The sequence below is a fragment of the Theobroma umbraticum genome, unplaced genomic scaffold (assembly GCF_002168275.2).
Source record: "Theobroma umbraticum cultivar Fairchild unplaced genomic scaffold, ASM216827v3 scaffold_89.0, whole genome shotgun sequence".
Taxonomy (NCBI): domain Eukaryota; kingdom Viridiplantae; phylum Streptophyta; class Magnoliopsida; order Malvales; family Malvaceae; genus Theobroma; species Theobroma umbraticum.
In genome coordinates, this window is record NW_018397271.1 from 3,167,847 (window position 1) to 3,312,025 (window position 144,179).

Here is a 144,179-nt window from a genome sequence, read left to right on the forward strand (position 1 = left end):
TTTGAGGTTCAAGTTATTAAATAGATATCTAAATACTAAAAATTTGCCTAGAATAATCGAGGTAATTAACAAATCCAGATAATTAATGGGTAGTGTTATTCTAATAAGGTTCAATTTTGGGTAATATTTTTTAATTTTATTTAAGTTTTTATAGTGTTCGGGTATTTTAATATTTAAACAGTTTCAAAGTTAGGTACCTAAACAATAGTGGATACTCTACCTGTTTACATCCTTATTTGGTATCCTCCAATGTAAGTAGCATAGTTAATGAGCTCAATGAATAAATAAATTATAAGATTATTCATACTTTCTTCTTCATCAATTTTTTTTGTAATTCCACTTTTTCAATAAACAAACTAAATGCACAACATATTAATTTTTATTCAACAACAATAAAACTGAACAATGCATTCAAGTTTATCATGCAATCAATATTCATTTAAAAAAAACAAAGATTAATGACATACCAAACAAAACAATCATTTTAAGCACATATTACTTATCTTGATAACATTTGAATTTCTTTATACTAACAATTAATTGCAAAATTAATTACAAAAGTGATATTTGAAATATATATAACTTTCAATCTAGCTAATTTCAACTTTTTGAACTTTTTCAAATGATTTATACATGATACATGATATATACATTATTGGATTATGATCTAATAAAGAAGGTGGAAGACATTTTTGCATCACCTCCAGAAACATCTCCAAAACCTCCTTACTATCAAATATATATCTAACCTACTAAAAATTGGCTCACTACAATTACTGCACCCCCCCTAAACCCATTGCCTATCATAGATAAATCCGTAAGCTCCGCTGTCTAAAATCCCCAAAATCCTCTATTGCTCTATAATTTACTGAGAGTTTAATTCTTTTACTATAATAATACTTTACCACATCAGTAAATCTCCTTTCAATACGCATGAAATACTATGTTGTCCAATGATACCCACTAGCTCCTACCATAAACATTGTCTTTCCCCATCCTTCTTAAATGCATAAATATTTCCAAAACCATATAAAGATCCCTTATTATTCACCCTACCAATCAACGAAATATAATGATGCCGTGTAATGCATTACTCTGTTATAAAAAAATTATCCTTCCATAATGTAACCAACCTTCCTGGAGTCTCCACAAATTTTTGAAAAAGCACCAAACCTATATCACAACTAACCTCATAAAGAATGTTTGACTCTGTTAAGTTATTCCCGTATATCCTCTATCCTTCACCATAATTATTCCATCTCAAACTAGCAATCAAAGTAGCTTCCTTGTCTTTCTCTATATCTACATTATTCACCCTACTCAAACTTCTCGTCTTCATCTGTATCACAAGTTGCATCTTATTCGTTGTAACTGAGTCACTATTTTTCTTAAGCTGCACATGCCTCTTCTTTTAAGTAATAAGAGTCATACATTGTGCACTCAGTGTCGTATCCACATACTGCTCACAAATCACCAATTCATTTTCCTTTTCCACAATAAGACAAGATCTCCCTTCCATGTGCCCTTCCACTCTTTCTCTAAATTCTACTCCCTCTAATACTCCTACTCTTTCCTTAAGCCCACTTAACTCTTCAATCTCCCTATTCATTCCGATCTCCATTGATATTAGGTCATCACTCCTTATTACCCATAAACTCATTAACATCTCATCCACATTATTTGTATCACCCTTATGCCCTTGTGCATATTTTTTACAAAATTATCTCCCCTAATTCCACCACAGACCTTTACTCTCCAAATTCCTAGTAACACTGTATTGCACTATCTCCCATAATCTTGTCTTATATACTCGACCTTTCACTATTTCTCATCCTTCCAGGTCAAAAGAGGATCAATATCCTTCCCTACATCAACCATTGCATTCCCAATATCCTCTATATGTTGCCATTAGTTATCACTACCTAAAACTACATTCTCACCTTACCTACCCCACAAACTTCCTTGCACTCTATAATCCTCCAAAGAAAAATACACAGATTGCATAGAAACCAATGATTCAGATCTCTAATTTTCTGTGGCAACTAATTTCTCCACATCCAAATCTGATATCACTTGCATATTCAACTTGAAAAAATCAGCATCTACTTTCATTCCAATATCATTTGAAACATTCGCCTTCCAAAACACTTCCTCCTTAATAAGCACATGATCAAAGCACTTTATTTTCATAGTTTATGTATCCGCCATCACAAATCTTCCCCAACTATTGCCCGAAAACAAAAAAAATTCCAAATGCCACAATTGGAGTGAAATATTCTCCACTCTTACCCAAACCAATAGCCATCTCTTCAGTAGGATTTGTGTAACTAGATATAGCTCCTTAAATCACTCTAAAAATGACTCTTTGTAATTAGTTAATAATGTCTCCATCTGCCCTTTATCACAGAATATGACTGCTACATGGAGTCCTCCAAATGGTCATACTTTGACATGGATGCCATTCTTTATATTGAATGTGTTCAAAAGCATTTCAAGAATTTAAAATCCTATACGAGACTACATCAATTGATTAAAGAACTTCTTTCATGTGATTAACAAGCAGCATGAAGTCAAGTGTTTAATTGGTTACTTGAACAATGAAAAGCATCAAATGATTAACGTAGTATGTTAAATAGTTAATATTCACGTGAATATACAATCTATTAAAAATTCTTACACCACTAACAAACAAATTTATGTCAAATGGTTGCAATTTTTAAATATACTATAAAAGGGAAAAAGGAAAGACTTTAAACTATCTAGAGAGATAAAAAAATAAGTAGAATTGGGCTTGTAAATGTCAAAAAGTTATCTCTAATTCATCTTGGTTTCTTGGACTAAACACTAATCTTTTAATGTGAAAATTTTTATGATGTAAAAGATGTATTCAAATTAGTTAGTTATCAAGTTGAACATTAGTAAAAAAAGTTATCTCTAATTCATCTTGGTTTCTTTGTGCTAAACACTAATCTTTTAATGTGAAAATTTTTGTGATGTAAAAGATGTATTCAAATTAGTTGGTTATCAATTTGAACATTAGTAAGGTTGTAGGCTTTGGTTAGAGAGTGTGTGATCAGTCGTTAGTTGCACATTAAGTGTTGGAAGCATTTGTTGTGTTTGTAAACTTGGTATTTGAGCTTGGTATAACCCCCTTTGTAAAAGCTTGGCTGAAATTAATTATACTAATTCTGTAAAGTTAGAATTCAAAAACCCTAACAAGGGTTCTCAAGCTAGTGGAAGTAGGTCAGAGAGGATTGAATCATAATAAATTGCTTTCTAATATCAACTCTCTTTGCCCCTCCTTACTAGGTGAACTATTCTTTAAGCTCCTTCCTTTATTAATTTTGTTAAGCACTATCTTCTTACATAAGACTAACATCCCTAAGAGTGATCTAGAATGGCAGGAACAAGTACATATGAGATTTAGGGACAATTTACTAATAAACCCCTTTTATTTGATGGAAGAAGCTATTAATATTGGAGTATAAGGATGTCTATATATGTTAAAGCATGAGATGATGAGATATGAAATGTGATAACAGAAGGATGTTAATATATAATGCATATGATACTTTAGAAGGAATATACGAAATTTGTTTTATACGATATTTGATTTGTGAAAGTGCACAAATGCAGCTTTAGTATAATTTGAGATAATTTGAAAATATGTTTTAAATTGTCTCTTAATATGTTTCGACTCTCCTAATAGGGGTTAAACGTTGACTATGTTAATATGTATTTTGTGATTAGAAACCGATTTGACATAATGTCACCAGTTTCAAAATAATGATATTCTTGATATATGTTCTATGCACTATTGCTTGTTTTTTATTTTATTTTGACCCATACCACTTGGAGAAATTGTGATCTTTGCTTTGATTCTAGCATGTTAGAGTAGACTCATGAAATTTATTTGAGAATACGATTTTAAAGCAAATACGTTTATAGATATTAGAGTACCCAATTTTGATTTCAAATAATTATAGTTGATAATCTGACCTAAATTTTCTGAAAGCATGCTTGATCTATTTAAGGAGATGTGGAGTACATGTTGAGCTGTACCCATTCCTTTCATTTTCCCTGCTTTTTTTTTTTTTTTTTGCTCAAATTTCAATATTTGCATTTTTGAGGATTAGATGAGTGAGAGCTTATGTTACCAAGATTAGCATTTTGTCTTTAGACTTCTATAAGTTTTGATACAGAGTATTTTGGTATTGGTTTGTAAAATTATTAATTTATTAGAATTTTGGTTTTTTTTTCCTTTAGTAATTTGCATGCTTTAAGTTTAGCGACATGTAAAATGTAATTTTAAAAAAAAAACTTTGAAATTTTAATTTTCAACTAAATATGATATCTATGGCTTTACATGTTTACGAGATTCCTTTCCTAACTATAGCAAATTTGTTTCACTCGAAGACGAAAGACTGAAAAATAAGAGGAAAGAATGTGCAGCTTTTATCAGTAGTCAACCAACAGGAAATGACTTGCCCCCCCCAATGGCTGATGGGTTCTCAAGAAATTTATTTTGGTGATTCGTGAGAGTTGTGTAAAGCTTGAGTTTTAAGGTGATGAGATACAAATTTGTTTTGTTCATCGTCTAGCTGCAGGCGGAAAAGAAATAGCAAAAACAAAAGAAAGAAAAAGACAATGAAGTAGAGTTGATATGAGTAGACTGGATGCTTTATACTAAACCATTTCAACAGGTGTCAGAATGCTATTTTCAGCTATGCATCTCTCAAGACCTCCGAGGTCATATGGCCAAGAAAAGCAGAGAACTGAAGAGTTATACAGAGAAACAGTAAGATTTGCAAAAGAAAAGACTTGGACAATCAAAATCAGAAACCCCATAGCACTACCTCACCATTCATTTACACGAAAGGATGATGCCTGACTACTTCTCCATCATCATGTCCAACATCAGACCTGTTACAAGGACAATATATATAAATATCTCCAGATTGCTTGTATCTTTACAAGGGAATGACAAAAGTGAAACCAAAAAGAAAAAAAAAAAAAAAGGAAACCAAGAAATGGCCCTTCATATCCTCTACACAATGTGGAAAGCCCGTCCAAACAAATCCAGATAATTCCTCCAAACCCAGTCCATGAGCACGATACATTCTACATAATGCTCATCAACATGCCTCTTCTTTCCAGAAACCTAGAAGCTTCAGAGACAACTGAAGAGTATCGAGCTGCTCCATGGGCGACAATTGCAACCATTGCCAAAATTTTGAAATAGTCCTGTTCCAGGAGATGAAACTCAAAGCATCACATGAGTTCAACAATGGCCTTCAAGGATCACAGATTTCCAGCAAAACACAGTGGCAGTTAGCAAGCAATTATCATCAAGATGATCGAGATGGTTAATACAAACCAGATTGGCTTTTACAACATAGTTCTAGGTAGATGTGTCAATTTCCTTCCCGTGATCATCCTCACGAATACTTCTCTTCAACCTTCTTAACCATATGTCATAATCCATAGGATAGGGCGTTCCACACAAACTGTCAACATAATCAGCAAATGCTTTCAATACCGTTGAGACATCACCCAGTTTCTGCTGAATCAATCTCCTAGACCAAGAGGTCTCTCTCCACTGTAATGCCCCTTCAACAGAATCAAGATCAGGCAAAGCACCTCCACATGCAAAGTAAAGCATGTAAACCAGGCTCTCTGCATCCGATGCTGAGCACAACTTTCCCTCCTGTAGAGCATAAGTAGATGAAAAATGAAGGTTCATTGCAGGGCGGTCCCTATCTTCCAAAATAGCATGTCCCCAACCAATTAGGACAAAATAAGGATGCCTTTCAGCAGATCTTACCCAAATCACATTCTCAGGCCGAATGTCTCCATGCCTAATGCCATCTGAAGAGGCGGTAGAAAGTGCAGATAAACAGTCATGACAACACCTTATAGCCTCATCCACACCAAATTGACCTTCACTGACCATATCAGCAACTGTTTCACCAACCGGGCTGGTCACAAGAATTGGGGTGCCACACCAAGGGTGATCACAGTTTCCACCTGAACTGGGTCTCCGACACTGACCAGGATGAATAATCCTTCCAGATGCACTCAACTGAGGTAGATACTTGCTAGATAGGCCTTTCTGTTTCATAATAGTCAACACTTTGGTTTGTCTCTGAACTTGATACCACAAATTCATATCTTCCCATGCCGGTTCCAGCTGAGAAGGATGGGATCCCAAATATAGAAAGAGGGACTTTCCTGGTTCTTCCACTGGTGTTGCAATGTAATAAGGAAGCTCACCATTACTCTCAACTTGGTTAATCTGATAACCTCTTTGCCAGTTTGAATCCTCCAACCACAATACAGATCCTACTTCCAGCTTTAGCAACTCCTCAGACTTGATTTTGACAGATTCATCCTGAACTTCAACAATTTCAGGAGAAACACCATGCTGCTGGAACCTAAATAGACTACCCCCATTCACTCTAGTATCCCCCAATTGCCTCTCCACTCTCCTTGTTTGGAGGCGAGAACCATGGTCAGCAGCTAAATCTTCAATGGAGTGCTTAGGTGGACCAGCAAATTGCAAAATGCAGTGAAAAGTTGCAAAAGTTACCTGTAAAGCACCAATATCTCCCCAGTTGGCATTTCCAAGCTTGTTCCAGATCCTATCAACTGGAGATACTGCAATTTTGGCATGCCTTTTTATCCAATCAGCAGCACACTCATAGACATTATTCACATCAAAATCCATTTTATTTACATCTCCTTCAACTTTCACAACCCCACCATATTGAGAATCAACAAGAAGAACAAAGACAGAATTTGAACCCTGGGGAAACTTCTGTCTGCTTAAGCTTCTTGATAAGAGCATGCGCAAAGCATAGAAAAGAGCTTCCCCTAGAACACGCAGAGAAGGCTGTTGCTCGCTTTCCAGAGCAATGCTTCGGACATCAGGCCTCAAAAGAGCCAGTTCAAGAAGATCATCCCACTTTCCATGAGGATGTCTTGGGTTCTTATGCAATACACCTGTGGCACATAAACTTCCAAGCTTCCCATTAGCTATTGCCTTCTCAGCTTGGTAAAATTTTAGGTTTTCTTTGTAAAGACAGGCAACAGAGAAAGGCATGGGTTCATCCTGGCTCCAAAATGCCTCCCACAAGCCCTTCACAGTTGCATGGAGAAAATCATCAACGGCGAGATAAGCAGTTGCTTCAACGGCATCAGATGTTGAAGCATAAACAGCATTTGGCATCCGAATAAGCTGTCGGAATGAAACACCTTCCAAAGCATAGTCAAATTTTTGAAGCTCTATCAACTCAAATGGTACATCAAAGCAAGGCTTCTTTGGTGCTGACTTCTCAGATATTGATTGGAACCAGTCTTCAATATTTTCAGTAAAAATTTCACAGTCGATAAATCTGTAGAAAAATTCCTTGCGACTACGAGATTTACTGCCGGACGATACAGTGGACCTTTTTGTCCCAGACCCAACTGATTCCTGGTCTGGGGACCCACCTGTCAAGCATCATGTGTATTTGAGATATGCTGACAGTTGAGACAATTACAATAAAATACAAAGAGAAGTGTTGAATAAAATAGAATAATACTCATAATTACTTTTAATACAAATGGAATAGACTCTAGTGAAGGGCTCACAATCTTTTGATTCTAATCCTTATTTTAAACGCTATGCACTTGATTAGAGACTGAATATGTATAAAGCAATTTAAGCATTTCATGCTGAGGTCAAGAAGAGGAAACATGATCCTAATTCTAGAAATCACTAATCTCAATCATCAAAAGCAACCTAAAAACTATGGAAGAAAGAAATCTATTTACGTGAGCTTCACAAACTTTATATTAAGCCAACAAAAATCAGACAAAGTCCATATAATAGAAGAAAATAAAATCCAAACAAAATAAGCCCAAACAAAAAAGGTCATTTCTTTTAAATGATCATCCAAATTTAGTACTCCTCCAAGACAATGGTCCTCATTGCTCCAACAAGTTAATGAATTTAAATAGGAAGGGAAAATGGAAGAAAAAGAAAAAAGTAACTCATATTGTATTAGTTAGTTTCAGTTTCAGCTTGTTAAAATTTTAGAAGCTGCTTTATTTCTGTCTTAGTAATCATTTTTATTTCTCTTAAAATTTATCACATTTTTATATTGGAAACAGAGTTTCATCCAAGGTACACATGCAAGATTCTGTCGAAATAAACATGACAAAGTATTACTATGATAAATGTGCATTTTAGATGCTTGTGACTGTCATTATCTGCCTTCACAATTCTATTTACTTAATTCAATTACATAGTACTTTACTCTATAATTTTTCTATTGAATGAAAAGACAACAATTACTTACATATTTGGTACCTGAACCATACTGAAATTGTCAAATTGGTATCTAAATAAAAAATTTTGTAATTAAATACTCGAACTATGCTTTTGTTCATCAGATCGCACATTTGACTAATAGAATCAGTCAAATTTGCGATGTGTCCAAACACAACCTCTAAGAATGACCCATCTGTCTTAAAACAACCCTGCTCTAAGGCAGATGGGCACCAATTTGACTTGCATTGACCAGCACTTCCTCTCCCTCCCTTTTTTTTTTTTTTGTTTTTTGGAACATTTTAATTCTAAAAATACAAAAAATTATAAAAAAAAAGAAAATGACATGGCTTTTTTAGATATGTGGCACATTCTGATTAGCTTTTCTGGACATATCACTCATTTCATTAACAAAATTAGAGGTGTGCAATCTGCCTAACGGAATTAAAGTAGGAGTACATAATGGCGATTTTTTTCTTCAAGTACCAAATTGACAATTTCATTATAGTTTGGGTACCAAATGTGTAACTAACCCAAAAATAAATACCAAAAAAGGTGAGCAAGATGCTACACAAGTTTCTAACGAAGACCTAAGCCATGAGGTTTACAATAAAACCTTGTAACATTGCAAACAAATCCTTTCAGGTTATATTGATTAACAAAATCCGCATACAAGATATATTGTATGATAAGAATATGGCTATGCAAAAGCACTACTTGAGAAGGTATGTTTACCAAACAACGAATATGCTACTCAACTATAGAGAATACCACACAGAATCCTGATGATGTGTTATGCTAATTGAGGGATTAATTATCTAGGGCTTCATTTTATACTTTTAAGAGTTTGATTGCAAATTTTTCATATAATTAGGCCATTTTATATTAATTAGTATTTTAATTATTTTCCAACTATTAGAGCTTAGGGGTTATATTTGGTATTTTGCATTTCCACTAGGGTTTAGGGTTTAGTGATATATACCTGTGTTATTTTAGTTTCCCATAGGCTTGGATTATGAAATATTTGAGATATTGATATTTTCCGGATATGAATATTTGGCTATTGATTTGACCATTTTTTGGTTAGAATGCAGATTGTTTCTGTGAGAGATTTTATTTTAGAATACTTGTTGTACATCATATCCTCTCAAGCTGACCATTTTAAATAAAACCAGATGAAATAAGACCAAAAAAACATGTTCTTATGGTGGTTAAGTAAAGCGCAAATGAACCAGAGAACAAGCAAATCCAACAAGTACAGAGAAATCCTACGACTGGATATTTTTCCAAGAACCAGCATTCTTGCCTATATAGTTATTATTATAATAATATTTTAAAAGAAACAAGAACAGCTCACCCTACAAACGATGTTCACCATCAACAAGGATTCTGTGTCCTTGATCTAGGAACAACAATTCCAGCCTTTAAGGTAACAAGTATGAACAACGAATTACACTATTGATGGAGTCCACCATCCTCAGTTTCGTAACTGCATTTTTAAACATTCTGTTTTAAATCTTAGCTCAGATCGCTTCATACTGCAAAAATCTTTCCAAGTTTCAAGCTAAAGTAATGGCTTCACCATCCATAGAAGCCAAAGCAATGGTGCTCAGGAAAAGGAACAAAGGAAAACGAAACAGGACAATTTTTTATAAAACAGAAACGAAAAGATGAAAGATAAAACAACATCTAAGCACTGAGATTATTCAGTTTTTAATGTATTCTTGTAAGCAATTCTTAGGTCTTTAGATGTGTCATGTGTAGTTGTGTACACCAGATCCAGTAAAAGAAAAACAAGGAGATAATGATGCATTGAAACACTGACATAGTGACACGTTTAAGTAAAATTGTATTACATGTTCTCCTAAGAAGCATGTTCATTACATAGATTACAAAAAGAAAGGCGAAACAGGAAAACCCCTAGGATAGCATCTAGTTACACACAACAACAACTTTGCACACAAAAGTCAGTTAACATAAACACTGTTGGACCAAGAAACAAGACATTAAGAGAAGCCATAGTCCTAAAACATTCCATATCAAGGCACAGGCAAGAAGTGCAGCAAAATCACGTTCAAACAAAAAGTGATACCATCAGTGTTATCCTCTTGGTGCTAATGTCACAGAGCAGTTCCAGACTAACCATGAACATCCAGCAAACAAGACTATAGGGTACTACAGTAAACTTGATTAAGAAAGAACTGAACCCTTTGTGGCAATTATCAATTCATATGCAAAAGATTAAAACTGGCGATCAAAGAAGAGAAAATTAATTTTTATCACATGCAAAGAATACAACTCAGTCTTTGTCATCTTCAGTCGGTTAAAACGCAATCGCCTTTCCTATCTTACCGCTTTCAATTTTTTCTTTTTCTTTTTTTCATTTTAAAGAAGATGGAAAAAGTAAAGGGACAAATAGCATAAGATCACGGTTGAACCAAGCTGAGTTGCATAGAAACTAATATGAAAAGCAACTCTTTCTCCTCAAACTACAAGCGCTTATGATTGATGTAATAATTCCAATAGAATTTATTATAAATTTTTAACAAAAAAAGGAAAGAAATGCAAAATTCAACTAATTCGGATGATAAGAAAGCAGATTATGTTTACGGAGATGAGCAAATGAAGTGTAGAAGAACGATTAAAGCATATCCATAACTAATCAATTAGTGGAGAGAAGGAAGACAAAATCAAAGACAAGCGAGAGTCCACATAGAGAGAATTTAGGGTTTAAAATTTTGAGGAAGAAAGAGAAAGGAAGAGAACATACCTTCCATTACTACAGACAGCGGCTTCCTTGCAGATCTCTCTCTTTCTCTGTGTCTCTCTCCCTAATTTCAATGCCGTCCTTTCTTCTTCAGTCCAATGGGATGACCCGTGTGTTTCTCTATTTTTTTTTTTAATTTACAATTTACGAATATTATTAGTTATTACAATAAAATCACGCCAAACGTGAGAGACAATAATATTATTAGTTCACACCTTTTTTTTTTATTCTGGTTATTTTGTTTTTAACTTAGTGTTTGTTTCTTTCGTGATATAATGGCATAATATTTAAAAAATAATTTTATTTATATTTAATTAAATTTTTTTTATTTATATTTAATTAAATTTTTTTTATTTAAATTTAAAAAAATTTTATAATTAATTGTTAATAAAATATCGTCGAAATACTACTTATTATTTTTTATCGTGCAATATTGATGTGATACTAATAAAACATAATGACATGGTAAGGTGGTATTTTTCACTTCTCATCTCAACATCACATTAATAGTATATGATAATAAAATAACAATTGATGATTTGATTAATGATAAAAAAAAACTTTTAAGTATTATGCTTATATAATTTTAGAGTATTTTACAATTTTAATTGATAAAATTTTTCAACTTTTAAAACTAGCAAAAAATATCATTAGTTTTAATGGTAATTTGAACATACATACAAATTAATCTTTATAGTTTCAAATTATATCTTCTTAGCTCTATGTCTTTTTTAAGAAATTGTGAATTATTCTTGTACAATATTTTTATATCCCATCTCATCATATCTTATTCTGTAAAAATTTTCAATATATAAGTAAAGAATTAAATTGTTTGATAATAAAATAAAGAACTACATAGAGAGCTATTTACAATAATCAACTAGACCTAAATTTACTTGGTATGCAAGTAACATAAATAGCAAATAAAGACAAGTAAAAAAAATAAAAAAAATTCTCCTTAAGATATTATTGAAATTAGTAATTACAGTTCATGTCGATCCCCCCCTCAAGTTGAAACATAAATATTAATCATACCCAACTTGTCAATTATACCATGAAACACTTTCCTTGAAATTGTTTTTGTGAAAATATCAGCCAACTAACCTTCAAACTCGACAAATGAAAATTGTATAATTTTTTGGTCAAGGTTCTCTTTGATAAAATGTCAATCACCTTCAACATCTTTGGTGTAGTCATGTTGTATAGTATTTTGTGTAATTTCAATGGCTATTTTATTATCACAATAAAGATTCATAGGTTTTGCATATTCAATTCTTAATTATTTGAGAACATGTTTAATCCACAATAATTGCATACACCATGAGCCATACCTCAAAATTCAACTTCTGAACTTGATCATGCCACAACTTTTTGCTTTTTGGTTTTCCAAGTAATAAGATTACTTTCTACAAAAGAAAAATAACCAAATGCGGATCTTCTTATTGTTTGATCACTTGTCTAGTCAAAATTCATAAATCTTTTAATATCCAAGACACCATTTTTTGAGAACAATAAACCTTTACCTAAATCACTCTTCAAGAATCTTAAGATTCGATATATTGTATTCATATATTCTTCATTTGGTGCATGCATAAACTGACTTACAACACTTATAACATAAGCTATATGCTATTTGGTCTTGTGTGTGACAAATAAATTAATCTCCCAGCCAACTATTGATAACAACCTTTGTCTGTTGGAACTTGATCTAAAAAAATTTCGACCCTATGATTCATCTCTATGGGTGTGTCTATTGGTTTGCAAGCAAGCATTTTAATTCCAACTAAGAGATCTAGCTCATATTTCTGTTGCGAAAAAAAATCTTTTGTTTCAATCTTGCAACCTTAATCCCTAAGAAATATTTAAGTTTTCCCAAGTCCTTCGTTTCAAATTTAGCAACCAAATATTCTTGTAATGTTTTCATTTTGCATGGGTCATCTCCCGTCAAGACCATATCATCGACATACATGATTAAAGCTGTTACCTTCCCTTCTTTGTGTTTTATAAATAAAATATGGTTTGAGTTACTTTGCTTATAACCAAATGCTTTCATTATAAAAGAAAACCTATCAAACCAAGCTCTGGCCTAGACTAATAGCATAAAAAACTAAGCCTAATATTGTTTATTTTGACCTAGACTATAATAGCATAAATAACCTAACTCCAATATTGTTTATTCTGATCTAAATTAATAGTATAAAAAGACTAATCCCAATATTGTTTATTATGGCCTAGACAAATAACATAAAAGACTAAGCTTAATATTGTTTATTCTAACCCTAACTCTTTAATCAAACAAGTCTAAAATTCCTTAATACATTGAGCCTAAATAACATAAATAATTCACGTATGAGGTTTGATTAAATAGCAGTATAATGCTCAAGCATATAAACAAAAATATATATGTTTGAACAAACCAAATACTCACAGGCATATATCATATAAGATTCAAACAATTTTGAAACTTGACAAAATAATATTAAAAATGCATCCATTTCATTATTTTTCTAAATAATTTTCTAAAACAATATTTTACAAATATATAAAAAAATTATAAAAATACACTTAGAATGACACATCAAATATGCTAGGCAAAGAGTATTCTTACTATGATAACAAATGTTAAATTTCTCATACACACACATACACATATATATGTACCCATATAAAAATAATAAAGCACAGCAAAAGCAGAAACAAATAAGTGTTAGGACATATCAACTAGTTTTAACAATAGTAGTATATTTTATTAGTTAGTAGAAAAGATTTGATAGCCAAATTTGACTTTTTTGTCAAGATTGGAACTTTCCACCATTATAAACAAGAATTCTAGACAAGAATAATCATGATAGATAAACTTACCAAATACTCATTAGAATCATGACATTAACCTCTAGCCACAGCAAATATCAAGCTTTTCTTTTCTAAGTTCCAAGCTTTTCCTTCTTGAGATCTTCAAGTTTTTCCTTTTAAGAGTTCTTCCAACCCAATAGAAATTTCTAGTGATGGTAACAGGGCATTTATTTTTCTAAAATTGCCTAGATTGGGGATTTATACGTTTTTCCTTTTATAAGCAAAACTACTCCCATAAAAGGGATAATACTTCCTCAAAATTATGAAAGTTTCAAATAATGGACAGTTATCACACTCCCATTAAAACTATAACACTTATCACATTAATATTGTCAAATCTAAAAGTTAAAACCAATTAAGATATAGGATATTTGAATTTTAAAATCCCAATAGATAAATTTTCTATTAATCATTGACTTAACTTTTTGTTTGATACTATTCCTACTATCCATCTCTTTGAGAGCATCCTTGGTTAGGATCACTTTAGACAGCATCAAAGAAAAGCACTACATGCATAAGGTAACCTAATGACCTCTAGTCTAAGGATTACTCACACAATTGTCATATGAGAATTTTTCTATAAACACTTGAGTCAAACATCAAATGAAATTCTCATAGAAAGGCATTTTTAATGAACTTGTTCTTGTAACAAGTGCCCACATGTTAGTTCAAGTATCCACATACTTCAATCTATAAGATCTATTACCCACTTCATAAGTGAAAAACATAACCATGTGCCACTCCATATGTTTTATCAATATCTATTTTTCTTGATAAAAGTTCGATTAGGAACTATTTTAAGAAAATTGCTTTAATATAATAAGGTTCTAATAATTATAACTTTTTACAATATCTTTTGCAAAGCATATAATATTTCATAGGTTTTATTTTATTTAATTGAAATATACGGTCATTTTAAATATAAAGAATTCCTTATAATAATAAATACTCAAACACTAGATACATCTCTGTACAATCAATCAATTGCCTTGGAGGACATATAAGTGCACTATCAAAGTTAACTTGTTATAGACAAGGTTATTTCAAGCACTTTTTTTTTTTAGTGCTTCTTATCCCTAACACCTTTTTTAAAAAAATATTTTCCATATTGAGTATTACTTCTTCCTGATTGAGGCTATACTTAACCATTTAAATACATTTAAAAGACTAATTTAGCTATGTGAAAACTATATCTAAAAGAATAGTAAGATTTGAAAATCCAGCCGTTTGAAGGAAATCTGCATGTTATATGAGTAAATATTTTGAAAACAAGTTCAAGTTCACTTGACATGATAGGCTATCTAACAAATAAATTAGCTAATTATCTTTGATCATTAATCAACTAAGTATTTGAAATTTGGAATCTCTTTCTTTTCTTAGTTAATCTTCATTTTCCATTAGTCAATTGAAATGTTCTGCTTTCCAATGGCTAGATTAGATTTTGGCCATTGGTATTGTTTCTTTGTTTGAAGTGGTCTTTAGTATTGATATGGTATGATGCTACTAGTGCCATTGTATCGATTTTGTGTGGTGTTTTGGCTTTAAGTGCTGTTATTTGGATTTTATTAATTCTGACTCTGCTACCACGTGAAGCTCGATCTGATGTTTATGTGGAACTTTACTCTGATGCTAAGCTTTGTTTGTATTGTAACCAGAGGAATTTTTGAGTTGCTAAATTTCTATTTGTGTAGATGTCAACCCTGTAAATTGATTAGTTTTCTGTAGGCTTTTGCGTTGATACCTGTTTTTTTGCTTCCAAGGTATCAGCTTGTTTTGTTTTTGATGTGGGGTTGGCCTTTTGTTAGTTTGTTATGCTAGTGATGCGCTTGAGATAACAACCCAAAAGTTGAGCTCATGTTTTGCACAGTTGCAGGGAACTCTCAAATCCTTTTTTGATCAATGAATTGTCTAATTACAAAAAAAAATTTAAAATCTTCTAGGCAAGTTTATTTGATTGACGACTAAGATGGACCTTCATACTTCTTAAGTTGTCTTGGTCTTTGTTAATCGATTAACATTTTCATGTTAGTTGATACATTGTTTCTCTTCATCTCTTCATTGGTTAACTTATTGTTTTAATCCACTATCTCAAGCCAACTTGATTTTACTAAGCTCTCTACAGTATTTTTGTCATTTAATTGTCCTTATTGCTCGATTAAGCTTCACTAATGTGGAGTTAATAGATCAATCCTCTCACACAAATTGATCGCCTGATGCTTTGAGGCATGCATGATGAGAACTGTGATCATTTCAGTGCTAGAAGTGAGGTGTAAGTAATTATTGGTTTTTGGTGAGTTAGAAAAATAATTATGTATTCTATATGTATATTGTCAAATATACTATAGGTATTATTTCGACCATTAAGAGAATGGTTTAAAGGATCCCTACTTCATCAGTATGTGAGCCAAATGTAGATAGATCATGTAGATCTAAGATCTACATTTGTACACTTTGCGACTTATAACTATGCCTTGAAATGGTAGTTGGACATTACTACTTTATCATGTACCCAAAGCCACTATTGATATGGGTCTATAAGAGCATGACTAGGAAAGTAGTCAAATTTAAATGGATTGACACAAGTGATTAAGGAAAAGTTGATTAATTTCACATTTACATTTTGTGATTCAATGTCTAGGTAGTTGTGTCGAATTAAGTGTTTGATATAGTTATGAATCCAATTACATTAGATTGAAGTAAGGGTGCATGGACATTGATATAAGTGGTGTCAAATGACATCATTGAAGTGTCAAATTCCTATTAATTATATTACTGATGTTGGAGTGCTATATAGTTACTGATGCTAACGAACTTACTAATTTTTTAAAGTTTTTTAAAATTTCTAGATCCATATTTGGATTGAAGTCAAACATACGTTAATTATATGCTATATATAGGGATCAAAGATGTATGATTTTAATGTGGATAATTAATTTGTGATGCAAAATGAGACATATGCAATAGTAATTCTATGTTGGTCTGATGGTAACCTGATATAACATTCCTCAATCGATTGTTTCTCGTCTAGTCGCACACTCACTTTCTTATATAAGTTGTGACAATTGGGAGTTTTTTTGAAAGGGAGTATACATTTATGCTCATTGTGTCTTAATGGTAGATGTTGGAATATGGATCAATCAAGTAGATTCAAATCTATTAATTAATACATCCACATGAGCATATATTTAACTTTTAATAAGAGTTGAGTTAGAACCCTATTTCTATTCTCTCATAAACTCTAGTCCAATCCTTGGATATCTAGGATTTGGAGTGGGCAAGTTTGTGGATAATTTTAAGGATTGAGATAGAAGCAATTCAAGAGCAGATCAAAAAGCCAATCATTTGAAGTTTGTGAAGCAAGTATCCGTCAATCCATTTAGAAAATTTCAGATTGGTATTGGAATATTTCTAAACCTATTGGTTATATTTATATATTATCTTTTTTTACATTAGGTGGAACTATAGACATATAGTAACCCAATTAAGTTAGGTTTTTGTGAAAGCATATCAACAGAAACTTATACATAGCTTTAGATTCTAGATTAGTAAAATCACCCATGAATGTAAGTAATAAGAGAAGCTGGTATAAGATGAAGTGTTGAATGAACCTATAATCTTATGTCTTTAGTCTATTGCTTTCTCAATATATTTAATTTTTGTTGATTAATTTAGTGTTTATTTTAATTTCATTTTAATTAGTTTTTCTTCAATTTTTGGATTACTTAAATAGGATTAATTTGTTCTATAATTTTAGTACTTAGTGAAACTTTAAAAACAAATCCTTATGAGAACAATAATTTGGACTTACTATCTGTATTTCTTGTTCGATATGTATACTTATGTGTGCTAATTCAACAACAATAAATGGAGAAGAACATTCTCCTTCCATCCTTTATAGTTGTTATCACTCAAGTATGGAACTTTATCATTAGAAATCATCAATGTCTGATCAATTGCAAATAAATAAATAACATGCTTACTTAATAATATATGAGGCACAAAGCATCAAACTTAAAGATAAACTTACCAATGTAAGATAAATAAAAATTATACATAATCGACATATCATCAAAATCTACTTATAGGCAAAGAATCTAACACATAATGATTCATAACTTTTATGATGAAACTAAAAATTATTAATATTTCCTAATATCTGTGGAGTAATTAAGGAAATAAAAATAATTTCTATTTCCTCTGAATTAACCATGAAAATATAATAGTTTCCTTATAGGGTAAAAATAATTATACTAACATGTCTAATTAGAAAATTGATGTCATTTAAACTTGATGTGATCAAGATAAAATATTGTGAATTTACTTAATGTATATCTTATCATAATTAAGATGCTATGGCTAATCTCAATTATTCAAATATATACTATTAAATGACATCATTATAATAATCAAGACATACATAAATTAGATATTAATTAATTTATTATATAGATAATGCCTTGATCAAAAATTAAATGAGCTTAATTTGGATTAAATAAACTCCTTCCATGATCGGAATAGTCAAACTAATTAGATTTAGAAAACACAATTAGATCCAAAATCAGTTTCATTTAAATGAATTTATCTTTTCTAATTTTATTGGTCCAAAATTTTGGCCACATTATAACCCATTCAACTTAACAGTCAACAAGCCTAGATAAATAACATAAATAAACTATGCCCAATATTGTTTATTCTGGCCTAGACAAATAACATAAATATATTAAGAACTATATTGCTTGTTTTGGCCTAGACTAATAGTATAAAAAACCTAAGCTCAATATTGTTCATTTTGACCCAAACTATAATAACATAAATAAACTAACTCCAACATTATTTATTCTGGCCTAGAATAATAGTATGAAAAGACTAATCCCAGTATTGTTTATTTTGGCCTAGACAAGTAACATAAAAGGCTAAGCTCAATATTGTTTATTCTGACACAAACTCTTTAATCAAACAAGTCCCAAAATCTTTAATACATTGAGCCTAATAACATAAATGGTTCACGTATGAGGTAGGCTGTAAGTTGATGAAATAGCAATATAATGCTCAAGCATACAAATAAAAATATACATGTGTCAACAAACCAAACACTCATGGGCATATGTCATATAAGATTCAAACAATTTTGAAACTTGACAAAATAATATTAAAAATGCATCCAATTCATTATTTCTCTAAATAATTTTCTAAAACATATTTTAGAAATATACAAAAAAAAGCAAAAATGTAATTAGAATGACACATTAAATATGCTAGGCAGAGATTATTCTTAGTTTGATACCACATGTTAAAATTCACACACACACACACATAGACATATATATATGTACTCATATAAAAATAATAAAGCACAACGGAAGCAAAAACAAATAAGTATTGGTACATATCAACCAGCTTTAACAATAGTAGAATATTTTGTTAGTTGGCAGAAAGGATTTGATAGCTAATATTTGACTTTTTTGTCAATATTGGAACTTTCCACCATTATAAGCAAGAATTCTAGACAAGAATAGTCATGATAGATAAACCTACCAAATACTCATTAGGATCATGACATTATCTTCCAACAATAGCAAAGATCAAGCTTTTCTTTTCTAAGTTCCAAGATTTTCCTTCATTGGTTCTTCAAGTTTTTCCTTTTATGGGTTCTTCCAACCCAATAGCAATTTCTAATAATGGTAACAAGGTGTTTATTTTTCTAAAATTGCCTAGATTGGGGACGTATACAGTTTTCCTTTTATAAGCGAAAATACTCCCATAAAGGAGATAATGCTCCCTCAAAATTACGAAAGTTTCAAATAACGAAGAGTTATCACACTCCCATTAAAACTATAACACTTATATCATTAATATTGCTGAATCTACAAGTTAGGACCATTTAAGATATGAGATATTCGAATTTTAAAATCCCAATAGATGAATTTTTTATCAATCATTAACTTAACTTTATGTTTCATACTACTATCCATCTCTTTTAGAGCGTCTTTAGTTAGGACCACTTTGGATAGCATCAAAGAAAAGCATTTCATGCATAAGGTAACCTAATGACCTCAAGCCTACGGATCACTCACACAATTGTCATATGAGAATTTTTCTATAAGCACTTGAGTAAAACACCAAATGAAATTCTCATAGAGAGGCATCTTCAATGAACTTGTTCTATAACAACCACCCACATGTTAAATCAAGTATCCCCATGCTTCAATCTATGAGATCTATTGCCCACTTCATAAGTGAAGAACATAACCATGTGTCACTCTATATGTTTTATCAGAACCTATTTTTCTTGATAAAAGTTCGACTAGGAACTATTTTAAGAATATTGCCTTAATATAACAAGGTTTTAATAATTATAACCTCTTATAATACCTCTTGCAAAGTATATAATATTCCATGGATTTTATTTCATTTAATCAGAATATGCAATCATTTTGAATATAAAGAATGACTTATAAAAATAAATACTCAAATACTAGATATATCTCTGTACAATCAATCGATTGGCTTGTAGGACATACAAGTGAACTATCAAAGTTAACTTGATAAGGTTATTTCAAGCACCTCCCTTTTTTGAGTGCTTCCTATCACACCTCCTGTTTTTTAAATGTTTTCCATATTGAGTATTACCTCTTCCTAATTGAGGCTATACTCAACCATTTAAATACGTTTAAAAGACTAATTTGGCTATGTTAATACTATATCTAAAAGTATAACAGGATTTCAAAATCCAATCATTTGAAGGGAATATGCATGTTATAGGTGCAAATATTTTGACAACAAGTTCACATTGACATGACATGATAGGCTATCTGACAAATAAATTAGCTAATTATCTTTGATCATTAGTCAACTAACTATTTTAAATTCAGAATCTCTTTCTTTTTTTAGTTAATCATCATTTTCCATTAGTCAATTGAAATGGTCTGCTTTCCAATGGCTAGATTTGATTTTGGCCATTAGTATTGTTTTCTTGTTTGGGGTGGTCTTTGGTATTGAGATGGTAAGATGTTGCTAGTGTCGTTGTGTCGATTTCGTGTGGTGTTTTGGCTTTAAATGCTGCTGTTTGGATTTTATTAATTCTGACTCTGCTACCATGTGAAGCTCGATCTGATGTTTATGGGGGAACTTTTCTCTGATGCCAAGCTTTGTTTTTATTGTAATTAGAGGAATTTTTGAGTTGGTGAATTTCTTTTTTGTGTAGATGTCAACCCTGTAAATTGGTTAGTTTTCGGTGACCTTCTTGTGTTAATCCCTACCTTTTGCTTCCATGTATCAACTGTTTTGTATTTGATGTGGGGTTGCCCTTTTGTTGGTCTTATGCTGGTGATGCCCTTGAGATAACAACCAAAAGTTGAGCTCTTATCTGTACAGTTGCAGGGAACTCTCAAATCTCTTTTGATCAATGAATTGTCTAATTAAAAAAAAATTCAAAAACCTTTTGAGCAAGTTTAGTTGATTGACGACTAAGATGAGCCTAGCCTCCATACACTTTCGCTGGGTTTTGATTGTTTTGTCTTTGTACTCGATTAACATTTCATGTTAGTTGATACTTGTCCTCTCTTCAGCTCGTCGTGTTAACATGTTTTTTTTTATCCACTATGTCATGCCAGCTTGATTTGCTGAGCTCTCTACAGTAATTCAATCGATTAATTGTCCTTATTCTCTATTAAGCTTCACTAATATGGAGTCAACAAATCAATCCTCTCACAACAGATTGACCGCTTGATTGCTTTAAGGCATGCATGATGAGACATGTGATCATTTTAGTGTTAGAAGAGATGTATAAATAATCGTTGGTTTTTTGTGAGTCAAAAAAATAATTATGTATTCTATATGTATACTATCAAATATAGTATAGGTATTATTTCGACCATTAAAAGGATGGTTTAAGGGATCTCTACTTAATTAGTATGTGAGCTAAATGTAGATAGATCATGTAGATCTAAGATCTACATTTGTACACTTTGTGACTCAAAACTATGCCTTGAAGTGGCAGTTGGATATTGCTACTTTATCATGTACCTAAAAGCCACGATTGATACAGGTTTATAGGAGCATGACTAGGAAAACAACCAAATTTAAGTGGATTGACACAGGTGACTAAGGGAAACTTGATTGATTTCACATCTATATTTTGTGATTCAATGTCTAGGTAGTTGTGTTGAATTAAGTGTTTGACATAGCTATGAATCCAAATACATTAGATTGAAGCAGGGGCGGACGGACGTTGATATTAGTGGTGTCCAATGATATCACTAATGTGTCAAATTCCTGTTAATTATATTACTTATGTTAGAGTGTTATGTAGTTAATGATATTAATAAACCCATTAATTTTTTAAATTTTTTAAAAATTTCTAGATCCATCCTTGAATTGAAGTCAAACATATGTCAATTATATGTTATATATAGGAATCATAGATGTTTGATTTTAATGTGGATAATTAATTTGTGATGCAAAATGAGATATGTGCAGTTGTAATGCTATGTTGGTTTAGTGGTAACCTGATATAACATTCCTTAAAACCGATTGTTTTTCGTCTAATCGCACACTCGCTTTCCTATATAGGTTGTGACAATTGGGAGTTTTTTTGAAAGGGAGTATACATTTATGCTCACCGTGTCTTAATGGTAGATGTTGGAATATGAATCAATTAAGTAGATTCAAATCTGTTAATTAATACATCCACATGAGCATATATCTAACTTCTAATAAAAGTTGAGTTAGAACCTTATTTCTATTCTCTCGTAAACTCTAGTCCAATCCTTGGATATCTAGGATTTGGAGAGGGCAAGTTTGTGGATAATTCTGAGAGTTAAGTTAGAAGCAACTCAAGAGCAGATCTAAAAGCCAATCACTTAAAGTTTGTGAAGCAAGTATCCGTCAATCCATTTTGAAAATTTCGGATTAGTATTGAAATATTCCTAAACCTATTGGTTATATTTATATATTATCTTTTTTTACATTAGTTGGAACTTGATACCTTCTCTCTCTTATTTATACTACCGTTAGCATTGTCTCTTGCTTTAGGTGTCACAGTTTTAAAGATGAAAAGACAATCATCATCTTCTAGCCGGGGGCAAAACTCCATTGGTTGCATGTCCGCCATTTCCAACCTTCTTTCCAAACACTATAATCGCTCAAGATTTCTTACTACTGGTATGTTCCTTCTGCTGATCGCTTTGGGCACTAGTTTTTTGCAGAGAATTCCAAGTGTACATTTAGTTCTAGTATAATTTTTCCCCAACTAATTGCTCCGTGCATTGAAGAACTCGATTGAGTACATTATTCCGTACTACTTCTCATTTTCAGGGAGAAAGCAGGCAAAGGAGGCACCACAATCTGCAACGAAAGCCCCTGAACAAACGCTAAAAGCTGCAAATCTTCCAAGGAGTCCAACGCTGGCGGCAGAGATACGGCGGTCAAACTGCGTTGAGACTCCTCCTAATATGCTAGTGGCGAGGTTGATGGGAGTAGATAAGTTTCCTATGACCCCAGAATCCACAGCCGACCGGAGAAGGAAGTTGCTTGGTGCTCTGGAGAAGTGTGATGAGGACTTGAAGGCCCTTCAAAGGATCATTGAACTTGTCAGCACAAGCGTCAGCGTTGAACACAACAATGAGAGTAAGTCTGCTCCATTTGCTTTGCTTTTCTTCTTCTTCAATAGGTAACTTCCACTTCATTCTTTTCCCTTTTTCGTTACATTGAATTTATAGTTTTCTGTCTTTTCATTGTAGATAGTATGGTATTGCATATGCATGCATGAGGGGTTCATTCTTGCATTTTCAAATGAATTTTTATGTATATTAAACCGATAAGATAGGATACCTTGTCAATGAATTTACATTTTAGCACACATACATACATAAATTAAGGCCCAAATATGTTGGAATTTGGTAATGTACTTGATAAACCCTGATATCTTCTGATCTCTTTGAGTAAATACGATGGATCTTAAGTCAACATTTAGCCTAGGAAAGTTGTATCTAATCAACTTTAAACCTGTGGTCAAGCTGGTTCCTAGCTAGTCTAACCCTACCTAATTGGACTCATTTATGTACATATGAAAAAGATTGTTGTTTCTTTTAATTGCAAGGCAGCTAATAAAGCCGTGGGTGGTTAGGAAATTAGTCTTATCGATCTGTGTAGGGAGACATTACCAACTCCGTTACAACCTTGACAAGAGACTAAAGGTACTAATTGTACATTGCAATTGAAGAGGAAGCACCTTTTCCTCACCTTCCCTATTGCTTTCCTTGTAAGGTGAGCCATTTGCCCTTATGTTTCGGATACCGAATTTACAATCATGACTTGCTAGTGGGAGACAAAATCATCCTCTTTATTGCTATAAGCAATCATACACGCTAGCGCATGACCAAATGACCCACAGCTGTTTTTCTTTCTTTTTCATGTTCTCCTTTGAAAAGGGAAAAGCGTTAAAAACGCACGAACTAAAACAGATGAAAGAATCTCTTCTTTGTTATATCTGCCCCCCAAGAACTTATACTTACAAATACAATTCAATATAACAAAATCTTCACACTGTTCTTCAACCAATCTCCTTCCTTGTTCTATCGTCTTCATACACATGCATCCAACAGATTTTTGCTGAGTGATCTGTTCATGTCCTTGGGCTAGCCTGCTTAGGTGCTCATTTCTTTAAATGCTCTGCAACTTCAACTTGGCAGCTTGAATATTTTTTTAATCGTTTGTAGTCGATGAGATCACTTGACTTGACATTTCCACAGTAAGAATTACTTGTATATTCTGATGTCCCCCCACAGTAACATTTCCAGATTATACTACTAGTATAGTATATAGAAGATAAGTAAGGAAAGAAACCCTCCCCTGTTGTTGTTTTAAGGATTCAACCCCTGATACGAGTGAATAAACAAAAAGATATAACAAGAAAAGAGAAAAGCGAGCCTGCAGAAATAAAAGAAGAAACAGACCCCTTCGTCTTTGTGGCTTTACTTACCTTCCATTATCCCCACTTTTGCAGGGTATGGGAGTTGGGCCCCGAAATAGGAAATGCAATAAGATTAGAGAAGGATGTGGGTTGACGTACGGTCGTTTTCGGGGTTCGGATTGGTGAATCATTTTGAACCATTTAGAGTATAGGCATAATATTTTTATTTTTTTTGGAATTAAAATATTCAAATGTGAAATTAATAATATCATTATTTTATAATCAATTATCATAAATAATAAAAATAGCGCAATCTTTTTATATTCATATTTAATGTATTTTAAATAAATTTTGTGATCCATTTAAAATATTCAACATCGAAAAGATTGAAAAATACATTATTTTTATATAAAAATTATAAATAATATCATTTCTTTCAATATTTAAAACTATCATTTAATAAAAATAATTTATTATTTATTTATCATTATAGTACAGTTTAAGTCGTTTTAGATTATAAATTCAAGTTCATATCAAATTGAATTGGTTTTTAGTTTCAAGTTGTCACATGTTCGATTTTTATCAAGTTCAAGTTATTTTGAGTTCGGATTTTCAATTTATTTCAATCAATTTAAATCAGATCAGTTTGAATTTGATGTTAGTTGAGCCGAAATTTTGACTTCGATTAGATTTTGCCACCCCTTGATAGGATTGGACAAAACCAATCTCAGTTTGAAACCTTTGCATCATGGGGTGCATATGTTACTGTCATAGCACATGCAAACAGATGTGTGGGCTTGTCTTGTTACTAAAGCTATGCACTGCATGTGTTATGTATATGCGCTCCAGGACGAGCGCTACAACATCATCAGAAGCAGCAACTTAAGACGAAGCCGGGACAAGGGGACACCACGGGCGCCTGCTGCTTCTTAGATAGATTCACAAAGGAATCAATTGACGATGCAAGAAGCCATCGGGATGATGCAGGGTCGCCACTGTGGAGAAGCAAGGCCATGGTACAGAGCGTGGATGAAGTGTGCAAGGACATTGCATGGGGTGAAAGGCGGGAGATTGGCAGAATAGGCTTTGCGTTGCAGGATCAAATTTGCAGAGATTTGATAGACGAGATTGTCAGAGAAATGGGGCGCCGCTTCACCTATTCGCTTCCCTTTGAAGCATGTAAAAGAGGATTGGCTTTCTAATTGGACCATATGTATTGTACCCCTGTTGACACAAATTATGAATACAAGTTTGCCAATCTAAACTTTGATCTAACAATTTACACTGCAAAATTTAAAGGTATTATTCTGGACGATCTAACAATGTCCAGTGATGATCCTGGTAGTGGCCTTTGATACATGGAATGCATTGCCCTGGAATATCAAGTGTTGGGTTATGCTTGTTGTGAGTCTTGGCAGCGTCAACGTAGTTGAAGGATTGTTGCTAGGAATCTCGGCAGTGCAATATATAATCCTTTAAGAGTGCCTTTGAGATCTTGGCAATTGATGAGTATTACACGAGAATGTTTTTGACTTCTAGAAGAATAGAGAAGGTGTTGCCAGGATTGGAATATTGTTGCAGGCAATGGGGAGCCATTGAATCTGTGTAGAGAGGTGACAAACCTTCTCATATAGCTAAGATTGGTGAGGCCTAGATGAGGTGACCAAGACAGTGCAAAAGCCCATCATCTAAAGGATTGCTTTCTTAACCATCTTAATGTCGAAAGTATAGGAGACGAGCGATACAATTGGTTTGCCATCTAAGGGCTACCCCAACGATGCACAGTATGTCAATAGTAAGTGTAGTTTGCGTGAACTAAGAAGTAGGTACCATGTCCAAGAGTTACCTTGCTACTTAGCCAGGGACGAAACGCTACAGAGTGGATTACCTCGCTTCTGAGCCAAGAAAGAGTTGCCTTTATCTCGTTGTTGTTGACGGCAAGATTGGAACGGCCACTTCCTTCTATGGTGTTTTGTTATAGCGTTGGTAGATGATTGCCACGAAGCCGTAATTTGTCAAAGACAAGTCTTAGGCTGTAGTAGTAGTGCCAAATATTATGGCTTGCAAGAAGGTTGTTGATGTAGACCAAGATAGCCTTAGTGATGGCTAAGCAATTGGCTTCTTTATTGTTGAGATTTAAGCTTTGTCACAGAACCTTTACCCTACCCACTCTTTGGTTTCAATTTATTTCAGCTAGACTGAACAAGGATTACTGATAATGTCGCCAGAAACCCAGAACAATGAAAGTTTTAAGAGCAATGATGCAACTAGGCATACGGTAATTCCTAAAATTTGCAGCCCCCCCTTCCCCAACATTAAAGATCATGATGCAGGAGACGTGAGCAGGCAAATTTGTTCCATCACCTTTCCAAATTGAAGCATCCATTACACCAAAAAACAACCAATTTCCCAAGCCGTTGACATAAATTTAGCTGCATACTCCAAAAACGGCGTTTAATTAGTTTATCCTATCATTTTTATAATCTCTTCAAACTTTTCTTTCTCGCATCCATTTTCTTCTTGTCTGCCTGAACTTTTGTCAAGCCTTCCTTCTTAAGAGCAGGGCCTGCTGTTCCTACGAGGGCAGTTCCACTCACTCCTGTTTCAGTTGCTGGAAATATAGACTGCTGATCCTGGTTATTCCCTCCTTTTGTGGCTGTGATAGACTGGGCCAGTGGGGATGGCAATGATAATGCAGTAGCCCCACTTGCACCATTTTTCTGGTCAACATTGAGAACTGAGGTGTTAGACTGGTCAACATTCAACGCCGTAGTTGATTCACAAATAGCTCCTGACTTGAACTTGGGTTTTGGCTTTGCATGAATTCCTGTATAAAGCCTGTGTTAAGAACAGGTAAATGCACTTGTCAGACCTGCATCGTTGTGCACAATTCCAATTTCATTTCTTTAAAGTGTAGTAGTCACGCTACGCTATCTTTGAACCTACTATTTCAATCTCAAAAGATCAGTTTACAAAAACAATGTGCTCTTATATACTACCAAATCTTCACTGCTGTTGGAAAAGTCAAAAAGACCAAAGTGATATAACTGAAAGCAAAACTTTAATGAAATTAAGAGCAACTAAGAAACCAATGGTGCCTGGATGTAACAGTAAAAATGTACTGGAGACCCCATAAAACAAGCATAATTTCTAACCAAGAACAAAACAGAACAGTCTTTGACTTGTTAAAGACTCTAGGTTTCCACATTGCAAAATATTAAGCAAATAATGTGTCTGGTACGCCTCACCTGGCATGCCTAGCATACTCATCATAATTTTCAAGCAGCATCTTGCCAGCCTGCTCATTGAGAGCAGATTCTGGAAAAGGCTCAATCAGTAAACACCTAACTACCTGCAGTCACAAAATCTGGTGTCAAGGAAGATAAAAACTTGAAACCGAAGATCTAAAGCTTAATTTGTTAAAAAAAAAAAAAGAAAGATAGAAAGAAAAAGAAAAAAAAGGCAGTCCTGAGGCAGTTCTTATCAAACGAACGGATAAAATTTGGGTACAGAATGAAGTCTAGGTATAATGGAACTTACAATGAGTATATGTCGTAACCCGAGAGTTGGATTCCAATCCTTTTTTAGCGTGTTCACACAAATTTCACCATTGGTTGCAATATTTGGATGAAAAATCTTCGTAAGAAAGTAGCCTGCAATATAGATGTTCAGAATATCCACTAATGCACAAAATAAACTGTTTCTTTGCGATAAGGTATCACCAGAAATTTAGAGATTGAAATACAGGATGAATGACTTAAAAACAAAACACGATATAGCAAGCCATGAAATTGCAGAAATTTTTCTTCAGAAGCCTGACATGACCTAGGTTTTAAATTTTGGTATATCACAGACATGTTGAAATCTGATTATGTCTGGATAACTATAATCGATTAAGCATACCTTTTGGAGGGGAGTGAGGAAAATCATGAGACAGTAACAACTTCATACGGAAAACACCATTTTCGTACGGAGTCCCAGCTGTAAAGTCAACAAATCCTCAGAATGGAAAAGTAACAAGTGTACTATGAAGGAAATAAATTTGTTTCAACAGAATTACGTGCCTGGGCCTTCAATGTCAGCATATATGATAGAAAAATCATCATCATTTACTCCAACTTTAATGCCTTCTGGTGGGGATTCATCAAGACTCTTCAATTCCTTTGCCAGTTGCTTTATTACATTTGGTGGAAGATTTTCATTAGTTGCCTAACACAACACAAAAGAAAAATATAAGAAATGCAATTCCTAAATGGTCAAAATAAAAATTGCACATGACAAGTTAATGGAAATGCCATACAATATATATTTAAAGGAAATCTATTTTCTTTTCTTTCATAGCATAAACGGCCTAAGCACTATTATTCTGAAACTATATACCTGAAACTTTCTTCTCTAACTAAGCTAAAAGAGAAAAAGGAACTAATAAATTAACAAAATTTTGTTAATTTCACAACAATCAAAAGATATAAATGGCATTATGTAAACGGCAGCAAAATTACCATGCTAAGGGAAGAAAGAATCCTTGACAAAAGACTCAGAACCTCAGCAACAGACGTCCGAAAGCTCACCAACTTTGGCACTTATTTACAGTAAGAAAAGTGAGGATTCAGCACTGCCAAAAAAAAAAAAAAAGAAATAACCAGAAACTGAACAAGATTAATATCTGGTTTTCAAAATGAAACATCAAAATAAAAGTTTTTTCCTTTTCAGACAAATAGGCACAACTAGCAGATTGGATAAACAGTCAACCCAGCTAATTTTCACCTGATAATCAAAAGTATAAATCTCAAATACACAATGCACACACATGAATGCAGATAAATATGATTGAGACACAAGACCCGGAAAGTCTTGGAACAAATAGAAAGCGGCACAGACTAAAAGTTCCTATAAGATTCACATATTAATCTTTTATGCCTTATCTATGTAATCTGATTTCATAAGCTAATTTTTATGTCTATCTATTTATTTTACCAGAAATTGAAAAAATATCTAAAGGCCATGCTAGTTTGAGCAAGATAATATTTCTTTTCCCAGATTACACCACTACAAACTTGTTTTAGACCTTCTTTCCGTTAACTGGTTTTTGGCAAGTGAAACTCACCTCCAATTAAGTTGGTTAAATTGTAATCTTACAATGCAGTTTGTACATGGTAAAGGGTAAAGTAACATGTGGGAGTTGAGATTAAAGGCTTAAATTATGAGTCTAATTTTCAGATAGTCATGTATCGTAGAAAAGTCTTATGAATGTTTTGGAACCCAAAACCCTCATAGAAGAATAACACCAAATGCACATCCATTTTGAATTTTGAAGCATGCTGTGGTAGGCGCATAATCAGCAGGAAGCCTCACAAACTCAAGACTACGACTATCATTGAAACTTTGTTCAAACAAACGCACATCCATACAATCAAAATGAAACAATAGCCGAAAGAGACAAAATTAAAAGAAGGATTTTTCAATCCAATCAGAGCACTCACCCAGAGCATTTGACAGAACAAACCTAATATAGTCTTACACGTTTCGGACCCAGTAACAGAAGTCAACAAGCAAAGCAAATTACTGCTCCACACACAGGTATAATCCTAGTGGCTGAATTGAAACCAAGAAAAAGGGAAAAAACCCATACAAAATCAACCAAGAAAGGCATCTCACATTTCCCATTTCACCAAGAAAGCATAATCGTCGAAGAAGAAAAGGAATCGAGAATTTTATTTGGTTTTCTTTTAAGAGAAGAAAAAAACACACCAAGGAATGTTAATCCAAGAAAAGAAAAAAAAAACATCTGGGATCACATATAAGATTATGACAGTCGACCCATATTGTTCTGATGGCAAGAAACGCAAAACCCAGACGAGGGATTACCTTAATGCTTCCCTTTCTCTCGATGTTGCACAGAGACTGAGAAAGCGATCTCTCTTTCTCTTGGAAGGAATGATCGTTTGATTGGCTGATTTTGAGGAGAGTCTCGCTTTTCGTTTATTTATTTATTATTATTTTATTAGTATATTTCAGTGGTGAATTATTCAATTTATTCAAAAAAATTAAATAAAAAACAATTGGGTAAATTCGGATTGACGTGTCGCTCACGAGATGCACAGGATCTATAGACGTCCCGTTGAGATGGGGTGCCTTTCACGCGCCCGGCTAGGGAATCAGGAGACATGAAGCGCTAACCGTCACAGCTTCAAATGCGCGTGGATAAGATCCTACTGTCGGACAGTAACACGGTCGACGGTCTTATGTGAATTGAAGATCAGACAATGAAAAAATAAAAAAGGACAGAAAACGGGGCAATCTTTGTAAATTATGTAACCAAGGAAGGGTATTTTAGTCAACCTATTTTTCTGGGGCGGCGCGTTATATGTTTTTTCAACTTTTTATTAATTTTAGAAAAAGGAAGTGTTAGGTGACCGTTCGTGTAGTAGGCTTGTCGGAACGTGGGACAGGAGTCTTCCTCCTTTTGCTCAATTTTCGCATTTTACTATTAAAACAAAATTATTAATTAATTTTTGAAGTGGCCCACCCCTCTGTTGGTGACCGTTGGGAGGTCTCCTCCCTAACTAGCCGTTAGCGGCGTTTCCCTGCTAAATTCCCATTTTATTACCTTTGTTTTTTTCTTGCTCAATCATTGGGGTTAAATTAATAAATTAAGGGGTTGCTTTGAGTTTGTTTGTTTAAGCACCAAATTTTGCACTTTAAATTTTAATGGAAAAAGAAAAAAAATCTTATTTTTCTTCAATAAAGAGGAATTAACTGTTTGGGAAAAGTGATACAAATCATTCTACATGTGCAGTGAAAATTTAATAATTTTTCTTAAATAGATGAACCATTAATGTTGACTATAGATAAATCCTACCTAGTTGGTAGAAAGATTTTATAATTTATAATATTTGATGTCGAAATCAGTAGGCTTGTTCATCAAGGATATTATTATCTTGAGTCCATAAGAGTTTAGGTTGTTGCAAATTTTAAATTATACAAGTGTTTAAACTCTAACGGTGATATTCAAGTAGAATAATACTAAGGTAGCATTTGATATAAAAAAAGAAAAAGCACATTCTCTACAATCTATCTAATTAAATTACATTATCGTGTTTATTTTGTAACAGATTACTAAAAATGATGTAATATGATTACAGTTCTAAATCAATGCAATCACATTACATTACACTCTACAATGTTCTTAAAGATATTTTTACCCTTCAACTTTATTACTTTACTAAAAATATTTTGTACTGTTATAATTAAAATAAAATATATAATATAAGAATCAAAAATTAAACTAAAATAAAATATAAGAAATTAAAGTTTATATAATATAAGTAAAAGAAATTAAAATAAAATATATAATATAAAAAATTATATAAAAGAAATGAAAATAAAATATATAAGATTATAATAAGAAATGTAAATAAAATATATTTAAGAGATGATATTATATAAAAATTAATAATAAAAAATACAAGTATATTAATTTTACATTTTAATAAATATGGATAATTTTAAAAATTAACATTACATTCTCAACAAAGTATTTATAAACTAAATGCCGCAATGTTATCTTCTTTGCATTTTAATCATTTTATTTCCTTGTATACTAAACATTATAATGTTATTTTTTCTACAATCACACTGCTTGCAATCACATTATCTATAATCATATTACATTGTAAAGTAGTAAACATCACCTAATTATAATTTTGCTTTTGCTACTAAACCTAGTGCTAATTAGGTGAAGGCATTCAAGGTTTCGCACTTCCCAAGGAAAATTAAAAAAAATAAAAATAACACATTTGATTCACAAAATAGAATAGAAGAAAAATAGAGTACCAATTAGATGGGAATAAAATAAAACAGAAATATAATAAAATAATTATTATGTAGTTTAGTTAAAAGAATGGAATTAGGTGGGGATTACAATTATAACTCATTCTAATTTTTTATTGATAAGAATAGCTTTGAAATAAAAATAAATGATAAAATGACAAAATTATCTTTTATTATAATAGAATTTATTTTCAGAAAAAAAATACCCTTTATTATAATTTAGTAAAATTTATACCAAAAGATAAAAGTACCCTTTATTATAATTTAATAATATTTTTCCTTTTTTAATCTTTTAATTTTTATTTTCATTAAAAATTTAAAATATTAATAATTTTTAATTTGTTATTAAAATATTAATATGATTTTTTGTTTTAATTTCTTCTTTTTTTATATTTGCATTTTTTATTTTTTTAATTTCTGTTTTCTTTAAACAAATTTTATTTTCAATTTTTTCCTCATCATCTTCTTTGCTTTCCTTTTCTCATATCTATCACCGATCATAGGAAAAACCGTTGACAATGTTGGAGTGCTAATCTGGCATTGGTCACGACCAAATCCAGGTTTTGAACCTAACTGGCCAATGCACAACTTATCACTTCCCATAACCAAGTCAACACTCCAATAGCTAGATCTGGTTGTGACCAACACTAGATCGGCGTTCCAACATTGCTAGTGGTTTCTTCGATGGTTGACAATAGAGAACTTAGCGGTGCCAACGGTAGAAGACGGCATTAACTATGGAGGAGAATGGCTGCAAACTTGCTTAAAAATAGAAAAGATGGGAGGTGGATCAAGAAGAGAAAGAAAGAAACGAAGGAAAAATGAAAGGGAAAAAAAACCTTTTATAATGTAAAGTTAGTCATTTTTAAAAGTGAGTAAGGGTATTTTTATCAAAAAAAATTTAGACTATATTCCAGTGGGTGTGGAATACTTAATACCAAGGGAGGGTAATTGCAATTCCAGTGTCTACTTTATGCTTGTCTTTACCTTTTTAGATCTTGAAATCTTCTTAACTTGTTAATGAAATTATAAAACTCATTTTGTAATCTTCATTCAATTTGACCAAAGATTTGATTGAGCTAAATCATGCCACAAATCAATGGGATATCTCCCTTAAATAACTTAGGGTGATATATCCTTTATCTATCATTCATTTATCTTCATGTGGTTCATGATATTCCCAATGCACATCCCATTGTGCATCCTTAGCTAAGATTACCTAAGGTAATATCAAAGTATAGTAATTCCCATATAAGATAACTTAATGATCTCAAGCGTAAGGATTGCATACATGGTTGACACAGGAGAATATTGTCATAGACACTTGAGTAAGATATCTAATGAAATTCTCATTGTAGGTTATGTTCAATGAACTTTTTTTTGTAATAAGCATCCATATGGTATTGTCAAGTATCCTAATGCTTCATTCTATAAAATCGATTGCTTATTTCACAAATAAGAAACATAATATATGCTAATCTCTCAACTTATATCAATGTTTTGTCTTCATAAATTTATTTTATAGACAATTGAGTGAAATACCAAATGAAATGCTCTCGATGGGTCATATTTAGTGAACTTGTTCATGTAACAAACACCCACATGTTAGTTCAAGTATCACCGTACTTTAATCGATAAGATGAATTGGTCAATTTATAAGTGAGAAACATAACCTTATGATAGTCTCTCAGCATTGTTAATGTCCAATACTGATAAAGCATTGACTAGAAACATTTTAGAAATAACATTTTGATGTAATAGGGGTCTCATAATTATAAAATTTTGTAATTCCCTTTCCAAAGCATATTTTATTCCATATGTTATTAGTTTGTTTGTTTTTTTAAAAAAAATTATGTAATTTTTATTGCTAAATGGCAAGACCCAAATTGGCCTTGGACTTTATGATTACATAAGAAATAAATAACAAAATAAAATAACTCTCAAACCCCTAAGGCCCGAGCTTAAGGAGACTTAAGCTTGAAAAATGACCCAATCCAAACCCACATTATACCCTCAACTACTATCCAGTCCGTAAGAGGCTCTTAAACAAAATTAGTGCATAATCAATTTGTCCGCTTCAGCAATCACACCCAACAAAGCTTATCTGAGTGTCTGAAAGAAATTAAAGTTAAGGCTCGGACTAACTTTATGCTATTAGTTCATAGTAATAATAATTACAAACATAAAGATAAAGAAAGCCTTATACTAAAATCAAATGTTTAAAATTACATAATTTATCTCTCACTACTAGAAATCTTGGCAACTGTAACAGAAAAATTTTCTGTCACTATTTATTATCATAATAGAATTGTGACTGTTTTGTGACAAAATAAATGGTAACTTGTTTCTAAGATTTTGTGACAAATTTAGTGACAAATGTATGACAGAATTGTGACAGCGTTTTAAATCTGTCACTAAATCCATTACAATTAATTTAGGAGGAAAAATTTTTTCTTGGTGCCAAAATTAGTGACAATTTTGTGACGGAAACCATTACAATATTAGGATTCCTTGTTTAGTAATGAAATTGTGATAGAAATTTAATTTGGGCAACCCGAATAAATAACATGTGACCAATTTAAGTATAGTTATAGATTATTGTGACAGAATAATTTGCCACAAAAATTATTTTAATTTAATATTATATTTTTGTGACAAAAATAGTAATAGATTTGTAACAAATAGTTTAGAGGAAAACCGAAGCACCTTGCTAAATTAAAAATAAAATTTTAAAAAGGAATGGATGAGAAAAAAAGAAAAAACCATATCTATATATATATATATTATATGTAAACTATGGTAGCAAAATTTGGTATGAAATCAATAAACTTTCGACTAGTAACAAAGGATTAATCATTAGAACCTACCAATAAAAAGTTATGGAGAATTAACATGCACTCTTCAATGTGTGTGTGTGTGTGTAAATCCCATAGATAAAGAAAGTGATTATAGTAAAGAAAATTATGAAAGAAACAAAGAGGGATTAATAGCCCAGATGAGCATCTCCACATGCCATGAAAAGGCAAAACCTCACGTGCAGGGGATCCAATGGCATGGCTTTGAAAGCCAAAGGCAAAGGGTGTCTTTCAACTTACAAAAATATTCCTTTTTTCGTTTTATTTTTCTTGAAATTGTATTGGACGATCAAAGGTGAAAGGTGTTGTAGAGATACAATGAGCTAGGGTAGTAGGGAGTTAAAGGGGAAAGGAAACTGTGGAAGAACAAAGTAAGGAGTGGGTCAACATGTGAGCCACATGAGGGTATCTTTTTGACCTTTTTTACATTTATGAGTGACTTTCAATGAAATTTCTCTCTATAAAAAAAAACAACTTTTCTCATCTGTGAATAAAAAAGGGTTTTATTTATTATCATTGAACAGTTGAGCCACTTTGCAAATCTGAAGACCTCTTCATTTTTTATTTTATTTTTTTCGAAATTTGAAGGTTTGTTTTTCTTTGTTTTCTTTTTCATTTTTCAATTCAAAATTTCACTAGTTTCTCTCTTCATTTCGTTTTCTTTTTTCTCTTAAGAATAGTGATGATTTCCTCATTTACTTTATATTTTTGGATTTTTTTTGAGGATTTAAAGTTTTTGCAATTTCTCTTGAACTCTTCTATAACTCCAATGACCTCTTTTTTTGATGACTTTGATGGCTTTGACGACCTCTCTTTCTCTAATAGCTTTCTGATAGGAATTTCTCTCTAGCTTTACATTTCGTTGACGTTTGCTTGGATTCCTTTCCATTTTGATTTCCTTTTTCCCTTTTCTCTTCAAAGTTCTAAAGTATAATTTTTGCTTCGATTTAGGATTTTTCTCTTCAATTCATACATTAACCATAGATTTTAATTTCTCTCTTCAACATGTTTTATCCAATTTTAAGTGTCCAAGAAGCTAAGAACTTTTAATTTATTTTCTCTTGTGTATTATTTCCTTTTTTTTCAAAATATGGAGGGAGGGACATATATGTCATTTTCCTCTTAATGGTGTTAATTAAAAAATTCACAAGGTAGTAAAGTGTGAATAACTGGACAAAATTGAAACATTTTAAAGATATCTCAAATAGTCCTTGCACCTTGAAATCAGAACTTGGTTAACAATTATATTTCAACATGGTGGTAATTAAGATATGCCAAGTCAAGAATATGTGAATGTTAAGTCAAGCAGGTTTTATGGCATTTAGTTGACTCTTGATATAATTTGTTATGACATATTTTTCTGTTGAATCAATAATCCAACTTGACACTAAAATATTAGAATAATTCAACTAGCCAATAACTTTTCAAAAAAAAAAAAAACAAATCCAATTGGCCAATATTTTTTTTTTAAAGAAAGAATAAAATAGAATAGGTGAAAATCTTATCTAAACTTTTCATTTTGGTCCACTACATGCCACAAAACACATGTGAAAAGGTAGATAAATACTACTGACAGCACACAAACCCACGACTGTCAAACACATTGTAAATCCATGGCCAAACAAAAGGATTTTAATCGCTTTCGGTACATTGAAAGATAGAAACAACTCACCATTAGTAACACTGTGTTAGGGGTGAATGTATGTATTCTTTTTCTTCCGTATTACATAACCACAAGTGGACATTTTACGTATTATTTTTAAGATGTTACCAAATGCATGCGAATATTGATGTTGAAACCCAATAATCTTATGAATTGAAACTGTTTATACATTTTGTTAAGTCATGATTATTGACATTTGTTAATTTATTTATATAGAATATGGCAAGTGACTATTTTTGGATGTATTTTCGGCTTGATAATAATGGATTTATTCATAATGCATTTAAATGGAGGGTTCAACACTTTATTGATTTTACATTTTCACACTCAGCTTTTGTTAGTAAAAGTAAGATCAAATGTCTTTGTACCAAATATGATAATCACAAGTTTCAAACCAGAGATGATGTGATTTTTCACTTATATTCAAAAGACTTTACAAGTGGTTATGTAGTGTGGATTGCACATGGAGAGAGGTATAATAGTAATTTTGTCCATGGTGAATCATCAAGATGTACAGATGAAGTTGTGGATTCGTATAGGAGGAAGGTTGTAGATGCAGTTATCCTCAATTTGATCGCAGAGCAGGTGAGTCGAGGGTCAAGGATGGATTGCCAAATGTAAGTACGACTAAATTCCTTTCATTGTTGAATGATGTCGATGAGCCTTTATGGTCAAGTTGTGTTAACTGCACAAAACTCGCAGTTATGTCTCAACTTTTAAATGTTAAGTTTGAGTTTAATATAAGTGAAGCTTGTTATGATCGTTTGATATCTATAGTTAAAGGTCTGTTGCTAAAAGATGTAAAATTGCTTGAAAATTTTTATAAGGCAAAGCAAATGGTCAAAGGCTCATACTTAGTTATGTTAAAGTACATGCATGTTTTAATAATTGCATGTTATTTTATATTGAAACTGAGTCAATGACTGAATGTTTGGTGTACGGGCATCCTAGATATAAGTTTAGTGCCAAAAGTGGTAGTGGGGCTTGGAAAAGTAAAGTACTTTATAATGTATTATGTTATTTGCCACTTATACTTAGACTCTAAATATTTTTTATATTAACAAAAACTATTAAACATGCGACATGGCGTGTGGACAATCTTAATAATGATGGAGTAGTTAGGTATCTTGTTAATAGTGAGGCATGGCAAAACTTAGATTGCACTCATCCCTCTTTCACACTTAATATCCGGAATATGTGACTTGGGTTATGTACTAATGGGTTTAATCCATTCGAATCATCTGTTAAACCATATTCTTGAAGGCCAATAATACTTTGTGTGTATAATTTACCCCGATGGATGTGCATGAAGTAATCATATTTGTTGTTAAAATATGGTTATTCCAAATCCAAAGAGTTCGGTAAAACATATTGATGTTTTATTGAGGTCTTTAATAGATAAGTTGAAATTATTGTGAAATGTTAAGGTTGAGACTTTTGATGCCTTTAGTAAGCAAAATTATCAATTGAAGGTAGCACTTTTATGGACAATTAGTGATTTTTCTGGATGGAGTACTCATGTGCAGTTAGCTTATCCTTATTGTATGAGAGGATTAACGCTTTTTGGATGAATCATGGTGGAAAAGCATCTTTTTATTATTATCATCAATAATTTTTGCTTTTAAATCACCCTTATAGGAGTCAAAAAGATAATTTTAAAAGGTGTGTCAAGAATGACTCATCTATTCCTCGATTACCAGAGGTAGCAGCGTAGCATTGAGTAAGTGTGCTTCCTAATGTCTCATTTGGTACTCAAGTTTGGGAAAAGATTACAATTGGGTGAAAAGGAGTATCTTTTGAGAGATACCTTATTAGCATTCAAAATTCATTTGCCATAATTTGGATATGATGCATATTATTTAACATATTGTTGGATGTTAAAAGTAAGTCCAAAGATAACCTCAAGGATAGAATGGATTTGAAAGTATATTGCAAGTTGCTTGATTTGGAAGTAGTTGAACATAATGGAAAGGTTTTCAAGCCTAAAGCTGCATTCACATTAACTGACAAGCAAATAAATGATGCATGTCAATAGGTCAAGCAATTAAAGTTTTCTGATGGTTTTATCTCCAACATAGCTAGAAAGGTACAAGATGATGACAACAAATTTTATGGCATGAAAAGTCATGATTGTCATGTGTTCATGCAACGATTGCTGCCAATTGCATTACTAGATTTGTTGCCAAATCTAATTTAGGAATCAATAACTGAGTTGAGTCATTTTTTTAAGGATATTTTCTCTATTGAATTAAAAGTGATGGATATGGAAATATTGGAAAAAAATATTGTGGAGGCACTATGCAAATTGGAGAAAATATTTCCACCAAGATTTTTTCAACCATGAAACTTTTGCCAATTCACTTAACTTATGAGGCTAAAGTTGGTGGACTTGGGAACTTTCAGTGGATGTATCTTTTTGAGAGGTAACACTAATACTTGTTTTTATTAAAAAAAATAACTAATTTATATTAAACCATACCAATATTAATACTTGTTTTGGATGTGCTTAAGTGTATGCATCGTTTTAAAAAGAAAGTAACGAATAAAGCAAATGTTGAAGCATCCATTTGTGAAGTTTACATTATTAAGGAGATATCAGCATCTTACTCTTTTTATTTCAATCCGATATACCCACAAGATTGAATTGAGTGTCACGCAATGATGATGGAGGAAAAGTGGAGTCTATGGTTTTAATTCATTCTGGTCGAGCATTTGGTACAAAGGTTATTATCGATATCTCTTTGATGATTACTATAAAGTAGTTGAAATTTATATCTTGTTAAATTGTGAAGAGCTAAAGCCTTATATTGAGTAAGTAACTTATGAAATATTGGTCTAAATTAATATATCTACCTAGTTAAGTAATGTTGAGTACTAATACAATAATTGAATTGTAGGAATATGATGAGGAAAGAAGGAAAGAAATACCAAACATAAGTAATGTTGAACTTGAGAAATTACGTGAAACAAATTTTGCATCGTGGTTAAGAAATTTCATAAGTATACCAAGAATTGTATTTTGCAATTAGTTGAATATTTTTCTTTTGATCTTAAACTTTTGAATGATTTTTTTTCTTTATAAGTTAAGAACAACAAAGATCAAGTTAATAGCCATGTAGAAAACATATCTTATGATCCTCACATTTGGTTAGGTTGTATAATGGATATTTTGTAAATAGGTTTAAGTTTCACACCCATCAATATGGGCAAACTTGACAAAGAATGAATTATGGGGTTGTGTGAAAGGGAATTGGTATGCGGATTATAATCAAGACTTTTATGGTGTACTAGTGGAAATAGTTGAGTTAGAGCATGTTGGTGGAAATAGGGCAATGTTATTCAATTGTCATTGGTTTGACACTGAAAAAGGTATTAAAATGCATCATCGTTTTGGTTTTGTTGAAGTTAAGCACAAGTCTATCTTTTTAACCAATGAGCCATTTGTGTTAGCTTAACAAGCTCAACAAGTATATTGTTAGTTATCCATCTAGGAGAAAAGATTGACATGATTGGTGGGCAATTTGTAAAATTAAGCCTAAGAGTAAATTTGATGTACCATTAAATGAAGAAAAGTATCAATGTGAAAGAGTTGAAGGGTTTTACCAAGAAGAGGAGTTTGCCCCAAGTAATGTTTTTCCAAGTTTTGAACTCGATGATCCAAATACTCTTGTTAGTGCGGTAGGTTAGAAGAAGATGAGCCAATTCTAGAACCAAAGAAGGAAAAACAAAGAGGTTATGATGACGAGCTTGAGGAAAAAGAAAGAAAAGAAGAAAAAGATAAGTATTTATTTGAAGAGTCATGAGAAGAAAATGTCATAATAGAGGGTTTAGAGTTCAACTATTCTAGTAATGATGAAAGTACTAATGATGAGCTCGAAGACATTCACGTTGATTGATTATATATATATATATATATATTATAGTCAAATCTTTATTACAAACTATAAGTATATCTAACTTTAATTGTTTTGTCATTGAAATTATTATGAGTATTTCTTTAGCTTTTCATTTCATGGTACATAGCAAATTAACTACATTTGAACACATTACAAATTTTATTCTACAAGAACTGTGGTGACAAGAAGAGGTCAAGGCATAAAAAACAAAATAGCAACAACAAATGGACGAAGATGTACTAGTCCTAGTGTTTCTAGATATTTATGTTTTAGTAATAGTGATGGAGTTCAGGGTGATATTCCCCCATTAATACCTCCCTCTACTAAGCATACTACTATCAAGCCTCCCTCCACTCAACCTATTATTGCTATGTGTCCCTCCACCAAGCCCATTTTTGTTGAGCTACCTTCCATTCAATCTATCATTGTTATGCCTCCCTCCATTCAACTTTTTACTGTTGAGCCTCCCTCCACTCAGCTTACTGTTGTCAATTTTTCACATGCAAGTATATGTATCGAACAAGTAATATAGATAGTAAATCCAAATTATCGTTCCCACAAGAATTTTTTCTTAAAATTTTTACTAAGTACTAAAATTTATAACAAATCAATCTTATTTAAGTAACTAAATTTTTCATAAAATTAATTTAAATAAAATTAAATAAACAGTAAATTAACTAACAGAAATTAAAATTACTTGAGAAATGCAATATATTAAAACTTAAGATTATGAGTTCATTCAACACTTAATCTGATATCAACTTCTCTTATTATTTACATTAATAGGTGATTTTACTAACCTAGAATCCAAAGTTATGTACAAGTCTTAGTCGAGATGTTTGCATAAATACCTAACTTTATTAGATCACTATATATATATAGTAATCAATTAAATAAGCTTCATTAAGCTAGTGTTCTAATTTGGCTCTGTATGGCAATTGGTGTATGTTTACCCAAATCGCAAATCAGAACATCTAAGAGACGTGAACATATACTATTCAAACTTTAGTTCAATCTAAAATCTCTTTATTGAATCTCAATTAGATTCACAAATCAATTAATTGTTGGCTAAGCAATTAAAAGCATTAATAACAAATTTGAATAAGTAAAACTATACCCATTCATAGCAAATAAAAAAAAGAAACAAATATTCAAATTACATGTTGAAATCCACCACAATCCTAGAAAAATAATTTATCTCATAGCAACTAATAAAAATAACATCCAAAGAAATTTAACCATGAATCCAAATCAAAGAAGATAAAGGAGACACAAAAGTAGAGAAAGAATCTAATTATTGAAGTTTTATGATCTCAAATTCTCTTGTTTTCTTTCTTTGTTCTTAGCTTCTTTTTTCCAAAATAGTTGCTTGCTGCCTCCCCCTTAAAACCTTTGAAAAAAAGTCCCTTAATAGGCTCCAAGTAACCTAATTTTCAAAATCCTATCAAATTTTTATTTTTGAAAAATCATCCAGCAATGCCGCTATGATCTTTTTGGCACTGCGACGCTGAATTTTTGCTACAATAGCACCGCGGGACTCTAACCTCAGAAAAATGTATAGTGCACTTTCTTTCATCAGCATTGTAGCCTTGTTCTCCTCAACGCTATGGCCTTGGCTTCTTCAGTGTTGCAGCCTTGAGTAACTTAAGGCCGCAGCGCTCCTCCACCTGTTGCCTTGTGCAAAACTGTGACAGTCAGGCATTTTCCAACATGATTTCACCTTAATATGATCTGAATTAGATGAAGTGATAAACATGAAAGTTTTATCCCTGTCTTTTAACTTTCTAATGGCTTAATAATCACATCAATTGGAGTTTTGAAGTGAAAGATATACTCTAAATATCGCATCATATTCAATCCATGCATACTACTGCAGTGCTCTAAGTTGGACAAATATTTTGACCACAAGCCAATCAAAACTGGGTAAAGTGGTAAACATAAAAGTTGTAGCCCTTCCTTTATAATTCTAGTGGTCTAAGAATCACTTCATTTAGATTTTTTTATAGAGAGATATAGGCAAAATATTAAAATATATACAAATAAAGCCATCACCATATTTGCACTAATTTTCATCAAACGAGCCTTTTTCATCAAATTTCCTACAAAAGTAATAAGAGAAATCAACAATAACTACTCTTAAAGTAATTTAAAATAAAATAACAAAAAATTAAACAACAATAATTTGAATTAACTACACAACATGTAATTAAACTTAAACTAGAAAAACACCTAAAATGCTAAAATCTAAACTTAAAATCTCAAACATATAGCTACTTAAGCACCCAAAATGTGTCAAAATAACTCTTTATAATAAAGTTATCACTTATTACTGTTATGACTCCTTTCATTGAATCTCCTAATAAGGGTTATTGGATTTCAAGAGGCAGAGGATGGCAATCGATAAGACCATGTCATCAATCCTAATAGAAAGAGAACAACGGGAAAAGGACTAAATTAAGGATTTCAAACTCCTAACTTAGTTGATAGGAAAATCATTTATATTCTTGGATCTAGTTATGATTTAAACTTAATATTTCTTGTATTATTGTTGGACATGATCTTGTGAATGAGTTTTGATGATTACACTATTGAAATATTGAATATGTTTTTTATTTATATGATAGTTCTTTTCAATTTGAGGATGAAAAAGAAAAAGTTCCTTCTGCAATAACTACCATTTTAAGGCCTTTTATAGTGGACCTTGGGCAACATGGATGAAGGTACTTGTTGCTAATAAAACTTCATATTGGAATACCTTTTAGGTATTATTTCTACAATTGTTTGAGTTGTTTTATTACAATGACTTGTTAAATTATTTTCAAGTTTCTTACTTTTAATGATAGGTAAATACAAGTGGCTTGAAGAATAAAATTCTGCCATATATGATGTGTGGTTTAAATGTTGTGGCAAACAATTTAGTAGTATGATGAACAAAGTGTGAAAAACTACAAAGGATAAAGCCTAGGTCACTAGTGTGGTTGAAACAGAAGAATTTCAGCCAGAATTGGTTGGTGAGGAGAATTGAGCATGGTTGATTGGCAATGTCTAGATTAGAAAAAAATGGGAAACAAATCCATGTCAGATAAAAATAATCGCCTAACAGAGAAGGATGGTAACATTTCTAAACTTGCTAATGGATCAATATTGATTGTTCTCCATGGGAATAGAATGATGTGTTTGTTATGATTATGTTTTTTGGACTTTGTCATTATTATATTTCAATTTATGAATGCTTTTATTACTTAATGCAAGAAAAGGAGCTTGGGGATCTAGTTACTCAAGCAAAGGTGTTTGATCACACTCATAAATAAACAAATGGTGAATTTGTTGACAAAAAATTAAAAATTGTTTGTGTGAGTAAACATCACCTATTCTACATATATAATTATCTCATTTTTTCTATTTTTACGTAAATTGCTTTGCTTCAATTAGAACATAAGTGATGTTAATTGAAGATATAAAGCCTACGATATTTAGTACTTTTTCTATGTTAAGTATGGTTAATTCAATGTGATGAATTAATTATAATTGTTTTATTTAAATTGTTACAAGAAAGATATGCTTTCACTTTACTCCAAAAGTTTGGTGAGAGCCGCACACAACTCAAATTTAATATTGAGACATGGCGTGAAATAGTCAAAGGTGTTGGCCATGGACTATACGGTTTGGAAGGGAGGATCCAAGACACATACTTGGGACTTCTCATCTTTGGCAATCATCTCAATTTGCACCATCTTCTAAAGATGCTCCATCTCTCCAACTTGGAACTCAAGATATGCAAGAAGTTGTTAAACAAGTTTTAGAATATTAGATGGAGTTCTAGATACACGTCTTCAACATCTTTTGAGACATATGGGCATTCAAGTGCCATGTCCATCATCTTCAAGGTTAATTCAACCGATGATGGCAATGATGGGGAAAATCCAAGGGATGATGATGATGACAACGAGGGGGCAATTCCTATGGATGATAGTGATGATGTTGAGGATGCAATAGATGGTTCTAATGGAAAAGATGATGTTCGACGAGGAGTAAGTTAATTTGAACTTAACTTGACTTCTTATATTTTTCTATATATTTTTTGTTATCTAGTTGAACTAAACTAGACTAATTTAGTTATATTTTTTTTTATCTAGTTGAACTCAATTGGACTTATTTAGGTATATATTTTGTTATCTAGTTGATCTCAACTGGGCTCATTTAGTTACATATTTTGTTATTTATAGTTAATCTCAACTAGACTCATTTATGTATATATTTTGTTATCTATAATTGATCTTAACTCATTTAGGTTCTACATATTTTTTGTTCATCTAGTTGAACTCAACTACACTTATGGTATTATACTGTTGAATACATTATGATTGATTTCATCAAAATGATCTATGGTGATGGATTTATTATTATTATTAGTGTCATGTTAGGTGATGATGACATTATGATGTTGTGGTAGTTCTATTGTCACCAAAATTGATAATTGAATTGTAAAAAGTATTGCGTATTATTTATTGTGATGGATGTAATTATTTGTGACAAATTATTCTATTAATGACAATATATATTAAATTAGTGATAGAATTTTTTAGTGATAGAAATCTTTAAAAATGAATGACAACATTTTTTATTAATGATGGAATCAAGTCATTTACAAACATAAATTGTAACAAATTCAGTGACAATGGTGTCTAAATAGTGACATAATTAGTGACAATTGTCTTGTGTGACAAAAATTTATGGCAGAAAATAGTGGCAATATTTTCACATTATGACAAATACTAGTAATTGAATTTGTAACAACATTATCATATTGTGTCAAATACTAATGACAAAATTAGTGACAAAATAGATTTCACGACAACTGTGACAAATTATTGTGATGGATTTAGTAACCATTTTCTTAAATCTATGACGAAATAAAGGATGAGCAATTGCCTGAATTGATAAAAAATTGTGTCAAAATTATACTAATTTGTGACAGTCAATCCATTCCTCTTTAGTGACGGATTTGAAAAAATTTGTGACAGAAGTATCAGTAAGGCGACTTATAGTGTGAGAAAATATCCATCATAATTTCTACTACTAATTTCTATTTGTGATGAATTGTGGACTTTTTATGGCGGTTTCTTCCGTCACAAAAACTAGTGTCTTTGGTAGTGTTTATAACCAATCAATTAGTTTATAAGGCATACATTTACACTTTTATTTATTTCAACCAATCAAAATTTATGTCTTTTTGGAAATAAAGAACGTCTTTTGATAAATAGTAAATGCTTAACTATAAGATGTATCTCTACACAATCAACTAATTGACTTGCAAGGCATACAATTACTCCATCAATCTATCACTTGCACTAAAGCCAATCACCTTTTTATCTAATACTCAAGCCTTCTATATGGTGATGATGTTTATAAAGATAAGTTCGATACCTTTAAACCTTAGATGTCAAAAATCACCAAGTTCAATTACCTTGATTGCCCAACCTTTAAGCACCTAGAGAGCATAGGTTTTCATAAACCACAAGCTAGCAAAGTGTTTACCCTCTAATTATGGTGATCCACAATGAGAAATTCTCCATGGAGTGAAGGGAAAGTCTAGGCTAAATAGACTAGTGCTAGCTAAGGCTTCTTAGTTTTTCTTCTCAAGAATACTGAGAGTATTTTTTGCTTTATTTGTTTTAACAGTGCGACCTAAAAAATTTTATTTCTAGGTAATTACATTAATCTTAACCTTAATAAGATTTGCATAAATTTTACGCTATTTATAAAATTCCCTAATTTATGTACACCCTTCGAATTAAATCTTTGAAGTTTCAAACTTCTAGACAATTAAGTCCAATCTTAATGTGTGTAACTGTTAGGTTATTAACATGTTGATAATAAATTTGAATTATAATTCTAAGTCAAATAGGATTTAATAAATCAAACTCATTTACATTCATCATCAATTCAGCATTGAATAATTTGCATTTATAGATAAAGCTTAACATCAAGTAATGTGTCATGATCACCCAAATGTTAAGAGAAATTAATGTGGCCAGTTAAACCTAACCTTTAAGCGTACAACCTGACCATGCAATTAGTCCTTTCATCAATTATATATATGGATTAATTTTTTAGCTTGAAAAAAATTAATTGATAAGATTTTGTTTTTCAATTTTTTACAAAAACTATTTAATCACGGTCATAAAAACTTTCAAATTGATTGAGTCAAATATGCCAATGAATTTGGACAAATTGGCAAACTTTATTGCAGCAAATATTAAAATTGGAATGAAAAGGAAGATTCCATTAATCTTTGGATGCCAAGAATGAGTTATGATTTCTTATTGTTAGTTAAGAGAAGCAACATACAGCATTTTTCCTTTGGGCGACCCATAATTGGGCAACCTTTAAAATCAAGCCATTGTTCTTCAATTCTTAACAATAAAGCCACCAACGTACCATGATTAATTGGTGTAGTTGAAAATATCCTTTGACAGAGGTTAAATGTATTCTCAAATCTAATCCTACGTAGATTTATAAAAAAAAATCTAAGCCTATGTTCTTTTTCAAGTAATATCCTTTTAATTGTTTAATTAGATATAAAAGAAACCCTCATACAAATATTGATTTTGAAAATTCTTAAATTATTTAAGAAAATTCAAATAAATTTTTATTTTTTTGTTGCTTTCAACTAAGTTCATGTACTTTTATTTTGAATCAATTACAACTAATAGTTGATTAATAGTCATTAGTTAAAATACCATTTATCTTGTTTATGTTGTGTGGTCCTGACGTGGCATTGATATAGAGGATGAAAAATGTTACACCGCCATGTCATCATGCCACATCGACATATCTTATCATCATCTATTATGACATATCAGTATATTATGTAAACACCACGTGGTATAAAATAACAAGTGACATTTTGATTAATAAAAATTAATTAACTGTTAGTCATAAGGACCTATTTTATCTAAAATAAAAGTATAACGTAATAAAAATAATAAAGATTTAATTAAATTTTTTCTAAATAGATTAGTGGCTTTTTAGGTATTATGCCAAAAATTTTCAACTTTTTATCTTTTTTATATATTTAAGGGAAGGAATATTCGAACCCTAATCCTTTTGAAAGGAAGATCATACACCAACTAATGAACCAAATGTTCAGATGTTTCAATTTTTTATCTTTACTCATTAATAAAGGGATATTCATGATTAATTGGTATTGTACAAATGCTATACACAGTCAATATATTTAAAATTATAAGAAAATGCATTAACGATAATAAGTTTTTTACAAGAAATTAGGAAAATAGGAATTCAAACCCTGTTCTCTACACATGAAATCATATACCAACCAATAAATCAAATACTTTAATGCCATTAAAGATAATAAGTTAATTTAATTAAATTTATTAGACACGAATATTTCCCTAATTGCATTTGAAAACAGCTTTGGGAAAAGTTACATAATGCAACAATATGTATATATATATATATATATATATATATATATATATGTATTGCCAAATATTCTTTTCCCAAGGTCATGATTCTACCTCACCCATTTTAATGTTGTGCCTGGATTGCCTCTCCAACCATTAATTCCTTGTGGTTTCTAGCAATGTCCGAGGCATCCCTTTGGTTGTTGATGTTGTTAGAGTTTAACTCTTTTGGCCTTTCCTCTTCATCGTCCTTGTTGGTTTCTCCATTTTTCAGCTCATGTTCATTATTGGAGATGCTACCATTGCTCTGGAGGAGGATCTTTGCAGTAAAATTGCGCAATTGCTCAGTGGATGCCTCATCTGAAGACAAGTGAATCAATTAATGTAAGATTACATGAAATCACAACTAGCTGCATTACTTACTTCTTTTTTGTACAATTTCTACTGCTACATTCTATCTTAATTAGTTTGTTTACTTATTGGGATATTAATGTACATCTTTGGCTATTGATCAATTTCAATTTATTACTTTTATCCATTTAACTTTTATTTTGTTAATTCAAGCCATCCAATTCTCAATTTGGTGAGAAAAGCCATGGTCCCTAAAGAATATTCAACAATATTTAATGAATTATATGTCACAATAATTTAAATACACCCAATACACCCACACCCACATTTATTGTTTGTTTAAGACAATAAGTCCAAAACGACCACGTTTCTGTCTCATACTTCTTAGAATGATAGGGACAACAAGGTGAGAAATCAGGAGAATAAAAATCCCAATCTATAATCTATAACTATTCTTAAAAGAAACACTTGGTGGGTCTCTTGCCTTGACACTTGGCACTCTCACATTTTAAGGCTTTTGGGCTTAAGCTTGCTTTGGGCTTAATTGAGGGTTTTTTATTCGGCCAACGTATTGCTCTGTTACTCTCTTTTTTCCTATATTCTACCTTTCTCTTTCTCTTCTACCATGAGCTTGAAGATTTCATTTAAAGTCTTATTTTATCACCTAACCGTTTATAGGTGTGTTTTTATATAAAAGTACTATCACAAATATACATCAATAATTAAATATAATAATATAATTATTATTGTATATCTATTTCATAAAATATTCTCAAACTCAATTATAATAATAATAATAAGGCAACAAATAGCATTATTGGCTTACCTAGCCTTGGGACAGTGTGGCCTTGGGGGTGCCTTATGATGAGAGGACTGTCAAAGGCGGTGGCCAGCTCCTCCGAAGGCAACTTTAACCAGTCCTTAGCTCCTATGAAGTGCACAGATTTGACCTTGATTGCGTCTTTGTAGGCGACCTCGCATATGCTTGGCTCTCTGAATTTTGATCCGGATATTGAAACAAAAAATTTGAAGGGTGGATGCTCCTTCAACACCTTCCCCTGCGTGCGTTGCCATAACTCTAGAATATCACCCAACATGCAGAGAGAAGAAGACCTACCTCCTAATTCAGATGCATCAATTCTTACAACTTATATTACCTGTGCCTGGTAGCCTAACAGAAGAGCACAAAGGGTTGCACCCTACAGCCAAGAACAAGAGGAAATAAGAAGAGAAAGCAATCTGGAAGGAACTTATTGTGGGAAGAAGTGGTGATGCATTAAAACAAAACCTACTTGTGAGAAGCCAAGCAATCCATGAAAAGGTCCCTTGGTGGTGATGTATTCACACAAGTGAGAGACGCATTCCTCCAGGTTTGTGTACTCCGTGAAATCCTTGTTGAACTGGAACCACTCAAAGTACGGAGGAGGGAATATGCCTTCGATGTCAGATTTGCCTCCAGCTGGAAATAGTCCGTCCGGAAAATCCTGTGTATACATGTATTGCAGTTTTGTTTATTATTATGATTTTCCAGAGTCTACTGGATCTAGAACACTCTTCATTTATGGCACTATGTTGAAATATTACTACTTGGGTACCCCATTTAACTAAAACAATTATTTTATTGACTGATTAGGGTCAAATACTTGGAATATTAATTATGAAATATTAAGCAAACATACCATGTCAAAGTGATGGAAAACAGAAGGATCCCACTTGCTGATTTGCTTGTGCAGGAAACTCCCACTGGTTCTAAACCCATGAAGGCATAATATCTTCATCTTTTGTTTTTGGGCTTCCTCCATTTCCTCTCCTCTTTGTCTACGCTGATGACAATGAAGACAGTGACGGCGTAGGGGGCTCCTTTTATGCTGGAAAAAAAGGTTGTTTCCTCCTACCTAACCCGGTTCCCTGTTAGGTATGCTTGGTTGGTGCTGCACGGGTTTACCAAATTATATTCAGGGCTCAGCTGCCTGCTTACACCTATCCTTCAATTTATGAAATCGATTGTCCAGGTTTTGCATGAGAAACATAACTATGTGCAAAAAATAAAAAAATTATTTTCATTATTGATTGGTAGCCTAAGCCAAATCATTTCAAAATTGAAAAGATTAGAAAAGAGAGAATGAAATGTGTGAATTAAGTGATACCAATTTATAAAACTTTCCATCCTTTCTTGAATTTTGTCTTTTTATTTCCACTTACAAAAAGGGTAATGGAAAAATAATGTAACTTTCATTTTCTTTCCTTGTATGTTTTTCAACTCTACCAAGAAATAGATAACAAAAATACATATTTTTCTACCCAATTTTCCACCTATTCTACCAAGCACATCAACGGAAGGAAAAAGACATGTTTTCTCTCTTCCCACATTTCCCCTCTCCCAATCTTTCCATTTTTAAACCCTAAACCCTACAAGAGTATAGAGGGAAAGCATGTGATGGAAGTGATCATTCATCACTAAAACTGAAGTCACCAGTGCTGTCAAGTTACAACAATAACTTCTACACTCAGGCACTGCCAAACAGTAAAAGGAACAGCATTTTGAAGCAAAACAATGGAAGCTATAAATTCCCTCAATTTCATTGTGTTTCCGCAGATCTAACTCTCCTGTCTGTACCCTTTGCAAAATAAGCCATACACAGGTTGCCTCAGAAAGCCTGCAAGAGATAGGACACTGTAAATAGAAAACTATATCAAAAATATGTCTTGGGAACAAATGACAGAAAATGACAGCTTCTAATAATTGAAGTTTCATTCTTTAATCTCCATTAGTGCCCCTACTATCTCCATATCTAAACAGGATACACTTATTTGGGGCCAACAATCACGAATTAGTTGGACGTGTAATTAAATAATTATCAACATCTTTTCCGATAACACAAGAACTTCCAGTCAGTAGCTTCAAAAATTTCTCCACAGCTAACAATGCGGGAAAATAAAGCTTACAATTACAAATGCAAATATTGCTTAGTTTTAGCACGGAAAAAGAAGACTGAGGGAGGGCAGCTTATACTTGTTACGTTGGGCACGCATTAAAATTTAATGTGCAGCCAAGGAACCTAGTAGAATAGAAAATACCTTCACCAGGGAAAATCTTAGGAACGAAATATGAGAGGGTAGGTACAGCAGAATCCACAGCTCCAGCACTGCATAAGAAAAAAACACATCTGAATAGATGGTTGGAAACATGAATTGCTGCTAGTTGCCAGTTGCCACTGAGATTTAAAATCCATACCATTTTTTACCAGAATTTAAAAACATCATAAGATACTAGTTAGGTCCAGAAACTCATGTACACAGATTCAAATCACGACATATATAAAGAGTGCTAAAAAAAACCATCAAGCGCTCATCCATTGACCTAACAGTCAAAATCAACATGTAAGAGGAATGATGAGGGTTTACCACAGAAAGCAATGGTCCCTGTTTAAACTTGTCATGAAAGGAAAACGCAATTGGCTTTGGATTGCTGCCAGGCCCTCTGATAAAACCACTGAATTCACATTACAGAAACAAATATATAAATTAGCTGTTACATATATTCAGAACACCCATCCCCCCAGTCAAAAAAAATGGAGAAGATGATGATCTCATTTAGATCATTTGACTTGGCATTCAATGAACTATGGAGTGCTCCATGAAAGCTGTGTGCAGTAACATTTTTTCTATCCAAAATGACAAGCATGTGGTAAGATAAGCAGGAGCTCACATTAGTGATGCAGAAATCAAGGGATTCCTCCTTGTGTCATATAATGCAATGAGACCTTTGTAAATGTCATCCCCTCCTTTATACGATACTGCTAATCGCTCTCCAGAAGCATCCCAGGCTATCTTCTCAATTCCCTGGCTGCATGACAAAATATTTGAGATCTATTTAACTAGGCAAAAGAATATTTTATGCATGAAATCATATGAAATAATAAAATTAAGCTTGAGAAAAGCTATAGACCCTCATGATGAGAAGTCTGTAAACATCTCCACAAACATTTAGCAGACTTGTCAGGCTAGTAATAATTCTAAAGGCTCAATTTGGACAATCACGAGAATAGAAGTTGGGAGCTTTGATAGCCAATTAGCAATTGATACTGACTCTTAATATACGTATCTTTAAGTAAAATGGATTGCAGAATTTATTTTTATCTATCAATGATATTATGAGGTAGGGGTATTTTAATTAATTTATAGTATATCGTTTGGCAAAGGTGAGATGATGGTGTTTAAGACTTATTTTCATTTTTCTTTTTATTATTATGACACCCTTGTTTAATGTCCAACAGTTGGTGCACAAATCTTTATAGGTTTTTGTTTGGAGTCCATCTTTATTGAACCTAGAACAGATGCTTCATGTGATTCGATGAAAAAATTACATCTTACCTCAAAGTGGTTAGAACATAATTTTATTTTCATGTGGTTTCCAAAGTGGCAAACATAAGACCATGTGGTTTAAATTGATAATCAAAAGAATTCTGCTATTTAATTTTTTGACAAAGTGGCTGAACTGCCCCCATCTACATATTTTAACATTTTAAATTCTTTAACATTTGTTTTCATATAAAAGGTGAAATAATTGTATGAAAATCTGAAATCCAACTTGATGGTTATCTACATAATTTTTCCACATTTTTGAAGGTTGACCATAAGGATAGTTTTGTCATTCTTATTTCTAGGAAAAAGAGATCTGAAAGAAAAACCCTCTAGAAGTAAAGAAACAAACCTCATTAGGTTAGTTCCACTATTTTTAAACCACAAGGAACTAAAATGGGTAAAAACATACATAGTAATTTTCCCTTAATTCTGAGAGTTGAGAAAACTATCTTTATAGACATTTCTTAGCTACTATGCTATTAGATGTGAAGCTATATTTCTAAGTTAACCTAGACAACTGCCCACTTTGCTTGCACAACTTGAATGACAAACTTTCCAAACTTGATGCTCTTCATCCAACCTTAATCCCCATCCTACACAATTTTTTCCCTCAAATGGTCCTAGATTAGCCACCAAACCTTTTTCAATTGTTCTAGCTTGGGTTAATTACACATTTGGCATAATTACTTTTTATCGCCTCTTTCACTTTCCACCACATTAAAAAAAAATCACTTACTAATCCGAAAAAATTAATTTACTTCCTCCACTCCAAAAATGGTCTACTTTGAGACTAAATTCCCTTCAGTGAAAACCCATTTTCTCATGTACATATATAGAAGATAAGATAGGCACATGTACAAGCAAACTTAAAATCTCATTCTTGAAAGTAATCAAAAACTCCAAATCTCTAATATAATGAGCAGCAACCCTAAGGCTTGATATATATATATATATATATAAAAAAAAGAAGAGGGAAAAAAACCCATAAGGTAAACCTAAAATTTCAATAAACAGCTCCAAAACTTTCAATTTTGCTAACAATCTTTTATCCCTTTGGATGCTCTCACATGCTATAAGCAACCTAACCCCATCAGGAGTTTAAGACTTGTTCAAAACCTTCTCAAGTCTCAAACCTAAGGGTCATATTTAGATATAATTATCTCACACTCCCCGCAACACATGAAACTTGAATTGGAGGCACATTGAAGCGGCAATTGCAAATTCCCAAGAGGTGGTGAGGGTTAGTAAATATTGATTGTTGGGTTAAAACAAATGCAAAGAAAATAGAAGATCACTGAAATTATTGTTATTTGCATTTTAAGGATCTTTAATTTTAAATTTTTATTTCTTAACAAGATGATGACATGTGGTTCACTGATAGTATAGGATGTATACACAAACAGTGCATCAAATATAAATTTATTTAACAATTACCTTACACTCTTCCTTCTTTCCTCTCTCACCAAACAAGATAACTAGGAAAATTATCCTTATCCTGTCATTAAGCTAAAAAACTAAGACATAAAATAATCTCCACTCTACTCTCTTTATCTTCCTAGATCACCTTCTCGCTCCATCTAAGCTCTCAAAGGCATGCAAAGGCATTAAAATATCCATATGCTATGCTATTATCCCAATGCAATACCACCCAAGTTGACTCCAAAAGTCAACAACCCGAAGATACCCAAACCTGAAATGACATGTATCCAAAATTATCTGAGCACAAAACAACTCAGGCCTGAAAAATACAAAAAACCCAAAATGACTAGAAACCTGTAACTACCTAATGCCATAACCGGAAATGACCTCACTTGCAACTTAATGACCTTTTACAAAATGCAAAACGATCAAATTATGAAGTTATTTTTCCCCCTTAATTAAAATTAATATAAACTTGTTTGAGTAGGAAGAGACCACAATCTAGAAGAAAGAAAGGATGGGCTTTTGTCATTTCAAGAAGGAAAAGAAAGGGAAAAAGAAAGAAAGAACGCACATAAGCTGGTTGGGCAGCCATTCGTTTTCATTTTGGTTCGCATTCAACCTGCCTCTTTCCATTTGGTTTTGAGTTGTTTTTCTAATTAAAGGTTTTTCTACTACTAATTATAAGCTGAGATATAAATTAAAAGTAGATTAATATTATAGAATCAATTAGCTTATAACTTTTAAATATATGATTTCTTATTGTTTATAGTAAATATTAAGATTAGGCCCGTTAAATGATAAACTAATTATACTTATTAACTTTAATAAAAAAAATATAAAATTCCTTTTATATGAAACTAATAGTCAAGTGTTAAAATAGAGTCAATACAACTTAATAAATGCCCCAATGGCGAAATGTTAAGATTATACCAACATTGCACCAATAATCAATTAGTTTTAAATATCATCACTTTGTATAATTTGTAAGTATTAACATCAAGTCAATTAATTGTCTAATTTAACTCATATCACTTGTTTTAAATAAAGTGGTACTCTTTTTAACAATGTCTATTGTTCAACATTCCAACTGAATTTTACATTAAAAAAATTCTAGCAGGAAACTTTCAATCAAACTAATACATCTGAAAAAACAAATAAAACCAAGACAAGTCATTTTTAGGACTCCACTATAATCTCAATACCAAGTTAGATGAGCCTTGAATCAAACATTTTAACTATCATTATTTTCTATAATTCTTAAGCATAAAGATTAGACCAATTACTTACTCTTGTTAAGTTATTTTTAATCAATAGTTTTGATTTTAATAATATTCATTATTTAATGTTCCAATGGAATTTTTACAATTAGATTACACATCTAAAATTTTTAAAACGAAAACAATTAAAATTATGGATTAATTATGCATTTGGTAGCTGAACTATAATCAAATGTTCAATTTAAAATTTAAAGTTTAAAGATGCACATTTAGGTAATATGAATTTGTTTTTATTAACCATATTACACATCCCACTAACTCCTTTAAGCCAAAGTATGATGTGTCCCATTAAGCCAATAAAACGCACCAAGTGTCCATATAATGCCACATTCTTAGTGAAAATTTCCCTCTCTTTGACCCATGACGTGGTAATGGACCCCACTGATAGAGTGGCAAAATGATATGGCATTGTATGAACACTGGCGTGATTTATTGGCTATTTTGGACACACCAAACTTTGGTTTAATAAAGATGGTGGAGATATCTAATATGGTTAACGGAAGCAAGATTCAGGTACCTAATTGTGCATTTTTAAAATTTAGGTACTAAAGTGAATATTTAACTATAGTTCAGGTATCAAATGCATAATTATTAACTAGCAAAATATTTATTATTCTAATATAATTCTAGAAAAAAGTAGACATTATTATTTACTTTCAGCTAACTCGAGACTTTTTATTTCTTCTTTTTGGTTTTTCCTTTTTTGGTGATTAAGGTGGAGGATTCATGCTTGAGACCTCTATTTGCAAGTTGGATGTGGCTACCATCAAGCTGTTACCTTGACCAACGCAAGAGTTATTTTAATAATAATATTTCCACAAAGTATTTTACAAATTAAAAATAACAGGAACTAGAAAGTAACTTCCAATACCTGCCTGTCAAAGATATTATCTCTGGCAAATCAATGGGTAATAAGTGGGCATCTGAAGAGAATCATCAAGGAGAAGAAATTAAACTCTGCCACTTGCACTATAAAGCTTCAATCTACAACTAAAACAATAACATCCACAGAAACTGGTTTCAAATATTAAATATCAAAGCATGAACTTTATAAAAAACCAAGTTGGTAAGCATGCTCAAATATTTTGCTTTAAAAAGCACATCCAGCCACTCTCCCTTGTGTTATTTGTCTTGACATCTAGGGCAACATGGTACAATGAGCTCTCAACAATTGTGGAAACTGTTTTTCACTAAAATTTCTAAAACCATATGAATGGCAATTGTAGGCGTCATTAGACCGTTTTGGCATTTTAAAGGTTTTAAGATTTACCCACTTGCCTCAATTAAAAGGATGGCTTAAATAAGAAAGAGAGAGAGAGAGAGAGAGAGATATCTGATCAATGGAGAGAAGATACATTACTGAAATGTTAGATATTTATTGATAATTTTTGAAGTAAAACACATAAAGAAGGAACTTATTGGTGATCTTAAGGTGCTTGGAAACATGTCCGGTCTTAAATTTTAGACAAAATAATCAACTTCCTAAAATGAAATTATGTCCAGTAAAAAGAAAACAACATTAAAAGTAAAGTAGAATTTTACCTTGAAAGAAAAGAAAAATTAAAAGAAAAGAATAAAGAATTTGAAAATAGAAAGATCCAATCTTGTCTGAAGCAAATGGTAGAATACCACACAAGTAAGAAAAAAATAAACAGAAGTGCAAGGTCAAAGTATGCTGCCGACAAGGCCAACTAAAAGAGCGTGTGCAGTTCCTCTACCCACCACAGGGAAGCCACAACTCCAAGTGAAAACAAAGAGGGTGGGAGAAAAGGAAAACGTTTTTCTTATTTCTACTTTCCAAAAAGAAAATATCTGTCGAATGTAAACTACAATCCTCAATATCACCAATACAAGACCATAATTTGAAAGCTCATTAACACCATGTTTGGGAACCACAAGGAGAAGGGATGGAGAGGAAAAGGAGGGGGAAGGAGTGGGTATGGTTCCACTTGTTTGGATACCATAAAAAAAGAAGGGAAAGGGAAGGGAGGGGTACATTACCAACCTTGTTTGGTTCATGAGAGAAAGAGAAGGGAATGACAACTCATTATGTCATGTTACTATTTTATTCTTATAACTTCAAAAATAATAATAAGGTAATTTTGTCTTTGTAGTAAAAAATATTAATGAAAAAGGAGAAAATAAAAAACGAATGTAACAAATTCTTTTCTTTTTTACTTTTTTTGTGGATAACAAATTCTCTTAAAAACGAGCAAATAAAAGAAGAGAAAAGAAATTGAAGGAAAAGAAAGAAAGAATAGAACTTGAACCAAAAATGTTATAAATAAAATGGTAGCAACTTTGTAAGCACAGTATTAACAACAATAAAAAATGGTAAAAGAAAAAGAACTCAGAAACAAGGGGAAAACCCAAAAATAGAAAAACACAAAAACTAAAGCCCAAAAGAAATAACAATACTCATCAATATTTATACTTTTATTTTCTCTTTGTTCCACATAAATACATGCAAGTTTCCTATTCCACTACAAAGCATATATTGATGGATGGCAGCAATTCTTTAACTATAGCTTACATACCCAATGAAGGAGGCTTTGATGCAAAGTGTATAGAACCCAACATTGAAGACCTAGAGAAAGCAAGCAGGACCATACGACCATCGGGATCCCAGGTTGCACCCTGACAACAACACACAATTGATTACTAAAACAAGCAAATTCTAATGTCATATCAGTCATATTCAACAGAATTCTGTTTATGATAAAATTATAAGAACCACAAGCTGACAAACTATAATGCATCAATAACTATAAAAATATAGGACTTTATCCCCTTCAAGATAATAAAGAGAGAGGTCAAATATTAGTAAAAAGGTATATTAGTTCTCCCAAAACAATGCCATGAAAGTATAACCCTTTCATACTCCAATATACTAGCAACCAAGCAAGCAATGCAAATGGTAAAATGGCATATTCTTATATTTACTGATCATTCCTCTCCATCTCAAATTTTGTCAACTATCTTCAAGAATGAATTAGATAAGCTAAAGGGAAAATTGAATTGCTTTGACTATTAGAAGGATTAAAACATGAAAATGACAACAAGGGGAGCTAGATGAGTAACCTGTATTGCCAATGAGCAACAGACAGTATCCCATCTGAATTAATTATTACAACTACTAGAGGGAACTTTTACATAAGATTCACATGGAAAGTATAACATTTTCATAGAAAGAGGTGTATTGACTTATATAAAGGTAGCAATTCTTTTAATGAAACATACTATGATCCAAAATAAATTGAATGGATTATACGACCAGCTTCACTTCTACACCACTAACGTTAAAAGCAAGCTAAGTCAATTATGCACCATTTAATGCCATTTGCAAGCATAGTTTAGACATTTTTATACTCAAAATGATCGCGAAGAAGTATACCCATAAGGAAAATTCTGAAGGAAAGATGAACTCATAACACACTTACCAACCTGAACATACGGTTTTTACTTCCAAACTACATAGCTTAAGTTTGAAGAACAAAAGGTGGAAACTGAATACCTTTTCGGAAAATAACCAAAAAACTCAGAATCCAAGAGAAAATTGAAACAGATAAAATAAAATGAAAAAAGTGCAAGAATAATTCAAGCAGCTATTAGACAACATGTCTATGTCTAGCCGTAACCTTTAATAAACAATGTTCAATGATTCAAAAATGATATCACTTACCGTGACAAAACCGCTGGATGAAGACCACGGCTCAGATGTCCATGTGTTTGTCTCCCAAAGGTAAAAGGTTCCATCACTGCAACAGGACAGAGACTTTAGCCTAGATGTTTGGTTAAAATTAGACATAAAACACCACAAAGTTTATGTCTATACAATTTTCCAGCAAAAAAGTAATCTCCAGTCGGAGACCATTTAAGCACTGATGTTCCCCCTAATCCCCGTCGGATGGGTGTCCCAATACCTGGAAGTTACAGGAAATATCATTAATCCAAAATAAAGACTAAAATCTCCAAAGAAATAATGTCTACATGAACATAAATATTTAAGATGACAACAGAAACTATATCCAGGCAAACTGCTTATACTATGATGATCATTTAGGTTTGTCAAGGAAGAAATTGCAAAAGGTATCCATTAACAGCACTTCACATCATCTTCAAATCTAACAGCGCATAAATAGCCCAAGGTCCTCTAGATGCCCTGCATCAGCATATATTTCATGTTGTAATTTCCAACCATCTTGCACATTCTGTTGCTCACAAGACTGAATTTACGAGAACGACCAATGATGAATCTCAAAGGAATTAGTACTTATGCTTTTGTTAAAAAATTAACTAGTTAAAGGTTCCATAAGCAAACGAGTACAAAGTGGATATATCTTGATTATAAAAAAGTATGTTCAAACAACAAGTTGAGGGCACAATGATTTAGGATAGCTGGGTTCTTAGGGTTTTATGGCAGCTTTTTGAATTATTAAGAAAAGACAGGAAATTGAATGAAGAAGTCCTAAAGTTCTGTAAGAGTCAGACCTAAGGTTTTTTGTTTTTGCTCTTTTGTCCAATGCCTGGGCTACACAAGAAGGAGTAACTCCCCCTTCTATAAATTGCCAACAAGTTTATCATACCTAAGGTTGAGTACATCATTCATCACAATCAAATGCACCAGAAATTCTTTGATAGTAATTGTATCCTCCAAAGAAAGATTGCATACATATATGTAGACTCCTAGCATCCATAATCTAATAAGAACTAGCACTCGTAATACAACATGAACTTCAACGAATATTTAGACTCTCCACTTAGGAAGCTATCAAATTTAGAAACCAACCTATATGGAAACTTCAGTAAGAACAACTATAAATATAAAAACAAGAATAAGACTATAGTCTTAAAACCTGCAATCTCCAACAAACTACAAAAAATACCCAACACTTAAAGTTCTAAAAAAAACAACCTGAAAACTTGAACTTAAAGAATCAGAAACAAACTACAAGGTGTTAACTTAAAATTAATAATATTAAAAATATTTTAAAAAAAAGCTGCAACCTTTAACTTAAACAATCATAATTTAAAAAAAACGACCTTGAGAATTATAAAGAATCATAATTTATTTAAAAGTAACTAATCAGCCTATCCAAACTCCCAACTAAGTTCATCAACAACCGATATGTACCAAATTACAAGGTGCTTCATCAAAAGGGTTATGAATACTTGTTGACACTTGAATTAAAAAATAGTTCAAGAGAAACTAACTGTCATAAATATACCTTGGGCAACATCCCAAATTGTGAATGATGAGCTTTCATATGAGGCAGAGGCCAAATACGTAGACAAACGTTACGGAAAACATTTGAATAGTTAAATAAACAACATTTCTACTCCTACCTTCAACTCCCAAGCATAATCTTGTTCATGAATTATAGCAATAAAAGATAAATCAATATCACAAGAGTAATCATTTCTGGATATCTTCCATCAGGACTCCAAGAAAGTGCACTTATTTGTTCATCATGAGGACTTCGAAAAAAATCCACTAGAGTCCACCGAGTCCCAGAGCCTCTAGAGAGTGCCCCTAAGAATGAAGCAGAACCAGATCTAACTGATGCTGCATTCCCTGGATAAGAAGCCGCCCAAATGCAAATTCCACCCCTGAAAATCAAAAAATCATTGAGAAGTTAAGCATAAAATATCAACCGTGTTTGAGCTAAACAAATATATTATAATTTTAATAACAACTTGGAAAAACAGGATACTTGCTTGCATGCCACAGAAAGCGACTTTCCACCATTTGGCCTCCACTCTAGAACTTTAACATCTCTTTGGGAGTCACTTGTTAAAATGCATGGCTCCTTCCCTGCTGTTCAAAATATTCAATATAAAAGTAACATTTGTAAGCATCTAAAAGTGGCCAAGTGAAGTGATTTTGTTTCACAGAAAAGAAGGAACGAAAACTAGGAGAGAACCAAACAAAGGATAAAAATAAGTTAATGACATTTTGCACAGAATAATATAACAAGTTGCCCACCAGAATCCTCATAATCACGAACAGTAACTTGATTCGAGGCAGAGATAAATGCAAGGATATGTTTGTGTTGATGCCAGCTCACACCTTGGAGAGCAACTTCTGGTAACAAATCAATCTATACAGCTTATCAAATGAGACTGCAGACTTGAAAAAGTAAAAACCACCTTCTCTTTCAACGCTATTTGTACATGAGCTTTCAAGAGTAACTAAAACGATTAAACTATCTATAAGATAAATAAGTCAGATAAATAGGTAATCAAATATGGTTATCAAATCTCTTCATTATATACAAATATCTTCCTAGGCCAATCCAAGAAAGATTAACTGTGTCTGACAAGCACTTGGTATAGCCTGTAAGCATTAGCACTTAAAAAACCAGCATTGCCATTTAAAGATAAGGATTTCACAATAAACAAGGTTCTATTTAAATAATGATTCAAGGACAAAAATGCTGGTTCTCAAATAAGTGTTATTCAGATTAATGGCATTGCCATTTACTGGTGGCCCTTCAACCTAAAGTTCATGCTAGTTTAACAATTGCAGGAGGGAAAAAGGGTGATCGACCAAGTAACAAATTTATTATAATATTGGCCAAAAAATTATCATACTGGCATATTTCTGATTGTATAGAAGAAACCTTTCAGATTAGAAGAATCAAATAGATTAATTTTGGGCAACTCTAACCATCAATTAATATCCAACAACTACTAAAACAAACATTATAGGTATATGAGAAAACACTTCAAAAGATAAATCGTGAAGGCAATAAAAACTCACATCATTAGGTTGAAAAATGTGTTTGAGGGAGCTAGTAATCATTCCCTGCACCGAGATTTTATAAGTGAAAACTTACTAGACAAGAGAGGAAAAAGATATTCCAGTAGAAAGGAAGGAAGCCCACCAATCCTTTGGGTTGAGAGTCGGTGGCATTTGTCGTGGGTTGAGGTTGCGTGGGATCCTCCACCGACTGAAATGGAACCGGACTGAACACCATTCCCTGTACAAAGCCAAAGATTGAAATTCCAGATATGACGAATATTCAAGCTGCAAAACTAATCGATTAATAACGTACAAGAAGCTTTCCATAAGTGTCCTTGGCTCCATCATCCGACAGGGCCTCCGCAGTAACTGCATAGTAATACCGTTGCTGTTAACCATTTAAAAAAGTACAACAAAATAGGGAGCGAGGTTTCTGGTATTTCTGTGTACTATGTGGATGAGAGAAGGAGAAAGAGATACCTAAATCTCGGTTGATTTCACAGATGGTAACCGACCCAGGCTGTGGAAACGAAGGCATTGTCACCGCCTCTTTCTTCCTTTGTTGTTTCAAAGCGGAACAAGAGAAAGAAGAGGAGTAAGAAGTTTTAAGTGTCAACCGGGCAAGTCTTGTACTATAATTTTTTCACCAATTTAGTCTATTTATTTCAAAATTAGTCAATTTAGTCCTGTCCTATGAGATTTTATGCAATTAATTTCTCTCCCTAATTCTCTCCAAATGGGGCGTTACTGTGTTAATATAGTGCTGATGTGTCAAACGATGCTAACATGGCACTTATGTGTCAAACCAAAAAAAATTTGAAAAAGAAATTTTACTATATCAATTTTTTTGTGTCATGTAATAAAGACCAAATTAAACAAAATTGTAAAATATGTACACTAAATTTGAAATATTTATGTATGATATTTTGTTATTTATAATAACATAAAGATAGTTCTTTATCCATAAATTTATAGTTTAATCACTATTTATGTTTATGTAGATAAAGCCCAATGAATTATATGCCTTGCAAAGGAATTGTATATAAATACAATTATGAGATCCCTATGCATCAAACCCATACTTATAAAGAGTTTTTAATCATTGTATTATCAAAATAAGGGATCGATAATGCTCAAAGATCAGTACATGCTATATTTCTTACTTATGAAATAAGCATCAGATCTCCAAAGTTAAACTATAAAGATACTTGAAACTAGCATTTTGGTGCTTGCTTTAGAGAGTAAGTTCACTGAGTATAACTTGACATGAGAAATGCATTTGGTAACTCACTTTAATGTCTATGCAATACTTTTCATATGTCAATTGTGTAAATATTCCGTAGATTTGATATATTAGGTTGTCTTATATGTGAAGTGTTATATTTTGATTTCAACCCTACAATCTTACTAAAAATGCCCAAATAGGACGTTATTAGATATAGCATGAAGCATGTGAAAAAAAATGAGTGATCAAGATAAAAATTATCACTCAAAGTGATTTAAGGAACATATTTTGATTGTTTTTTATTGATATTAGCAAATTGAAATCCTTGGCCAAAATGATTTAGCAATTATGAAAAAGGGTTCATGAGTCTCTATAAAGCTAATGATCTTATTACAAGAACAAACATGGAGATAGCTAAAAGTAGACATTGTACCATATTCTTATTATCTCTAAGATATATGATGAGGGAATGAATTACACTGATAGAGTATACAATGAAAGGTTAGTCAAATCATGTTGACTTTCTTAACATTTAAGCAACCATGATATATTGCTAGATGTCATTATAGATGCCAATCTTGGTCTACGGGATTGAATTAATCAATTGGGAATTGGTAATGAATATGATTCATTTAATCCTAACTTGTTAGAATTATAATTCAAATCCATTGCCAACTTGTTAAGATCTTAATGGGTTATGCACATTAAAAAGGATTTACAATTAAGAAGGATTTAATTGAATAGAGGTTATGAACTTCTATTGGGCTTAATTAAAATCTTTAATTAAGCTATGGGGTCAAATACTTAAATACTTAAAGTTATGTGGTGATAACTAAAAGTTACTTAAGTTTTAACCCTAACTATAAATATATTGTTTTAGACCAAAATTAATGTGCTTTTCGTCCTAATCTTGCACTGGTTGTTAGATACGACATTATTAGATGAAAAATGTAGTGTAATAGAAAAACTAAAATACCACACCTACCTTAGATCACCTTATTGTTTTTAATGCGAATAGAACATTATCAGAAATGCAATCAGAATTGATTATCTTACTAAATGATATCATAATAAAATGTTATTTTCTTAATATTTAAAACCCGTGTACACCCCATTATACGTAGGAACTTGAGCTACTCAATTGCTTGGTCTCTAATGTTGCATGCACAACTGTGATGGAATTTGCAGCAAGATGGGAACTTCCAACCACGCTTTTATGCTAACAAAGTAGACAACAAATTGTCTTTCCTTCCTTTCTTAGTCTCCAGCCAAATCACACAAGAAACTCTTCCTAAAGGCTCTAACAAGGGATGGCGACACTAGAGAAAGGTATTCATTTTCTGCAAAACTAAAACTAATAATCAGAAGTGGTTGAAAAGATGACTTTATACCTTGGTTAATTAATTTACTAAGTTTGCTAATAAGTCCTTAATATTATAACCTCTTATAATATTGACCTTAGCACTTAATTAATTCATTTTAATTAAGTCTTTACTAGTTAATTAAACTAGTTCATGATTTAAATCCAACTTAAGTCGTCATATTCTTAAGTTAATCCATAATGCAACTTTAAGTTTATGGCTCATCAGGTTCCTAATATGTTAACAATGAAATTGAATTATTATTCTTCATTGATTAATTTATATAATTCAATTCATATTAAATTAATCAATTCAATTCCATAAAACCAATATTCACATCTAACAATGCATTAGCCACCTAATTGTTAGGAGAGTGAAAGGGTTCTTTGACAACCTTTTAGTGTATAGTCCATTAGTGTAATGTATGCCGTCATCATATTTCTCGGAGATAATAACAGCTTGGTGCAATGTCTTTTTTTATTTATTTCCATATTTTCTCATGTAGTTAGATTATTAGCTTTATAGAGACTTATGTAACTCATTTCATAATTTCTCAATCACCTTGGCTGAGGATTTCATTAAGTTAATATCAACCAAGCATTAATGAGATATTTCCCTTTAAATAAGTTAGGGTGATGATTTCTATCTTGATCATTCATTTGCCTTCATATGCTTTATACTATACTCAAAAGCATCTTAATTTGGCATCCTTGGTAGGACCCATAAAAGTGAAATCAAATCATAGTATTTCACATATAAGACAACCTATTATCTCAAGTCTAAGGAGTACTTACACGATTGACACATAAAAAGTATTGCATAGACACTACAATGGGATGCTAAATGCACTTCTCATGTCAAGTCATGTCCAATAAGCTTGCTCTTTCATGGCAAACACCCATATGTTAGTTCCAAGTATCTCTTACTTCAACCTATGAGAGCGGTTACTTACTTCACAAGTAAGGAACATAGCACATGTTGATCTTCGAGCATTATTGATGCCCCGTCTCAATTATACAATGATCAACAACTTTTAGAAACAATGCTTTAATGCATAAAGATCTTATAATTGTATCACAATACAATTTTTTGCAAGGCATATATAGTTCCTTGAGCTTTATTTACATAAGTATAAATAGAAATTAAATTACAAACTTATGGATAAAGAACTACCTCAATGTTATTATAAATAACAAAATGTCTTACATGATATCCCCAATTGTGATTCCCATACAACGTATAAGGCTCCTACCAACACTAGCCACACGTTGCAAAAGAAAAGAGAAAAGTTCCCCTTTTCTAGGTTCAACCAAGAGAGGGAGGTGGAAAAAACTTGAGTTTTTGAAAAACACCCTTCTTAGCACAAAGTTTAGTTACAAATAGGCCCAACCTCTTGAAAAAGGTTCTAATTCATAGTAATTGTGTGGATTTTGTTGGAGGTCGGACGTTTGGACGGCATTGGTTTGCGACAACTGGACCTTGGTGTGCATTCGGGGTGAAAAAAGAGTCTTTGTTGCCTTCTATGAATTCGCACATCCTAAGGACCAAGGTAACAATATTTCCTTTTATGCTTTTGTTGTTGGTCGGCCATGGTGCTTCATGGTGATGCTTGGTTTGGGTTTTATTTTTTCGTTGCATTTATTTTTCGTTTTTGTTGAAATTACATGATCTCGAGGCATCCTAACACTCGATAACTCTAATCTCGTGATAATTCAAGATACGATGAATCTTTTTTCCATCTTTTCATTTTGAGACTCCAATCGAGCCTTGGTGTGCATTTGATGGAAAAGAATCTTTGTTGCCCTCTATGGATTCATACATCCTAAAGGCGAAGGTAAAACTATATCTCCTTTTATGCTTTTATTTGCTGGTCAAACATGGTGCTCCATGGTGATGCCTGGTTTAGGTTCTCGGGTTTTATTTTCACTAAGTTTATTTTTCTTTTTTTTTTTTTGAAATTGCATGATCCCAAGGCATCCCAACACCCGATAACTCCAACTTCATGATGATTCAAGATATGTCGAATCTAATTTCCATCCCTTTAGTTCAAGACTCTTTTTAAAATTAGATGCCCCACATCTATGAGACTCGAATGCTTTTCAAACTTAAAACAGTTTATCACCATCAAGGACCTTATTTCATAAAAAGCTAAGTCCAATGCCATCTTAATTGCTAGCTTGTACCATCAAAGACCTTATTTCATAAAAAGCTAAGTCCAATGCCATCTTAATTGCTAGCTTGTACACATTTGGCCACCTCTAATTCTACCTCAGCATCACCACAACATAGAGTTTATTGCTATTAATAATAATGTAAAACTAAAATAAGTAATTCAATATAAACTTTAATTTGTTTCCTCCTCAAATAAATCAATTTAATGAAAATCTTTCAATAGAATTAGAATTTTTATTTATCAATTGTATAAAATTTATTAATATTTATTATAAAAATATTTAAAATAGCAATTTAAAAGTATAATAAATAAAAATGTTCATTTTTGTCAAATCAAAAGTTTTATTAATATGTATAGATATTATAGATAATTTGTACATTTTTTATACAAATGGAAAGATAATGATTTCTAACTACTAAAGAAGAACCTTTAGTGAGTAAAAATACATTTTTGGTATAAATGTAATGCTAAGTAAAAAATAGTAAAAGTATCAAATTTAGTCCCCATACAATAGAGCTTTATTTAATTTAGATCTTGTATTATAGAATTTTGTTCAATTTAGTCCTTACATTATAGAGTTTTGTTCAATTTAATCTCGGTACTCTATAATTTTGTTTAATTTTATCCTTATGACATGGCACAAAGAAATTAATGTGCAAAAAAAAAAGGTTAAAGTACCCAAATAGTCCCTGTACCTATACATGTATTCAAAATTTGGTCAATTTAGTCTCTTAATTTTGAGAATTATAACAATTTAATCCCTCTTTTTAACACCATCCAATTTTGCTATTAGAGGTAATAACATCAGCACTGATGTGATAGATTTTGCTTATGTTTCCATAAGGTGAGATAAAGATGCTGATGTGGCACTACCACGTCACTCTAACATGTTGATGTGGCAATGCCATGTCTCTTTCGTATGTTGACGTGGTAGTGCCACATGACACTAACATGCTGACATAACAGATCAAGAAAAAAAATTTCAAAAAAAAAATCTAAGTCACGTTATAAGGACTAATTGAACAAAAATTTATAGTAGATGGACTAAATTGAACAAAATTGAGGTATTTAGGGACAAATTTAAAAAATACAATTCTTTGAGTCAAGTTTATAATTAATTATGTGATATCTTAAAGCCTTAATTAGTTCAATATTCTGTTTTATTTTCCTTAATATTGATTTTAGTCACTTGGTTTATGTATATATTTATTATTTAAGATTTGTATGTCCTTTTGCACACATTATACTTTTTGCATACATACATGAGCTTTATACCCAAGATCTATCCTATTTAGAAAGAGGTAGAGTACCCTATTCTTGTGAGGTGATAACCTCCGTGTGAGCACACGAAATACTTCCACTCAAATTGAACCATTTCCATTAATAACTTGTAATGGGTAAGGATTTGGGTGTTTTACTAGTTCAGAGTGAGCTCTAGTAAGCAATTTGGGAATCTTTAGATTTGTATAAAACCTTGCCAACCCATCACATAAAAAAGCACCCAAAGTTTGGTACATGAGATAAATGCCTTGAAATGCATTCATTCATGCATCATGCATGCATATTTATTCTGTGTTTATAAACAATTCGATAATTGTAAATAATGCAATCATTATTTCATAGCATAAACACATTTTGATCCATGTTTACGGTGACAAAAAGGTTAAAAGAATAGCTTGACCACCGAAAATCATGAAATAGCTCGTTCATTATTTATACAATACTCGATTTCAAGATCCAGTCAGAATTATGAAAGGTGAATAATCAAGTTGAACAGATAAATCAAGAAAACTCAAAAAGATATAATGTAAAGTTAACAAGAATAATCGAAATGATGGCTTCTATTAAAGGAAAAAGGGTTGTTGAAAGATCTTTTACTCAAAATGGTTTTCAATCTCAAGATGAAGATAGAAAGAAGCCTTTATATTCACCAGGATTCACACTACTCTGAGTGGTATTTTGCTCCACAGGAATATAAGATGCCAAGGCCACCAATCAGGGCATATCAATTCCAACCACTTGTGGGTCAAACATCAACTCATAGACACACTATGCTAACTTCAAGTGCCAACCCTTATGACTTAATCCTTGTGTATAATTTGGACAATCCCAAAAAGTAGGGAAAGTTGAAAGTAGTTTTAAAGGCACAACAAAAGTATAACCATATGGGGGAACACCTTAGAGCTGTTGAAGGTTTGGATTTTTATACTACCATTGATGCTGCAGAGTTATGTCTAGTGCTTGGTGTGGTGATCCCACCCAAATTCAAGATCTTAGATTTTGAAAAGTATGATGGGATGAATTGTCCAATGGTCCACATCACTATGTATTGTCGACAAATGACTGCTTATACGAAAAATGATAAACTCTTGGTTCATTGCTTCCAATATAGTCTCATAGGGTATGCAATCGGATGGTATGTTAAATGGGATAGAAATAGAATCCAATCTTGGAAAGATCTTACTAGAGCTTTTATAGCTCAATATAGACACATCACAAACATGGCCCTACATAGACTTTCGTTGTAAAGTATAGAGAAGAAAACCACAAAGAGTTTTAAAAAGTATGCTCAAAGATGGAGAAATATGGTTGCATAAATCTAACAACCTCTCATTGATAAGGAGACAACAATGTTGTTTATCAATATTTTGCATACTCCATATTATGAAAGGCTAATTGGCAATGCCACCAAAAATTTCACTAACATGGTAATTTCTAGAGGAATTATTGAAAGCGCTATCAAGTAAGGTCATTTACTCTAAACTTTTTATGCACATAATGGGTAAAGAACAACTGAAAAATGGTGAAGAGATGCCAAGGGTATATCTAAGACCATTTGGCTTGAAATGCAATAATTAGAAGGTCATGGAGTTACTTGTCACTCGTAAGTCCCAATGAAATTGAGTTAAATCCTTAACACTTATGCTTAAGAGCTTAGGGAAAGTTTTTCTAAATAATGGGATTTTATTCTATATCATTTAAATAAAAATGACATATATGATGCCTTTTGATGGTCATTTCTTTCTTTATTTCCATATCTCTTCAAATTGTCATATCCATGTGTCCCTTAAATTTTAGCCATCTTCAAACTTTCCGGCAATGAATATGAGAACAGTAATGACAAAAATTTTGGATTAGATTTTGAAAAAAAAAATACATGTGTTGATGAGCTTGATAACAAAGAGAATATTGATAATTGTCTCTTTTCTCATGACTTGCTAAGGTTGGTTAAACAAAAAGAAAATTGATAAAACCTTATAATAATAAGGAAGATGTAGGGAATGGAAAACAAAAGTAAGAGAAGAACAAAAAAAAAAGCATCATTTGTTTCATATTTAACTAGAAATTGTTTTTCAATGTAAGTAACCATATTTGAGATGAGAAATGGCCATTTTTTATTTTTCTTTCAAAAATGAGAAATTATCAACTTGCTACCCTTTTGAGCTTATTGAATTTTTTAAATGTACTTTAACAAAGGATCACCTTCTACATTAAAGGACAATTATAAAGGAAGACCTTGAAAAGGCATGAATTTAATCTTACATCAAAGACAAAGAAAGGATGCCCTATATTAAAGGGGCAAAAGCGAAGTAATTTGAGTTCTGCAAAAAAAAAAATCTTGAACTCAACCCATCAAATGGGAAGATGTGACAAATAAAAAAGAGGGATTGATGTCCTAGAGAGAATCTTTCCCATGACAATAAAAGATCTTTGGTTTAAATACCTTCAAAAACACATTTTGGGCCTATTTGTCCACTTTTTCAAAACTCCTAACCTTGGCTTACATTACATACTTACAAAGTCTATTTCGATTAAGTGTAGTTACTCATGTTGAAAAGACTTTTCTTAGAAAATTGTCAAATAGCTATCATGGCCTTGGCCTTTTTTTTCTTGCTAAAGTTATCATTTAGATAGGAAAAGTTTTGAATTTTTCTGATGCATAATGGAACAATTAATGAAATTCTAATGAAAAGAAGAAAGAAAAAGAAAAAAGTTTAAGGAGAAAATTTGAAAGTATAGTTTGAACCCAAAAGAGATGTCCAAGTTGAAAACCGAAAAAAGCAACTTAGGTACAAAGATTGATAGCATAGCAGCAACGTGATGCACTAGCGCCACAAGACAAGGGCGAAGTTCAGCTGGAAATTTTTAAAAGGAATTAAGTACATCAGCAGATATTTACTTCGAAGGAATTGTAGAATTAGCTTGTTCATGATTGTTTCTATATTTATTACTTAGTTATTATATCCCTAGTTAGAATCTTGAACCTTTGTCTCATGAACCAAGACAATTTATGATTCATCATATTTGTCACAAAAGTTTGAATGATAATGAATTAAATAGACCATAACAAACATAAAAGACTCTCATGGGATTTAAAGGTGATAAAAAGTTCAAAAATTGAATCCAAAATGAATTTTGAAATTTCCAAATTGACAAAACAAAATAGATGAACTAAAGAAAAGATCATATCATTAAATAATATGCTAAAAGTGAGTGGACAAGAGGTCAAAGTTCATGGAATTCTAAAACCTTTGAAAAACCATGAACATGGATGCATGACATCATCCTAGAAGTTAAACATTTGCATATCATGATAGCTTGCATCACATGCATTGAATGGATGATATTCGCTTAGGTAGCTAATCATTTTAACGTTGAGTAACCTCGTTTAGAAATAAGAAGCTTTTTCAATTATTTTAAAATTGTGTAGCCTCGTCTATAGATGGGGAGCTTTTCTAATCATTTTAAAGTGGTAGTAGTCACTTTTAAAAATGATGAGCTTTTTTCAATCATTTTAAAGCTACATAGCCCGGTTTAGAAAAGAAGAGCTTTTCTAATTATTTTAAAGTTATAGTAACCTCTTTTAGAAATGAGGTGGAAAAAGAGAAGAGTTTTTTTTAATCATTTTAAAGTTGTGTAGCCTCGTTTTAAGATAAAGAGTTTTATCAATCATTTTAAAGTTGTATAGCCTTATTTAGAGATGGAGAGCTTTTCTAATTATTTTAAAGTTGTAGTAGCATCTTTTAGAGATGAGAAGAATTTTTTAATTATTTCAAAGTTGTATAGCCTTGTTTAAAGATAAAGAGCTTTTTCAATCATTTTAAAGTTTTGTAGCCTTGTTTATAGATAAAGAACTTTTTTAATCATTTTAAAGTTGCATAATCTCGTTTAGAAATAAGGAGTTTTTTTAACTTATTTTAAAGCTACATAGTGTCATTTAGAGATGAAGAGCTTTTTTCTATCATTTAAAAGTTACATAACCTCATTTCGAGATAAAGAGCTTTTCAATTCTTTAACGTTGCCTCGTTTAAAAATAAAGACCTTTTCCAATTATTTTAAAAGTTGTGTAACCTCATTTAAAGATGAGGAGCATTTTCCTAGTTCAACCAAAATGGTGTCTACATCTTTACACAATTTTTTATTCTCATGAAATGCTCAAAGAGGAGTAGTTGTAGACACCCCATTTTGTCTTGCGTGTCTCACCAAAATAAAAAAATAATAATAAAAAATATATAAAAAAAGGGATAATGATAAAGATAAAGGCACTAAAAACTTGAAATTAATTTTTCTTTGAAACAAAATAAATTGAAAATAATAAGATTAAGATCCTAATCCTGCAAGTTTTGAAATTCAATTTTTAAAAAGGAGGAAAGTCCTAATCTAAGATCAACACAAAAATGGATGGCTATAAATACCCCCATTCATTAGCCTAGAGAAGGACACCGGGAAGAAACAAAAAAAAGAAAGGGAAAGCGGCATAAAGGAGGAGGGGATGAGAAGAGAGATCTTGTGATTTTTTTATGGTGAAATTTTATAAAAAGTATGGGCATCTCATTTACTTTTTAATTTTTGTTCATTATTTTCAAAATTAATAAAATACAAAAAACATAAATAAATAGTTTGGGGTTTCTCATTTAATTTTTTTTGTTTTGTTCATTTTTTTTATTTTTAGTATTAATAAAAATAAAAATATAATAAAATAAATAAATTTTTTTAGGTTATAATTATCCTAGATTAATTTTTAGTCATAATAGTTTGGAATGGAAAAAAGCAAAATAAACCATTTAAAATTATATTATATATACATAAAGTTGTATAATTATTTAAAAATGAATCTTTTAAATGAAAATTTTAAAGAAAGTTATGAGTAGTAATTTTCTTAAGTATTTCAAAGTAAGAATAATTATGAGACCTCGCCATAAGTATTGGCTGGTAATCTCATAATTAATTTTTACAAAAAAAGATTTATTTATAAATAATTATTATAAACTTAAAAGATAATAATAAATAAATATTCAAAATTTTTGTAAACTTAAATTATAATATTAAATAAATATTTGTGAGTTCGCTATAATGAAATCTCAAGAAAATGTAAGTAACAATTTTGAGAGATTTTCTCCATGAGAAAATCTTATAAGATTTTGCCAAACGTATTTGCATGATGATAATAATAACAAAATAATAATAAAAGTTAAATAAAAGAATTTATAAATAAAAAAATCATAAATAAGTAAAAGTTCTCTTATAATGAAATTGTGAGAAGGTTATAAGTAATAATTTTAAGAAAATTTTTAGGTGAGAGATTTTTCTTGATTTTTGCCATAAGTATTAGTATATTCAAGAAACATTTCAATATCAAAGGATTTTTATGATTAAATACAATAATGGTTAAGGAAAATTAATTTGAATATCAAAATAAAGGTCACTTATTAAGGCTAAAATAGATATCACATAGTTAATTAAGTACCATTTTAAGTGATCATTGTAAGGGTGCTAATACCTTCCTCACACGTAACTATGCTTCTAAACTTAGTCTATTCCGTAAACCGGAATCTATTTTTTTTAACAAACTTAAGTTAAGCCTAGAACCTCATTAGAAAAGTAGATTCATCTAGGTGGTCAATTACGCCTAAATAAAAAAGATTAATGACGACTCCTATTACGTCAAACGATTGAGTTTCAAGACTCACATGTATAATACAATTAAAAACATGATTAAATGATTAACACAATTGCATTTTTAATATGATTAATACATAATTAAATTAAAATATCTACACTTAAAATATAATTTTATTAATCTAATTTAAAATCAATAATTATAAAAACAATGATAACAAAATAATAATATCATCAAATATAATAAAATTCAACATAAATAGTATCCATAAAATCCATTACCATAATAAAATAATCTTTTACTACTAAACTTAGAAAGGTTGATAACAATGTCCACTTATACAGGTTAAACACGATTAACATGATTAATTAAATAGGTTTAAATGTGTCTTAAACACGTTTTGACAAGATTATGATACAAAACACATAAGATTAAACCCAATCCCGTTTAACTTTGTATTTTTTTATGTCATGTCCAAAATTAACATGTCTATTTTTTTAAAGTATTTATTACATTTAATACTTATTAATTAATAATTAAAACATATATTTAAATGGTAAATAATGACATAATTAAACCAACTTGTTGAATTGAGAATTGTCTCTTTTATCAACAACCAATCTAATCTAGTCTAGTCTAGTCATTCAAACAGTTGACAAATCCCTCACAAGGTAGGATCCTCCTCACATTTATAGTTACTATGGGTTAAGCATAACAGCTCAAAACACCATACCTTTAGTTTTGATCAAGTTACAAAGAACTTAGTTTGAGATTGTGTTCGAACAAACGAGGGATGGTTAGCATCTTTTGTAATAGGGACAAGATCAACCTTTAGGTTTATGTGTTAGACTTGGTAATTTATTTATTTTTATATTTTAATCATATTGTGTAAATTTAGAGTATTAATAGTTATAATGGATAAATACGAACACACACGATTAATTATTCATATCAAGATCTAAAAAATATATATAGATACGTTTAATAAACACATAACACAATACGACATGGTTAACACATTCATTAAATGTGTCTAGTTAAATTTTATAAAACATGATTAACACGATTAAAATTTATAGTAGTTATAGTATGTTTACATAATTAACATGATTGATACGATTAACATACAATTGATATAATTAACATGATTAAAATGTTTAAATTAAAATATATACAAGAAAAATATAATTTTATTATTCAAATTTACAACAAAAAATTATAAATATCACAATATTTATCGAATATAATAAAATTTGAAATCAATAAATTTTAATCATCATAAAAATATTAGTATGTATATGAATCAATAAATGAGCCTTAACTGTACACTAAACGTGTCTACATGACATGATTAAATAAATAAACAACAGATAAATTATAAGTTATACGAGATACACGATAACATGATTAGCTAATCATGTCTTACATGTATCTTAGATGGATTTAACGGGTTTAACATGATTAATACACAAAATACTATGAACCTAAATTCAAACATGTAAAATTCGATATCGTGTTACCATATTACATACAAAATTACTAAATCTACGTGTTATCGTGACCGGCTCAAAGCTACCTACCCATTTTTGAGTTGGATCTTTAATCCATAATATTCCATGTTGAGAATAAAGAATAAAAAGAATATGACAAGAACTACTATTTTATCAATTTTTGAACTTTATAATTCTTTAATACACATCTTTAACATATTAGTTACAAAATTTATATATGCATAAAAAATAAGAGTAAAACGACATACATTATACCTACTACATCTCCCGACCCACGAGGTAAACTATCATTAAATCAATATCAAGGTGGTTGAACATAAAATTATGTATGCCATTGCCAACTAGAGGTGGTACTTGTATATTACTTGAAAGATGGAAACCTGAGAAACTGAAGAGAGAATTCAACAAAGAGTTGCCTAACAAGATTATTTATATTAAAGAACCAAAGTTGATCCTACTGGAGAGAAAATTTTTAATTTTCAGTTATGTATTGTAACATGTTTGCATGGTTTTTCCCAACAATATGCATATTTAGATTATTATCCTTCATTTGTAGTTAAAATATCTTTTCAAGAAAAATTTATCTAAAAACCTGTTAAAAATTACAACTCATTTCTCATTAGCATAAACTAACTTATTGGAATTAAATAAAATATAATCTTGCATAGCAAATTATCAGGTTTAACAACTAACAATTCGACAAATTTCTATTCATTGATCAAAACTAAGTATAAGCATCCACAAACCACATAAAATTAAATATAAAAATAGAATAATCAAACAATATATTTACAAAATAAATAAAAAAAAGAAAGACTCATAATTTCAAGATATTATTGGGCATGCAAAACTATTGTCTATTAGCTAGATTGTAATTATGAACACAAACTATCAAATTAATCAAAAAATTTAAAATTTTCATTTAAAAACTTAATTTGGATTGAAAATTATTTATAATTGAAGTCTAGATCAAGTGCTTTAAGAAGTGGGAAACACAGTAAAGATTGAGAAGAGTATGACTTGAATATTTTGATAGAGAGTTGTAGAAGGAAATTTTTGTCTTTCCATATAGTATTTATATATTAATATATAAATCACTTTTTGATAAATCTATTTTCACTTAAAATCTTTGACCCCACTCCTTACAAAATTGCAAAAAAAATTAATAGATTCATTACTGTATTAACTACATAAAACTCTAAATTAATAATATAACAAGTAAACACTTATTGTAAATGAGTGGTGTCATGTGACACCATTTCTTCTAAGGTAGGTCCACCCTTGATTGCATATAATTTGCATTACAAATATTTGTTAGGCAATAAGCTCTCAACAATGGGGTGCTTGTCATCATCCATAAAGGAGATGGTGGATCCACATTACTTTTTATGACAATAAACAAGTTGAGGGAATCAATTAACTAACTCCCTTCAATGATATCCTAAAGATACAAAAGTAGATTAGTTAATTGATTAATGTTGTCAAAATCAAACTCAACTAATTTATTAGATCGATTAAATCTAAAATATTCAATTCAAAAAATAACTAAGTGTATATCAAATTGCTTAAGAATCTAGCAACATTTCCATTAAACTGGACTTAATTAAATAAAACTAGATTGCAATTAATTTCAATCTATTAAATTAAGAAATAATTTCTTTTTTAAAAAAATGCAAGTAATTGGATTTAAACCCTAACCTCTTCTATTATTATTTAAATATAAACCATTAGATAATACATTTGTTATCAAGTATTTTTCACATTTAATTTTATTTAATAATCAAAACATATATTTAAATTATAAATACTAAGCCATCCAATTGAGGATTTGCCTCTTTCATCAATAACCAATCTAGTGTCTGTTTGATTTAGTTTTTTTTTTAGTTTATCTACCTCTTAAAAGTAAAATCTAAATTAAATAAATTTTAAAAAACTTTTTAAAAAATAAACTTTTTTAAAAATAAAATTTTAAAAAAAATTCTAAAAAAAGTTTTCGAAGAGAGCTTTCTCTTATGTTCTTTTAAAATTATGTCATCATTTCAAGAAATACTTTCTCTCACTGACATAACTATTTTTTATAATAATTTTAATCAAAAATTAAAATTTATATTAATTTATTTTACTAAATATTTACTGAACAGTTTTAATTTATTATATTTATAAAAACTTTTAAACTAACAAGTTCTTAATCTAATGCTACCGAAAGGCTACGGACTACCTAACCCACTTTGGAGTTGGATCTCTAATCCGTAGTTGATATTCTAAGCCTTGAATAAGGAATCCAAGTATATGACAAGAGCTAGTATTTATCAATTCCTTTTATAAATTTATAATTATGTAATAAAAATATATAACGGATTGGTTATTATAAAATTTATATATGCATAAAAGATAAGAGTAAAATGGCAGGCATTACCCACTACATCTCCTGACCTATGGGGTTAAACTATGATTACATCGATATCAAGGTGGTTCAACATAAATATAGGCATCGACAGAGCTTCTAGTGGTCGCTCCATTCTTTAATGGGGCGCACGTACCTACAGGCTACAAGCATTCTCACCCACCCCCACTTGATACCATAAACTTTTTTTTTTTTTTACCAAAAGATTATTTTATATATTGAAGTTGTAAAGTTTCAAGTAAATCACAAGTTTATTTTAAAGAATAAATAAATTATTATAATTTATATTTATAATTTTAATTTGTAAAAAAAAAAGTTAAATATGTTTTAAGTAATTTTTAAATAAATTAAACTCAAATCTACTTAACTCTGTTTTATAATTATCTTATCGTATGCAAAATTATCAAATCTAAATGCATCGTTTAAAAAGAAAAACAATACAATCTTATGCAGTTTATTTACATGATAAAAATTATTTAATTTGAGTCACATGATGATGTGTTGAGAATGAATTATTAAATAAATATATGCCAATTTATATAAATTATATTATAAATCAATGAGTCATTGTTTGATATTAAATACATGAGAATCAGAATCCAATGGAAATAAATTCTATTGAGCAATGTAATAACATAAAATCTGATTGCAAACCAATGGCTGAAACCTTTGAGATTAAATTTAATTAATGAAAATCAGCGTGTCATGGAAGGAAGAACGAATCCTTCCCCTTCCATATGGAACCAGTTTAATGAAGGAAAGAAATCCCAAAAAAATCCATATCCCTATCTATCTAGCTGTCCTCTGCATTCTTTTTGTCTCATTTATATCTAAAACATAATCATAATTGGAAATGAGGTACAACCTCGTCTATGGACGAAAGGGCCGTGTGTGAGGGCAGAGAGACCTCGCCCATGGACGAAAAGGACGTGGGTGAGGGAGGAGAGAGAGCATACCAAAATAATTAAAAAGACGTGGCCATTGATTTGTATTTTAAGAAGGAGAAAAAGAGAAATAAATAGAAAAGGACATGTAAAGATCAGAAAAGAGACAGATAAGAGGAGGAGAAGATGGAGATGCTTTACCTGTTACATGCAACGAATTACTTTCCACCTTGTCTTTTTCCTGATAACATATGATATTTGGTCCAACGTGGTCCTTCTCTTTCCTACTTACAAAGAATTAATAATAATAAATAAAAGAGAGAAAGTGGAAGGAATTGTGCAAAATGGGAAAGGTGTCTCCCTCGTGATTCTATGGGCACTCGATGGCATATTGGTTGCCTCCCTCTCCCTCCAAAGCCAAAGGTGGGTTTGGGTCTTATAAATTGCAACTCGCAAGACACAAATAACAGGGGATTAATTACTCCAATTTCGTCTCTATTGTCTGTTTATGCAGAGAGAAATGGTGAAAATGGCAAGTGAAGCGTTTTTTGTTGTTGTTGCTGCCGCTGCGGCCGTAGTGTTGGCCAATGCGTTGCCGGTGAGGAGCGAAACTGGGGGCGTGGAGAAGGATAACGTGAAGATATGGCCAATGCCGGCGTGGGTGAGTCACGGCCGTGGCCATCTTTACATGAGCAGTGATTTCGTGCTCTCCACAGAGGGGAGCGGCTATGGGGATGCGTCTGGGATACTCGAAGACGCATTCAACAGAATGCTTGCTGTCATCAAACTGGATCATGTTATTGATGCCAATTTTTCTGCATTGCATGATCAACCTCTACTCCAGGGTTTGCATATAGTTATTTCCTCTCCAAAGGACCAGGTTCCTCCTTCACTCTCTTTTATTGTTATTTCTATTGTTTTCACCCCTTTTTACCCATTACCCATTACCCATTGCCCATTTGTAGGATTTCTTTTTTGTGCTTTCCGTTAACAAAAGAGAATTAAAACAAAAAGGAAAAAGGTTTGAGATTGACATATATTCATATACAAATTAAAGTTCTTTCCTTGTCTGAGAATGTCGTGTTGTACACAAAACCCAGGTCAAAGGTTTATTCTATAAACGCTGATAACGAAGTTATAAGTTACTATTACGATTGGTGGAGCCTTTGATTTAAGACGGTGATTAATGCTTGTTTGATTTGGTGTAATTCCTTTGTGGTTTTGGTTGCAGCTACAATACGGCATTGATGAGTCGTACAAATTGATGGTCCCGTCACCAGAAAAGCCAGCTTACGCCCATCTTGTGGTAGGCCTAACCAATCCTATTTGTGTCATCTTTTCTTTTTTTGATTTATTTATTTTATTGTTTATATTTTTGGGAACTCTTGGAGGAAGGGATGCACTTATGTCACGTATGGTTGAACTAAGTACTCAAACTGCATTTGTGTCATCTACTTAAGTCATAAGCCATTGCAACAAACGCTTACTTAATGATTTCAGAATCAACCCCTCCTTCTGTTTCCTTCAAATCCTTCATTATTTATGTTAAGTCAGCATCGTTGGGTGACCAATTAGACAAATCTTTAAGCTGTCAGCAAATGGCTCCAGTTTTATATTTATGTCCGAGCAATGTAATTGTTGAATTTTAACTTAATATTCTGAGGACTTTCATTGGCCTATTTTAAATTAGTATTTTATCGATTGCTACTCCATCACATCATATAAAATCACTTACCATACCCTTATACTCCAACTTTATGGGTGTGTTTTCTGGAAGGATTATGCCTTTCCAGTACCTTTTCTTTACTCTTTCACAAGAGGCAAATTACAAAAATCTACCCAAAGGTTAGGCTTGATGTGAGGTTGTGTGCTAGACAAAATTCCAAAATATTGGTAGTTTAAATTCACTAGTTTATTTGAATTAACCGCTAATTATATAATCAACTCAGTACTGTTACAAAATAATGCAGGCGCAGACGGTTTATGGTGCTTTACATGGCCTTCAGGTTAGTGCTTATAATTCTTGTTGCAAAGTTGTCTTTGTTCTTGACTTTATTGTAAATTCAAAATTCTTAGAAATATGTGGTTTGTCATACAATGTTGCAGACATTCAGCCAATTATGCCATTTTAACTTTACAAGCAGGGTCATTGAAGTTCACATGTCCCCATGGACTATCATTGATCAACCAAGATTTTCTTACCGAGGCCTCTTAATTGGTGAGATGCTTCACTTCTATAACATGTTTAAGTGGTTCATGGTCTTTATTTCCTTTGAAACTATGATATCTATTTTTGACTTACATAGAAATAATTAGGGACTTATTTATGGTATTCTGCTTTAGCTGTTAGCTATAATTAAAATATATTGTTTACTGCCCATTTTGGCAATTCTGCATCTTCAGCAATCAGCAAGATGAGAGGTGGAATAGCAGTTAAGCTGCCGATCTTCATGGGTTTGAGAAAATTATACCAAGAAAAAAGCCTATTTTTTTTAATCCTGTTTTCTGTTTCATTACAATGTTTTGTCTTTTTGATGTGCAGATACGGCTCGTCACTATCTGCCTTTGCCAGTTATTAAGAAAGTTGTTGATTCTATGACCTATGCAAAGCTGGTATGTAATGCATTAATAACAAATTTCAACTGGAATATTTTTCTCCTCCTGATTGTTTTCACCAAGTGGAGATTTTTTTAATGCAACAGAATGAGATTTAGCCTAAATGCAGTAACTGTTTCTTGGTTTCTCACAGAATGTATTGCACTGGCACATTGTAGATACACAATCTTTTCCTTTGGAGATACCTTCATATCCCAAATTGTGGAATGGTGCTTATTCAACTTCAGAACGATATTCAGTGGCTGATGCTGCTGAAATTGTGAGGCATGTGATTTACCTCTTTCTCACATGATTCAAATAATAATTACTACTCTGATTACTTTGATTCTTTTTGATATGTTTATTTTTAATCTTTGCAGTTATGCTCAAAAAAGAGGAATAAATGTATTGGCTGAAATTGATGTTCCGGGACATGCTCTCTCATGGTAGCATAAACTTTCTCCATTTTTAAAGTATAATCTTCTTATTGCTAGTAAATATGCTTTGTTTCACAAATAAGCATTACTTTATCGTATATGAAGATGCTAATTTTTGTGCGTATCATAAAGGTTCTTTGGAAATTTTAGTTAGGACTCTTTAAAATGATGGAGATATCAGGCTCTAATATCTTATTTAGTGAATGAAAGTTACAAAGAGTAAAAACTTAAGCTTTCTGATAATTGAGCATGGACTTTAGGCTGGTAATTTAACTATGATTACCTCAACATAGGTACTCTTGAGGTGGAGAATGCTGAAGAATTTATTGAGGACACACGGTACAAAATTGTGTGCAATGGCTAAATTTATAGTTTTAGGTTTGCAGAATGCAGAGGAGGGTTTTCTATAGTGCAAGGATTATAGATACTGGCTCAGATACAAGGAGGGGTGGGATTTGAAAGAATATGTTTTGTAATGAACATAGAAATTATTACATAAGCAGGAGAAGAAGTGAGCTAAGAGAATTAAGGTCTAGGTAAGTTTGTAAGTTTCAACTATTTAGAATTCTAGATAGATAGATATACAGCCCTTAGATAAATCTTAATAATAAGTACATGGAAATCTTAGGCCATTTGATGATTGGATATTTGGACAAGCCAAATGAGAAGAATATTCTTGATAACTTACTGCTATAGTTTTTTAATTGTAGTCCCATGGTTCTTGAACTACTAGTAGCAATATTCCGGTAACTCATCTATGCTTTCTTTCCCCAAGAAGGTGAAAAGAACTAGTGCAAAGCACACTGCTGGAAAGTGCATGATCTGGAAATTTCTTTAAAATTAGCATTGATTATGGGTTACATCTTTCCCTTTTTATTGAAGAATGAATACTGGCTGACTGTACTTGCAGCAACAACCAAATGTACTTGAAGTAAGCTCAGCTAAAATAAGGTCATTTTTTTTTGTAGTTTACTCCTTTGTCAGAAGTGTTAATGATAGGATATGATCAAAGTTATGGAAAATTGATTTTGTTTCTGATGGTTAATCAAAACATCAAGGCTTTAGATTTAACTATACATTAGGGAAGGTTTTTAGGGGGGAAAATTGAAGAACATTTTTAGGTGTAAATTGGAAGTTTCAGCAGCTGATATTTTGCAACTTTAGATCCCCAGAACATCCAATGTGCTAGTGCCGGTACTGATACTTCCTTCTCTATTTTAGCTAGTATATGGAAGTTAGAGGCTACTTCTTCTTTGAGCTTCTCCAGCTTTGCGTTTGCTGTCAGTTGTTCTCATGATAGCTAGACTCAACAACTCCCTAATCTTGGGTACAGAGAATTGTTGATGAATCCTGCTAGTTTTACTACCTTTTTCCTTTACTAGATAACTAGAAAGTGCATCATTTCATCTCTTCTAGAAGAAATAAGAATAGTTTCAATTCTCTTATTAAAAGGTTGTGGTACAACTTAAACATATAAGGAAATTCTAAGACCAGGACAAGCAATTTGAGAGAAAGTTGCATGCAATAATATGTGGTTTTCTTAGGAGAGAATTGAAATTAAACAGCAATTGCTCACGGCACCACTATCATCTTTGTCAAATGTTCCATTTAATTACGAAGATTGATGACCCAAATTATACTAAAATATATTTTCGACAAACCCAACTATGTGGTTTGGATGACCCAAATTATAATAAAATAGTAGGTGTTGCATATTAAATATATTCAAATATACTTGTGATATAAATGCAAGCGACAAATGCAAATATATAGATATTGCAAAATGGAAGTCAGAGAGTGTGTGCAAAAATTATATGCTGTATATTGGCCTTCTCTTATATTATTTGGATTAACTTTGGTTTTAATTCTTTAGGGGGACTGGTTATCCTTCTTTATGGCCATCTAAGGACTGTCAGCAGCCGCTTGATGTCAGCAATGAATTTACATTTAAAGTCATAAATGGAATTCTTTCAGGTGATCTCCTTACTTTCCCTTCAATTCATTACTTTTATTAAGAAATGACTCAGCATATTTTCTTTCTTATATAGAACAAAATGAAAGGAAATTTAACAAACAACATTGGAATTTTTGTTCAGATTTCAGCAAGATCTTTAAATTTAAATTTGTTCACTTGGGAGGGGATGAAGTTGATACAAGTAAGTTAAATCGTACTATCTTATAGCTCCTACTGATATTATTATCGATATTGTCTATCATGCTAATTGTTATATTTGGTTTGAGGCTTTTTTTGGGATAAAATTATTTTCTTAACAAAAATCTTTGTGGTAGATGAGGGTAACCTTATCATAGGAGTACTTAGATATTCTTGATTTATTTTGTTGCATACTTCGAACTGTGTTCTTAGGATTTCTTGAAGTTGTTGCTTTCTATTAGCATAATTCACATCAACTCATTTCAATTGCTTTAAATGTTCAACCAGAATGGAAAAGGTATTTTGGTCAAGCTTATGTTAAAAATCTAAATGAACATTCTGTGACCTAAAGCTACTGCATGATCCTTATACCCTAAATTCTCTGATAATATATGACTTCCAAAATATAATATTTTCTCTAGCTCTTGTGTTTGGCCCAAAGTTGTTGACCCTTTGTTCAATTCTGTGGTAATGGCCACCAAACGAAAAAAAGTGAAGAAAATGAGAAATTAACAAAGATGGTAAAATGGAAAGGGTTTTATTCTAGATATTTTGGGTTTTTATATTTTCATGAATAGTTTCTCTAAGTGACAACTTTGTAAGGAACCTAGCCTCTGTGCTATGTATGTTGATAGATTTTGACTTCCTAGTGTTGGGAAAAGCTGTGCAAATCAGTATCATGTGTAGCGGATATTTAAAATTTTTCCCTCAAGCAAGATCAACAATAGTTGCTTAATATAAATAAATCCTAGCTAGTTGATAGAAATTTTTACTTTAAAGCCTTCATTGTCGAAATCAATAGGCAATTCAAAAAGGATGTTGAAAACTTCTCCCCACGGAGTTAGGTTGTTGCAAACCTTAAGTTGTCCAAGTGTCTAGCTTCTAATGGTGATCTACACATACTTCAAATAGAATAATACCAATGGTGGTTAGGGGTTTGTTTTTGCTGCTAAGCCTAGTGCTAGTTAGGATGAGGCTAACCAGGTTTCTCACTTCCCAAGGAAAACCAAAAACCAAAAATGCAAGAGGAAGAAAAGGAGAAGTCGTCGATACTGAAGGATACACCACCAAAATCGATACCTAGGGTATCGCACTAGGAGCCACCAATATCCAGGGATAAGGGGGCTGCTTGGCTGCTGAAATCTCACCTCTCAATTCTCAATTGCCTCTCAGGGTTTTGTATGCCAGTTGTAGTGCCTTAAATTTCCGCATAAACATCTTATTTATAGGCAAATATGCTAATGCTTGGCTTTCGAAACAAAAAAAAAAAGCTAATCCTATTCCCATTTTGCCTTGACAAAATTGAACTTATTCAATTAAATCCTTGAAGTTTGTATTATACTTCTTTTCAATTAAGTTCCACTTAATCCCCAATTTTATATTTTTACATTAAAATCCTTAATGTGTGACCCATTAGGTTTTACATATGGTGGAAATAAATATGCATTAGAATTAGTTTGATAAGGGATAGATGAATCAATCATTTAGGATTTTTCATCGATTCACTAATTGATTAGTTCATATTTATAAGTCAAGATTGAAATCTAGCAATATTTTATGACTATCTATATATTTAGAAGAGTCAAAAGAGGTTTGATTAAACCTTTCAGTACTCAGTTTATCAATGTATTTTAATCACTTATCATCCAATTCCTTGATAAGATATAGAGCATGATATAGTATCTACTCTATGTTTGTCTTTATCATTTTAGATCTTGCAATCTTCTAACTCATTAGTGATATTCAAAAACTCATTTTTGAATCTTAATTCAATTTTGGCCAAAGATTTGATTGAGCAAAGTCATGCTAAGAGTCAATGGGATATCTCTCTTAGATCACTTAGGCTGATGTGTCTTGTAACTATCATTTATTTATTTTCATGTGGTTCATGCTATACTTAACATATACTCAATTGTATATCCTTGGCTAGGACTACCTAGGGTAATATCACAAAATATTAATCCCATCATAAGATAACTTGATAATTTTAAGTCTAAGGATTACTTACAAAACTGACACATGAGAATGTTTTCATAAACACTTGAGTCATATACCTAATAGAATTCTCATGATGGGTCATGTTCAATGAACTTATTATTGTAACAAGCATCGTTCTGTTATTTTCAAATATCCAATGCTTTAATCTATGAAATTAATTGTTTATTTCATAAGTAAGAGACATAACATATGCTAATTTCTTAGGTTATGTTATTGCTATGTCTTGATAAAGTATTGACTAGGAATTGTTTAAGAGTAATGCTTTGATACAGTGAGTATTGCATAATTAGAACATATTATAATGGATAAAATACGTTGACCTCTTTAAGTTTTGACCATAATTACATGTGGGTCCATTAGAAATGAAAACGGACAGTCCATCCCAAAAGAATATTTTTGTTGGACACGTAAGTCTTATCGTTAGTCAACTATCAATGTTTCCGTTGGTTTGATGATAGGGCAATATTTTTAAGACAATTTTTCTCTTCATTAATTTTAAAAATGACCACAGTATATAAACTAATTTTACATTTTTTAATTTTTTTCTCCTCTATTAAAAAAAAATAAAATCTCTCTACCCTACCTTTCCTTTCTTTTAGGCAAGTCAGTGTCTTTCCCTTACACCGGGTGGTCACGCCGCAGCCGAATTTGGTTGTGGAATGCCAAACCAAACTGAATATCCCCATATCACGCTTCCTTGGTGGAGCGCAATCTCAACGCTCCCCTTCCCCTATGGGACCACTTACCAGGCTCTGGCCATGCTCCCCTTCCCTTAGGGGAGTGTCGACTAGGGGAGGGAAGAGCATGGCTAGATCCAAGATCGCACTTCCTTAGGGGAGCGCGATCTGGGGAGATCTAGCCGGATTTGGCATTCCACAGCTAGGTCCGGCCGAAGGGTGGTCGACTGGTCTAAGGGAGCATCGCCGGCCGGCTTGAGAATAAGGAATATAGTGAAAGAAGGAAAAAAAGAATAAGAAGGGTATTTTAGACATTTCACTTTTACCAATTAACATTGTTTATATGTTTGGGGCGGACTGTCCATTTTGAATACTGATGGACCTGCATGTAATTATGATCTAACCTTAGGTAGGTCAGTGTATTTTACCCTGTTATAATTCTTATGCAAAATATATTAACTTCAAGGACTTTATCACCTAGACCTTTATTGAGTAACATGACAATTAACTGAAATTCTAAACTCTCTCTAGACTGAGCTCTAAGGTTATCTCTTAAGAGGTAAAAACTTGTTGCTAGCATTCTCGTCTTCATAGAATGATCTCTGGTTCATCATATCAATATCAAACAAGTTGTCTCTAGAACATAGTTTATGAAAGAGGGCAAGAGGCACATATCTTATGTACTTATTCATCATTTTCTAAACACTATGCTTTGCAATATGTTTTATATAATTTTAAGTTTGTCATTATACATTTATATCTTAACAATTTGAGGTTAATAGTTTATTGATCTGACCCCTTGTATTTCTAATTTCAGGTTGTTGGACTTCAACCCCTCATATAAGCAAATGGTAAGAAGTTTAGTATTGCACCATTGAATGGAAATGACTATTTATTTTGATTATCTGTTTATTCTACATTACAAACTTTACGGAAACTAGTTTTAAACCGGTGCGATGCATGAAAATTCAAATATATATCAATAATTTCATTTAGAATATAAGTTATTAAATTTATAAAGAAACCATAATTTATATATTGCAATTTTGTTTTCAATTTGGTATATCTCAATTAAGTGAAAAAATTGACATTGAAGATAAATATGTAACTTTTATCTTATTTATTATTTATAAAAATCAAGAAAATGTCATGAATCTCAAACTTTTTTCAACAATCGATTCCTTTAAGTTAAAACAAACTTGGTTCCATTAGGTCTCATACTCTTCTTGGTTTTCATTTAGAAGAACATTCCATGTGATTTTCATTGGGTTTTTGCTAAAGTTTTCCTGCATCTTTTGCATTTCTTCAATTGAAAATTTTGAAATAATTTCTTTCACAAAAAATTGGGGTTTAGGGTTTTGGAAAAACTAGTTCAATGTTGATTAAGTCTTTAAAAATTATATTTTGGTTCAAGTTGATAATGACACTTGAAAGTATGCTTTGTTCAAGTTTGTTCAATTTCTTTTAAAAGTATATGTGCCATCATGTGAAAATAAAACCAAAAATTAATTTAGATGTGAAGATGAAAGATAAAAATGTAAATTAATTTCTTTTCAAAGCAAAATGGAGAAAAACTTGATGAACTAACATAAAAGACTAAAAACTTGAAAAGTAGAAACATTTTTGTAAATAACTTTTTAATATTGTTTTCATAACAAACCATAATTAATTTTCTTATAGTTATTTAGTTTAATAGCTAACGTAGTTCATACTAGAGGTGTCCATCAATCAAGCCTCGTTTTTCAAGTATCAAGCCCAAGGTTGGTCTGACTCGTCCATTTATATACTACTTTATTATTAAAAGAATAAAACATTATGTTATATTATCATTTTAATATTCTAAAATATTTTTATAATTAAAATTAGATAAAAATATAATACTTATTAATAAAATAATATAGTCGTGTTGGGTCGGGCTGGGCGTGCTCATGGGCTGCATGAGCAGTTCAGCTCATAAACACCTTTGATTCATAGTTTATACTTTATAGTTTGAAAATGTGCATGTGTCGTGTTGGGTCTCCCTTTTCAAACAAAAATTTAATATTTATTAATAAAATAAAATAGTCGAGTTGGGCCGGCTGGGCCTGCAGGCCTAGGTAAGTAGCTTGGCCCATGGGCACCTCTAGTTCCTAGTTTATAGTTCATAATTGAAAAGAAACTTTATTGTCAACGTTAATAATACATAATAATTAGACAAATATGTTGATGAAACTAATAGAAAAGATAAAAACTTGAAAAATTAAACATTAAACAATTGAATCAAACACAAATATTAGAAAAAATTAATTAATTAACTTTAAACACAACTTTTTTTGAAAAGTAACCTTGAACACAATTAAAGGTAATTGACCAATGAAGAAACAAAGAAATTGATCCAATAAAAAAAATTTGAATAAGAACATAAAAAAAAAATGTATTGAGATCACAGTCTTTTGGGTCTAAGCATAACTAATATCCAGCACAACTAAATGGAAAAAAAAAAGATGTAAACCAAATGCAAAAACAAAATTTACAGCAAATCTAAATGTAACAGTTGTACAAATGAAGCCAAATGGAATCCTTGAAGAAACAAACAAATGGAGCAAATATATATTTAAAGAAACAAAAAAAAAAAAGAGAAATAAAATGCAGAAAAAATAGTGAAGCATACCTTCAAACCCATATTCTAACCCACATAGTGGAGTCACATATATAGTAGTCAAAATAACTGTACAAGGGAAGAATATTGAAGATTCAAAAGGGAAAAAAATAATTAATTTAGTTGGAATATTTTATTTTATTTAATGTGTATTGAGTTAAATCAAATTCGCTAATAAGAGGACATATAGCACATGTTCAAGCTATTTTCATGTTAGAAAGGTAAGGTATGCACATAACACATTTTGTTTTTGCCAAAAAGTTGTCTTATATATATATTGATATTAGATGTTACTACTGTTCTTTTTCAAAGATTTATCTTGCTTATTGTTGTTCTTAGATTGTCCACCTAGGAAAATTTGTGATGCCATTGAATGGCCAAAAGAGAAGTTTTTCTGTCCATATCTTTTAGTAGTTTTTGATGTAACATTATCTTAGCCTACCTCAACTCATGGGAAGACTCTTAGTTTGTTGTCGTTATAACATTATCTATTTCATCAATTTCCTTTGTGTTCCTTTGATGCATTCAGTACCACCTAAAGCTGCCATTGCTTAAATTACTTCATACTGGTTCTGTTATTGTTGTAATTAGTACATGAACGTCATACTTCTTAACTTCTTTTATTTAATTCCATATGATTCATCATGGCACGATATTTATTGCGTTCCCAAAATCTGTATCATCTAGAGGGTCTCTTACTCTCTTGCCGGTTGGTTTGCAGGTTAAAAAAGAATGGTATGAATGAATCTCAAGCATATCAGTACTTTGTCTTGCGAGCACAAAATTTAGCTTTGTCCCATGGATATGAAATTGTTAACTGGTATTCATCTTCTAGACTATTTAGTCAGACAACAATTTTTTACATCCTATTCACATATAGAATATAACAGGGAGGAGACCTTCAACAACTTTGGCAATAAATTGAGCAGGAAGACTGTGGTTCACAATTGGTATGTCATACTCTTTATAACTCAAACGTGGAGAATTTTTTATGCATTATGTCATTCTATAGACCTGGTGCGGCTTCTTTTTGCAAAGAGAGCTTTTTTCAAAAAAAAAAAAAAACACAAAAATACAAAAAAAATGCAAAGCATGTTGTCTGTTTTTCTTCCCCTTTGTTGCAGAGAAGTACTCTATAGTTCTATACTGTATATTAAAGTAGTTTTAAGGTGAGAAGTTCTTGAAGACAGAATACCATATTGCAATTTAACTCTATCTAATGAAATTTATCATTTTATAATGTCAAATTATGCAATTAGTCCTTATACTCTATCAAAGTGGTGGATTTAGTCCTCGTACAATAATTTGTAAAAATTGAGCCCCTGTATAATAATTTGTAAAAATTGAGTCCCTGTACTTTCCAAAATTGACAATGCCAGTCCAATGGTTAACGGTGTTAACAATCTTCTGTTATCTAATAATACCATGTAGGAAAACTAGCATTAACAGTTTAATTGATAAAATCTTGTGTACCAACAACAACAAATGTGTATGAATTACAATAATTATGTCTTACTACACTTTTATGTGGGGTTGTAATTTAGTTGAGCCAAGTCGTTACAATGCCAAGCTTGAGCTTGGCTCAATCTTGATCAAGTTATAATTTTTTCCCTTGAGGTTAACTCAATTACTAATTGAGCTACTTAGACTCAACTCCATTAGTCTGGACTATCATTAACTTAAAGTAAGAAACTTAAAACTTGACTCAGGCTCAAGTTTAAATTCGAAACACAAATAAAAGTTAAATTTAATAAATAATATTATATTTTATCTATACATATATAATACTCTCCCTATTTCAAATTGAATATCCACTTTTCAAATGGCATAAAGTTTTAGGAATAAAACATGTTCTTTATTTTACCACTTTTGTCCTTAAAAGTTGTAAAAGTTAGAGGATATCACCTGGAATTAGTATTCAAAGAAGGGAAACATTGGAAAAGTGTTTTTCATTTTGGAAAATGGATATTATTTTGAAATATCCTAAAATAGTAAAGTAGAAGTTTAATTTAAAATGGAGGGAGTATTAAAAAACATGAAAACTTGATAAGTTTTGCAAGTCACATGAGTTGTGTATTGTGCTTGAATTTGGCTCGAGCTATTACTTCAGTGGTACCAGCTTGAGCTTGGCTTGATAGTGAACAAATCAAACTCAAGTATTCTTCAAATTGAGCTTGAACAGCTCATAAGTAGCTCAATTTACCGACACTCCTACTTTTATGGTTTTAAAATTTCATTTAAAATTAATAAAGTTGAAATATTGTTTTCCAAATACAAAAAGTTATTAGAAATTAGTAATATTCCTTGTGTAATATGATTCATGTGCAATTGCATGTAGGGTATCTTGTAGACTGAGCAAAGCATGGGCGTGTTTTTTGAGCCATGACTTGTTTCTTGGGGCAGGATAGTACTGGAAGCCTCAATTCTTATTTGTACCCTCTAGTGAGTGTTAATAAGGGTCTGGTAGATGGTAGTTGAAGCTTCTGTGCATGTGCATTTTCTTCTCAACCGAAAAAAAAAAAGAAAAATAATAGTAACAATAAAATTAAAAGCCTTTCTGCATGCATTTTATTTTCATTATTTCCTGCAACTGTTTAAAACTATGGATTGTATCAACTGGTTCAACTGGTTGAATCAGGAATCGGTTACTTATCCAGTTCAAAGCACACCTGCCAACTAGATTTGGTCAAAGGCCAGTTGGAATTGGCATGGTCAAATTAGCAGACTGGTTTTAATTTATAAAAATCAGATTTGATTACAATTTTACTTCTAAAATTTTTTTGGAAGTTGGGTTGTTTGAACTATGATCCTCTTAATTGTTATAAAACAATTAAAACCCGAGCTAAACACTCTTTTTTATTGTTAGCTTTTAACATGTTAATACCTATGTCGCCTTGTTTCCTAGGACAGGGTGCTACTAGATAACTTAATTTTTAGTTGTACCCACATCCATTGACATTAAAAAGGGTCTAGTAAAAGGTGGAGCCTTGTGCATGCATTATATTTTGCATTCTTATACAGCTGTTGTTTCAAAAATGGATTGGACGAGCTGGTTCTATCAGTTGAATTGGGATCAATTGCTTGTCCTGTTTGGAACACAACCATCACCTTATATATGGTCAAAAATCTGTCAAAAGGTTGAACCGGACCAGATTGGTTTGATTTACCAAAATCAAATTTAAATTACATTTTAGAAATTTTATAAGTTGTGAGGTGTGAACTCTTACCTCATTCAATTTTTAAAGAACAGTTAAAACATTTGAGCTAAAAATTTAAATTACTCTCGACTTTCTTGGCAAACCTATTGGATCTAGAAATGATCTCCCAAATGGTTATTTGTCCAATCTAACTTTAGAAACATATAAAATTTTAGATTCCTTGTTTATACTGCCTATAATTTACTCGGAGTGATGGCATGTCAATGCTGTAATATATATTGTTTGATCGAAGATTTCAGGTGTGAACTTTTGCTTAAGATTTCTTTGGCAGGCTTGGTGGTGGTATTGCCCGAAAAGTGGTTGCATCTGGGTTAAGGTGCATTGTAAGCAACCAGGACAAATGGTACTTGGACCACTTGGACACTACGTGGCAAGAATTCTATACAAATGAGCCTCTCACAAATATTACAAACTTGAAACAACAGAAATTAGTTATTGGAGGAGAGGTATGCATGTGGGGTGAAAGCATTGATGGTTCAGATATTGAACAAACCATATGGCCACGTGCTGCAGCAGCTGCAGGTATTTAATATAATATCTTAACATTAGATTTCTTGCATACTATGGTGTTCTTGCTATACAAGAAATACCAATACCCTAGATTCCACCATTCTAAGGTGGAATTATTAGGTCAGCACGTGGAGCTCCCCTATTCAATATTGAGTATCTTCAGCTTCTCACATGGAAAAAATGTTTTTGAAAAACATTTTTACATACTCTCTTTCTTATTCCATAAACAGGATGAATTTTATTAGATTAGGGAAATACTTGTTGTTTATTCTATAGGAAAATGAAAAACTACTAGTACATTAAGGTTTACACGGGAAAGTAACTGCCAAGTATGATTGTTCTTTCCATCCTTCTGTTCTCTTCTTTTTACCCCTATATAGCTAGTGCAATTTTTAACATGCACCCTTTGTTTTTTAAGTTATGACTAAAAATGCTGCCTTGAGTTGTTTGAAATTCTGAAAAAATAGAAAATATTTAAAATGGTTTGGGAATGTGATTTATGTCGTATGCTTCCAAGCAACCAACTTCTACGACTTCTGGACAGTTAAATAGGCTGTAGGAGTCGTGGGTGGGAATGTATGGTGGGGCTGAATCCATTTTAGTCGAGTCATCTTCATATGTTGCTTGTTATGTCTGCATATGAAGTTAATTTCACTGGTTTTTGTTTCTGTTGTGCTTTAAGGTAATTGTAAGTAGTCCTTTATTATCAGAAATTATTTCTGGATAGAAGCGCCTTTAAATTTTCGTGTTTAATATGGGATGAAATTATGCTTTATTTTTTGAAAGAATGCCCTTAGTAACATGGCATAGAGACTCCTTATTAACTTTAGTTTTAAATTCTATTGAAAATTCAGAAACCTAAACTGAAACTGAAGTATTGTCTTGATTTTCGTCCCACTAACCACAATCTTCCTTTCCCTATCGAAATTGAAGAGCGGCTGTGGACACCCTATGACGAGCTGGCAAAGGATCCAAGGCAAGTAACAGGAAGGTTGGCACACTTCAGGTGTTTACTGAATCAAAGAGGAGTTGCAGCTGCTCCATTAGCTGGACAAGGCCGTGCTGCCCCTGAAGGTCCAGGTTCTTGCTATGCGCAATAATTTGCTGAATCACTTGTATCAACTGATTCCTAGTTGTTAATTAGGCATTGGACTGGAATAACTCCCATTTCTGTGTCCCTTACAATAATAGCCAATAGGGGATGCTTCTGGTAAAAGGTCAGATTATTCTATCAATGCAAGTCTCATTTTCCAATATGCAAGGAGGGAAAGAATGCAGCGGGTGATGATCTCTAATAAAGCAGGGTTTGAATCTCTAGTGCTTTTGATAAAGGCAAAAAAATCTAATCATCGAATGCCATGACTCTTTAAAAAAAAAAACGAAATTTAACAATTAATTAATTATTATTATGAATATTTTTATGAATATTCATTTATGTTATCTATATTTCTATTTGATGTAAATTAGATTGGATTCGAATTTAATATATTTAATCTCTAAGTGTTATCTTTATCTTGTAAATGGGTTATTTGTCTATAAATAAGCTCTCTTAGTTTATTTGTATACACACTTCAATAAGATTTCTTTTCTCTCCTTAAATACTTTTTTTCCTTCTAAATACTTTCTCTTATATTTTTCTTATAGTTGTTCTTTTAGATTTATTTCATAACACGTTATCGGTACGATTCTCTGATCTCTCAAGTTTTAGAATTATTATGTTTTCACCATCTTCAAACCTTAAAAAGATTTCAATGATTGGGTTTTTGATTTATTGTTTTAAAAAAAATCAGGTAAGTGACTTGATATCTCTTTAGTATTTTCATTCTTTTAAAATTAACGTTAATATGAATTTTACTATTATATTATATATATTATATTTTGCCTCTTGATTAGAAAGTGAATTTGCTATTATATAACTATTAATGAAAAACTATGAATGTTCATTTTTTGAAGTGAATGTAACAAATGAGCTACTAAAAAAGAAAAATTATGAATGTTCATTTTTTAAAGTGAATGTGATAAACGAAATTTTAATAAAAAAAATTATAAATTCGTGCATTTCTTGAAATAAATGAGACATTATTATGATCATAATCATGAATCTATCCATTCCTTTAAATGAATGCAATATCATGTAATTATGATGGCCATAACAATTTACATTAATATTATTTTAATTATTATTTTATCATCAAAAGTGGATGGATATTTTATTATTTAAATTTAAGAATAATTTTACCACTAAAAGTGGATAGATAATTTTATCATAAAAAATGGATGGATGCTTATAATCCATTAGAAATGGATAACCCATCATGTATGAATCACCCACCAAAAGTAGATGTATACTTGTAACTTAACATAAACAGATGAATACTTTCAACGTATCAAAAGTAGATGAATACCTTAATCCACTAGCTTACCAGAAATGGGTAACTTATCAAGAAGTAGATGAATATCAGAAGTTAATAAATAATGAAAAGAATAAAATGAATATAGAAAACATATTGTTATTGATATGACGTGAAAAATCATTAGTCACGCACTTGTTATACGTCTTAATTTTATCAAGCATCACTGAAAATTAAAATATCTTGGGATAATTTTAATCATGGCCAAGTTGATATAGCATATGAAAATATTTGTTCACCATGAAAGAGGAATGGATTACATGATTGGTAATAAAAATATTTATTATTGATTTTTTTGTCTTGAAAAAGGAAGTGATCATTTTGTTGGTAATAGAAATATTCGAGAATGAACTTAATAATAATTAGTATATTTAGTATAACTATATTATGAAGATGCTTTAATATGTTTTCATTATATTTAAATGATATGTTCTTATTATGTATTTTAATTATATATTTAATATTCTTTTATGTTAACTTACAAGTTTGTTATTGTATATATTTTATTTTATTGAAGAAAATATGGATATTCATCTTGTTGGATCCAAGATCTATTATATAAATATATGTCTAGCAAACATTGCTACAACACACATATATTTAAAGACATTGAAAAAAAATCAATGTCAATTAAATATTTGATAGTACAAGATTAATTGGAAGCTCTAAAAGAGCTAATATTTTACTATCTTGAGGAATAAAGCAATAGAGGATATATTATTTTAAGTTTCAAAGAAGTTTATTAAATTTTAAAGATATTCGTTTGATGGATATCATATTGAGACAACGAAAGAAAGAGACACTTAATACCTTTATATTACATCTATTATTTCAAGTAGAAGTGTGTGTTGAAAAAAAATTACTTGCTCTATTCTCAGAATTAAATTATATAAATATTATAATAATTGAAACTCATAATAAATCATAAGTTTACTAATGATTTTAATGTTTGACATGACCGGTTGGACCATCCCAGATCAATAATGATGCACAAAAAAAAAGATTAAAAATTTATACGATCATTTATTGAAAAATCATAAGATTTTTCAATTTAATGAATTTTATGTGCTGCTTGCTCTGAAGGCAAATAAATTATAAGGCTATCATCAGCTAAAGTTGGGATTGAATTCCCTACGTATTTGAATAATATTCAAGGTTATATGTGAATTCATACATCCACCATGTGAACTATTTAGATATTTTACGGTTTTAATCGATGCATCGACTAGATGGTCACATATGTACTTATTATCAACTTGCAATTTAGCATTTGTAATCATTCGTTTGCAAGCACATTTTTCTAATTAAATAATCAAGATTATTTGTCTTGATAATGCTGGTGGATTTACATCTCAAGCCTTTAATATGGCATATTAGTTGAAATAACTATTGAACAGCTTGTTGCTTATGTTTATATACAAAATGGTCTAACAGAATCGTTTATTAAACACTTTCAACTGATTGCAAGGTCATTACTTATGAAATTCAAACTCCCAATGACTGCTTTGGGGCATGCCATTTTAGATGCAGCAACATTTGTATGATCAGGTCAAATGAATTATGATAAATTCTCCCTTATACATTTTGTTTATGGTCAGGAACCAAATATTTCCCATTTAAAAATTTTTTGATGTATGGTATATGTTTCAATTGCTCCACCACAACGCACAAAGATGAGTCCTCAAAAGAGATTATAAATATATGTTGGATATGAATCTTCATTTGTAATTAAATATCTAGAATTATCAATAGGAGATTTATTCATGATAAAATTTATCAATTGTCATATTGATGAAACAATTTTTCCAACATTAATGGGAGAAAAAAAATAAACAGTTGCAAAAGAAAATTTCTTAGAATGAATTATCATTATCTAGTTTTGATCATCGCAAAAATCAATATAAACTAGATTATTATTTTGTAAAATATAGTAAATCAGTTGTCAGACGTATTTACTAACCTAAAAGAATAACTAAATCTTATATACTAATTGCAAATGATCCTACTAGCACTGATGTCCTTGTAGGACAAGGCATGCCAGAAGCGTGGAGATCAATTGGTTCCAAAGATAAAATCTTCGAAAAAAAAAGAGCAAATATTTAAGATGATAAAAAAAGAAGCAGCAAAAAGTCTAGAAGAGACCCTTGACATAATTGAGAAAAATTTCAAAAAAAATTCAAGTACTTGAAATTATTGAAAGTGAAAAGATCTTAATCAATTATGTCATGACGGGAAAAGATGGAATTGATAAATAAATGTCGACGATATTTTATATATAATGTAGAGCTCAATATTATAAAAGAAAAACGAGGATCTTGAACTTCTATTTATTGAAGAATGTAAACAAAGGAATGATTGGCCAATGTGGAAAGACACAATTAAAGTGGAATTGAATTTAATTGCAAAATGTGAAGTTTTTGAACCTATAGTCCGTACATCAAATGATGTAAAACTAATAAGATATAAATAGATATTTGTGCAAATATGAAATGAGAAAAATGAGATTATGAGATATAAAGTACAGCTTGTCGCACAAGGTTTTATCTAAAAATCTAGTATTGAAGATGAAAAGATATTCTCTGTGGTGGATGCAATTACAATCCTATATTAACTAGTTTGACAATATATGAGAAGATTGAAATGCATCTAATGAATATAGCTACAGCTTATTTATATAGCTCATTTGATATCGATATCTATATGAAAATCCTTGAGGGATTTAAGTTGCATGAAGCACAAAATTTGAATTCTTGAGAAATTTATTCGATCAAATTAAATAAATATGTACATGGATTAAAGTAATCCAGACATATGTGATATAATTGCCTTAGTGCATATATATTGAAAGAAGGCTATAAAAATAATCCTATATGCCCATGTATATTATAAAAAGGTTTAAATAAGAATTATTATAATTACTGTCTATGTTGATGACTTGAACATTATTGAAACTCCTGAAGAGTTATCAAAAGCCGTGAATTACTTAAAAAGAGAATTTAAGATGAAAGATCTTGAAAAAATAAAGTTTTATTTTGGGTCTTTAGATTGAACATTTGACAAATCAAATTTTTGTCTATCAATCAAATTATATAGTAAAAGTGCTAAAACGATTTTATATGGACAAAGCATATCCATTAAGTTCACCAATGGATGTAAGGTCACTAAATGTGAAAAAAAAAAAAACTCTTTTCAACCTCGTGAGGATGATGAAGAAGTTTTTGATCTTGAAGTACCGTATCTTATTGCAATTGGAGCACTAATGTATCTTGCTAGCAATACAAGACTTGATATATGAATTGCTGTAAATTTATTAGCAAGATATAGTTCTTCTCCAACTTGAAGACATTGAAATTGAATTAAACATATACTTCGATATCTCCGAAGAACAATGGTAATAAAATTACATTATTCAAATGCATCAAAATAAATTTTAATTAATTATGCAGATGCAGAATATTCATCTGATCCACACAAAGCTCGATCATAGACAAGTTACTTGTTCACATATGGAGAAATTTGAGCAACTCATGAGCAAGTCATGAATGTGTCTAGTTAAGATATTTAACTCAATATATTTGAGAAACGTATAGATTGTCAACCAAGAAAGAAATTCCAACAACGTTATATGAAGATAATACTACTTGTATAGCATAGTAAAAGGAAGGATATATTAAAGGCGATTGAACAAAACACATAGTTCGCCAAAATCCTTCTTCACTGATGATTTCCAAGATAAAAGGTGAAATTAGTGTTCAATCAATGTAGTCAATTGACAATCTAACAGATTTGTTCACCAAAGCCCTCTTTACTACAACATTTGAAAAGTTGGTATAAAAGATTGGAATGCATCATTTTAAAGATCTCTATAATGCAGTCATCAAGAGGAATAAAATACGTACCGTACTCTTTTCCTTCATTAAGGTTTTTCCCACTTGGTTTTTCTTGATAAGGTTTTTAATGAGACAGTATTTCAAAAGCGTATTCTTGAAAAGAATTATGTATTCTTTTTCCTTCACTTGAATTTTTTTCCCATGAGGTTTTTTTCTAGTAAGGTTTTAACGAGGCATATACTTAATACAATGGATATTCAAGGAGTGTTATGAATATTTTTGTGAATATCCATTTATGTTATCTATATCTATATTTGATGTAAATTAGATTGGATTAGAATTTAATCTATCTAATCTCTAAGTGTTATCTTTATCTTGTAAAGAGGTTATTTGTCTATAAATAAACCCCCTTAGTTCATTTGTATATACACTTCAATAAGATTTCTTCTCTCCCCTTAAATACTTTCTTTCTCTCTAAATACTCTCTTATATTTCTCTTATAGTTGTTTTTTAAGATTTATTTCATAACAATTATTATTTATTTAAATATCACTGATTATTTTATCTATACACGTGATGTTAATACAAGGATGGTTAAAAATACAAGATTTTTTCTAAGTATCATGTTACATTTGTGGCACACTTATTACGTGCGTGGGAAAGAAATTAGGTTATCAAAACATGGGCCGTTTACCTTCTGAATGCATGTGGGATTCAAATTCAATTTCCCTAGTAATATGAAAGAACACACATTTTTAGTTCTATATCATGTTTTGAGTTGGTTTAACTTGATTTATGATACTAATCTCGAGTAATCCTTAAATTATTATTGGATGAAATTTTTATTTTTACTTTACTATTACCATTAAATAAGTTGAAATAGAATGCAAAACCTTATTCCAAAGTATAATCTCAGCATTTAACACTTCGCCTAGCAATGGTTCCTTAGCAAGTGTTGGCTCTGAATGTAAAAACTCATAAATGATTTAGACCCTAATCAACAAAACATAAGAGTATTTAGAGAAAGAGATATTTACATTTTAGCTTTAATATTTTTTGCATATTTACTTTCACTTCTAAGACATTCTACATTGCTACTTAAAGGTCCAACATTTTCCTACGTTAAATTTCATTTGCATTGCTAGCTTTGTGATCAAAACAAGAATATGCTGCAAACTTCACCTTCAAAGCAAAGAAAAATAGGTTATTCACAATCTACCACGTTCCCATCATAATGTAAGACATGCTTGTACAGATGATCCTAAAAGCTGACAATAATATCGATGTTACTCAAGTTGGCATTGTTTGCAATCGTATATGCTTATACTTTTGTTCCGTGTTGAAGCGTCTTGCACTTTCTGTAAACCCTTTTGATAAAAGAAGCTTCAGTGCATCAACTCCCTCTTGCAAAGCAGTATCAATCTTGTCCAACAACAAATGCAAAGTAGTACACAATGAAAATGACACTCCAAATTAGTATTAACCCATATTACTTAATCCATTTAAGTTTTAAACAATGTCTTTATCCTAAAGGCAATGCCTTTGGAAAACTAGGGTATCAAATTAAAAACCAAGGGATCAACCAATAACAGGTGGAACGATTCAAACCCAAAATATGTTACAAAGCATGGATGCATATACAAAGGGAGATACACACCAAGGATCATGTAAACCTATATATGAAAATCTATGTGTGCAAACGACTAAATGGTTTCTTCCCCCAATCTACATGTCAATAAAGAAGGCATACTTCACATCAACAGGGTGACACATCACAAAGCTAGAACCCTTTTCCTTCATCAGTATCAAAATTATATTCTCACACTTTGAATGGAAAAAAAGGCTCTGGAATATCAGTTTGTATTGCAGATACATATTAACTCAAAATACTTGTTTCAATTATAAGGAAATACTTTTCCTGCAAATTTATGCCAAGAATTTTCAATGTATTGGACTATTGTCCTTGAGTTCATAATTTTTGGAATACCGGATTAGGCTGGCTGGTGCTACATTAAATCCAGAGCAGACCAGCCAAATGGCCTCAATTTGAACATATTTAGTCAAGCTGCCGCCAAATAAAGCATTGGCAAGGGAGAGCTGGCCAGTTAGCAAAGTCTGGCAGTGGTGAGCTCACTGGCGACAAAAAAAAAAACAAAAAGAAAAGGAAGTACAAAGGGAAAAATAGAAGAACTGAAACAAAGATGTTATTTGCATGAATTACCCCTTGCACATATTAACTTTATTCAGCATATTTAACTGATTATTCTGCCAACTAAAACAAATTTTTAAGGGAATATTCCAAATCCCGTAACCCCCCTGGCTTGACTGTACTAAGTTTAGAGCACATAGCTTTTACTAAAAAAGCAATAAAAGTAGGTGGGATTAATTATATTTTATTTATAAAGTTTAAGTGCAAAATCAGGTATTATAACAAAACTTTTTCAGAACAAGATGTGAACTTCTTAAAAATTAGTTAATTATGGTCAAGCATGATCAAGCAGCGTATTAAATCTTACTCGTTCTCGAGCTGATGTATTAAACTTTTGCAGCAAAAATGCCTTAGGATCCATTTGACCAGGCGGCCCACCAATACCTAACAAACAAATCATGACAATTAAACTATTCAATGAAGAAATAGAGCAGCTATGAACTAGATGTGGTAATATTGGATTTCAAACTAACCAATTCGTAGCCGTGCAAATTCTCTGTTCCCACGAAAATGATAGATTACGCTCTTCAACCTAGTAAAATAATCAATAGTGAGCTAATTTCCACAAGAAAAAAAAAGTATTTCTAAAATAAAGATAAATAAAACACACCACAAATACATAAATAAATATACAAGAATAGCCCACATCTTGCAAACTAAGAGAACATGGACATATACCAATATAGAGGCTAACACATTCAGAAATTTACTCCTCTTTCTCCTCCTTTATTTTCCTTTAATTGAACATGACATACTTTTCAAAAAATCATTCATATTCATTACATATCAATCCAGTGTCCAAGAATATTTTGTTGATATAAGGGTGTTAAGTCACATTGATTTGCTTGGCATTTGAAACCTTGCTGTTACAACTAATACCACACAAGCACACCTTTTGATGCTAAAATGAATGATACCTTGCAGTTAATAAACTAGTTGCAAAACTAGAAAGGTTAGATTCAACAACAAGCTTTCAATCAAGATCATTACGGTGAATATTAGACACAGATCTTAAAGACTCGTATTACAAAGATTTTAATAAACAACAAAATCAAAGAAGCATGCACATGCACCAGCAGTGGCTGTCGACATCTGTCTGCACAAACACATGTTTGAACCATGTTGAGGAAATGACAAGCATCATTTCATTCAAAAAGCAACATACTGATTTTGCACCACTACTTTAGGTCCAGCAGCACAAAAAAACTCAGCAGTAACCAATTCAGCAATTAAAGAAATGGCTTAAACAGTATTGACACACTAGGTATTGGAGGCTGAGAACAGGGCAGAACTTCACTATCTTGCAGCCTGTTACCATCTAGCTACGCTATGGTTGTGGAGAAGAATGTTGAAAACCTCAAGACCAATGCTAACTAGGGCAAAGAACAGACTGATGGCTGAGGCCTAGGCTCAGACCTAATTACCTCAAAGAGAGAACCACATTTAACCAACAAGGTTTTTTTCTTTTTTTTAACTTGATATGATTCACCTAATGATATATACCATAGACATCAACTTCTTTGCCCCCTCTTGTTCCTTTCCTCTTAACCACTTGAGGTGGGAAGCAAATGTTTAGCAAAAGAAATAGTAAGAGGTTGAAACGTTGCTTGTGCTGCAACAAAGCATTTTGTAAAGAGATAAGGAGAGGACTCAAGAAATTCAATGCAACTCTATATATAATGTTTTCTTAGGGTTAAATACATAATATTCTCTATTCATACCCATTATGGCTTCCGTGACCACCTTTGTTTTGAAGACGAAGCACTCCACATGGTAAGTCCATGTCATCATGAAACTACAGCAGGAAAACATTACATGAGCAACTAAGAGATGTTATCAATTATCTTTCGTGATAAACAAAACTGTAATGAAGTATCAAAACCTTGGAGAGACATAAATGCTAGGGAATGGAAAACTTACCACAATCACTCGATTAAGGGGTAGCTTGTAGTAAGCTGCAAGGGGTCCAGTCTGCAATTAATTGGCAAAAGAGAGCACAAGTTATTGCTGGTATGATGGCTATTAATGAAATTTCACACATGTATCTTCGAACTACAGTCATAGCTTTTTAACCACAAAATTATTAGAGATTTATCCTCTGAACAAATGATACAAATCAATCTACTGAGATCCTGACCAAACTAACTTTACAAGTTTCCGCAAATAAGATGAGAGATTTACAAGGAATGGAGGAGTTTTTTCAATTCCCACTACATTAACCACCCCACCTCCCCCTCAAACTCTTTTCTTTTAAATAAATAAGCCCCTTTAAATTACAATCTTTAATTAGGATGTTTAACCCATATAAGTTGACGTCACTATATAGAAGTGATGAATTGTTATTGTTAGCCCTTTCCAGCTTAACTTTTAAGGAAGATTATTTGCTAACTGTTAACATCAGAAAATTCGATTGCTCACTTATTCTACGACACAATGGAATAAATTTCACACTTCCAAATAAGATCTTGCTTGTTGATTTATTTGTAATTTCCCCAAAACTCGATGATAAAACAAAGAAGCACATAAAAGGTGCAATGATGCAGTGATACACCAAATAAGCCATGAACGTTGCAGCTCGAAATAAGAGAGCTCCCCCTTAGAAAACAAAAATTGAAAAACTTGATTGTGAAGGTATTGGCTACAGATCCATTGAAAACTGGATATAGGTGGAAAGGCTGCAAAAGCCAAATACTTTTCCAATTTGTTGTGCACAGTTAAAAGCTAAACATGTGAAATGACCAAACAAGAAGCCTTGTGTCTCTATAAAAATCAAGATTGTGACACTCAAATGTTAAGCATTAAAGAAACCAATAGGCAAACAAAAGTAAGCCATTGGATATCCTCAATTAAAAACAATGGAAAATAAGAATGTTCAATGATTATCCTCGATTCCAGCCCTGTCTTATAAATTATGAAATATTGCTAGTGCAGAAGGCATTTTTTGATTGTTTCTTCATATATCAAACATGAAAAAAGCAAGTTAACAGTAGCAAACAAATTTAATCATTGTTATATGGTTCTGTATTGTGATTTCAAGAAACCAACAATCGCAGGAATGAAAAAGCTTTGAACATGCTAAACTAAGAAATAATATGTTCGAAGCGCTCACGGATTCACCACTCAAGTTCATGTAAGTTTGCGGCTTAGCAAGGAGAACAGCAGAATCACCAACAAAACCTGATAGTTATCAAAGAACAACGATATTCACATACACAAAAATACAGAAATTCTTTAAAAAAAATAGAAATGGAAGAAGATGACAGGCCTTGTCCGAAGATAGCCTTGCAGTGAAGGGTATTCGTTTCAATCCCTTGAGTTTCAGCAAATTTGTCAATCATCTCGAAACCCACCTGCTTCCAGTAAAATGGGAAGTTAAATCTTGTTAAAAATGTTAAAAAAGAAAAGAATAATGTGCCGTACATTGTGTCTAGTTCCTTTATATTTGTCGCCAGGGTTACCTAAACCCAAAAACAGCCATGGCCGTGGAGCACCGCTACAAAAGCATCGCCTAGTAATCATCTCTGTTTGATCATGGAAATTGTCTATGAGGAAAAAGAAAATGAAATTATGAGAAAAAACAATGGGAGAGGGAGTTGGAATGAGGCAGAGACCAAACGACGGAAAAGGTGGAGAGAAAACGAAACGTACGAGGCGGAAAGGAATCTGGGAGAGGCCTGATTTCCCCTTTGCCACGCGGCTCGACGGCTAGTCATTACTGGATGGGAAATGTAGGGAAAAAGAGAGGAGAGAGGGGTTCGGTTTGCGAAGTTTAAAAATTTTTTTAAAAACGCTTTTTATTTTTATTCAGAAAAAATTATATTGCCCAATAGTAACGATTGAATGGTATAGAGATGAATGAGTTATCCCAGATAACTGAATGTATTAGCCAAACATGGCCCTCTTAGCCTTAAAGGTGATACAAGCCTTTTATTTATCAAGATAGCTAAGCTGATTTTAAACAATTCATCTTTATTGCTCAACTTTATTAATTTTGATTTATCATCGTCTTTGAGAACTGAATATTTTTTAATGCACAAGTTCCATAAAGGATGGCATATGCAAAGCATATTTAAAAATCTGAACTTACGAGAGAACTATGCACATTTCCCTATAAGAACCCTTTAGAAAGAAAGAAAAGGACTTAGAAACTCATGTTGGAAGAAATACATGATTTTTATTTTTAAGGGTGTTTGCCCTACATTACAAGGGGTCCTTTATTTTTATAAGCAAAGGAAGTGGAAACAACAAAACTTACATAGTGAAAAGATAAACATACACTGATAGATAGTGACTCATACTAAAGTTTTAGTCATAATCTGTTTCTGGGTCAGAGGTAAGATTGAGCTCCATTATCATATGTTGTTTCCTTTATTTGCAGATATACATGTGCAAGGAAAGGGCCTCGGAGTCTATATCACAATGTCCTTTACAAGTTTCACAAGGTGGCTTTATAGAGAGCTATGCAATCTTATCTTCATTGATTTCTCCGTAGTCCGAAGGGTCTTAAGACCTTTCATTGTATTCTTTCATGTTGCTTTAATTTAGTCAAGATAAAGTCTAAGTGTCTCAAGAAAGTAATCCCATGGCATCTTTATCTTTGATAAGGGCCAGATGTGATCAGGGATGATCCTATTATGTTGGCAGATGCATTTTTGAAACTCCCTGTATTCCTTATCAAGTTCTCTAATGTTGCAACGAAATGACTTATATGCCAATGTTGAGGGAATGGTACCAAGCTGAGTAGCTTTTCCATGAGTCATGAAATATTGAGGTTGGTAGAGGATAAAAATGACCATCTTTTTTTTCTTCTTGCTTCTGATATGGCTAACTCTTTCCAATGAGAAAGTGGATAGAACCATGTGAGGATATCCACAAAATTTTTTTACCATGCTTCGATATCTTCATTTATTGTTTTTTCTATGAATTTCAAGAAATCCATAATATGAAGCTAGATACCAATGTGGTACTTATGAGTTAAGTACCAAAATATCCATTTTAATTCATCAGGAATTCCATGAACTCGTAATAGAAATGATGGATGAAATGGTATTTTGGATGAAGACCATAAGGTTTTAAGATAAGACCACCATGTTTTCTAAAAACTTCGATTTGGTATTCAAAAATCATCTGCTCAGTTTTTTGGTGAAATGTTCCTTCTTGGACTAGTTTGAGAACTTCAAGAGGATAGTCAGGATGAAGGTTTGGAGCTATTGGGGTAAAGGATGAAGAGGATGACCCTATAATGTAGGTTCCTAGTTTTGGTGTGAACCTTGAGGGTTTTGGATTGAACATCATGATTTTAGGTTATTGGGAAAGTCTGGATAGGAAATCTACAAGATGGTTTGTTTTCTCTTTTATATGTTTGGTTTCAAAAGAATACTTTGAAAACCATTCTGCCCATCTTAATAACTCGGGATGTGGAACTATTTTTTGTTTGAACTTCAACACCTAAAGAAAGGAAGACATATCTATGTCTACTAAAAAGTGATGTCCAATAAGCTGAAATTTAAATTTTATGATTGCCTTTTTGACAGCAAAAATTTCTTTAAAAATAGAATGATAATGTATTTCAGAGCTTGAAAATTTTTAACTTTTGCATGCACAAATGTGCCTTTTGCCTTGCTTTTCTTCGAGAGAATCGCTCCCCAATATTTATCATTGGCATTAGTTTGTAGAACTCTTTTACCATCAGAAGGGATTTGTAGTGGTTCCAAGTCTTGTAAACTTTGCTTAAGATTTAGAATGGCCCTACTTTGGGCTAGTCCGTAGTTCGAAGAATATTTCTTAAGCATTTTTCTCAAAAAATTAGAGTACTTTGAGAATTTTGAGACAAAATTTTGGAAATAATTTTGTATGCTAAGGAACTACTGAACTTGCTTCTTTGTGAGGTATTGGTTTGGAAATTTTAACAGTTCTTGTGAAATGTGAGAGTTTTGGTTGATATTTTCCTTGGAGTATATGCATTCCAAGGAAATCTATCTCAGACTTGAATATTTGCATCTTTTTCTATGAAAGCATGACTTCATATTTGAAGACTAGTTTTGAAAACTATTGGAGGAGTTGTATATGGCTTTTTTCTGTTAGGTTGAATAAGAGAATATCATCTATATAGGTAAAAGCCTAGCCTAAAATATATTAGAAGATTTTGATTATGGCCTTATGAAATAGTGATGATACTGTTTTAAGCCCAAATGGTAGAACAATCTAGTGGTAATGATGATTGGGTATGCAAAATCTTATTTTTGGCTTGTCTTCAAGACTAATCCCTAACTATCAAAATCTTGCTTTGAGGTCAAATTTTGAGAAAAACTTTGCTTGAGCCAAACTTGATAAGATTGAATTCCTGTTAGGCAAAGGAAATTTGTTGTCCAATAGAAAATGATTAAAAGGCTGGTAGTTGATGACTAATCTCAGTTTGGCCCTTACTTGCTTTACTGGTTTGTTAACATAAAAGGCTTGACATGCTCATTGAGAATTTGATGGCTCAATCAATCCTTGTTGTAATAATTTTTTTCATTCCTTTTTTGTTAGGTTTTGGTGTTTTGGATTCATGATTGAATGACTTGCTTTGGTGGGATTAATGTTCTCATTAAGTTTAATGGGAGCTTAATAAAGAATTCAAGATTCTTCCAAAGAGGGTTGTTGTATTTCAAAAGGAATTTTGAGTGAGAGTTAGCACATGCTTTTTGCTTGAGGAGTTCGACCATCATCTGGTTTTGCTCTTCTAATTGTTAGATGGAATAAAACTTTCAGATTAAAACAAAAGGTTTGAAAGAGTATTTGTATCTGATCCTATTTGGAAGTATTCTTAAATGTTGGTATTCAAGATAAATGTTAAATCTGACAATTATATCTTTTCCAGGTAACACTAATCTAAATACTCAAGTTATGATGAAGCATTGGGGGAAAAATTGGATAATAATTGGCTTACTGATCAAATGAGTGGTGAAAGTCTAGTCTGAAGCTGTCTTGAAGTGCTTTTCATAAGGTATCTAGAATTCCTTGGGTAATATTTTTGGGTTCATTATTGTTTCTGCTACTCGAATGTCAAAGAAGGCTATTGTAGGGACTGGCTAACTATGCTTTGAAAGGTATATGGAGACTGGTATGGAAGGTACTATTGGATCAAAAAGACTTTGAATTTTCAATTGAGAGGGAAAGTCAATCTAGAGTTGTATCATAAAAAAGTCTTCAATTTTGGTGTTTGAGTCAAGAGTGATGATTTGGATGGCAAACAGGGTTTTGCCTAAGGGTCTGAGAAGATTGATTCGAGATCTTCTTCATCTAGATTAATTACAATCTTCTATTGGATGTCTTGGAACATATTTGCACTTCTTTTCTTATTAGTAGGATATTGTTTGGCAAAATGCCCTTATTGGTTGTAGATGAAACACTTTGTCAGTTTTGTTTTTTTGCCTGAGTGCTTGTTCTTGAGATATTTCCATTTGGTCCTATATCTGTTATATGAGGGATAAGCTCTGGTCCTTTTATATTTTTTGAAATGCTTTCTCTTTTTCATTTTACAATCGTAGTCTCGAATTTTGAGACATTTTATCTAGCAATTTATTCTTTCACAAGCTTTGTATAATTCATTATTTCCCGCGAGATAGTCTTAGACTACTTTTCTTCTATGGCAGATATCTTCAAGGGCAACATGGACTTTTTGCTGTATTTCTCCAAGAATAAAGGAAAAAATGTCATTTCTTTGCTATTGAAAAGCTCTGGTCACCTTTGCCTGAACTAGATCCGGTAGCTAGGAAAGAAAAACTTGTTTTAAGCTTTTAGGGGCTCCAAGAATATAAAACAGTTTTTGCATCTTTTGGAAATGTCTATCAAGAACACTTTTTTTGAAAAAAGTAGCATTTTCTTTGGAAAAATTCTTTCCTTTGCAAACTTCTGACATCATCAGGAATTCCAAGAAAGTATCTATGGAGAATTTGAGCAACTTGCCTAAATTCTTTCTCATTAGATCTACTACCGTTAGCCATAGAATTAGAAGCGGAGGGTAAGGGGCTAGTAATGCCCCCACCCTCCAAAAATTTTAAAATTTTAAAACATATCTTTATTTTTTTAGAATTTTATAATTTTACTCCTACAAAAATTTTAAAATCTTTATGTTGTACCTTTAATTTTTGGAATTTTATAATTTTATGCCTATAATAATTTTTTATTTGGTGAGGTGTCCTGCAACAATTAGTCAACAACTAATTTTAATAGCCTTAGGACTAAAATAAAACCTATTGTAATAGAATTATTCCCAAACCCCACTTTCCCAAAACCTCACAACCACGCATTCTTTGTACGAAAAACATCTAGTCAATAACTCAATTTTCATATCATTGTAATTGGTAAGTTTGGTTTATTCACTCTTGGCACATCGTTGGTCCCTTAGAATGATTTTGAATCATTTGATGTTGAAAGTATTTGCAACCTTGAAAATAAATATTACTTGATGACTGTACGGATCATGATAAAATGTATTTAAGCTATCAATTGAATTTATTCAAGCTGGACATTTTTCATAAGCGGGCTTTGAAAAATATACTTACACTTTTTGAGTTATGTCAAGTGTTGATGAAGACAAGAATAGCAAAAGTTTACTTCGTTGTTGATAGATTGATATGATTTGTCTTGACTCTTTTAGTTTCCACTACAAGATTAAAGCATGCATTTTCTGCTATAAAAGTCATTAAGAACAAACTCTTAATAGAATATCAAATGATTTTCTTAGAAATTCATTAATCATTCTCATTGAAAAGAAAACATTCAAGACTTTGATATTGATTCAGTGATAAATGCCTTCAACTCTATATCCATGAAAAACAATCGAGCTCAATTAAAGATGCCCAATATCAGCATACAATAATTGTTAAAAAATGTCTTTATTTTGTACTTAATACGTAATTAGAGTTATTTATGTAATTTTCATATGAATTTTTTCCATTTAAGTTACTTTATATTTTTATCAAACATTGAACTGATTTATATTGTCTTCACCCCTTAAATGTGAAATTTTGACTCCGCCATTGCATAGAATAGAGCGTCATTGGCTCAAGTCTGAGTAGCTCAATCTCCTTGTTGCGAGGATGTTATGGTGCTTGGCAAGCCAAATCTAGCCATTAGTGGCATTGCTTGGTCGGAGACTAGATTGCGTCATTCGCCCATCATCAATTAGTTGGTGAGGAAGAACGAAAAAGAAAGGAAAAAGAAAAAGTAGGGAAGAAAAGGGAAAAAATATAATGAAAACAATATTAAAATTTTAATTAATTAAAATAAAATAAAAATAAAAATTTTAATTATGATGAATATAATTTTTTATAATAAATTATGATTATTTTTATAAAAGGGTAAACCAGTTTTTACATTTATTCTTTTTATGCTATTTGGCGGAATGGCGATTATTTCAATTTAGAGGTTTCAAGGTTGTGCCTTTGGTAGGAATTACATTTTTTTATAGGTGCCTAATTCTTGATGTATAATTTTTTTTGAAGTAGTTCTATTGCATTCATTTTATATAATAATAAATGATACAGAGCATGTTTTAACTTAAAATTTGTATAGAGTTTTATTGTGTTAAACCAACTTATACTTGGAATGAAGTTTTTTTTTTCTTTTGGTTATGAAATAAAATTCATTCCATGTGATAATAAGAGAATAAAGAAACCTAAAATGATTTAAATGGAGGAATGTCATTTGCAGCAAAAAGTAGTAAATTGACAACTTTAAGTAACACAGAGTGTGTGTTTGGTTCGCAAAAAGAATAAAGTGAGAATGGAATAATTATTCTGTAAAAATAGAATAAGAGATGAATAGTTGTTATGTAGTTTGATTCATTGGAATGAAATAGGATAGGAATTATTATTATGAATTATTTTAATGTTCGGTTGGCAGGAATAATTTTAGAAATAACAAAAGAATAAGTGATAAATGAAAAAAAATATATTATAATATTTAATTTTTACATTAAAAATATTTATTATTTTAATAATTTATTGAAAATAGTAACAAAATTGTTATTTAAATGTTTATATGATTATATATTTAATTTACAAAATATTTATAATCTATATTTCATTTAAAATGTTAATAATTTACAATAAAAACATTAATTTTATTATTTTATTTTATTCTTTATTTTTAAAATATTTTATTATTAAAATTTTAATTTAATTTTTAAGTTTAAAATATTAAATTTTTATAATTTATAATTAAAACTTAATTTAGTGAACAAAAATGTCCTTCCTTCAGTTTAAGAATTATCATAGTACATGAAATTCAATTATTCATTTTTTAAATTTCTTTCTCTCTATCCAACTAGCTCTCTCCTTCTCTCATTATAAATTAACTTTTATAATTTATAATTAAAACATAATCTTTTTTCTTTTAAATTCATTTTAATTTAATGAGAGAAGGAGAGAGGCAGTTGGATAGAGAGAAATAAATTTAAAAATGAATAAATTGTATTTCATGTACTATGGTAAGTCTTAAAATTAAGGAAGGACATTTTTGTTTACTAAATTTTTTACTCTATTCCTTACCTCTTTAAATAGCCAATACCAAGAGAACCTTGGTAGTGGCTATTCCCCCATCTCCCTCAATGACTATTTCAAGGAATGGTCATTCTTTCCACCCAAATAACGTATTAAAGAAAGATAAGGAATAGGGGAAATGACTATTTCATTCCCCAACCAAACATGCTAATAGTCCCAAGACATTAAGACTTGATCCCTTAAAGAAATAAAACTTTACTAAAATAGTTTTAGTAACTTACCTAATTTGAGTAGGAAACTTTTTGCACCAAATGTTTTAAATTAGTATTTTTAAATTATTTGCCTAATAATAGTTTAAACAAATATAAAAGATAAATAAATTAAATTAAACATATATTTTATTTCATTGTTTGATTATGGGTGTATGTATGGTTATATGTGAATGATTATGAACTTAGGCCTATTGGATGTGGATGAGTGTATAGTTATATTTTTCATGGAATTTTTGAAATATTTATATTTTACAGGTTTTTAAAATTCTCTTCTCATCTTACTCCTCTCAAATTTAATTCATTTTTTTTATGAATTATGTAAAAGTTATAGTTTATAAAAGATTATATTAGGATATAATTTTATGTAAATCCCAAAGAGATATGACCAAGGTTTATGAAAACCTAAGAATGTAATTACCTAAGATATGACCAACTAGTTTTCTTTTGATGGCTCATGGAAACTAATTTAGATAAAAGTTCACAATCATCCATTACTTGTATGCATTTAGTAGACTTATGTTATGCAATTTTTTAATGTTATGCATGCATGATGATGAGACCAATAACATGAGTATGTTCAAACCCAATTGTTAGAGAATGTTTGGCCTTTTTTTTTTTTTTAGCTTAAAAGCTTTATGAAAAATAATAGCTTTTAAAATTAAGTTAAAGCTGTTTGATAAATTTATTTTTTATAAGCTTTTTTTTATAAATAAACTATTTGACAAAACAATTTATATAAACTCTAATTTTGGTTGAAATTACCATAAAAGTTATTTAATAAATAACTTTCTATTAATCACAAGTTTCTTTATTCAAAATAGAAAAAATTATCTTTATTTTTTATCTATTTAAAATAAAATTTTGAAATTATAAAAAGTATTTTTATATAACATAAAGTTTATAATTAATAATAAATCATAAAAAAAGAGTTTCACAAATAATTCATAGGTAACACATAATTCATGAACAACCCATAAATTAACGATTTCTATTTTCTATCAATGTAGCAGCTATTTGGTTGCGAACTCTACCAATGTAACTATCATCCAATGCTCTTCTAAAAGTAGACGAACCTATTTCTTCATCATTACTTTTTTCTTCATGAGTCTCTGGAATATAATGGGGATTATGATCACATTGGTCAAACTCCTCATCTATAACACCACACTATCTAATATAATTATGAAGTGCTATTGTTGCAACAATAATCTCTTCTTGTTTTATCAACAGAAATAGCTTCATATCACGTATAATATGCCACCTATTCTTCCAAACCCCAATGGTTTTTTCAATGACATTTCTTAACGAAGAATGTGTATGGTTGAATATTTCTTCTACACCTTCTGGTTGGCTGCAACCTCTAAAATTAGAAATGTGATATCTTTCACCTTTATAGATACCTTTTCATATTAGGATAACCAGCATCCACTACATAATATTTACCTAAAAAAAAGTTAAAGGTCTAAAGATTAGTTCATTAAAAAAATTCAAAAGATAAATATACAAAATGTCAAACTTTATACAATAAAAATTATAAATTGTACCTTTTGGAGGGTGAGGGAACACATTTTTCATTTCTTCAAGTACAGTTGAAAAGATATGGGTGTCATGTGCAGTGCTAGGCCAACCAACAATCACAAAAGTAAATAGCATATCAAAATTACACCCTAACATGACATTGTGTGTTGGATATTCCTTTCAACTAATAAAATGAATTTGATCATTTGACGGAGGAATATTAGGAACATGTGATTCATCTATAGAACCAATGTACCCTTGAAAATAAGGCCAATATCTATGATCATTTTTAATTTTGGATGGAACTTCTGCAAATTGAAAATTTAAAGCCTTGACAATTTCATTGGCTAACAAACATAAACTATCTAACACTTTACCGAACTTCCTACTTACAGTCTCTCCTGATTTTCCAAATTTTTTTTGGACATTTCAATTTGTTTTGCTATGTGCACAAATCCAAAGAAACATAGCAACTACCTCCAATGCTATCATGTCTATAGATGGATGTAACAATCCTTTATTTATTAATGTATCTGTAAGTTGTAATACAACATGTGATTCCATCCTAAACATTCTATAACTTTCACTTGGAGTTTGTAAAGTTTCACGTAACTAATTTCATCCATCAGAATAATTGAATCTGTTTCCTTATTTCATTAAGTATTTCATTCGATACACAATTGCAATAGCAGCTCCTCCATATATGTTTTGATAAAACCTTAAACATTTCTTCTTTCTACAACTTGTATTGATGCTTTGACTTCATTAGAAGACATTAGTTTGACAATATCAAAATACATAATTAGAAATTCAAGTATATCAATTAAAAAAAACAAATATTATTTGAAACAAATCAAATAGTACAAATGACAATTCAAATAAATGTAACATGGATAATGCTAAATTCTTTCAAACACCAATTTAATTAGACATAACAAGTAACATAAATATAAAGGGAAAGTATTGTAAAGTTCAACATCAACCTAAAATAAACAAATCAAATCCTAAACTAATCAACTAATCGCGCCACAATTTGATAGATTATGCTTATATTGAATCCAGTTTAGCTTATCACTTAAATCTGGCAAAGAAATAAAAATAAGTCTATTTTTTTCCTTGTTAATCAATTGTAGTGCAAAATTAAATTCATCTGCATTCAATCTCCCCTCATTTTCTAGGTTTTTCATTGGTCAAACACACTCTAGAATACTATATTATCCTGTGGCTTGCGATGATACTAAAATTTCAGCACTTTCAGTTGCGTTATGACTTTTTGCTACCTCACATAATCGTTCCAATATTCTTTGCAAGCTTGTTGTAGTTCCAATTTTTCCTTACCCTTTGTAACTTTTTTTTCCCATTTCTTTTGGTACCATTTTTTCCTCTTGATTTGAGTGTTTACCATAGGGTCGTCATCTTCATCACAATTGAATTCTTCAACATCAAATTCAACTCTGTCTTGTAACAAAGTTAGATTTGCAGATCTGACATTATTTTCAATTAGTATACCTATCGCTGGTGTCCATGCATTTTGATTGGTGGCTACTTATCCTAAATATAAATTCCAATTCATCAGCATGTTCCAACCCTTGATATCAAAATCTATCATATTTTGGATTGACCTACACAAATATCAAAGAGAAAGAAACTTTTAAACAACGTACTTATGTAAAATAATTTATAGTAGATGAAACATATAAAATTTAAAATACTTACTTTTATTTTGGCTTCCCACGATGTTGCATCAGCTTTGATGCTTCCTGTCTCATGGTTCTAACCCAAACCTGATTCTTTGCCCTTCAATTGTTTCCATAAACTCCATTCATTCCTTAGATTATCCAGTTTATTTTTCAATTGGTTTTGGGTATAGTTTTTATTAGCATGAGTATTAAATTCTTGTACTACAACTTCCCATCTTTTAGTTCTAAATGAAATTCTTGGTTTTTCACACTTACGAATCTCATCAAAATAAACTTGAAGTAAGATTTTAATAATGACCAAATCCCACTTTGTATTATGTTTTGGTTTATTTGAAATTTCACAATTAAGTGAAGGCATTTCTTGGCTAGCCATAAATTGCAACATGACATATAAAGCAATAAATCTTGCATCATCACTTAAACAATAAAACCCAAATTTATGATGCAATCAATAGGATTTAGAAAATGAATGCTGCTATTTTTAGCTTACTGTTTTGATAAACTTAGAATAATGTTATATTAATGTCTAATTCATATTATTTCATGGTTTGTAAATTTTTCCTATTCCTCAAGAACTGCCCTAAATTTAGTTTGATTTATTATTGAAATGTGCACAAGACATCAACCTATTTAACTTCTTTGCTATGATCATTCCATATCAACTACGTAAAAAAGAAGCACCTATCTTTTATAAGTTTTCTAAGCGTTTGTTCCATATCAATAAGTTCCTTTCATGATATTAATTCCCCGCAAGAAGTATCTTTTAAGTTCAAACTCTGCATGAGCAAATCATCTTAATGATTTCCTAAGTCCTCACCAACTCCAAATGGCTTGGTTAATATGACAAAAACAGAGATGTTTCCATCATTATTACTTAAAACTGGTGAATTACACAACTTGTATCAAAGTAATTAAGCATTTTTGGATGAAAATTATAGGTATTGTGTTTAAGTTAGTCTTATCCCCTATCAAAAGATGAAAAATAGTACCAATGCTTGCAAGTGCTTTTTATATAGTTTGATTAATCACAAGAACTTTAGCAAAAACATTTATATGTATATATATATATATATATTGCCATATACCTACAACACTTTCAATGGCTTCTTGCTAAAAGGATCTTATCCCTTTTTTTAAATAAAAAATTAATATAAAACTAGATTAATCAATACCTAACAATAAAATTTTGGTTTAGTCCAAGTAACAAAGCAAAGCAAGATCTTTGCTTGCTAGTAGGAAAAACAACAACATGCAATACTATATTTTTAGTAAATGTTCGATGAAGTTAAAAGCATGTAAGAAAAGTAACAACAAATCATATTGTATTTTCCCAATGTTTGATGATGCAAAAAGCAAGTTGCAAAAACAACAGCCAAAAGGTACTTGATATGTGGGCACATAGGTTTAATGGTATTTGATGCCTAGTGGAGAATCTAAATATGTTGTTTAGTTTGTTATGGATTATAAAATGCTTGGAAATTTCATACATGTTGAATGATTTACCAATTTGTGCAGTTATTGTTATACTTAAAAAAAATTTCAAAATTGAATTACCACAAACGAATGCAAATATTGACTTCTCAATTTTTGTCTAATTTATTTCAACTATTGACCTATTTGACTTATTTCAATCATAATCAATCAATATTATATAACCAAAAAGAAGTTAAGAATAAATAAACATCACATAATTGTCATATAAAGTAATAACTTGAGAAATATCAAATAATAAAGAGAGTTTTCAAAGCCAAAAAAAAAAGATCGATAAAATATAAAATAAAAAATAAAACAGAACGAAAAAGAAGAAATAAGACGTGATTACAATTATGATTTTTGGGTTTCGTTTCTGTTAATTTTTGTAAGAACAAAAAAACCTCTAAAAGGATGACTTGTAAAAAAGGGGAAAGGAGAAGGAGATCGATAGAGAGAGAGAGAGAGGTATTTTTTGAAAGAGGATTTTTTTGAAAAAAATAATAACTCTCCTAAAAAGCTAACATGTATTTTTTTTAAAAAAAAAGAGAAGAGAAAGCTCCAAATAGGAGCTTTTTTATAAGCTTTTTTTAAAAGATTTTGTTCTTTAAAAAAAAAGCTACTTTTTTTTTCAAGAGCTTCTAACAAATAATATTTAGCCCAACTTTTACTTTTAAGAAGTAGATAAGCTAAAAATAAGCTAAGCTAAACAGGTACTTAATGTAGAAGTCTCAATAACAATATACCAAGAGGGGGTGAATTGGTATTTATAAAAAAAATTTTAAAAATCTATTTATCAAAATCAAACCTTTTTCACCCAAAAATGTTTTCTAACACCAAAAATAAATTTCAACAATAAATCACTAAGTATGAAAATAATGAATCAAAGTAAAATATTTTTCTTAGAATAAATGCTAGCTATGAAAGGTAAAGGAAAAATATTTTCCTAAGAGAAAAACAACAAATCAATATAAATCTATTTTCCTAAGACAAGTATAAACAATAAATAATAATGTGAAAACTAAAAAGAGATACAAATAATTTATATTGGTTTGACTTTTTCAATGCCTACATCCATTCCCTTGGTAACTAAAGAATTTCAATCCACTATCAAGAATTCTTACTTTTATTCGGGAAGCGATACCTTACACAATCCATAAAAGGATTTGAACTTTTTTCATAAGATTAAGAGATAATCCTTACAACGGCTTTTCACGGGATTAAGCGATAACCTACACAATTCATAAAGGATTCTTGCTTTTTAAATGGAAGCGATAACCCTTACAAAATAGCTTTTCAAGCTTAAGCTAGGACCTTTACAAGATGTGGGTACAAAGGGATAATAGCAAGGATTTGCCTCACAAACGTTGGATGCTAGAGATTTTAGCTTGGGTGTAATGAGTGAAGAAATTTCAGCATGAGTATAGCAAGGATTCAACTTTGAAAGCTTGATGGAAGACTAAAAAGATGATTGAGAGTGAAAATGAGCTTGTGGGTAGTCTTTCTAGGGTTTTAAGCTTTGGTTTAGGTTTTCTCTACTTCAAAATGGTTCAAATACATATATTTATAGTTAGAGTAAGATTTTGAGCTGTTAAACACAAGTTTGAATCAAATCTAGTTGTAGCTGAAGCTTAATAGTCGACTACAACGCTCTTAGGGTTGACTATGCTTTTCAAATTTCTCAATAAGGGCTTCCATAGTCGAATATAAGCTTTCTCTAGTCAATCCACTCCCTAAGAACGTGTGTTTTGCAATTTTGGCCTTCTATAGTCGACTACCACTCACTCAAGGTTGACAATGGCTGTGTGATCTTGACTTTTTCTGGCCTTTGACTTGTTAGGGTCAACTATACTTTCTTTATAATCAACGTCTATGTAAAGTTGACTTTTTCTTACTTTTGACTTGTTAAGGTTGACAATACTTGGCCCAGGGTAGACCATGTCTATTCAAAACTTGATTTTTTTTATCTTTCTAGAGCAGGGTTGACTATAGACACTTTAAGATCAACTATAACTTCATAATCTTCAAGTTTTGTAGTTTTCAGCCTTTACATCGACTTGAGCTTCATTGGGATGAATTCTTGACTTGTGTCTTAAGATTTCCTTAGCTTTTTGATGCTTCTCTCCAACTACTTTCTCATTGCCTTGTACTTTGATAACTCTATGATATAGAGTTATTTAAGCTTAATTTTGATAGTAATTTAGTTTAGTTATTGTAGTAATACATACAAATTAGTAGGTTTTATTTAATTATTTTAAATTTGTTAATTTAGGTTAATCAATTTAATCTTAGTTAGTTTTATGCTCAACTTGGTGTTAATGTGATTAAGATAGGTTGTTATTGATTTAATTGTGCTTTTGTAGATGTTCAATGAAAGAAGAATTTTAGTGGAAGAAGAAGAGCAATTTCAAGGTGTAGACTTCTACTGCACATGTTTCGATATTTCGATCATAACTCTCTCTACAAAGCTCAAAATGAAATGATTCGTGGACAATTGGAATGATAAGGGAAAAAGGAACAACTTTCATGTTTACCAATTTAGCTGGGAAGATGGTAAAAAATCTTGTTAAAGTTGAAGCACTGCAACAATCCTAGAGCAATTATGATTTCTAATTGGTTAAGGCTACGGCCCACATAGTCTGATGAGGAAATCTCAGCTGAAATTGACTTCTTTCTTCACCTAACTTGACCTAACTTCAAAGCCCTATAAAACAACCTTTTAGAGGACTTTGAGAGAACAGAAACACCAGATTGGCAGTTGAATTCAAATCACAAAATCGTTGAAAAAAAGTCTCCTTAAAGCTAAGAAGAATTTGAAGGATTCAAAGAGATTTGGAGATCAAAAATACAATCCTTACTTTTTTTATCCTTTTGTTACTCTCTTGTTCTATTGATTTTGATTTTAATGTTTATACTTTTTTCGATGATGATGTGTGACTCTATGGGGAGTTAAACTTTTTATCTAAGATTATCATTGAACTCAATATGTTGGTTGATTTATTTATCTCTCTTTTGCTTATGTTTGATGGATTTAAGTTGTTTCTTCTATTCTGTTCTTAATGCTTCTAATTGCTTGATCACCAATTAGATTGGATTGGAAACTTAGGTTAAACCTTGACGAAGGAAATTTAGGTAGACTTTGAATAAATTAGCGTATGATCGAATGTACTTAGTTAATTAGGTAGTTTGATTTGTATGTAGAGTAGACATACACCTATAAGCCATACGTAGCCAAAATTAGGGTAAATTAATCCATAGACATAGAGTAAATTAATTTAATTTAATTTAATTAGCCAAAATGAATCTTCAATTTAATTTGCATAAACATAGAGTAAATTAATTGGGAGATGTATTTTTATGAGAAATCGACAAATGCTTATAAATAATGTAGGACTCTAAGTTAGCAACTTAATCCATAAACTAAGTTAATAGAGAGAGACAATAATCAGATGAAGTATTGAGAGACATCATAATCTTAGGTCTTGTAGTTAAGTGAGTTTTATAAAACAAATTTACTATTTAATTTTAGTTTTAGTTTATTAGTTTTAATTTTTTTTAATAATTTTAAATTTAATTGTTTGGATAACATTAAAGTGTTACAGTTTTAGTAGTTAACAGTAAGAATTAATTCAATTTTCTATAGGATCGATACTCTACTTATCACTATAGTATTTTTGCGATACGTATACTTGTGTGGGTAAAAAATTGAACAATATACTTATATTCAAATAAACAGTTCAAGGCATGTTTGCTCTTGATTTCTTAGCTAAAATGCATTGTTTGAAAGTTTGTAAGATGTTTTCTAAGGATGCACAGCTTTTTAAACAATTTTGTAACCTTTGGGGACTAAAATGTAATTGAGACAATTTCAATGCTTGACATTAAGTTGAAAAAGACTTGTGATTTTTGTCGAATCAAAACACACTGTGTTTCAAGTCCAACACCAATGAATCAATATGCATACTTAAATCCCTCATAAATTATATTAAGTACATGTTGAGAACATGGATTAGCTACATTCCATTTTCATTGCAAAAATCGAAGTTCTTTTGTCATTAGCTTGTTGAGTCACTCAAGGTCGACTTTAACAAGAATATTTTTATGTTATGATAGTTGGTTTTACTTAACTAACTTATATGAATAGAATGAGTCACTCATGATTATTTAATGTTAAAGGCAAGTGTTAGATGAAACATATAGGATATGTTTGGACAAAGGGTTGGCACATAACAAATCTAGTCATCACATTGTATATCATACATGTTAAGTCACTCAAGGTTGTGGTATATTCAATGGGATCTTATCCCACTAAGAAATTAGGAATTTCTTGATTTAATAGTAAGGGATATTATTTTGAATAAAGTAGTGGGAGTAACCAATAAGATTATTGCCTTGTCTTACTATTGTGCAAATGCTTAATATTTATATACATTCAATCTTTAAAATTTAGCTGTAAAAAATGAGTAAAAACTTATTACTACGTAGCATACTAAATGCTAATACGTTCATTAAACTGAACTTCTTGGAATGGTATCGTAATGTGAGAATAGTTCTCGAGCAAGAAAAGAAATCGTATGTTTTTGAAAATGTTGTTCTTTTAGTCCTTTCTAAGGACACCGGTGATGAAGCTTCGGAAGTTTATCAAACTCAAAAAGATAAAGATGATCTACAAACATGTGTGATGCTTGCTACCATGACCCTTGAATAATAGAAACATCATGAAAACATGGATTCTCAAACTATGATTTTGCTCTAAAAAGAATTGTTTGATAAGCAAAGTCATATTGAAAGGTATGAGTCATCAAAAGAATTATTTCACAGTAAAATGGTAAAAAGCAGATCTATTAGTGCTCATGGCTTAAAGATGCTTGGCTATATCAAAAAGCTAAGTGGTCTAGATTTTGTCATGAACCACAAACTTTGTGTTGACTTAGTTTTACAGTTTTTACTAGACCACATTTCACAATTTGTGATGAACTTTCATACGAATAGATTATAAGCTACCTTGCCCAAATTGTAGAATGTGCAAAACACAACTAACAAATCCATCAAGAAAGAAAAGAGTTTGTGATAATTCTATGATATAAAGTTATTTAGGCTTAATTTTGATAATAATTTAGCTTAATTTTTGTGATAACGCATCGAAATTAGTAAGTTTTATTTAACTTATTTTAAATTAATTAATTTAAGCGAATTAATATAATTTTAGTTAATTTTAAATTTAATTTGGTGTTAATATGATGAAGATAAGTTGTTATTGATTTAATTGTGCTTTTGTAAGTGTTTAATGAATGAAGACTTTTAATGAAAGCAAAAGAACAATTTTAAGGTGTAGACTTCCACTGCATATATTTTGATATTTCAACCTTAACTCTTTACATAACTCTAAATGAAATGATTCTTGGACCATTAGAAAGATAAGAGAAAGAGATAGAACTTTCATGTTTACCACTTCACCCAATTCAACTTGGAAGATGGTCAAAATTATATTGAAGTTGAAGCACTGTAGCAGTAATAAAGCAATTATGATTTCTGCTATTTAAATGGTCAAGGCTACGCCTTTTGAGGAGGTAGGCCATGGCTCATGTAGTTTGATGAAGAAATCCTGATTGAAATTGAATTTTTTTTTTCACCTAACCTGGCCTACCTTCAAAGCCCTATAAAAATAACTTTTCGAAAAACTTTTAAGAGAAGAGGAAAAAACACCAGATTGACAGCTGAGAATCAAGCAACAAAATTATTGAAGTTAAGAAGAATTTAAAAGATTCAAGAAGATTTGGAAGATAAAGATTATAAATTCTTGGGTTCTATCATTTTTTTGTTATTTTCTAATTTTTCTTAGTTTGATCTAAATGTTTAAACTTAATTTGATAATGATGTGTGACTTGATGGGGAACTAATTTAATTATTTAAGATTATGATTAAACTTAATACATAGTCTTATTTATTTATATCTCTTTTGTTTATGTTTGATGGATTTAAGTTGTTGTTTTATTATGTTCTTAATGCTTCTGATTGCTTGATCATCAATTAGATTGAATTGAAAACCTAGGTTAAACATTAAGGAAAGAGATTTAGGTAGATCTTAATAAAATAGCGTATGATTGAATACACTTAGTTGATTAGGTGGTTTGACATATAGGGTAGACTTACACTTATAAGTCATACGTACCCAAAATTAGAGTGCAAAATGAGTACAAAATGAATCTTTCTTCAATTTAATTTGCATTGATATATAGTAAATTAATTGGGAGAGATATTTTTATGAGAAACTCGACAAAAGCTTATAAATAATTTAAGACTTTAGGTTAGCAACTTAATCCATTAAACTAATTAAGAAAGAGAGACAATAATCAAATGAAATATTGAGGGATATCATGATCTTAGGTTTAAAGTCAATCTGATTTAATAAAATAACTTTGCTAGTTAAAATAAACTAGTTTTAGTCATTAGTTTGTTAAACATTATTTTTCATTTTCAATTTAATTTTTAGTTGTTTGGATAAAATTATGGTGGTATAATTTTAGTAGTTAGCAAATAGGAATTAAAACAATTTTCTATGGGAACGATATTATACTTTATCATTATATTACTTGTTAATGATACATGCACTTATGTGAGAAATCAACAACAGTGTGTCATTGGTCAATTCATCTTTCAAATCAAAGTAAAAGCCAATCAGGAAGAAAAGGGGAAGAAAGCAAAAGACATATTGCCAAGGCCTAAAAGCCTATTGGCAATATTGAGAAGGATAAAAAAAAATGTTTGCCATCATTAGGGTAAAAAGGGCCATTAGAAGAGAAATCATAAAGTTTATTTGGGTACCTTGAAGGAAAAGAAACTTACTAAATCCTCAAGTTTAAGTAAAATTAATGATTGAGCATATGCCATTTGTGGTAGGCATGAGATACCTAACATAGCTCCCATTTATATGATAAATCATAGAGGTTAAGGAATAGCAGATAGCTAAGATGATATCCTCATTCCAATCGCATAACAGAGTAAAGGTTGTTGCATGAGGTTGCAAGACACCATCTTCTTTCAGAATTGGGCTATTAGTTTTGGGAACCATGAAGTTGTTTTCCTACTAGTTGTTTTAAAACTTTATTTACATTTTGATGTTTTATGAAGTTTTCAATTTAGAATTTAGAACAATGATTGTTATTTTCTAAATTACATTTGAAAATTTTACATATCTAATAAGCTGGAACTGAATATGCTTAATATTAAAGCTATTTATTGATGGACAATCTATCAATGATGAATAAATATTGATTTCTTAAAGATTGTTATAATACTCCTAAATAAGGTTCCAAGCAAATCAAGTTGACAAAATGTCATGTAGGATATGATAGATACAAAAACTGATTTTGTCACACTTTAATGGTTTGAGATTGCATAGTTTATATGCCTAGAATTTGAGGCATATCCTAAAAAGTCTATTAGATATCACCTTGCATAATGCAAAGGTTCTTTGTCTCGAAACATGCTATATTTTAAAAGAAAAAGTTCTTGCTAAGAAAAAACGGTAGGATCTATGCAATGCTTGACAGATTTAAGAACCACAAAATAAAAATCCTATGGAACCTAAGCATATGACTAGTGCATCAGATGCTCAGTCAGAAACTTATAGTAAAACTCCAAATATCATGTAACATACATCAAGATTTAGAGGAATGAGATTTTTTATGAACTAAGAATTTACTGCTCATAGAAGATGAGCTTATTGAATATGAGGAAACAATGTCTTGCCTTGATAAGCATCAAATAGGAAGGAGTAATGCTTTAATGTAGTGAGGATTTCATAATTATAACACATTTTACTATGCAAAGCAAATTTACTCCAAAGACCTTATCTTATAAACCATGAGACTAACAAATGTTATGGTTCTTACTTTTGAAGTAAACAATTGATTACATAGATTAAGGTATTGGGATATTTGGAACTCACATTTGGATGCTTCTTAAAAGAAAAAGGTCATTGAAAATAACCTACCATGAGAATTTCATTTAGTATATCATTCAAATATTTATGAAAATATTCTCATATATTAGTTATGTAATTGATCCTTAGATTTGAGATTACCGGGTTATCTTATGTGGGGATTACTATACTTTGAAATTAGTGTGTTATCGGTGTACTGCTTCAAGAAAAAAATGTTATTTTATGAGTACTAATTGTGAGAACTATTTGAAGTGATGTAAAGAACTTTTTACATTAATAGTCATAGAAGCTAAATAAAAAGTTAGAATATGAGTACAAAATGGTTTAAACTACCAAAGCAGTGAGTAATGTTCACAAAAAATATAAAAACACATCTCAAGCTTATGGACAAACGAAGTGCTTGAATATATGCGCATTAATGTTACAAAAAATTATCATAAAATGTTTGTTGGGTATTAATTGTTTGTTATGCAATGCTGCTCTTGTCAAAAAAAAAAAAAATTAAAGGCAGCATGATTGGATAAGTCGCATTAAGTGTATCTTGTTAAAAGCTACAAACAAGAACTATACACGATATTGAATTAATAATTATTCTTAAACAAAAAATTTTTTGGCAAGCTTGAGTGGATCTCAATTGATTTTCTTGAACACCATCCTACAGCAAAATAAAACAGTAAATATATAAAAAAAACTAACTCTAATTTGTATTTGATCAAGAGTAAGTAGAAATAATGTAAAATAAATAAATAAACAAGAAGAGTTGAGTTTTGAAAACCAAACCAGTCAATTAGCTATAGTATTTCTATTCTATAATATTGAATCCAATAATATGTATAACATTATGAAAATGTCACTACCTTACATGAAATGTAAAATAATAAAAAAAATTATCTATATAGATAAACAACATATTTATGGTAAATATTATATGGTATTATATTTTTCATAATGGTGTAAGTCATGATAAAATGATATAGCATACTTTCATCATTGCACAACAATTTTGTTGTATTATAATGATGAGTTTACATAATATATTAATATGATGATTTTAATAGTGATATGCATGTATGTGACATACAATCTCTCTAGTACATACATATTTTAGTGTTTTATTTTATTTCATGTTTTTTAATTTTGGATAAAAAGAGGAAAATAAAAGAAAAAAGTGATTGAAGTGTACCTCTCTCTCTCAATCAATCATTTTCGAGCCTTGTGTTTGTTTTCACACTAAAACCCTTTTTTCTTAAAACCATGCTCAAACCCTTTTTTTCAAAATCACACCCAAACTCTACTTGCCACCATATATAAATCTTTTCAAAAAATTGGTGGATTGGTTTTTTTTTCTTTTTTTTTTCATTAAAAGATCAAAAAATCACAACAAAAAAATCATTCACCGTTATTGGCACCACCCACAACTACTAAGCTACAATCAAAATCCAAATAGAAACAAACCCAGTTCATGGTGAAGCTCCACTAACTAAAACAAATCTCACAATTCTTAGATAAAGAAACCAAATAGCAAAAAAGAACAAAAAATTGAAGGTTTTGTAAATAAATCGAATCTCACCTTTTATGGGTAGGAGGAACTCAAGCTTTCAAACTGCAAAAGCTAAGAGCATAACAAACACAAAAGGCAAAATCCAATGGCAAGAGATATAAGTAAAAAAAAAACCCAATCGATGATGTGCATTACATATACAATCAGAAAAAGGAAAAAAAATAGCATAAACAATGCAGAAAAAAATAACTAAAATAAGAAAATAGAAAAAAATAATCAGCATCTAAATAGAAGAAGAAAAAATCAAGAAATAAATGGTAAAACTAAAATACTTGGAAGCATAACAAAAAAGCTTGAAAACACAAAAGTAAAAACCAATGGCAAGATATATAAGTAAAAAATCCCAATCGATGATGTGCATTATATTTGCAAATAGAAGAAAGAAAAAAAAGCACAAACAATGGATAAAAGATTAAAAACAAAAAACAAAAGAATCAATAGTCAAAAGGAGAAGAAAGCTTGTGAAAAACTAAGAACCAAGAAACAAAGAGCAAAAGATAACTTGTAAAGAAGCCAGAACAATATAGGAAAAATAATCAACAACGAAAAAGAAGAAGAAAAATAAGGGAAAGTAGAGAAATCGAAGAACAAAACCTATTAAAAACCGGGTAACAAAGAGAAGAAGATAACCTGTGAAGGACCACCAACAAAAAGTTTGAAGAGAGAAACTCAAAAAAACCTTGAGGAAGGAAGAAAATTCTAAAAGAAAGGAAAGCATTATAAAGAACAAAACCTTAGACCCAATCAAAAAAAAAAATCAACCAACCATCCTCATTAAATCACAAAATACCAAACATATCTCAACCCAAAATGCTGCAAAACTGGACAATAATAAAGCCCTACTAGGGCTTCCTTTTATTTGTAGTTATAGATTATCTTAGTTAGTTCTAGCCAATGATGTACAATAGGGCATACATTGGGCATAAATTGAACAACAAGAAGACAAATGAATGACAGATAAACTATAAATTACCTTAACTGATGTAAAGCAGATATCTTATTGGTTCTTGATATAACTTAGATTAATCATATCTTTGACCAAAGTTGAATAAAGATTCGAAAATAAGGTTTTAAATTTCATTAATGAGTTAAGAAGATTGCCAAATCTAAAATAACAAATACAAATATTAAATAGACTACACTATGCTGTATGTCTTTTTAGGGATACAGGATGATGACGTATTAAATTACATTGATAGATTGAGCACTAAAATGTTAACTCGAATCTCTTGACTTTTCTTAATATTTAGATAGTTATGACACATTGCTATATGTCAATCTTATTTATAAATATGGATTAATCAATTATGGAAATTGATCTAAATATGGATGAATGGAAATTGTGTAATTCATCTAATTCTTATTGGACTAAGATTATAATGCATATTTATTATCAACATATTGAGAATTTAATAGGTCATACACATTAATGATTTCAACATTAGAATGAAAAATTGGGGATTGAGTTAGACTTAATTGGTGAAGTATAGACTTTAAGACTTAATTGAATGATTTTAACTTGTCAAGGTAATTCCTGATAGGAATAGGATTAGCTTTTTTCCTTATAAATAAATTGCTTATATTGCATTTTAGAGGCACGAGAGAAACACCATTGAGCTATAAAATCCTGAGAGGCAATTGAGAATTGTGAGGAGAGATTTCAGCAACCATAAGTCTTCCCTAACCTTGAGAGTTGTTGACATTGAGTGGCTTTCCCTAAGAATCAATTTTTATAACTCCTATCTTTGGAATTTAATAGTTTTTCTTCCTTTTTCCTCCTTCTCTTTTGGTTTTTAGTTTTCCTTAGGAAATGAAAAACCTAGATTGCCTCCTCTTATCTAGCATCAAGCTTAGCAGCAAAAGCAAACCCTAAACCACTTTTGGTGTTATTCCACTTATAGTCTTTTTGGATCACTACTAGATGTTAGACACTTGACAGTTTTAGATTTGTGACAACTTAAGCTCTATGGGGAGAAAATAATGAGATACCTCTTCATTTCAACATCAAAGGCTTTAATTAAGGTATTAAATCTTCTATCAACTAGGTAGAATTTATCTATATCAAACAACCAATGTTGATTTTACTAGTGAGAAAAGTTTTAAAGTTTCACTATTCATGTAAACTGATTTGCATGGCTTTTCCCAAAATGGTGCATAGAAGATCTCACAACCCTAGATATTGTAGTCTTCTGATTTTGATATCGGTTCACAGATATAAAAGTCTTCTCTCTTAGATAGGGTTTTTATATTAAACAACCAAAAATTGATCTTACTAGTCAGAAAAGTTTCAAATTTCAATTGTATTTTGTAATTTGATTGCATGGCTTTTCTTAACATAATTATTATTTATATTTTAAAATAAGTAAATCAACTCAAAATGTATTTGCATTGAAATTACTATATTATTGTATTTAATTTAATTTTTTCTATACTGTAAAAAATTATATAAAAAAAGCTCAATTGGTTAAATGGTGAGTTTAAAAATTGACAGGTGGGCCAAGCAATTTAGGTTAGACATAAAAATTATAGAAATTAGAGAAGGCCTGTAAACAGTTTGGGAAGAGCGGCTAAGGCAGTGATTTTGTCGGGAAACATAATTATGTTTTTATTGTACTTTAATTATAAATAATATTTATATACGTAAAATAAAAAAATTAGAAATGTTATATTTATTAATAGGGTTGAAGATTATAAGTCATAAATTAAAAAAATAATTATTTTGATTTAAATTCTAAATATATTCTTTAATAATATATAATTTTTAGATAAAATATGTAATTTTCGTATTAATTTATTAATTAAAAATTAAAAAACACTTAACATGCTAAAATTAAAATGAGAATTCGATTTTTCAGTTTTTTATGTTTAAAATATAAATCTTAAAGATTGAAATTTATAAAAAAATAATTTTTCATATTTCAACTAAAAAATATTTAATAATTAGTTAAAATTAAATTTATCAAAAACATATCAATTATATCGTATAATGTATTTGTATCATAAGATATATGTCTCATAACGTATTATACACTTCAATATTTAATCAAATACCATATAATTATCTATACATATTGTATAATATTAATAACTATTATTATTATTATTATTATTATAAGTAGATATACTGTCACTAACCAAGATAAAGAATTAGTGACATAAAGAAATAAGTTCAACAATACAGTGAGCTTGAAGTTTGAAGAACAGCTAGAGCCCCACAAGCGCACGTGCATCCAAACCCCACTGTGCATTTTCTTCAGCTAACTTCACTCACCATTCAAGGCTCAACATCTACCGTCCGTTCATTGTCCTCATCAGAGTGTAGATGCTTTAGAAGGTACTCGATCTTCGCTCACAGATCGAACAGGCCCTTTTTAGGTAGCAGTAATGGGTAAATATCGAATGCACTTGTGGTGCACGGCTTATTATACAACTGCATGGACCGCCTACTATGATTTTCTAATCCGACATAGTTAGCGGCTGAGTGAGCAGTGGGTCCCTTTTTCAACCATCTTTACTGTCTCACCTGTTGTGTATCCTTACCATTGATCAGAGCAGTTCCACTCGCACTGTGGAGAGCGTCCACTCACGCTCTTATCAATTTCACAAAATTGTGATATATGCTTGTTTTTTATCTTTTTATTTTTTTACATAATATTTAAAAGAATTTAAATAAATTATTATTTTTTATAATTAATTAAATTTTTATATTTTTATTTTAAATTAAATAAATTTTTATAATTAATAACTAATTAATTATTATTAATCAAAATATTATTTATTATATAATAAAAATATATTTATTTATTTTATCTTCTCATTTGCCTGCATAGTGTGATGTGACAAACTGAAAATTAACACTGACTATAGATGATACTTAAATTACATAGGGGTACCCTCAAATTCTTGGCGGTGGTCACTTATGTGTGCGTGCGTGAAGATTCAAAATTCCTTGGTTGCATCTTAACCTGCACCCTCATCACAGCAGATAACAAGCAATATACTTTGGAAGAGAAAGAGAGAGAGAGAGGGGAGGAAAAAGCCACTGCCTATCAATCATAAAATAATGTCCCAAAACACAGCAAGTCCCATCAACATACCCGAACAAAAGCAGAAGCCGAAGCCTGAGAGAGAAAGATTTACAATAGAAAAGGAAACTTAACTAGTACTTCAAACCCAAAACATGAGAAACCCAGCCACAGCAACAACGCCGGCGACAAAACTAACGACGACAACGACAAGAAACAACAGCGGAGCCAAGACTCCCTGCTGCATCAAGGTAGGGCTGAAGAGGGGGCCATGGACCCCAGAAGAGGATGAGTTATTGGCCAGTTACATCAAGAGGGAAGGTGAAGGACGGTGGAGGACTCTGCCGAAGCGGGCGGGGCTCCTGCGTTGCGGCAAAAGTTGTCGCCTCCGGTGGATGAACTATCTCCGACCCTCCGTGAAACGAGGGCAGATCGCCCCTGACGAGGAGGATCTTATTCTTCGCCTGCATCGCCTTCTCGGCAATCGGTAGTTCAACATTTCCCTGTACATTTCAATATGAATTTATGTTGTATTTTGGGTTTGGTCTCAAATTCTGGTATATCAGCTCAGTTGGGTGACCTTTTCTTCTCTGTTCCTTTCTATATTAGCTAGGGTTTCCAAGCAAATATGATCAAGTGTTTTAGACTTAGGGTTTCAATGTTTTTTCCAAGCTTTCAAGTAGGTTTCTTTTTTTTTTTGAAAGTCTAGATCAGACGTACTCATCCAAGCTGATGAACAACTTTCTCTTTCGAAAGGGTTTTCCATTTCTTTCTGCATTCACTACTTAATTGAATCTCTTTAAGAAAGCAGCTCAAAATTCTCTCTCCATCTTTATCTTTATCTTTCATAGTCTATCAATGAATTATCTTCTTTCGCTACTACACTGCAACAGCAACCCTTATTACTTTGTTTTTGATGCTCTTTCTAACTGGGCTTTTCGGGCAGATGGTCACTCATAGCTGGAAGAATCCCAGGGCGTACAGACAATGAGATAAAGAACTACTGGAACACTCACCTGAGTAAGAAGTTGATCAACCAAGGAATAGATCCCAGAACCCACAAGCCTTTAAACCCTCAACAGTCACCAAGCGATCTCAAAGCTCCTTCTTCCTCCAAGGCAAACCGTGGGGCCGCTACAATCCCAAAGCCAAATAATCCTTCTTCTTCCAGCTTGGAAGAGACTAGTAGCGGTCAAATCACCACTCACAAAGAAAATGAGTATTTCCAGAGCAATAATACTCTTCATCAATATCAAACTGAGGCAGCAATAGCCCATGGATTTACCAGTCTGCTTAATTGCGAGGATTCTGGAATAGAAATGAGAAGCAACCAAGACCAAGGGATAAGCAATGAGGAAGATGAGGATATCAATTACTGCACTGATGATGTCTTCTCCTCCTTTCTGAATTCATTGATAAACGAAGAAGCTTTCGCCAACCAGAATCAAATGCAACAGCAGACCAATGTGACTGCGCACGCTGATGCATTGGTTTCAGTTACTGCAACAACTTTTGGCCTTGTCCAGGGCTGGGAATCTCCCATCATGTCTTCAAATTTCAACCAAAATGACCCCAATAGGGTTAATGATCATGTCAACTAGCATCTTCTGAAGCGTCTGCTTTCAGTATGAAATTGCAGCTGATTAGCTTAATATAGTATTCTAGGGTTTGGTTTTTTTATTTTTTTTTGTATTTATGTGTATGTTATATTCTCTATTCTTGTTCCACTTAGTCTTCCTATTATTTCCATTTTGTTGTGTTTGCAGATATATATGGATCTCTGTAATCTAAGATATAAGTGGAGCAATGTATTGATATAAACTTGTGTCATCGTGTGTAATGTATTTTTGTTTTTCGTAATTAAAATATCTAAGCTTATTTGATAAAATTCCTTTCATTTGTTAACTTCAGCTTCATTATTTCTTGACTTCTCCTTCCATCAATTATCTACAGCCTTGATTATTCCACTAATGGAAAAGTTTTCAAGAGGTGAAATACATTAGACATTTTGTTAATTTAATTAGCAATTCTAATGGATTAGGAGATAACGAAAGACAAATGCACCCAACGATGCAGTAGAGTATTTTTAAGTAGCTCATATATAATCCTGTAGAACATGCATTGCCGAGGAGGAAATAAACACATATAAGTTGCATTAATTGCAACATATGCTGTATGTTATGGTGGAGCCTTATGGTTGTGGTGATGACTTTGTTTTATATATGTTTTATGCTTATGGTGTGAGTTGTTTGCAAACTTAATTATAGGATGCAAATTTAGTTTTTATGCATATTTATGTCGATAGAATTTTACTGGGTTTTCATTTATATGGCTTGTTTTGACCACATTTTTGGTTCTAGTTGAAGTTTTGTATAATTTTTTATAATACTTAATAATATAGCTAGATTGGATTAAGTAAAAAGTTGCAATATATGTTGTAGGTGTAAATTTATGAATGAGATGAATTATGTCTTGGAGAAGAATTTTAATACATAGGTTTCGATGTTCTAGCTAGCTAGATGCAAGTGTCACGTCAAGTGTTTTTTAAAAAATAAGTAAGACACTCCAATTTCACATTGGAGATGTAGAAGGATTTTGAAAAGTTTATAAAGTTAGCCTTTTAGAGAGAGAGTAATAGTCTCGTAATAAAGTGATATTAGAACAAACCTAAAGAAGTAGTTAAATTAAGTTAAAGAGAATGTCATGCTAAGCATTTCAACAAAAGTAAACAAAGTGTTTCAATCTTACATCGAGCAAGTAGGAAGATCTTAAAAAACACATAATCTTTGGGAGAGAGAGTAATGGTCTGATGACACAAATACAGCACACATGCTATTTTCTTAGCTTCTCACTATCCTTGAGTCATATGAGCTTGGATTTGTTTTCCTTTTATGATACACTTAAGGGTTTTCACCTTTTATCCTTTCAGTGCCCTAGCTTTAATAAGAAAAAATTATGCATAGAAGAATATGGCTAATGGGGTTGTAGTGACTTTGGCGAGTTTTGAGCAAGATTCTGATGAATATCTCAAACTTGGAAAGAACAACATATAATCATACTACTAAGCTACTGAGATGTTCAATAGTCAAAGTTAAACAGGAAATACGGTTGCATCTATAACCTACATCATAATGTTGTGTTCTTTGTCCGTATATGTATGATTTATCTACAAAATGTCCTCAACTCATTACTATATATATTCAACATTTGATTATTCAGGGCTTTTCTTCGGTACATATACATGACTGTCTGAAAGTGTGATACTGTAGAGTACATTATTTCTACACGTCTGGAGAATTGACTGAAGACAAAGTAAATTGTTTGTAGCAGAATATTGGCGACTAGAGCTATAACATTTTTAACTCCAGGACAAGCTAAGTTTTGATTTCTCTAGAGCTTCCAATCCATTACCTTACAAGTTTCTGCTTAATTTTTTTTGAATCGTTAAGGATTTGTTTGAAAATATCATCTTATTTTATATCTTGGTATAATTGGTTCATGTCCACCGGTATCATATATTATCTGCCATTGTTTTCTCTAGTATAAGACTTTGTTTAATGGATGGCATAATGATGAGTAGACATCTATCTAGCTAAATGTCTAACTAAGGGGTAAGGCTCATGATGATAGCCAAATTATTTGCAAGTACTTAACAGTGAACGCTCTTGAACATTTTTAGTACTTAGTAGTATCTGAAAGAGTGAAGCATTACCAAAAGGCTAAAAGACACTTGGGTTGGTCACTTAACTGCATAGTACGTAAGTACATAGAATTTTAATGAAGTAAAACAAAAGCCTGGTTTGTGTAAATATAGCCCAAGTATTCTTCGAACACTAATTTCTTCCATCAAAAAGGTGTGTATATATATAGCACCAAGTCGTTGTAAAGATTTTCCTAGTCTAGACATTTAGGATCGTTCTTAACCTTTGTTGCCTCATTAAAATTCATTTCGTTTTGACCCACAGTTTCAATGATCTTGTAAAGATGTTGCCAATATACTTTTCTTTTAGTGTGATGAAGAAAAAATGGCTCCTTCTTGTTATATAGTGTTACTCTTTGGTCAATTTGGTTAGCAAGAAATGATTTGCTATTTAATGCAAAGGAATGGATAAGAAAGAAGTGGTGTTAGAGCTAAATATTGGATTAATGTCTTAGAGAAGGATATTGTCGGGGATGAGGAAGGTTGGTGGACAATGCCGTGGCTTTCCAGCAGACCACTTATCGGTAAGGACTCGAAAAGGGCTGCCTGCATCCCTCCAAGAGATGATGAGCTGAAGCTCAACGTGGATGGCTTGATTAGAGGAAAGCTAGGTGTGGCCGGGTGTGGTGGTGTTCTTATAGATAAAGATGGGACTGTGATGGGGATTTTCTTTGGAATAATCCAACAATGCACAAGTCTTGGCTATATATCAGGACAGCACTTTACTTGTTCATCATATCCTCCTAGAGAGGCTTAAAGTCTTTGGTTATCTAATCCAACTCTAGTGTGGCTCTCTCATGGGTAAACAACACAACAACTAGACCTTTCCCTTCATACCTTTTAAGGAAGCAAACACTTGTGCAGAATCTTGTGTTTGTGTTTGCTCATCACATTAAGGTCTTGTAGTGTTTGTCTGTTGTGTATTTAGTTCTGTAAGGGCTGACAAGGAGCTTGTCGGTATTTCTAATATGTTGTAGCCTAAGGGTTCATGTCTACATATGAGGTGATTTGTTTCTGTTTTTTCTTAAGCTTCTAGGAGGTGATTTATATCATTCATTTGAGAATTATAAGCCTTATCAACAGCCTATATAAGTCTTATAAATTTGAGAATTATATATATATTATGGTAAATCCTAGTTCCACAGTCTTATGTTAAGGTAGTAAAGTGTTCTACCTCATTAATAGATACTATTTTTGTTCTATTTTCTTTGTTTTATCTGATTTTCATAACATTTAAAAAAAAAAGTTGGCTTTAATCAGTATATTTTGTATTAAGAATTTTACATATTTTTATAAGATTTATATTTAACAATTTTCAACATCAAAAGAATGAAAAATAAATTCACAATATATATAAATAAATAAATAAGAGTATATGAAATGTTTGATAGCGCAATGGAGCAGTATATAAGTAAACAATCACAACTAGTTGTGAAGGGAACCAACTTACTTGTACTGCAAGGCCTCATGAGTTGGATATCTACAGTATACTTGTTGTTGTATTATAGCTGCTTCCTCCTCATTCCTGAATTTGATCACAAATATTTTCATACATTAAGTTCTATCTATATAAATAAATAAACCAAATGTAAAATCTTTTTTCTCTATTAATTATCTCAAAAAGTTGAATAAATTACGTAAATAATTATATGAAATCCGATCACTCTAACAAATTTTATCTAATCAAGTAAAATAACGTAACTATCACATAAATTATCATATAAATTATCACATCAATCAAATATAAAAAACCTTAAGCTTTTAGGAGTCTTTTTCATCTAATTTTTTTTTAAAATATACCTACAACGTATAACCGTTATATGATAACTATATATATATTTTTTATCATTAGGTTGGATGAAATCTATTAGAATAAACAGATCATTTTATAATATAACTAGCAAATTTTAATGACCCATTTGGGACAACTTAAAGTGCAATGGTCAAAATAAGAATTTTGTGAAACTTTAATGACGAATTGTGTAATTTTCTCCAAAAGAATCTCCCTGACCACGTGGAGAGCATAGAAAAAAAGAAAAAAAAAAAGAAAGTTAGAAAGAGGCCTGTGTCTAGTTATATAAAAAACAAGCATCCTTGTATTGAGAACTTGATTTGGGGCAGGCAAGGCCTTTCAGGGCTAAGCCTGGTTTTAAGTTAATTAGGGCTCAGCCCTCAGCTCAGACTCGCAGATGGGCTTCTTAGGCATGTAGCCATTGGGCCCATTAAGAGTTTTCCTACCTTCTTCACAACAAGAGTCCGACCCAGGTGTTGTGCATGCATTTATTTATTTTTTATTCTACATTAAGTTAAAGTTTTTTTGTTAACCAAGCCAAAAGGAATTCGAATTTTATTCTCTAAGTAAAGATCATATATTAACTAATAAATTAAATACTCGAGAGCTACACTAAACTAAAGTTAATAGTTAAACTAGTTAGATAAACACAAAATTGTTTAGTTGAATTGGAACCAATAAAAATAAATATGTAAATTTTTTTCGTATAAATGAAATGAATGTTGAGATTGTAGGTGTATACGTTACCAGTGACAATTATTTATCCATAAACAGAAGTTTTACGCTTGGATTGTGAAGAATTTAATTTGTATTATTATATATATTATATAAAAATATATATAAGCAAAGGTTAGACTACAGTTACGATCACAAGGATAAAAAACAGGAAGTTAGGTTGACTCAACACCCAAAATATACTCATTTATATCTGACCCTCAACTAGTCTTAAACTACCAGTCTTTGAGATTGGTAGCTGGTTGAGGTGTGGCACCCAAAGGTTGTATGGTTTGACCTCTTATTTCCTTCAATTTTTCCTATCTATTCTTCCACTCTAAACGAACCGTTCCACATTTCAACTCTAATTCAAAAAACAACCATAAGTCCTAACAGTCAACCCTTGTCCCTATGCTATTCAAAGTATATATAAATAATATGATTACATAAAATATATATATATATTTATATTTATATATAAAGGATCTCCTAATAAATAATAAATAGACTTGCGAATTTATCATGTCTGACATATAGATTTAGGAATGAAGTAGTTATATTCTAGTGTGTCTAAGGAAATTATTCCCACCCCCACCCCCACCCAAAAAAAAAAAAACCATGCTGAGAAAAGTTTTAATCAGTCCAATAATTGTATCTCTTCCTCAACATGTAAAATCAATTTAACCAGACAAATATCACATCCATCTCTAATTATTACTTGAATCATGTTTTATATTTTTTTGGTAATTATATATGACCTAACCCTTTTTGCTTCAACTACATCAATCATATCATGTATCATTGGGCATCTCAAAATATAATAATTAAAAAAGTTGGCAGTTTAATCTACTTCCTAATTACCCATCCCCATGCATGCATTTACCATATTTATAAGCTGTCACAGCCTACTCTTATTATTTCCTTTTCTATATTTATCGGAATTAAATTTTCTCACACTAATTTAAGAGCATATTACACACTGACATCTGATTCCCTATCTGGTCTATGGATAATTCTTTCGTACTACATTTTTTATTGATCCTATACACTGTATCGATAATAAAATTTTAAATTTGGACAAAAAAAAAATTAACACATATACAACAACTAAATATATAAAAATATTAAAATTTTAAAACCTTCTGTGATGCCAACAATAATTCTTAAGTATAACATCGATTTATATTTTAACTTGAGATATAAAGTGAGGCTGCAAATAGAGTTTCTAACCTTGAGTCCTGGTGATAAACGTATACTCTGGTCTTGTGCCAAGAAATAATGTTATAACATAGCTATATAATATTGGAGAGTAGAATAGTTATATTCAGTATTCATTTTCTTCCCCTACCTTTTCTATACGCAATAAATATATAAGGAAATAGGATTATTACCAGTTCTATTGTTCAAACCTACCCTTCTTGACCATCTCTCTCCATTTTCTTGAAAATCACAAATGCAAATAGGGAATTCCTAAACTGGAATTGTTAGAAGCTAGCTCTACATATGCAGCTGCTCTATGTATTGGTTTGGCAACGTTAGGTACAGTCTCTGTCAACGATTCAACCTTAAATGTATAGCACAGCTGAGAAACAATAGGGAAGATATGATCATGCTGTAATCGAGATGGAGACATTAACGTCTAGTGCTATACTTTATATATGGAAACAAAAGGCCCTAGCCCTTTAAGTTTCGTTGTTGTTCCGATCTTAAACAATATTTTGCAGTTTTTGCGTCAGCATAACCCTTAAGAACAACACTAATGCAGATAACAAGAGGGTCTGAAATCCTCTCGCATGGGAAGTCTATCAGGCCTGACCGGTTAAAGGAATGTTAGGTGTTGGTTTTTTACGAAGAAAAACAGAGCTACGAGCACCCAATTAGTACAAGTTTTGTCAAAAATATTTGACATTATATATGTAATCTCCAACAAATTAATTCAGCAACCACAATGTTATTCACATAATGTAACTATACCAAACAGATGGAGTCTTTAAAAGGAAAACGAATGACTCAAGTCTAACCTGAAAATTTTGTGCTGGCAGAGTCGTCCAAGGCGCATCCTGCTTTCCTGAGCAGAATGCATTGGCATAATATTGTTGAAACGATGATAGAAAAAAAAAATGGGGTCAAGAAGATCTCAAGAATAAAGCAGAAAAGAAAGGAGTATAAGAACAGAAGAAGAGATTCTAAAGTTCTTTTGTATCAGAAAACAGGAAGCAGACTTATAGTTGTTTATGTGACCACTCATGCTTTCTATGTACATATGAAAAAAATATGAATGAATAAGGAGTACGTAAGGAAACAAAGGACAGGTGTAGGTTTCATGTTGGACGATTGGAGATAATTGTACCCAATTGAGAGAGGTAAAATGGGCATGAGCCTTGGAGTTGAAGGGTACGTGTGGGATTGAATGGTAGATTTTGATTTTGAGAAAACCGGCTGAGCAGGTTGTTTGGGGCAGTCATTGTGGACCAACCAAACGTTCTAACCAGAAAAACAAAAAGGGTCTGAAAATGTTAAGACAGATGCATCACCAACCTTTCTTCTGTGCTTTCTAAGACTAATAAGTACCACTTTTATCTTACCCTGTTCTTGCTATTATTATTATTATTATTCTCAAACTGCACAACGGTCCAGTCAGACGGAGAGCGAATCTAACAATTTGGGCCCAAACCAGTTTTGCTTCGTGGGGGTGGGGGGGAGAGGTGATGATGTTATTATTGGGTTGGAACTCTCGAAGCAACAAGTGCATTGTCTATTGCTAGGGATGATGATCATGGAACCATGCATGCATGATACATTGCCCAAAAAAGTCTTTCTTCTTTTAGAAAAGACATGTACATCACTGTACTGTGCTAAAAGCACATATCCTCTTCATGGAAAAGCTGTGAAATTGTGTGACAGAATGCATTTCTAGAAATGTGAATAAAAGATGGGATGATCATAAAATTTTGAAGTAGTGAATTTCGATAAATAATTCTATTACTTGTAATAGGTTTTACCTTAATCTCTAAATATATTAAATTAGTTATTAATTAATTATTACGAGACATTTTGAATAAAATTATAAAATTTTAAAACTTTTGAAAGATAAGACTCGCATTAACCTCTATTTACTATGCCATTGTCTTAAAGAATCTTTATATCTCTAATGCTCCAGATTTTGACTCAAATTCAAGCAGGTTATTGAAAAATTTAATTATGATTATAGATAATTAAGCATATGGTGTCCGAAATATATAAAAAGTTGCACTATTTGATACTCTAATTAAAACTAATGTACATAATATATGTTACTTTACTTTCAAAAAGAATATCAGGTTTGCTCATTAACACCATTAAGTCATTAACCCAAAGCCTATAGGAACGTGTCACGTGTGATTCTATACATTAAATTAAGTTTATTAAAATTATTTTGTCACCGTAGAGGACATGTATCACATACTAATTATTGGCTTTATTGATTTTTTTTTAAATTTACTATAATCAATTTTCTTTTTTGTTCTAAGAAGACGATTTTTTTTTACTTTAAGAATTACTTTTTTCTCTTTATTTGAAAATTGAAAAACAAAAAAAGAAGGCGAAATTACGATTATGATTTTTTTTTCTTTTTTATTTGATTAAATTAAATCTCTATATTTTTGTTGAATATTGAATTTGATTCTTACTTTTAAATTTTATTGTGCAACTGAAAATATGAGACATCAACGCAAAAGATTTTTTCTTTTTCAGTAAACAACACTAAAATCAAGTTCAACCAGCCACCTAGCCAGGTAGGACTGTTAGAGCATTAGCCCATTGTTGCAGTGAATAGTTGAGCTCTGAAATGTGGCGTTGGAGAGCAATAACGGAGGTGGTGGAAGGGGGTGGGTAGGCGAATACAAACAAACGTGATACGGGGTCGGTTAAAAGAGTTAGGTGCCTCGGGCTGTGTGAAAAATGGACAAAATATTGTTATTTGATAGTCGAAACGCGTAGCTGTGGAAATGAAATGAGCGAGTGAATAGCAGCAGAGTATTGATTGGATTTTCCAGTGAAGCGAAGGTGTCGAAAGCCAGAAGTGAAAATGGCGACAGTGAATAACGGGCAGGTGGTGTTGAAAGGGTACATCGAGGGAGCACCGAAAGCGGAAGACATGGAGATGAAGATTGGGACAGTGGAGCTCAAGGCACCCAAAGGCTCAGGTGCTCTTCTAGTCAAGAATCTCTATCTCTCTTGTGACCCTTACATGAGAGCTCGCATGCGTAATTTCCATGGTTCTTACATCCAACCTTTTGTCCCTGGTCAGGTATTCTCTTCTACTGAGAAAAAGAACTCGATGTTCCACATTTTCAACTTAGCCACATTTTTATTTTCGTTTTTTGATGATTGAAGCCCATTGAAGGATTTGGAGTGGCAAAAGTCTTGGATTCTGATAATCCAAATTTCAAGCCAGGAGATTTCATTTCAGGATTCACTTGTTGGGAAGAGTATAGCTTGATTCACAATACTTCACAATTGAGAAAGATTCAACCAGATGATTCTATCCCTCTCTCCTACCACGTGGGTCTTCTAGGTATTGCTCCTTTCTTACGCAATCTATTATGTTCTGACAGGATTGATTATATATGAACGCATTACCGTGTCTGGAATTCTTCCTTTCATACATACTTTAGCATTTTTAATTCAGCCAATACCTTGTCTGATGGTGACAACTAGAGCTTGTTTGTCTACTGGAAAGTGGAAACTATTTGGCCTGAAGTTTTGCTTTCTTGACTTGATAACACCAATGCCCATGATTGATTTTTGCTTTACAATCTCTTTACTGTAAACCTTCAAGAGTTGTACTTCTCGACTATTATTTTATCTGCTTCAAGGTTTTTTTCTCCATGAATAGGCCACTGCAGCCACTCACTAGATTTCTGCGCTTTAAGAACTAGATTTCCTCAACCCTATGTTTCATTACCGCAATGAAGAAACGGACAATGCCATTTGCAAATCAAGTTATTCTGATAACCTGTTTAGTGTTTAATTTACTCAGATAGTGCTAACTTGTTTGTTTGACCAAGTGCCTCTGTACCAACGGGATATTAATTTCTCCTGTTGTTGGAAAGCATAGTATATTAGACCCAGTTACCTGCTTTTGCAGATGCTTGCTGGTGCACTATTGCCCCTATCCTGTTCAAGGATCACCTAAACATCAAAAGTACTGGCTTGCTAATTAAGTCACCCTGCATGGAAGTTGAACTTCTTTCTCTTGCTAAAAGGCAAAGTGCAAAATTGGGTTGCAAAGCCCTAGTCTTTAGTTCAAATTGAAACTGCATTAGCTCTTTCTTCTTTGGCATCATAAACAATCAAGCATATAACAGACTCCCACATTCTCTATGGGCTTGCAGATTTCTTTTTTTTTTTTTTTTTTTTTGAGCTGATCTAGCTGGTAACTGAATGAAAATTACTTATTTTGGAACACAACTTGCATAAGAAAAAATGAGCATAGTCATAATTGTACTGGCATGATCAGGATAAATCTCAAGTGGAGGTCCTTAGTCTATATTACTTTTAGCAGGCAATGCTAATAGGGATTTTGTACTTCTCATTCGCCTTTTGTTCCTGCAGATGTTTCTCTCAGAGCTCCTTGCAATGGAAAAAGAAAAAAAAATGTCATTTATGTGGAAATATTAAGTGGCTAGAATATTAGAGTGTCTTTCTTTTTCTGGATAACAAAGAATTGATTAAATTCCTGAATGTTAAATGACCAGAAAACTGTGTATAAAAAAAAATGAAAAATAAACCCACAAATCTGCTAATTATGATCAAGAGATTAAGAGAAACAAAACTGGCAAAACAAAAAGAACATCTTAAGTACACTACTGCATTGTAGCTTGTGTCTGATAGTTGTCCAATCAAGAGTTTTATATTTGTGTAGGCTACATCTGATTCTTTCTTAGAATCTTGAGTTCCTTTTTCTTCCAAATATGGTTGCTGTGCACAGATCATACAACTTTCTTTTGTTGATTGTTATTCTGTTAATTTGGGTTTTGTTGATATGGTGACATATTTAGGCGCTTTGTCTAGTTTTTGTATGTAAGAGGAAGCATTAGGTCAAGCTTTTCCTAAGTAGTCTTGAAGGGAACAACATGAGACTATTTTTTTGACCAGTAACCCTGTTCAAGAAGATGCTATTTGCTTGTTTGTCTGGTAGTCCAAACCAACAAATAAGATAAAAGATTTTTGCAGTGTTTCCTGAAACTTATGTCTTTGCAAATCAAATAGCTGATTTTATGACAAAGCCCATATAATTGATTTTTCTTCATAATGTTAAAGCCATTGCTGATTTAGAAATTTTATGCAGGTATGCCAGGTTTTACTGCTTATGTAGGATTTTATGAGATCTGCAGCCCAAAGAAAGGGGAATGTGTTTTTGTCTCTGCAGCTTCAGGAGCTGTTGGCCAGCTTGTTGGCCAACTTGCCAAGTTACATGGCTGCTATGTAGTTGGAAGTGCTGGAAGTAACCAAAAGGTAAGTTTCTTTTTACAAAATTGTGCCTATGTTGAATTCAAATAATTCTCATTCATTAACAATTAAACTCTCATGTCAAGTGATAATACAAGAAGAACTGATGCAAGAAAAGCAATGATTTTGGCGTATAGGTTGATCTTCTAAAGAACAAGCTTGGATTTGATGAAGCTTTTAACTACAAAGAGGAGGCAGATCTAGATGCTGCTTTGAAAAGGTCAGTAATAAGACTTTCAGAATAAAATTTCCCAAAATACTAATTTTGCTACCAGATGTCAGCAAAGGATATATTTGAATTAGCCATTTTTTAATTATTCCAGTTTTTAATAGATACATCTTTAGCAGAAATAGTATGATGTCCTAACTTATAAGTTTTTGAATTCAATGGAGTTGCCAATTTTTTGGGGAATCTCATGTACATATTCTAGGTAGTAGAGGTGGCAAGTGAGTCTTTGAGTCCAAGTCATTTCGGGTTTAGATTCGCTTCAGGTTTGGGTCGTTTTGTTTATAGGTCATATATTAAGAAATAGGCTCCGAGGCCACATTAACATTCCCCATAGACGAATGTCCTAATCCTAAAGCTAACTCTTCATTTGTATTCAGTAATTTTCTTTTTAATTATATTCATATATTTATTAGTTAGAAAGGAAACAAAATCCATTGGTTAGAAATAGAATAGAATT

The 144,179-nt window shown here is 31.4% G+C and overlaps 9 protein-coding genes, 1 long non-coding RNA gene and 1 other non-coding gene across 21 annotated transcripts in view; 5 read left to right on the top strand and 6 right to left on the bottom strand.

Annotated features, from left to right (window-relative positions):
* Nucleotides 1–4,849: 4,849 nt before the first annotated feature.
* Nucleotides 4,850–11,223, bottom strand: LOC110426511 (Protein kinase superfamily protein). 2 transcript variants are annotated; one of them, XM_021441747.2, is made up of 3 exons: nucleotides 11,082–11,223; nucleotides 5,825–7,491; nucleotides 4,850–5,707 (listed from the first exon to the last, which is right to left on the bottom strand). In XM_021441747.2, exons 1-3 carry the CDS (start codon nucleotides 11,086–11,088, stop codon nucleotides 5,402–5,404), a joined length of 1,980 nt encoding a protein of 659 aa, XP_021297422.1. In that variant the 5' UTR covers nucleotides 11,089–11,223; the 3' UTR covers nucleotides 4,850–5,401. The 2 variants fall into 2 exon arrangements, with proteins under 2 accessions (XP_021297422.1, XP_021297420.1); XM_021441745.2 differs by having other exon boundaries at nucleotides 4,850–7,491.
* An 11,633-nt stretch (nucleotides 11,224–22,856) lies between these two features.
* LOC110426544 (uncharacterized) lies at nucleotides 22,857–27,038 on the top strand. Its single transcript, XM_021441778.2, has 3 exons — nucleotides 22,857–23,093; nucleotides 23,247–23,558; nucleotides 25,693–27,038. The coding sequence occupies exons 1-3, from the start codon at nucleotides 22,982–22,984 to the stop codon at nucleotides 26,043–26,045; spliced, it is 777 nt and encodes a 258-aa protein (XP_021297453.1). The 5' UTR covers nucleotides 22,857–22,981; the 3' UTR covers nucleotides 26,046–27,038.
* Nucleotides 27,039–27,182: 144 nt separating this feature from the next.
* UBC22 (ubiquitin-conjugating enzyme 22) lies at nucleotides 27,183–30,865 on the bottom strand. 2 transcript variants are annotated; one of them, XM_021441776.2, is made up of 7 exons: nucleotides 30,712–30,865; nucleotides 29,346–29,458; nucleotides 28,908–29,052; nucleotides 28,747–28,824; nucleotides 28,384–28,496; nucleotides 28,092–28,195; nucleotides 27,183–27,681 (listed from the first exon to the last, which is right to left on the bottom strand). In XM_021441776.2, the coding sequence occupies exons 2-7, from the start codon at nucleotides 29,346–29,348 to the stop codon at nucleotides 27,321–27,323; spliced, it is 804 nt and encodes a 267-aa protein (XP_021297451.1). In that variant the 5' UTR covers nucleotides 29,349–29,458; nucleotides 30,712–30,865; the 3' UTR covers nucleotides 27,183–27,320. The 2 variants fall into 2 exon arrangements, with proteins under 2 accessions (XP_021297451.1, XP_021297452.1); XM_021441777.2 differs by lacking the exon at nucleotides 30,712–30,865 and adding an exon at nucleotides 30,327–30,663.
* A 17,464-nt stretch (nucleotides 30,866–48,329) lies between these two features.
* On the bottom strand, nucleotides 48,330–50,714 carry LOC110426505 (uncharacterized). The gene is made up of 5 exons (XM_021441734.2): nucleotides 50,551–50,714; nucleotides 50,164–50,355; nucleotides 50,029–50,070; nucleotides 49,698–49,929; nucleotides 48,330–48,880 (listed from the first exon to the last, which is right to left on the bottom strand). The coding sequence occupies exons 1-5, from the start codon at nucleotides 50,671–50,673 to the stop codon at nucleotides 48,645–48,647; spliced, it is 825 nt and encodes a 274-aa protein (XP_021297409.1). The 5' UTR covers nucleotides 50,674–50,714; the 3' UTR covers nucleotides 48,330–48,644.
* A 285-nt stretch (nucleotides 50,715–50,999) lies between these two features.
* Nucleotides 51,000–63,284, bottom strand: LOC110426503 (Transducin/WD40 repeat-like superfamily protein). 6 transcript variants are annotated; one of them, XM_021441732.2, is made up of 16 exons: nucleotides 63,161–63,284; nucleotides 62,994–63,049; nucleotides 62,823–62,918; nucleotides 62,699–62,743; nucleotides 61,922–62,036; nucleotides 61,654–61,753; nucleotides 61,366–61,545; nucleotides 61,164–61,222; nucleotides 59,771–59,858; nucleotides 59,618–59,693; nucleotides 58,473–58,572; nucleotides 56,807–56,858; nucleotides 52,581–52,718; nucleotides 52,277–52,364; nucleotides 51,956–52,017; nucleotides 51,000–51,545 (listed from the first exon to the last, which is right to left on the bottom strand). In XM_021441732.2, the coding sequence occupies exons 1-15, from the start codon at nucleotides 63,216–63,218 to the stop codon at nucleotides 51,967–51,969; spliced, it is 1,302 nt and encodes a 433-aa protein (XP_021297407.1). In that variant the 5' UTR covers nucleotides 63,219–63,284; the 3' UTR covers nucleotides 51,000–51,545; nucleotides 51,956–51,966. The 6 variants fall into 6 exon arrangements, 5 of the variants coding, with proteins under 5 accessions (XP_021297407.1, XP_021297406.1, XP_021297408.1 ...); XM_021441731.2 differs by having other exon boundaries at nucleotides 51,950–52,017; XM_021441733.2 differs by having other exon boundaries at nucleotides 51,002–51,528; nucleotides 51,950–52,017; nucleotides 61,654–61,750.
* An 11,830-nt stretch (nucleotides 63,285–75,114) lies between these two features.
* Nucleotides 75,115–75,210, top strand: LOC149526514 (U6atac minor spliceosomal RNA). Its single transcript, XR_016351946.1, has one exon. It is a non-coding gene; the product is annotated as a U6atac minor spliceosomal RNA (small nuclear RNA).
* A 4,197-nt stretch (nucleotides 75,211–79,407) lies between these two features.
* HEXO3 (beta-hexosaminidase 3) lies at nucleotides 79,408–94,876 on the top strand. The gene is made up of 15 exons (XM_021441710.2): nucleotides 79,408–79,562; nucleotides 79,654–80,019; nucleotides 80,371–80,445; nucleotides 81,110–81,145; nucleotides 81,246–81,357; nucleotides 81,682–81,752; nucleotides 81,889–82,019; nucleotides 82,115–82,180; nucleotides 84,045–84,145; nucleotides 84,268–84,327; nucleotides 87,816–87,849; nucleotides 90,358–90,456; nucleotides 90,527–90,586; nucleotides 93,126–93,376; nucleotides 94,298–94,876. The coding sequence occupies exons 1-15, from the start codon at nucleotides 79,512–79,514 to the stop codon at nucleotides 94,462–94,464; spliced, it is 1,680 nt and encodes a 559-aa protein (XP_021297385.1). The 5' UTR covers nucleotides 79,408–79,511; the 3' UTR covers nucleotides 94,465–94,876.
* A 5,912-nt stretch (nucleotides 94,877–100,788) lies between these two features.
* Nucleotides 100,789–105,620, bottom strand: LOC110426560 (Peptidyl-tRNA hydrolase family protein). Of its 4 annotated transcripts, none has more exons than XM_021441799.1 (9): nucleotides 105,463–105,620; nucleotides 105,235–105,356; nucleotides 105,080–105,164; nucleotides 104,924–104,991; nucleotides 103,735–103,785; nucleotides 103,536–103,609; nucleotides 102,288–102,346; nucleotides 102,122–102,198; nucleotides 100,789–101,027 (listed from the first exon to the last, which is right to left on the bottom strand). In XM_021441799.1, the coding sequence occupies exons 2-9, from the start codon at nucleotides 105,331–105,333 to the stop codon at nucleotides 100,896–100,898; spliced, it is 645 nt and encodes a 214-aa protein (XP_021297474.1). In that variant the 5' UTR covers nucleotides 105,334–105,356; nucleotides 105,463–105,620; the 3' UTR covers nucleotides 100,789–100,895. The 4 variants fall into 4 exon arrangements, with proteins under 4 accessions (XP_021297474.1, XP_021297476.1, XP_021297477.1 ...); XM_021441801.2 differs by having other exon boundaries at nucleotides 105,235–105,335; nucleotides 105,463–105,609; XM_021441802.2 differs by having other exon boundaries at nucleotides 105,235–105,335; nucleotides 105,426–105,572.
* A 25,153-nt stretch (nucleotides 105,621–130,773) lies between these two features.
* Nucleotides 130,774–132,538, top strand: LOC110426493 (transcription repressor MYB5-like). The gene is made up of 2 exons (XM_021441713.2): nucleotides 130,774–131,282; nucleotides 131,742–132,538. The coding sequence occupies exons 1-2, from the start codon at nucleotides 130,951–130,953 to the stop codon at nucleotides 132,394–132,396; spliced, it is 987 nt and encodes a 328-aa protein (XP_021297388.1). The 5' UTR covers nucleotides 130,774–130,950; the 3' UTR covers nucleotides 132,397–132,538.
* Nucleotides 132,273–139,234, bottom strand: LOC110426494 (uncharacterized). The gene is made up of 3 exons (XR_002446142.1): nucleotides 139,023–139,234; nucleotides 135,946–136,020; nucleotides 132,273–132,411 (listed from the first exon to the last, which is right to left on the bottom strand). It is a non-coding gene; the product is annotated as an uncharacterized LOC110426494 (long non-coding RNA).
* Nucleotides 139,235–140,855: 1,621 nt separating this feature from the next.
* LOC110426486 (Zinc-binding dehydrogenase family protein) overlaps nucleotides 140,856–144,179 on the top strand; it is a 6,064-nt gene continuing 2,740 nt past the window's right edge. Inside the window, exons 1-4 of the mRNA XM_021441704.2 lie at nucleotides 140,856–141,289; nucleotides 141,376–141,556; nucleotides 143,333–143,499; nucleotides 143,631–143,713. Coding sequence (XP_021297379.1) covers nucleotides 141,068–141,289; nucleotides 141,376–141,556; nucleotides 143,333–143,499; nucleotides 143,631–143,713 — 653 coding nt within the window. The 5' untranslated portion in view covers nucleotides 140,856–141,067. The remainder of the gene's footprint in view (nucleotides 141,290–141,375; nucleotides 141,557–143,332; nucleotides 143,500–143,630; nucleotides 143,714–144,179) is intronic.

What these genes read in the sequence shown, in the direction of transcription:
- HEXO3 (XM_021441710.2), top strand. Translation starts at nt 79,512, where the DNA reads ATGGGCACTCGATGGCATATTGGTTGCCTCCCTCTCCCTCCAAAGCCA. An exon ending in GTGCTTTACATGGCCTTCAG is followed by an intron (nt 81,146 to 81,245) that starts GTTAGTGCTTAT and finishes ACAATGTTGCAG; the next exon opens with ACATTCAGCCAATTATGCCA. An exon ending in CCGGGACATGCTCTCTCATG is followed by an intron (nt 82,181 to 84,044) that starts GTAGCATAAACT and finishes TTAATTCTTTAG; the next exon opens with GGGGACTGGTTATCCTTCTT.
- LOC110426560 (XM_021441799.1), bottom strand. Translation starts at nt 105,333, where the DNA reads ATGATTACTAGGCGATGCTTTTGTAGCGGTGCTCCACGGCCATGGCTG. An exon ending in CCCTTAATCGAGTGATTGTG is followed by an intron (nt 103,610 to 103,734) that starts GTAAGTTTTCCA and finishes TTCCTGCTGTAG; the next exon opens with TTTCATGATGACATGGACTT. An exon ending in GGTCACGGAAGCCATAATGG is followed by an intron (nt 102,347 to 103,535) that starts GTATGAATAGAG and finishes TTATTTTACTAG; the next exon opens with GTTGAAGAGCGTAATCTATC.
- LOC110426493 (XM_021441713.2), top strand. Translation starts at nt 130,951, where the DNA reads ATGAGAAACCCAGCCACAGCAACAACGCCGGCGACAAAACTAACGACG. An exon ending in CATCGCCTTCTCGGCAATCG is followed by an intron (nt 131,283 to 131,741) that starts GTAGTTCAACAT and finishes CTTTTCGGGCAG; the next exon opens with ATGGTCACTCATAGCTGGAA.
- LOC110426503 (XM_021441732.2), bottom strand. Translation starts at nt 63,218, where the DNA reads ATGCCTTCGTTTCCACAGCCTGGGTCGGTTACCATCTGTGAAATCAAC. An exon ending in TGAAATCAACCGAGATTTAG is followed by an intron (nt 63,050 to 63,160) that starts GTATCTCTTTCT and finishes ATTACTATGCAG; the next exon opens with TTACTGCGGAGGCCCTGTCG. An exon ending in TCTTGGAGTCCTGATGGAAG is followed by an intron (nt 61,223 to 61,365) that starts ATATCCAGAAAT and finishes ACGTTTGTCTAC; the next exon opens with GTATTTGGCCTCTGCCTCAT.
- LOC110426505 (XM_021441734.2), bottom strand. Translation starts at nt 50,673, where the DNA reads ATGGAGGAAGCCCAAAAACAAAAGATGAAGATATTATGCCTTCATGGG. An exon ending in TTTTCCATCACTTTGACATG is followed by an intron (nt 50,356 to 50,550) that starts GTATGTTTGCTT and finishes ATGTATACACAG; the next exon opens with GATTTTCCGGACGGACTATT. An exon ending in CCACACTGTCCCAAGGCTAG is followed by an intron (nt 48,881 to 49,697) that starts GTAAGCCAATAA and finishes ACTTGTCTTCAG; the next exon opens with ATGAGGCATCCACTGAGCAA.
- UBC22 (XM_021441776.2), bottom strand. An exon ending in TGCTGACATTGAAGGCCCAG is followed by an intron (nt 28,825 to 28,907) that starts GCACGTAATTCT and finishes TTGACTTTACAG; the next exon opens with CTGGGACTCCGTACGAAAAT. An exon ending in GGTTACGACATATACTCATT is followed by an intron (nt 28,196 to 28,383) that starts GTAAGTTCCATT and finishes TTGTGACTGCAG; the next exon opens with GTAGTTAGGTGTTTACTGAT.
- LOC110426544 (XM_021441778.2), top strand. Translation starts at nt 22,982, where the DNA reads ATGAAAAGACAATCATCATCTTCTAGCCGGGGGCAAAACTCCATTGGT. An exon ending in CTCAAGATTTCTTACTACTG is followed by an intron (nt 23,094 to 23,246) that starts GTATGTTCCTTC and finishes TCTCATTTTCAG; the next exon opens with GGAGAAAGCAGGCAAAGGAG. An exon ending in CGTTGAACACAACAATGAGA is followed by an intron (nt 23,559 to 25,692) that starts GTAAGTCTGCTC and finishes TATGCGCTCCAG; the next exon opens with GACGAGCGCTACAACATCAT.